Genomic DNA, 144,179 nt, shown 5'->3' on the forward strand with positions numbered 1-144,179 from the left:
AGGTTATCTACAGGGCTGTGGAGTCGAGACAAAGTTAGGACAATGATGGAAGGCCTCAGAGCAGTGCCATAGTTGTTACAGATTTAGAGGAGACAATTAAGGTGATTTTGGTGAAATAATGGTTAACACTGTTCCAGCTATCTATCTGAGATGGAGGGACAATTTGTCCTGGCCTATTCCTAGAGTCATGTATAAGTTTAAACCTTTACCATTAAACATATGACAAAAGGGAAACATCTCTGAAAATCTGCTTAGCTTGGGTTTTCTCTGAAATTAGGCTTCCTGTGACAAATAAAATTTGCAGTCCAGGTGGAAAGAAATAATTGAAAGAGAAAAGAATATATAAGGGTTTTTTTTTTCTGGCAGGTTGGCTTCTATCCTCTTGTATAAGAGGCTTCAGGAAGTGCAGCTTCACCAAGTGAATACTACAGTTGTTCATTTGTAATGCAAAACGCATATCAGAATGTGTGCTGCCTGGAACTTCCCACTTTATTCCTGTCACATTTAGAAATTTACTAAGGATCAATGCAGATTTAGCAGGCTGTAATCCCTTCAGTGTCTAGCACAACATTGCTATCTATTTTGTTTTTCTTAAATCATATATAAAGTGCAAAAAAATTAACTGATATACGATTCCATGTAGGGCTTCCAAAAGTGCATAAATAATTGTATACATGTATAGCATTGATTAACTGTATGCACTGAAAATGCATTTGAAATAAAACTACCAATTTAATTCTAACAGTCTAATTGTGTTTTTTTGCTGAGAAGACATAGCTGTAAATGAACATTAAGGATGTGAGCTGTCCCAGACCGGAGCTGGTATCACAGGCATCACTTTATTTACCTGAAGCAGACGACTAATTTGTTAGACATAAGTAAGAAATGTGACAAAAATCACTGGACTGCTGGGTCTGCATTAGTGACCCAATTCTTTGCTGCACTCCTTACTTGCTGGTGGTGCTAACAGAAAAACTCCAAATATTCAGCACTGCTAAGAAACAGACAGCCACTTCAATGTCTATGGTCTTTCTCAACCATGTTAGCTTTAAATAACCATTAAATCTCAATTAAATAAGTTTGAATGTTATGAATTTCCTAGTTAAACAGATTAAACTTTATTTATTGCAAATGGATGATTTTATAGAGACAAAGAAGCCAGTTACTCAAATACAGGGTCACAAGTGTCCATGGCCAGCAAGAAAGATCGCTGGCTTGATTCAGCTTATGGTGTTTTCAAAGGGAACACAAATGGCGTTACACGAAAAGAGTGGTTTAAAGTGAAAGGCGAGTAGTGCTCGAGGCAGATGAGAGGGTGTGGATCTGCATGGTAGGAGTTGTGGAGCATTATAGAGCAGCTGAGGAAGGAGACCATGGATTCAGTTGCAGAATAATTCTTAGGTACCAATATGTCTTCCTTTCTACCTGTAACAACTTTAAAAATCACAAAAAATAAAACATATTTTAGTGAATTGTGAAGCTGCATGCAAAATGAATTTTAGAGGTAATTTTAAAAATGGTATGTGAAATGAAACTCTGCTGTTTTGCTCATCACTAATGCTGACTGGGGAATTATATGGTTATACAGTAAGAGGGGACTAATTTAACTGAGGTAGGATACTATAACTTTGAGGCAGAAAAGCCATCCTTGTTACTACAAATAATTTTCGCATTGGCTATTTTGTGGCTTGTTTCTATAAACAGTTACAGTTGTGTTATTCTTAAACACAATTTTCTGGACTACCCAGAGATTTTAACATTGGCTGAAATATTAACTCCATTACTCACCCATCACTATTATTCTGTAAAGTTTCAAATTTAGGACAGAAGAAACAATGTCATCAAAACATATATGGCCACTGCAGTCTTGTACTAAATAATCACTCCAGGCTATGGCCCTACAGTAGGTGGGAGAAGCCCCGTTATTCCATTTGGGACCGACTCTGGTACTTCACAAGTGGTGATGGGTTAATTGATTCACGCAAAACTGATTTTGCAAGTGAAACTTTCACCAAATTTTCCAAAGCAAATTGTGCTTTGTCACAAGCAACATTTGCACTAGATGTATTTTATGTATTCTCATCTGCAGCCTTTTTTTCCAAGTATAAAAACGAGGAATAGTTTATTATGATGAGGAGCAAGGAAAGTGGTGTGAAGCAGAAGAACAAATACCCACAAACACTTTGCCGTGACTAAAATCAGCTTAATTACATTGTGGAAACTGAGCATAGATGGTGTTACTCACCCCTAATTGAGTGGTGCTAGGTGTTCATGTTTGTGATTTGGGAGGACACCACGATCTCCAAAGAACACTCACTTGCTCATTCTGTGTAGAACTAAATTGCACACTCAAACCAGGAATTGCATGTCTCTTAACCTGTGCGATAACAGAAATAACCTATTTGCTGCTGCTTTTACACTGTTATACAGTTGTACTGTACATATGCTATACTTTGTATTTGTACTTTTGTGTGAAGTTCAGATTTCTACTGTTAAATCGTCATGGAGATATTTTGCCTTTAGCACATGATGCCTCATATCTCAGTTGACCATAGACAAGCCTGGAGAAAAGTAACTCCATTAAACATTAAAGTAAATTAATGTGTGAATCTTCACACTTGTCATTTGAAATATGCACCAGGAGCTCATCAGATCGTAATGGGAGTTTACATTTAATTTTTCATGTCTTTTTCATTCATTTAAAAATGATTTGGTTATTAATGTTTATGTTGATATTGTTATTTATGTTTATTCTTTATGTAATTATGTATTTTTGTCAGTTTGGTTAATTGATTGGTTTCCATGTGTGGATGATGGTTCTGCTATGTCCTTTCTATTTGGTAGGTGGCGCTACTTGTCAGTCTCCACTGAGGGATGCCTTGCAGCCCTGTAAAGGCTCATGGGAACTGCAGTCCCTCTGTGGCCACTGTGTATGTGCTTGGTGATTGGTGAGTGTTTCTGTTTTGCTATTGCTTTTTCTTTGTTTCTATTGGATTTTTGAACTTCTTGCTCTGTTTTTTGGCTACTCTTTCTTGGTTTGTACATTGTGATTCTGTTTGCCATTGAATTGCTTTTTTATGCACCCTCTTTGGTGCCTTTCTGTATTTGAGCTTTCATTTGTTACAGAGTTTTTCTGAAAAAAATCTTTTATATGTTCTTTGTTTGGCCTTTTCCATTTCCTAGGCAAGAGTTTGCAGTCATTGCTTCTCTAGCGGGGCATTTTTTTGATATATTGGGACTTTTAAAAATATATTTTCAGAACTTTTATTTAGAAAGACATTTCTGCCCTGGTGTAGGCTGATGCCTGCCAGTGTTGGATGATCTCAGGCTGCTTTTGTGTGCTCTTCCTCTGGGAGATCAGTTGAGATTCTGGCCTGTTTTCCTGACCTTTCTGGAAACCTCACACCACTTTTTCACATAGATAGATAGATAGATAGATAGATAGATAGATAGATAGATAGATAGATAGATAGATAGATAGATAGATAGATAGATAGATAGATAGATAGATAGATAGATAGATAGATAGATGCTTGGAGAGTGGCCAGCTGCTTTAATAAGACTGATTATTTCTTACACAAAATAACATAGACCATCACATGTTGACTATTTATGTATATATATATATATATATATATATATATATATATATATATATATATATATGTATACAAAGGTGGGAAAAAGTAGGCTTACATTTGTTCTTGTGGAAAAAGACTATGAAGGTTATGAATATTACTATAGTTTTATTAACTCAGTAACTTTATTATTATTATTATTATTATTATTATTATTAACTCAGTAACTATTACACCAAAAGAATGTCACAATGGCACAGTACACTTAGCTACAATCTTGTAAGTGCGCAAATTGCCAGCCTCATGTACTTACAACGGTAAACCTTCTTTTACCCACCCCTGCTTGTTTTTATATATATATATATATATATATATATATATATATATATATATATATATATATATATATATATATATATATATATCTTATATATAAATGTCTATGCATGGAAAACTGTATATGTCTCTCTGTCTGGCCTGGAAGTGAGAGATGGAGTCGGGCTAAGGTCTCCACCTCCAAGGATACACAAGCGAGGTGAGCACATCGGCAAAACAAAACCTCAGAAGAAAGACAAAGTCGCTTAGCCGCTAATGCATAAGCGATGCATGAGCACATCGGCAAAACAAAACCTCCTAGGAGAGAGACCTGACAACAATTACCTGACATCTGTACATTTCAATTTTTTTTTCTGATGATTTCAATAGTTTCTAGGACCCTGTGCTTTTTACAGTACGGGCTTACACAGCTAGTATATATATATATATATATATATATATATATATATATATATATATATATATATATATAAAGAGATGCAAAAGTGCGTACGCATGATAGGCCTGAATGAGGGCGAAACACGTGTCGTGTACTTATTGTATTATTTGGCAGATAATGTATAACATATCTATGTTCTGCTTCTCGTAACTGAGACGATGTGGTGGACCAGCCACAAATGTGACTTGGTAAGAAACCATCTGAATAATCAGATTGCAATCCAGACATAAGATTTTCTATATATATATATATATATATATATATATATATATATATATTGTCACATAAATGCGCTTGGGAGTCAACCAAAGGGACCAGAAAACATCAATCCCACACCAGGTCGGGGGCCGGCGGGTTGCGCTAAACGTCTCTATTTTCTCTCAGCAGACCAAATACGAGAAATCCTTCCTGTCCTAGCCCCGAGGACGTCACTTCCTGGGAATAGACTATAAAAACCCATCATCCTTCATATCTAATCAGTTCTTCTTTGGACTCGAACCTGTACACATTGTACTCAAGTAAAAGCCTTTTGCAGATAGGGAAACTATACGGGTGGCTGCCCCAAACCTTTGTTGTGTGTCCAGTCGTTTATATATGTACTGTATATACTGTATATACAGTAGTTAAGAACTCATTTTCCAGCACTCCATATAAACAGTGTGGTTCACAGCAAATATGCACAAGATTTTTCTAAAGGGTGAAAGCTATATAGAATAAAATAATCAACTTAACAAAAATATAACACAGCAATAATGACTGAGAAAAATGATTTCAGTGCAACAGTAAGCTATACCTACCTATAATTGACTAGTGAGTTAGATGGAAATAGGTTCAGTTGTTCTTTTAAAGATGAATTAATAAATAATACAATACTGAAACAATATAGTATCTTCACTATAAGTTTGGGCATGAAAAATGGCTAAAGGGCTGACCTTAACGTGTAGACAAAAGAAACAAGTGAATTCTCATTTTATGTCATATGAATGAACAGTTTGCTTCAGCTATTTGGAGCTTAGACCTATACAATGGTATATCCTAGTAATAATCAAGTGATTGACAGTTATTACTTTGCTGTACAATCTTATTAGGAGTAGCTTTAACTCATGATGCTATATACGGTATATCTGGTGAGCAGTGGGCAATAAATCATTTTTTAGAGTTGATTCAATTACAGAGAAGACACACTTTCAGACATATAAGTGTTTACCTAGTGCACAATGTCCTGTAGTATTGAACAAGTGTTGTATCTCACGGTAACAAAACACTTTATGGTTTGTTAATTGCCAATACAAACAGTAAAATACCCGGCTGAGTTTTCTATCTCCAGAACATTCATGGAGTTTGATGGAGTTGATAGAGATGCCTGTGAGTTCTTTTAATTTCCAGGGAGAGACGACTGGAGTCAAACAAGTGAGGAAGTTTATCATGTTTGCTGTGTGCCTTTAAAAGACTCCAATATTGCTCCTTCCAGTTCAAAAACTGGATTTTTCTGAGCATTACTTGACCAACTCTGGACCTGATGTGTGACTGTATACACATATATTTAAGTATATACTGTGTATTATCTAGTCATACGTGTAAGCATGGGGAGTTTCTCGCTGTTTTTGGGGAGCAACAGGGGAAAATGAGAGGGTGAAGCACTAATTTGGTTTCCACTTTCCTTAGAGTGAATGAGAAAGCCCTGAAAGGCAAGTGGCATCACTTCTGGTATTAATGTCGTAAGCCTCACCCCTCTTGGTCACACACCTACCTAGACCACTGCCTACCTGGACGTCTGCCTTCAGTCGGGGACCTGCATTTCAAGAGGACAGAGCTCCACCTTAAAAGTATGCTTTTTGTGCCACCAGTTCAGAGGACTAATGGACTCAAAGACAGATGTGGACTTTTTCACATTTTCTTTATTATTTTAGCAGGACATTAATGGGATATGCAATTGAGCTCTCCTTGTTTTATGTCTCCTTTTATAATATATGTGTATATATGGCAGACTATAGAGCCAAAACTTTGTGCCTATTCCCTTGTTTCCTTTTCAGCTTGGAAATAACCTTAAACTTAAACCCTACACTTACTCCATTATGCACATACAGTATATGTGTATATATGTGTGGAGATATATATATATATGCATACAATGTGTGTGTATAACTTTAGTGTTATACTATAGAAGTGGAAAGGTGCAGCACAAAGTAAACATTGATTATCTGTCTATTAATGCTTTGGCACAAAAATTATTGTTGCAACATTAAAGCTATTATTTGAATTTTGAAAGCATTTTAAAAATCATATTGAAGAAAATCGCAGTGTTCACTGAACTGTTTCTTTGTATTTGGTTATGACAGCCTCACTGGGTGTGGAACCAGAACCAGACTTTTTAGGCACTGTGATAACAACAGCTTAGAAATGATTGTAATGTTTGCATGATCCAACCAGAAGTGAATGATTGTCCATCATTATTTCAGCTACTGCAAAACAATGCAAATCCAAGAGAGTCCAATCCAAATTTTCTGCTAAGTTTTTTCTTTTTCTTTAATGTATATAGTTTCACTTCATATATAATTTGATTATTGCGGGGAGCATGGTGTGATGGTGAGGTGAAGAGGGATATTTCAATGCTACTTATCAAAAAAAGGGAAAAAGGTAATTTAATGAGAACGAAAGTCAGATAAACAAACAAAAAAAACCACCTAATGCTAAATCAATACCCAAACAATCACAACCCCTCAAAGACATTTCAGTCCCTGGGTGTTCCTCTTAAAAATTGTGCAAAGCAAATGACATGATGAGTGTGGCCTTCCTAGTCACGGGGGAGTCTCTGAATGGAGCCTAATCACTTTGTAGGCTGCACAAACATCTGCTCACTGGAATTACATCCTTCAGTTTTGAAACAGTACAATTGTAGGCTTGTCAAGCTTCAGCTTAAGGCCTATCGCATATTTTCTTTAAATTTTCAGAGACACATTTTTAAATATGTTAATCCAATTTTATAACACAGCTCTGAACCATATGTATTATTGTATCAATTTCCATTTACAGTATTTGGTTGAAGGGAATAACCTTGGGATCAGGGACTGAAATATATTTAGAGTTTTACTTGTTTTTCTTCAAGTACAAGGTCATTGTGCAAGTCATGCTATGAAACAGATTTTTTTTTCTTTCTTTTTTTTTTTTTTTACATTCAAACATATACAGTATAAATAAGCCCAGAAAAATATTTATAAAAAAAAAAAACAAAGTCTAAGGTCTAAATGAAGTTAAAACAAAAACATCCTCTTCACAAAATTCACAATGCATGCAATGAAAAGTGAACAAAGGAAGTCGCCTCCCATTGTTTGTTGACAAGAGAGTTTACAAAATAAACAGAAGGAGATGGATCGTGAATTAATAATCTGCAGTGGATTAAGAGAAAACAGCTATTTGGATTCCAAAGAAAGCTAATTTGGTACTAAAAACTGCCAACCATTGATTGGAGACAAAGAATTAAAGAAGTCCTTTGGAAAACTGTTAACGCCGAACTTTACAGTATTTTTTCTTTTCTTTTTTTTTATTAAGTAACTGAACGGCAGCCTTATGTATAGCATCCTGGCAGTTCATCTGGAAGCCAGAAAAGAAACAAAAAGAGAGAGAAAATCTGCCTGTTTTGTAATTTCAAATGCAGTCAAAGCAAGCCACTGTTAAGAGCAGTGAGCAGTTCTACCTGCCTCCCCTTCTCTGTTCCTCTCCCCGTCACCATTGCAGTTAAACACATCACTTCTCCCATTCCGTTAGGTGAAAGTATTGAAAACAAGAAGAAAAATAAAAAACTGCAGCTGTGCAGAAGTCCAGAAGATTTTTTTTTTTTTGTTATCTTGTTTTATTTTTTTTCCATAAGCCAAGATTGTCTGAGAAGATTGTCTGGCATTTTTATAGAACTGCGTAGGATGGTAACTTTAAAAATGCTGACTTTGTTTGAAAAAACATATAATTGGAATAATAGTTGCAGATTTGACAAATATTGTTGTTTGCTCTCAAACCTCAACTCTTGCCTCGAAACAAGTCTGCTTAAATGGAGAGGATTTCTACTTCACCTAATCTCTCTTACTAAGACTTAGTCTTCAATGCGAAATTAACAAATTCACAAGAATTTGATAAATCTGAGTAAACAGTCTTAAGGAAGTTGGATTAATTACAATCGAAAACACCCTGTCCATTTCCAATCCAGATGTACTTGGGGGAAAAAAATCAACATAGGAGTCAATTGTTTTGACAACCTATAAGCGATTGTATTTTTTTAACTCACCAACACAATCTGGAGGCCTATGATATCCTAGGGAGGTTTGGTGCCAGTCATATTTCCGATTCCTTCCTATATGACAATGCATCAAGAGGAATAGCGGCTTGCAGTCGATCAAATTCTAATCGGTTTTCTACCTCCAGCACACGCATGACCTCATCAGGCTCGCGGAATTCCCTGACTTCGCTGGCTACCCGGTTGAGCTCATCTTCATCCTCTTCATCTTCCCTGCAGTGTAGCGCGACTTCATTTTCATAGCAGAATGCACTTGGGGGAAGTGGGACAATAGAAGGAGGTGTGAGGTGAGAAGGTTGATGGGACACTACAGATCCCGTAACCTTATAGGCTGCATCACTTAAATCTTTTGCGCTGCAACGTGGGGTAGATGGCACCTCGTATGTCTTGTGGAACCGAGAATAGTCCACCTGGTAGCGATTCTTCTCTTCAAAAACCACTGGCTCAAAACGGTGTCCCCACAAAATCTCTCGAGCAAGATAGGAACTCCTTGCCTGTGTGGTCATGGCAGTTGCTTCCACCATCCCTTCCAGGATTACAACTATTTCAAAGTCTTCTGCTTCTAAATCTTCCTTGCTTAGACTGTACAGTGGGCTCTGTTCATCAATTTCATGAACGATGACCAAAGGAGAGACTAGAAACAAGCGGTCTAGGCCCACATCATAACCTACATTTAGGTCAGTCTGATCCAAAGGGAGGTATTCACCTTCTGCTGTCATGTATGGCTTTATAAGTTGTGCTCTGACATGGGCTTCCACAATGTGACTCTTCCGGAGGTTTCCAACACGCCACATCAAGCAAAGTTTGCCATCTCTCAAGGCAATCACTGCATGGTGGCTAAACAGTAAAGTCTGTGCCCTCTTCTTTGGACGAGCCATCTTGGCCATGATGGTACCAATCATGAAAGAGTCAATGATGCAGCCTACAATGGACTGGACAACTACAGTTGCGACAGCAATTGGACACTCTTCTGTTACACAGCGGAAGCCATATCCAATTGTTGTTTGAGTTTCAATTGAGAACAGAAAGGCCCCAACAAAACTATGAACATGAAGAATGCATGGCTTCCATTCTTTCCCCAGGCCTCCTACTATGCCATTATGGTCTTGTACTAGGTCAAGATCTCCATGTGCTAGAGCAACTCCCCAAAACACCAGGCCAAAGAGTAACCACGAAATGAGAAAGGCAGCAGAAAAGATGGCCAGCATGTAGCGCCAACGTATGTCAACACAAGTAGTGAAGATGTCAGCTAGGTACCGTCTGGGCTTGTCATGCATATTGGTGAAAACAACATTACACTGGCCATTCTTCTTCACAAATCGACTTCTGAGTCGTCCACGCCCCATTGTTGAAACCTTACTTCCCATTCCATTGTGGCTGCCATACTGGTGTAGAAGGCTACCAGCCTGGACTCCACCACCTCCATTGTGCAATCCAAGGGTTGATACTTTTAGTCCATCCTCATCTGTTGAGACAATGCTGTACCTGCAGGGGGAAATAAAAATAAAATAATCAGAGAATGCATGTGAAAAATTGAATGTGTTTACTTTTTCACTTCTGAAACCTTATTGAAGCAAATACTTAAAGGATGTAAGTTAAGTTTGGCACTTTTGAAGTCAAAGTTATTTCTTCACAAACATGTATTTACCACAAGAAACATTGTTATAAAGGTAAGCGTTTTCTAAAAATTAAAAAAAATATCTTGGCCACACTGCTTCCTTTCAATGGAGGCTATGGGGCACAGGGGAACAGTTTAAAAACTTTCCAAATATGTCCATTTTGTAAACACAGTTGTTGAATATTGATATTACAATTACACACATATTGTAAAATAGTTTATACATATTATTTTTGAACACAAAACACCAATATTATGAGATTCAGCTATTATAGAAGAAGCCAGCTATGCTCGACAGCACTACACTTATTCTTCCTATGCAGCAACCTTTCATCCCCCCAGTGTCCTGAAGCACAAAGCAAAGTCTTTACGATGCCATTTATGGAAGACTAAAACTTGAGCCCTTTCTGGGATTCCTTTTGTGCTTTCCCCAAAACAGCCATTGGTACTCCCTTTCACTCAGTCTTCTTCATCCCATTTTCATTCATTCTTGTCCTGGTTTCATAAAAGCTTTCAAGCCATACATTTTACTAACTAATTTTGTCATTTTAGGGGAACTATTTAAAGCTTCATTGAAGAACTTTAGGACAAAACACTTGTCACACATGTGTGTCTTTGGACCACTCGCCGGGCTCATCTGTGGTATGTATGTGCTGCTGCTCTGGATCGAGAGGAGGCACTGATGCTGACCCTTTACTTTCTGGTTCCCTGTGCACTTGGATACTTTCTTGTCTCCATTCCCGGATGTGTGATTTTCAATCCCTTATCAACATAGTTCCTTGAAGTGTTCTTTTCTGTTCATTGTGTAGTTCAATGTGTAATTTAGGCCACCATAAATTAGACATTCAAGATTGCATTTGTACTAAAATCAGTCAAACTACTGGCAGAAATTTGGTGAATAAAAATATATGCAGTGAAACGCACAATCCAGCCCCTCCTGAAGTTCACACAACAGTCCAGAGTTTGAGTTGTCGTATTTTAATGGGTGGATGAATTTTAAAAAATCAGAATATTTAAATGTAAAATGTTTCCACAGTCAGGACTGTGCCATTATAAAAAAGGACTTTCAACAAGCTCACCCAAGTCTGCAAGTCGTAACTAAATGCAGGATTTCCATCCCTGGACATGAACGCTGACCTTCACCTACTATATCTCGACAGGGTTTTGTTGCTGTAATTCCTTTTACTTGGCCAATACATATGCTGATCCATTTACCTTGTTTGAAAGTCTTTTTCCTCTGTCCTCCTTCTCCTTTAGAAAAACAGCGTGATTTATGCAAATTACTTCTAAAACTGTACGTCCAGCCTTCAGGGGTGGTGTTGTCAATTTCCTGTCTATTCCCAAAACAGCACATATGGGTGCAGAAGCAGACCAGACAGACCAGCAGCAAACATGCAACATTTTCTATATGGCGGTGCTTCACCTTTGTGATAATAAGCTACCTCAATACTGGGCAGAACCCATGCAGATTCAAGAATAATGTCCAGGCACATGATTCAAGCCCAGAGCATTGGATATAAAGAAGCTATAGCTGTTAGGTTTGCTAAGTAACAGGTTGCCATGAGGACAGAGTGTAAATGCAGCGGCATGAGCAGTGCAGATAACTGAGACTGGGCGTCATTGACATCGCCTGAAACATCCAGCCCCGCCCTGTTCTGCAGACTGCAGCGAGGAGTATTCGAAATGACTGCTTAGGTGAGTGGGTGTTAGCACCAGCAGCACACATTCTCCACATTTGACATGTATCCTAAAATAGTTGTTTCTTAGATAGATAGATAGATAGATAGATAGATAGATAGATAGATAGATAGATAGATAGATAGATAGATAGATAGATAGATAGATAGATAGATAGATAGATAGATAGATAGATAGATAGATAGATAGTCTGTTAGGTTTGCTAAGTAATTAGAATTTGGTTCAGGACTAACTTTTAATTATCTGGCAAAATCCTTGAAAGAAGACTCAGTCATCAGTTACTGTTTTTAGAGATGTTATCTTGATTATGCAGGCCCTCCTCATATCCTCTGTTCTTGCTGGTGGATGAATTATAACTTTTATATTGGAAAATAGCCTGGACTGTATTGGCAAGCCTCCTCTCACCTTTTTTCTTATGTTCTTGTATTTTTGGCTTGGCTTCAAAATTATTCCTCCATTCATCTGTTCTCCAACCCACTCATTCTCAGACAGAGTTTATAGAGAATCAATAAATTATTAATATTTTTACTCTTGTCCTCATTCTCATCTAACCTTCTAAATCCACTTTGATATGAAAAAACTGAAGGAAAGGCAGACAGTCCTCATTCATACCCACTACCACACAAGATCAAATGGGGGAATTCACTGTCATAAATTAACTTAAGAAGTACTTTTTTCAGACATGAGAAGAACATCAATGACCATGAGTTCTGCAGCTTTGGATCAGCAGTGTTACCTTGATAAATCATCAGAAGAAATCTGTTAGAAGAAGAAAGATTACAACTTAAAACTTGAAACCATGTAATGTAATACTTAACAGCATCTAGTGATGCCACCGCATTTCGTCGTAAGTTCCTACCTGGGAGAACAGTCTGCTCACCGCTATTCAAAATTTCAACGTGATTAAAAAACATTCGAAGACACTTTTCTTTGGGAAATTTCTGTCTAAGCCATACTATCTCAAGTTTTGTAATGCAGGAATTGTAACTCGCTTGTGTTTTGTTCTAAACTCTTTACTTGAGATGATCAGTTTCTGCACCCTTGTCCTATAGCGCTTGTTCCCAAAGAGTCCTCCAAGATGATGTCTACTTGATTATGTTGACCTCTTTCACATGTTGCTTTGAATTGGTATCCATATTACTAACCGAGAATGGAAAACCGGAAGGCACGGACCCAGGTACACGGCGATGGACGCAGAAGACATACTGCGCAGGCGCCTACAGCGCGCGTCTCATAAACCTTAAGCGAAGTCTGATCCACCGCGAACGAAGGAGTCACGGCTCAAAAACGAAAGAGCTCAACTAACGTAAATATGAAATGAAGCAACAACGCGCCCATAGCTAACAACTAACGACACAGCCACACAAAAAAGAGGATTCTGTGCTTCACCCCAGAGTCAAACGGAAGAGGCTGCGGAGGCCCCAAAAGGTCCACAAAGATAGTACGGAAGGTGCGGGAAAGTATGAAAGGCTCAGGCGCCTACAACGCACTTCTGAACTAAACGTCCACACTACACAGCATGGTCCACTTGCTTCTAACACACCGCAAGCATAAACACGAGATAGTACAGAAACCCCACAGATCCGGACTCCACAACATATGTGAATCACATTACAGTAATACAATATTAAGCACATTACAGTAATACAATATTAACAGTGCAACCACAGAAAACACAGGCTAACCGAGAATGGTAAACCACGAGCCCGCCTGGATAGAATCAATGAACGCAGGCGCCTACAACATGCGTCTGAAATGCCGCAAGCAAAGCAGGCACGGCTCCAGAAAGAAAGAGCTCGACTGACGGAGATACAAACACGAGCCCGCCTGGATGAAAACAATGAACGCAGGCGCCTACAACGCGGTTCTCAAATAACACAGAGTTTACACATGGACAACTGTATGTAGCCCTCTCAAGAGAGTACAGAACTCTACACGTCCACACTACACAGCATAGTCAAACCCGACATAGTACGGAAGGTGCAGGCTCCTACAACGCGCTTCGAAAGCACCGCAAGCAAAAACCCGAGATAGTACAGAAGGCCCAAAGATCCGGACTCCACAGCATATGTGAATCACATTACAGTAATACAATACTATAAGTACTCACAGAAAACACAAATAGAACAGGCTTCGGCATCCCGCCCCACAGTCAAACCAGAGAAAGTACGGAGTCCCCAAACATCCACAAAACACAACATCGTCAAACCCGAGATAGTACGGAGGGTGCATGCGCCTATACACCGCAAGCAAAGGAGCCACGCATCCCGCCCCACAGTCAAACCAGAGAAAGTACAGAGTCCCAAAACGTCCACAAAACACAGCATAGTCGAACACAAGATAGTACAGAAGGCGCATACGCCTATGCACCGCAAGTGAAGGAGCCACGGCTCAGAAACGAAAGAGTTCAACTAACGGAAATAGGTAATTTTAACAGTAAGTGCAATTATCCATATTACTAACAGTAAACAACATAAACCTAATCAACAAATCCCAAGGACAGACCATGGACAGAGTCGGCCTTTACCTCTCTGAGCCTGTATTTAGACATGGACAACTTTATGTGGCCTTCTCAAGAGTTCGGCATGCATGTGACGTTAACGTCAAGATTATAATAACTCCATACCAAGGAAAACTCATTCAAGGACAACACGCCATCTTTACTATAAATGTGCTGTATGAAGATATCCTTTGTACGTCATCTACACCTTTACACTCCAATATATCTCATACATAGATCTGCGCAAACTCAAAGACACTCTATACTTACATAACATAACAATTACACTGCTATTGTCATTTACATATATTACATGGACCTACAGATGTCGTGACGATGAACATGATACATATGTAACAATTACCAAGACAGACAATAATCTCTTTCAAATCTATTTTGGGTTACCCAAGACCATTGGTTGGCGAGCGAAGCAAGCAGGGGGCAGAGCCCCCTAGTTCAACCTAAACTGCATGTCTTTGGGTATGTAGGATGAAAACTGGACTATAACAGGGAGATCCTACACAATCATCAACACAGACCATGTCTGGTGGCAGGCGAAGGATTCAAATCCAGGATTCTGGAGTCATTTGGCAGCACCACTACCCACTATGTCACATCATCATCATCATCATTATTATTATTATTATTATTATTATTATTGCAATCAAATAGAATGACAAGAATGATATTAGCCCCTGAAGCACTGTTTACAATGCAGCAACTATCAATGTTTGTGTCAGGAAAATGTGGAAGTCACTAAGCCTTGTGCTTTGGTAGCCCACAATAACACAAGGGTCACATCAATTGTGCATATCAGAAGCTGACATTTTACCCTCTCGTACACAAGGAACTGAAAAAATATCACAAGATAAGTGCACAAAGATATAAGCTTCTACTGTCCCAACTGCTGAGTGTTGGTGACTGATTCAACGCATGTCACATGAAGGTTGTGTACTAAATCTGCATCAGTACAGCAGTGAACACTAGACATACCTTCCTACAGTATTTACAGTATTTACTGTATGTTGATGTTTTGGTATGTATGTTTCTGCTACACACAGTAACTTTTTTTATTGTTGAGAAAAATTCAATGTTTCTGACTATTTTTTCTACAGGTAAGCATAACAATAAGGAGGTTAAATAATGTTTAATATAGCTCTTTACCTAGACTTTATTCCTTCTAGTTTCACAAAGGAGTGGATTTTTGGCTTTCTTGATCTTTTCTAATTAGTTCATGATCTGTTTTAAAGATGTGATGCCCAGGGTATACAGTAAGAAACACACGTGACAAGGTGAGTGAACCACAGGACATGAACGTACAAGCCCACCTTATCGCAGCCTGCAGATGAAGCTCTGACCAATTCGGCAGGTTGCCATGAGGACAGAGTATAAATGCAGTGGCATGAGCAGTGTAGACAACTGAGACTGGGATTGGGCGTTATTGACATCGCCCTAAACATGCCGCCCCACCCATTTCTGCAGACTGCAGCAAGGAGTATTTGAAATGACTGCTTAGGTGAGTGGGTGTTAGCACCAGCAGCACACGTTTGAAAATCATCCCACATTCTCCACATATGACAATAATCCTAAAAAAATTGTTCCTTAGGCCTTCCTTATAGATAGATAGATAGATAGATAGATAGATAGATAGATAGATAGATAGATAGATAGATAGATAGATAGATAGATACATACATACATACATACATACATACATACATACATACATACATACATAGAACTTTATTGGGAACCAGTTGTTAAGCCTTGTTATTTGTGTAGCCCATTTGTTTTCTGGTTTAATATTGCAGTGTCTAACCAAATGTTTCAGAGTAAAAGTAGCCATTTGTGTTTGAAAATGTAGTGAAGTAAAAGTGAAACATAATTGAAAATGTTAAGCTTAGTGTCAAGCAAGCACAAGTAGGAGTCATCTTCAAGGCTCTGATCAGGTGAGCTATATAACCTTGTAACAAGAAATTTTTTTATCCTGCAGTTCAGAGAGATGACGCCTAGGTTTTGAAGGGCAGCACTTCTGTTTCTTCACTGCATAGTTCTGTCCCATCTGGGAACCAGCAATCAACTTTTGCGGGAATCAGTTTGGATGGCTGTAACACTCAGAAGCACTGTTTTATTTTCATTGTTTTAGCACCCTTGTGTGCTTGTTTATTTACTCAAGTTTCATCCCTGTGACCCCAAGAGGGTGAGACTGAGCCCAAAACCCAAGACACAGTAATACCCAACATGTTACTATGATAAAATAAATTAAATTTATTTAAATCCAAGCACTTTTCTGCAATCACCTTTACAGACATCAGCCACAATTACACAATAAATACACAATTCTTCCTCCTTCCGTCCTCCGTTGAGTGTTGCCCACTGCCTCCCAGCTCCGACTCCTTGATGTAACTCACAATAAGCAGTCAGTGCCGGGAGGCTGAAGGCTCCTTTTAAGTCAGACCCTGGAATGCTTTTGGCGCCACGTCTTCCTGGAAACACTTATGGACCATAAAGAAAGTAGGGAGGTACTTCCCCCCCAAACAGCACCCTCCATTGTTATGTAGGGACCCCAACAGTGCTATACTTCTGGACTTCAATCCCAACTACCCCTGCAGGTGTGCCGACTGGGTTGCCATATGAGGACCACTGCCACTGTGCATATGGGGGATGGAACAGTTCCCGACGGTTGGGTTCTGCTGTTCCATCTATTATATTGTACCGGCCAGGCACAAAGTTATTTCTCTGTCCTGCTGGCCAATTCGTCTCCCGTCCAGTTAATAAATCACACTCCTTCTCAGCCAGGATGCTCATTCTCTTCCTACATCCATCATCATTAAACGGGGGCCTGCTGGCTCTTCAAATCTGTGTCTGGCTCACAGAAGTCTTGATTTAATTTACATCAGGTAAAGTAGAAACATTCTCAAAGCACATTCATGTATAGCACCCTCAGTACTGTACAACGTTGATGATAAAATAATGTTGCAACATTTAAACCTAAAATCGTCTGTGTTTTTCCCTTGGCCATAAATAAAAATATGAATGCAGCCATATCTAAATTGCACTTCAGCTATTTTCATATTCCAACAGAGGTTAAGCCATTTCATGCAAGAATTTCGCATCGGAAAAGACATTTAAAGTGAAACATATACCTTTTAATTTAACAAGAATAACACTCACTTGATTTACATAGAGGCCTTGTCACATTTACTTTTCCAGCAATTATTCTTCTTAGCGAGTCAGGAGCTGTCACTGTGCACTCCCGTGACATTCCTTTGTGTCGTGTGACATACCCAGTGACTCAGTCCAACCAGTCTGCATCTTGTACTGACAAAACAGACAGGTTTGATTTTGCATGAAGTTTGTTAGCGGCCGGCTTGTAAGTATGTGAGAGGAACGTGGGTGTTTTGGACCTTGCAAACATAAGAGAAGCTCATCTCTCTGATGTCTCGTGTTTGGCTTTACTTGACAGAATGGAAAAATAAAACAGCTGAGATAGCAGCTGAACTCACCATACCTGGAAAGCATTTGTAATACTGGCTGTCAGAAAAAGGAGCGAGCTCACAATACTTTGGAAATGTGAAAGTGTGCTGAAAAGTCATCATGGAGTTGTCATCCCTTGAGATTCCTAGCCACATAATCTGACATCCTCAGGCGACGAGATCAGCAATTTTAGTCATCAACTTTGACATCCCCTCCAACTTGAAATCATGTAATGTACCTTGGGCTTCAGGTAAAGTAGCCTGTGCTATCTTTTTTGAAGAGCATTAGCCTTTTTTATTTTTTTACTTTCCTGCTTATTTCAGCCCTGCCTTGATTTTTTTATTCCACACTGCTTGGGAATCTAAGCATTCTCAAAAATTCTGTTTTCTTTTTGTAGGAGTTGGTAAAGAAAAAAATATACTGTAATGTTATTCCAATTCCCTTTTTAAAATAAAAAAGAACCATATGCTATGCACATCAAAGGATCAAACAAGTGACAGATTTATCGAACTGTACAATTCATCCAAAATATATTAACAATAATGGAAAGGAGCTGGGGCATCATTTATAAAGCTTTGCTTGAATTCGAGCGTGATAATGTGCTCACAGCAACAACAAAAAAAAAAAAAAACAGGAAAGGGAGTATGACAGAAACATCAGATGTGTAATACCTGGGGTACGCATATTTCTACTCAATTTACCCTTTTTAGATCACAATTCCCTTGTGAATCTGCCTCAAACACCACCCTGAAACATCCATATAAGGAGCATGCTAATCAACCTCATACATACAGTCATATGAAAAAGTTTGGGAACCCCTCTCAGCCTGCATAATAATTTGCTCTCCTTTCAACAAAAAAGATAGCAGTGGTATGTCTTTCATTTCCTAGGAACATCTCAGTACTGGGGTGTTTTCCGAGCAAAGATTTTTAGCGAAGCAGTATTTAGTTGTATGAAATTAAATCAAATGTGAAAAACTGGCTGTGCAAAAATGTGGGTCCCCTTATAATTATGCTAATTTGAATGCATGTAACTGCTCAATGCTGATTACTTGCAACACCAAATTGGTTGGATTAGCTTGTTAAGCCTTGAACTTCATAGACAGGTGTGTCCAATAATGAGATATAAAGGGATTTAAGGTGGTCAATTGCAAGTTGTGCTTCCCTTTGACTCTCCTCTGAAGAGTGAGAGCGTGGGATCCTCAAAGCAACTCTCAAAAGATCTGAAAATAAAGATTGTTCAGTCTCATCGTTTAGGGGAAGGCTACAAAAAGCTATCTCAGAGGTTTAAACTGTCAGTTTCAACTGTAAGGAATGTAATCAGGAAATGGAAGGCCACAGGCACAGTTGCTGTTAAACCCAGCAGGTCTGGCAGGCCAAGAAAAATACAGGAGCTGCATTTGCACAGGATTGTGAGAATGGTTACAGACAAGCCACAGATCACCTCCAAAGACCTGCAAGAACATCTTGCTGCAGATGGTGCATCTATACATTGTTCTACAATTCAGAGCAATTTGCACAAAGAACATCTGTATGGCAGGGTGATGAGAAAGAAGCCCTTTCTGCACTCACGCCACAAACAGAGTCGCTTGTTGTATGCAAATGCTCATTTAGACAAGCCAGATTCATTTTGGAACAAAGTGCTTTGGACTGATGAGACAAAAATTGAGTTATTTGGTCATAACAAAAAGCGTTTCACATGGTGGAAGAAGAACACCGCATTCCAAGAAAAACTCCTGCTACCTACTGTCAAATTTGGTGGAGGTTCCATCATGCTGTGGGGCTGTGTGGCTAGTTCAGGGACTGGGGCCCTTATTAAAGTCGAGGGTCGAATGAATTCAACCCAATATCAACAAATTGTTCAGGATAATGTTCAAGCACCAGTCACAAAGTTGAAGTTACGCAGGGGTTGGATATTCCAACAAGACAATGACCCAAAACACAGTTCGAAATCCACAAAGGCATTCATGCAGAGGAAGAAGTACAATGTTCTGGAATGGCCGTCACAGTCCCCTGACTTGAATATCATCGAAAATCTATCCATTAAATTGAACTGAACTGGAGAGATTTTGTATTTAAGAATGGTCAAAAATACCTTCATCCAGAATCCAGACACTCGTCAAAGGCTATAGGAAGACATTGTCTAGAGGCTGTTATATTTGCAAAAGGAGGCTCAACTGAGTATTGATGTAATATCTCTGTTGGGGTGCCCAAATTTACACACCTGTCTAATCCTGTTATGATGCATATTGCATATTTTTTGTTAATCAATAAACTTAACGTCACTGCTGAAATACTACTGTTTCCATAAGGCATGTCATATATTAAAAGGAAGTTGCTACTTTGAAAACTCAGCCAATGATAAACAAAAATCCAAAGAATTAAGAGGGGTTCCCAAACTTTTTCATATGACTGTATGGAATCACTATGTTGTAGAACTTCGTTGGGCTGCACTGAACTTGCCTTCAAGAGTATCTGGCTGTGCTCCTCAAATAAAAGTGCAAGATCATTTACAGCATTATAGCACCTCTCCTCTGTGTTCTGGGGGTCCAGGATAAGAGTAAGGCACCAGCGTCTGAGTGGGTAGCTACTATCACCTGGCGCATGTAATGAATAACATGACGGCTGTTAAAATGAATAATACAGGATAGGCCATTTGAAAAGCTGGGTGTTCAGCCAGTTACCTTACCCATGGTCCAGCCACCATGTACAGTGCCTGTCATGGATGGCCGGGGCCCCTGCCGTGGAAGGACCGGGGGAGCAAGTGTGTACAGAGCATCACCTCCCCCGGAACACTAGATGGCAAACCCCCTGGATGGTATCGATACCTCGGATTCCCGCAGGGCTTCATGGGAATTGGAGTTCGTTACAGCCCTGTTGGGATCCGGGGGTTCCACCAGGATGTGCTGCAACTGTCCCTGAGCCTGTGTGGGCGGTTCTTCTGCTGCCAGAAGTGGGTCAACGAGCACCTGGAGCACTTCTGGGTGACCTATATAAGGCGCCAGCAGACACTACTCTGGAAGCCAGAATTGGGAGGAGGACTAAGCTTGCCAGAGAGGGGTGGATGAGATAAAGAAGAGAGAGATTTGATTTGTGTTTATTTGAGATTGTGCTTGTGCTTAGTGTGGGACTGTGTTGTGTCTGTGGGTACGGGGAAGATGTAGCCCACAGACAAAGAAAATGAAAGTTTATTTCTTTTTTAAGTGTGCCTCCCGTGTCTGTCTGTGTTGGGTCGGCGGCCATATAGCGCTTTTTGTTACACGCCATTACATCACACAATGCTTGTCAGCCACATCTTGACATCACAGGTGACTTGTGCATTAATGGAATGTCACAATTAACAAACGCTTCCTTCTCACTAGCTGTCCTGATTGCAATATAAGCACAGTAAACAGCACAGATTACACTAGGAAGCCGGACACTGCTGCAAATTGCCTTTTTATGTTTGCAAAAACATGTTATGTTTTAAGTATGTACACCCACAGCAGACAAAAACTGGATGTAGGGCCTCACTGTTTGCTTAATGGTTTCCAGCACAACAGACATGATGACGTGAAGCACGGCTGAGATATTTCTAACCTGTGGGGAAGATCACTGAGAAGTGGCAACAAGTAGCTGATATTAACTGATAAAAAAAACAGAAAAGTTCTTCAGTGCAAATACACAGCATTAGCTCTCTTAAAATGGCACTAAAATGTGGTCTGTGCCTCATTTCATTCACTTTCAAGGTATAAAATGTTTGTCACCCCAACATACATTGTAGTAATGGGTTATAATACTTGCAAGTCGTCATTTAGCCAGATTGGTTGCATTTATCTTCTTTATCAAGAGTCTCATCGTTTCTCCCAAATGTCATGTATGCATGGGTTAGGGTTGCTGTAAATATACGCATGTTCCCACCGTCAAGTTTTCTTTTATAAAACCCGACGATTGCGTAGGATGTTGCGTATGCACATTTCGAGCCTCCTTTCGTGTGTATGCAAGCTTTCTAAATGAGACCCCTGGTGAATAACAAACTGAGGTTTGGCATGACATTCTTTTTGATAGGGAAAACAGAACCCACACCTGGATCTGCCCATCAGATGGTCATTACAATAATGCTGAATGGGGAGCTGGATAGAATCCCATTATTGTCACTTGATCCGAATCTCTAGCAGTTTTTCCTTGAGAGATAACTTAGGAGACTCACTGTTTCATCTCAGCCAAGGTCACACTCAGGCCATGAATCTATAGCTCCTCTTGCATTTGGCTCAGTTTTTCGTGATGGACAGCTCCAGGTGCTGAAGGTACTATCTTACATATGAAACATTATACCAAAGTCTTGTCTACTTTGTCAGCATTATACAATTACTAAAGATTCCACAGAGTCATAATAAAGCACAGTTTGTATTTTGAGCCCAGTGCCCTGGCTGTTGGCCAAATTAAAGGTCAAACACTGTGGTTTGGCTAAGAAGCCCTGGCTAATATAATTTAGTGAGCACTGCTGCATTATTAAGAGCAAGTTGCAGATGCCTGTTCTCAGTTAGCATTTCCTAACAATAAAAAGGTTTGGATACGCTTACCTGTTTACCCGCACCGCTCCCATTGCTGTTGTAATCATGAGGATGTTGAGCACATAGAAGAGGTGGGTTTGCAGAGGGTCTCTGGCCTGGATTTTATGTGGGCTGTGAGTCAGCCTCTCGAAGAGGCAGAGCTTATTTTAAAAGATTTGGGATTGGCATGGTCGCCGGTGTTGCTCTTCCACCCCTACAGAGAGAAAACATAAATGTAGGAGATAGATAAGGAAAATGGATGTAGTGATCAAACACAAAATACACAGCTAGGTAGTTAGAGATGAGGCCCTCATTTTCTGAATGCAGACCAGAAGGCAGGAACACATTCTGACTGTACGAAGACATGGAAGCAAAACATAATACCTGCAGAAAAACCATCTAAACACCTGGAGAACATTTGGAGTACACACAGAGAGACCCGGAATGGGATTTGAAACCTAGAAGGTGCTAAACCCTGTGCTCTCATGACCTTCTCCACTGGACTGCCAACACATAAACAAGATAGAAATAGTATGGAATAAGAACACTTGATGTTAAAGAATAAGTAAGAAGTGAATAAAGGATCCATGATTGAGCAAGAATTAAAATAATGAAAAAATTAAAACATAAAGGAATTAACATTATATGGGGTCTGCATATGTGTGTGTGTGTGGGTGTGTGTGCGTGCATGCGTGTGCGTGTGTGTGTGTGTGTGAATAGTCACACATGTGCATCCTAGGAACTCCTTGCTAGCTCACTTGAGGTAGGTGGCAACCCACAGGGGTGAGAGGGGGCGCTGTCGCTAACTGTGTCATCTCCTTTTCTCCCCACAGCTCTGAGTAACTGCCCAGTGAGGGAAATTAGCTCCACCACTTCCAGTCCACCCGTTATAAGAAGCCCGACTGAGCTGACTTTACTGAGTTATCTTTTGGGACCTATACCTGACAAGTTCAGAGCTCCACGGTAGACATGTTGTTTGTTGCGAAGGCCAACCAGAGCCCTAAATTGCTTTTGTGTTTTGCCCTACGAGGTTATGACTATTTTTGCCAGAAGGCACAAGTTTAAGTTGAAAGAGGAAGAGCAGAGAATTAAACAGGACGACCCGACTAGTGACCAATAATTCTTCTCTTGTCACGGTTCTGTTTAGACAACCGCTTGGCCATCTCACAATATATATACTCTATGTATATAAAATCCTAAGCCTAAAAGTGCAACGATTTTATGTGATGTTTTTATGTCACATTTTTTGTCACACTTTAAATCGGGCTTATTTTAAAACCTACATATATATGTTTGGCATGCATTCTTTTCGGAATTTATCGAACTTTAATGTGATATTGTTAGATTTTCAGATTCTTATTCCATTTTTACATTATAAACTAAAAAATATCAAGAACTTACATCCCGTGAGACGAGACTTAGCCAAGAGTGCCAAGAGATTTAACCACGCCCGGAGCCGGAAATAAAAGACAAAGAATAGGACAGCTGTTGTACAGGCATTTAAATGTTTGAAGCGCCGATCATGTGGCACAGCAGCAGCAGCAATAATCCAGCAGAGGATCGAGCAAAGACCGTCTTTACAAGATGAGCGACAGACTGGCCGCAAATGGGGGTTGGGCGCCAAAAGCGCCGGGGGGCTTATATATAATGCAAATGCACTATATACTTTCTATTATTGCGTTTTGTTGTAATATTACTACTGTCCTGCACTTTCACAGACATCAATGAACTGCACAATGTAGATTGAAATATAATTGCAAAATGCCTATCAGCTAATTAAAAAGAACCAGGTTAACTTAATTAATCTCTAAATACAGCATTCATAATTCATCATGTGTTGCTTTTTGCAAAAATCCTCTTATTTGAGAATGATTTCCTTGTGTAAACGAGACCGTTTTCTGTGATATTTTTGTTTCCCTGCTGGATTGCACTGTGATGCAGTGTTTAGTATAGCTGACTCCCAAATCAATTGGGGTTTGGGCCTTCTCCTTATGGCTACATGGTATTTTTCTTGGCTTTTAAATCTGAAACATGCATATTGCCGCACATGTGCAGGGTCACCTTCCAGACTCATCTGAGGTAAGTGCTAGTGCTCTGGGACACCAGGGGGCTCTTATCATTGACAGTTCCAAGAAGGCGGCCACTGAAGGTAACTGACCATGCCCCTTTGAGTGTGGATGCTATAAAACGAGGTGCTCCCAAGAAGTGGCACCTCATTCAGGAGTACAGTAAGTGCACTGCCTTACAGAGCTCCAATCTTGTGAAAAGACCGCTCTCCGGAGCATATCACTGTGAAGCCAGCGGCCAAAAGATTTACATTTGTTAACTCTGTGCTACCATGTGCCTATTGTTTTCATTTTTTTTTATTTTATTATTTTATTATTTTACATAAATGAGGTGGCCCCATCCCTGAACTGATGACAGTATTTAAAATTTTGTTAGTGACTATAATTTTTCCCACTACTACTGCTTTTCTTTAGAACCTGAAAACCTGAAAGCAGGCTAAAATGCTGCCAAAAGATTAGGTAAAAAAATAGAAAAATCAAAAAGGGCCAAGTTAGCTTAAATGGCAAAACCAGCTGAGCTCAAATGACTCGCTGTTGTAGGCTGAGTAGTTTCCACTAGTTGGTGGTGGCAAGCATACTGTGGGAGAAATGGCCTCACTAGAAGCAGAATAAAATGAGTCAGTTCAGGAAATGAATAGAAGAGTGTCTCCCTGTTTACAGTACCAATTTCTCATCTTGCCATTAGTATTTAGCTATGACAAGTTAGTCCAGCTACATTTTCCTATTTCTGTTTCTAAACCAGCTAATACAGAGCCTATCAAAAGTATTCACCCCTTAGAAGTTTTATGGTTATATAACACTGAACTGAAGTGCATTTAATTTGGCATCTTATGTTCTGAAACTGCACTAATAAGGAACAATACAAATAAACTGTTGGTCAGGGTGACTGCATTTATTATATGTATGATATAAAGAGTGCTATAAACAAAATTACCGTATATACTCATGGATAAGTTCTCCCGCGGATAAGTCAGGACTTGTTAAATGCGGAAAACTCACGCTATTGGTCCAAGAGATTATGATATGTTAACGCCCACCTGAGAGAATAACCACGGAGCACACAGCCTTTTTTTTCAATGTGGGTGCGGCAATACCCTGTACCAGCGTGTCCTCCTAACCCCTCTCTCTCTCTCGTGCCTACGTGACCACACGGTAATACCTGAACTATTCCAAAGCAACATTTGCACTGATTTGTGTTTTTTGTATCTCACACTCTCATACACCTTTATCGTAAGAGCATCCCTTATCTACGATGGAGCGTTCGACCAGAAGAAAATATGAAGCTGGTTTTGAAATTAAATGTCGTTGAAGTAGTGAAAAAAATCGGTAACTGTGCTGCTCCAACAAAATTCGATGCGTCTGATAAACTGATGCGAGATTGGAGGAAGCAGGAAGATGTAAAGAAAAAAAAATTAAATGTCGCATTTTTGAACAGGCGTATTAGTTGAGGTTCGATTTTATGATTGATTTTTCGGGTTTCAAGACCCAACTTATACGTGAGTATATACGGTAAACCTATTCTATTCTATTCTATTCTATTCTATTCTATTCACATCTTTCAAAATGTACTTCATTAGTGAGATTAGTACACTAATTAGTTTTCACCCCCTTGGAAGTTTTCATATAAAACATTGAAATATAAAAAGATTTCATGTCAAAGGGAAAACAGTTCAGTGCAAAGTGGTCTAAATTAATTACAGATATAAAACACAAAATAAGCAATATGCATCAGTAGTCACTCCTTAATCTTTTTTGATAAAGCTAATTGGCTTCATCGGTCCCAGAATTAGTTCAATGGAGATCACCTGTCTGGGGTTTCCAGTGATTGTAGTCTAAATGCACTTTAAAAGGAAGAGCTGTTACTGAGTCAGTATGGTAGCCTAAGCTACATGATGAAGGCAAAAGAATACTTCACGCAACTCCATGAAAAGCACAAGTCAAGAAAGGAGGGAAGAAAATAATGAAAGTCAGTGAATATCTGCTGGAGTTAAGTTAAATCAGTCATTAAGAAATGGAAAGAGTATATGGCACAACTGTAAGAGTGATTGTGCAAACGGAAGACTAGTGATGGATGCCTTCTGTGATTATTCAGAGGGAGTTATAAGCTACAATAACTGAGACTGGAAAGATTGAGAACGCAACAACTGTTGTGCTGTTGATTCAGCACTTGCAGCTTTATGAGAGAGGGGCAAAAAGGAAGCCACTATTCAAAAAAACTCTCTAGAGTTTGCTGAATAACACACGGAAGAGTCTGAATTCAGCTGGAGGACGTTTCTATGGTCAAATGAGACCAAAATTCAGCTTTTTGGCCTTTACGCTAAGCATCATGTTACACTGCACATCATCGAAAGCACACCATGCCCACTGTGAAGCATCATGCTTTGGGGATTCTCCTCTGAAGCAGACACTGTAAGGCTTCTAAGGGTACAATGTATGCAGCCAAATACAGGGAAAACCTGACGGAGTCTGCAAGAATCCTATGCTTTGAGAGATTTGTTATACAGCAAAACACCAACTCCAAATATAAAGTTGGAGTGGCACTCGTAATTTTCTTGTAATTATTTTAAGCCATTGCTACAAAGAAATGTGTTCAAAACATTGCTAAAATCCTGAAGGGTCCAAGCCAGGGTCCAGATCTCAATCCAGTTTGTGGTTGGACTTGAAAAAGTCTGTTCAATGATAATCTCCATGCACCCTGACAGAACCTGAGCAGTTTTGTGAATAAGAATGGGAAAAAGTGCTGTGTCCAGATGTGCAAATCTGATAGAGACCTGTGCACGCAATCTCAAGGCTGTCATGGCTGACAAAGGTATACCTGCAAAATCCTGATTGAAAGAGGTGAATGCTTATGTGGTCAGTTATTTGGTGTTTTATATTTGTAATTAATTTGGACCACTTTGCCAAAATTTGCTTTCACTTCAACATTTAATTGTTTTATTATTGATTAATGTCAAAGAAGTCAAATTCAATGCATTGTTCTTCAACTCCGTGTATGTGAAGAATCACTGCTCCACATGAAGAGAGAGGTCATCCTCAGGGGTATGTCCTTGCACCATTACTTTTTCTGATTTCTATAAATGAAACTGATTTTGGTATAGCTTGTAAACTTGTGAAATTCTCATATGACACTAAAATTGGGAGATGGATGCACTTGCAGGCCTCCTCAATTCAGTAGCTTTGCTAGACAGCCAATTGGATTGTATGTTTTTGTCACTTGAGTCAGATGATTCTCCCCCAAACCTAATCTTAACCATAGTGTAACCAGATGTTATCACTGGCATCTTTATATATATAAAATCCAACATCTCTCCGTCTGTCTGTATGTCTGTTCGCTTTTCACGAGAGAACTACTTATCGAATTTATATTAAGTTTTTTTTTTCTATAATTTGCTTGAACATTCCGGTTGATGTTATGACTTCTCACATCATGCTAAGAATCATAGTTTGCTTGCAGAAGCAATATATTAACGCTAATCCGAGACAGAGGCTGTGGGCCGATTTGAGGGGAAAGCGTAACATCAGGAGTAGGGCCCTCTTCACTGTCCTGTTTCACTACAACGCTGGCGGACAGGAGCAGACTGGGTCTCAAAACCGGCCTGAGCATCCTTCAACGAGTGAGGTGATGAGGTCGACCCACTCGGACCATTATTCATTGTCATTTTCTTAAAATTTGTGATGAGTGTACAGTTTGCTACTTCCTATGAGCCTATGATATGAACTCTATCTAAACTGTTGCCAAACTTAATCTGTATACAGTTGTTAAGACACAACTTAAAATTTGACGAAATGCTTAGAAATCAAATTTAATGAAAAGCAAAAAATTTAGTAACACGGCTTACACATTATTAGAGTACATGGCACATGTCAATGTCATGTCCAAGTGCCAGTACTCTAGTAGGCTGTTAGTTGCTCATTTACAATGGAATAAATTATAACCGAGGTTATAATGAAAACGTCACATGATTGAAATGTTCCTTTAACTTAGCGATAAACTATAGATGTTCTGTTGTAATATGAAAAATTCCTATCCTGTGCTTTATAACTTTTTTTCATGATACTAATAAATGCAGCTGAAAACCACTAATTATTGCTCACGCCAATGACCAGACAACAATAAAATGCATAATACATAATCTAAACTAATTATTAGTACCGAAGAATTTAAATACTAGATATGAGATAAAATAAATTGTAATAATGTATATGCTAACCGAAATGTAGCGGTATCTAAACAGAAATCGGCAAAAGGCAGTTTTAACCAAATTTTTCACTGCAACGTTGTGTACTGACAACTAAAACAACTGGATGACGTAATACAGTATATTATATAGGACTATATAAATCACAGTACCGGACAAACAATGTTTAGTGGTTTAATAGTTTATAAAATTAATTTTAATGTCAAACAGTAACAAGTACATAAAATTTATTTAAAAAATGGCCGGCCCATTACCAAACCAGAGTCTGTGGCCCACCGGGCATTGCCCAAATGCCCTAATGGCCAGTCCGCCCTTGCTGGTGGAGCCATGGGGGATGGCTGGTATAATATAAAGCGACAATCTCCTCAGTGGAGTGCAGTTCTAGAGGTCCACAGCTCGAGTCTATTGATAATTAGAGGGATAGCAGACACTGACGAGGCAGCATAAAGAATTCAAAGCAACAACAACATTTATTTATATAGCACATCATCATACAAATAATGTAACTCAAAGTGCTTTACATGATGAAGAAAGAGAAAAAAGACAAAATAAATAATTAAAGTAAGGGAACACTAATTAACAAAGAGTAAAAGTAAGGTCTGATGGCCAGGGAAGATTGGAAAAAACAATAAAACTCCAGATGGCTGGAGAAAAAAAAAAAAAATCTGCAGGGGTTCCAGGCCATGAGACCACCCAGCCCCCTCTAGGCATTCTACCTAACATAAATGACCTCGATCAGTCTTCATGGTATTCAGGGTTCTCATGGAAGAATATGATGATGATGGTCAAAATAACCTGGACAATGTTCAGAACTGGGCGAACACTGAAAAAACACAAAAAAAAGTGCAAAGTGCTACATGTGGGCAAAGGGAACATCAATTACAGATACAATGAAAGAGACACTGTCCTACATGAAGTAAAAGGATTAAGGGTTTATGTTGGTGCAGCATTTTTATTGACTAAGCAAAGAACAAAAGCAAAAAAAAGGAAAATAAAGTGTTAGGCTATATCATAATCACTGTTAAATATAAGCCAAGGGATGTTATACTCAAACTATATAATGCACTAGGAAGATCCACTCTGGAGTACTGTGTGCAGTTCTGGTCACCACAGTACAAGAAAGACATAGCAGCACTTGAAGCTGTGCAGAGGAGAGCAACCAAGTGCATCTCAGGACTTAACGACATGTCCTACTGTGACAGACTCCAAGAATTAAAATTGTTTAATCTCTAGCAGAGAAGACAGCATGGGGACCTAATCCAAAATCCTCTGAGGAACTGATAAAGTAGATCCAGCAATATTCTTTCAGCTTAAGGATAATCATGTAGTTGAGGACATCACTAAAAATCCAGGGGAAGTACATTTAAAACTGAAGCCAGGAAGCACTTCTTTACACAGAGAGTTGTGGGACTCAAGATCAATCAACAGAGACACGGAGTTGAACCAGAAACTTTGACAACCTTTAAGAGGAATCAGGAAGACATATTGGGACCACTTAGCAGTCGGCTAAACAAACAGAATTAATGGGCTGAATGGTATCCCCTTGCAGTGTTGTGCAAGTTCACACCTCACAAGAACTCACTCAAAGTTCAGTTCACACAGATGAAAATGAATAAATTCAAGTTCATAGTTCAATATTTCGATTTTGAACTAGTTCATGTTCAGTTCATTTTGTATTTTTTAAGGAGTGAGAATAAATAACCCATGAGTTTACAACTTTGCATGCCTTAGATTAGGCTATTACAGTGTTCTTGAATAAAATACAATAATTATGAAAACTTTTTTTTATTTAAATACACTTTATTGAGTTATACCCAGCAACAAACATGTATAACCATATATGCTAATATCTTCCTGGTCAAAAAAAAAATTGAATAGATGGAAGTATACATATAAATGACTGCTCTGTTTCCAACCATGTGACACAAATGGTGACTGTAGAACCAGCGTGTAGGTGAACTAACCTATTACGCTGCCGGTCAAAAGTCGTGTCACATATTGCATGTCCGATGGGGAAAAATATAACGTGGCCTTGCGAAGTACAACCTTTTCTGAAAAGCAAAAGTGGAGCTTCACCACGTGTAGCATAAGCACAAGCAGGCAGACACACAGACAAGGTGTATTTGATTTTACATTATTTTTTCCAAATATAAATAAATGGCAAAAAAATATTTGTAAAAATCCACTATTTGTGCTTATCCAAATACCGTATTCGGATTCGGCTCCACTCAAAACCTAAACCAGATCCAAAATGTCACATAAAACTGAACTAGCTCACGTTCAAGTTCTTCACTTGCAAATATGTTACATTAAGTTCACCGTTCTTAGAAAAATGAGCTTGTTCAATGAACATGCGCTTTTGAACTAGCTCATGCACAACACTGTCCCCTTGTTTGTCATAATTTCTTATATGAAAGCTTCCTGAGTGGGTGAATACTTATTGAAGACACTGTACCAGCCTTCATGGTTACTCTGTCTTTCTAAAATAAATGTATGCAGCATAATGCAGGGAAAATCTGATGCCGTCTGCAAGAAACCTGCACCTTGGGAGAAGATCTGTTGTTCAACAAGACACCAACTCCAAGCGTAAAGCCAAGCAGCATTAAGAATGTGAGCTTTTATAAAGTTCATCAAGAAGTCACAGCTGATGAGTGGCTTTACAGAAGGTCAAAGAGACTTGTGGAGCAGCTGCTCATTTAAAGTGTGGCATGAGAATGCTGTTTGAGAAGCTTGAGGTTTAGCTTTGACTCACGTCAATAGGCAGGTCTTTATTTTGATTTGTTCAGTTCATTCTCAAAAACCACCTTTTGCCCTTTCTATCCTAACAATATTGCAGAACCTACCGAGATGTTTTGTCCGCCCTAAAACAAACCAGAGGCACATGTGCTTTTCCTTTTTATCAGTACATGCTGTAAGCATTTACAGGGTGATGATGGCTTTCCTGACTTATAATTCAATAAAACTGCTCTGAGAACACTGGCTGATGAGTGTTGACTACTGTAGTCCTGTCAGAGCACTTTATTGAGCGGCCCATTGTGGCAGTCTGATAAGCACAGCTCAGGGGCAGTATTACGTGTGAGTGAAAAGTGAAGTGGGGTCCATCCATGTGAGCTTAGAAACGCAGAGAGTGATTTGCTAATGGAAACTGGATGCCAGAGGATGATGGGCAGGACATTGATTTTAAAAATGCTCTCTGGGTAAACAAAAGAATTCCCTGGAGCTGCCTGACGTACTTGTTCACTGATCTGCTCAACCCGGCCTCTTATTGCATAAGGTTGTTGTCCTTTGCACTAATGTAAGTTAATCTGTTCAATTGACCCCTTTTGTCTCTGCTTTATGTAATGTTGTTGCCATCTCGACGATATTAGTCAATCCATCTAGGAGCTGCCCATCATGCACAAATGCCTCTCATTGTATTTTTATGCGTTTGTTATGCTCTGCCTTTATTTATTACTCACGAGAGGGAAGTGGATTGTCAGCCACCAACACATGCATGGCATTTTGGCCTCAAATGAATGTCCTTCATTTGACAATGACTACAATGTTTTGCACATCAAGAGGTGTCACACACGCACAGTCCTCCATGTTTTGATTGCCTACAAAACTTTGGCTTCCTCTGATAACTACTGTACACTGACACATTCATTGCCATCTTCTGCCAGACAATGGGAGAGCTAGCAAACTGCTAAGCTCAACATTAATTTACTTTTAATATGTTAGCAGTCTAAAAAAAAGAAACTGAGGAAATGAATGTGTCAACAGAAAAACGTACACAACATTGGCAAAAAGTGGACTGAACAGTCACCTTCCACATTCACTTGCTTGCTGGCTTGTCACTAAGCCATTCTAGCACAGGGGTACTCAATTCTGATCCTGCCAGCGTTTGCTTTAACCAAATTTTTAATGAAAATCAATTTATTTACTAAGAAAGTACAGTAATACGTTTTTAAACTTAGTTCTACTTAACTCATTTGTTACCCTTAGTTGCCTACTTTAGTTTTAAACTGCTGCATTAAGGTTTAGCTGTGGCCTGTTTTCTTAACCAGCTATCAGTTAATAATGAGGTTCAAATTATAGTTACAATTTACAACTTATGTTTTGTGTAGCACCGAGTGCAGATGCTATGAATGATTCTCGGTTAAAATACAAGTACAGATTATAATAATCACTAAATAAAGAAGTGGACAAAGGCAGCAGCAGCTCTCCAGATAAACCTGTGTACATGCATCAGGAAGTAGCTGTGTTAATGCAATGTTTTGAAATAAACGCGAGAGAAGGGAAGTACCAAGCAATACAAATCTGTTTTGGACTGCAAAGCATTCAGATAATGTCCAAAATCTACAATATGTCTTGGAAGAATTACAGCACAAACAAGCCATATAATTAAACACAAAGTTTCATCATCTGCCTGCCCGGGCTTCTAATTACAAAACTAGCTAGAATGAAGACCTGCAGCCACTGCGGACCTCCAGGACTGGAGTTGAGTACCCCGGTCTAGGAGGAAAAACTGATTTTTGACCTATCTGGCTAAGAGATCTATCATGTGGATACATGCAAGGTGTAATACTTTTCTCTTTTCTTCTTTACACTAAAAAAGGAAGAAACCTTTAGTTTACATATCAGAATTATCACACTACACATTATAATATTATTAATAATAATAAATGGGCGGTACAGTGGCGCAGTGGGTAGCACTGCTGCCTCGCAGTTGAGAGACCTGGGGACCTGGGTTCACTGCGTGGGTTTCCTCCGGGCGCTCCGGTTTCCTCCCACAGTCCAAAGACATGCAGGTTAGGTGGATTGGCGATTCTAAATTGGCCCTAATGTGTGCTTGGTGTGTGGGTGTGTTTGTGTGTGTCCTGCGGTGGGTTGGCACCCTGCCCAGGATTGGTTCCCTGCCTTGTGCCCTGTGTTGGCTGGGATTGGCTCCAGCAGACCCCTGTGACCCTGTGTTCGGATTCAGCGGGTTGGAAAATGGATGGATGGATAATAATAATAATAGTAATCTCTCTATTATATGAAAAAATTTTGGGATATGAGATGTGACTTTCAGAGAGACTTTTTGGAATGAAGTCCCGTGAGACAGAGATTTCTAACATGAGATTCTTTCAAGTCACGCCCTACTTACAACTATTTTCAAACAAGACCACGGGCATCTAACCTCTCAGTCGTGAGAATGCTTTTGGCAGACACACTTCCTGCATTCTCAGTTCTTATAAATTTTATCAGGACAATAATTTTATACATTCTAGATGACACGTCAACAACTAAGCGAAGAAGAAAGAGCAAGTAAAACATTCGAAAAAGTCATTTTATTTATTAGAGAGGAAGGCAGTTATACGTTGCGTTTTCACGATGTAAGTCCAAACACGGAATCAAAATTTATGCGATCTTGAAGAAAAGTTAATTCCAAATATTGTTTTTACTGAAGTTTTAAAGTAAAAGTGAAAATAATACATATGTAACAATTCCCATGAAAATAACAATCTCTTTAAATTGCATATCCGGTTAACCAAACTCAGGGTTGGGCGAGCGAAGAGAGCAGGGGGCAGAGCCCCCTAGTAATAATAACAATAATAATAATACAGTAATCCCTCGCTACTTCGCGGTTCACTTTTCGCGGATTCACGACTTTGCGGGTTTTTAAATACAAGTGATTGCCCGCCTATCGCGGAAGTTATGTTCCAGACCCATCAGCAACAGGAGAAAATCCGCGATATAGAAAGACCATATAAATAAACATTTTTATAGTTTAAGCCTTAAAATACCCATCCCATATGCTTTAAACACATGTAAACTTATAAAACACACTTTGTTAACATATATGATATGTGGATGTCGGGCTAAGGATATGAGTAACATCTCACTATTATAAAACATTTTAACTTCACGCAAGACAAGACAGTGAGACAGGAAAATAGGTGATGTACACCTAAAAGCCTGATTGTACAGGCTTTTAAATTATTGACACGCAGAGCGACAAGCAGCACAAAGCCAGCACAAAGTCCACTTCTCCTTAGCGTTCATTCAGCTCCCCACCCCCTTGACAATGCGAACTGCGCCTCCGGGGAGGGGGGTTTGAGCGAACGTGCGTTCAGCCCCCCCCCCACCCCACACACACTCCTCCTTCTTCCGAACGCGCAGAGCGACAAGCAGGCATTTTGGCAGAAGCAGCACAAAGTCCATTTCTGCTCAGCGTGAGTTCAGCTGCCCCCCTTCACAAAGTGAGTGCAGACACATTGACGTCTGATCGCTGCGTGCAGTGTGCAGTGTTGGTCTGCGGTGTTTAAGAATGTAGAAAGTGTTTAAGAGCATAGGAAGTGTTTATAAGAGTGTGGGAAAGGTTAACAAGAGAGTGAGAAAGGTTTATAAGAGTGTGGGAAGGGTTTATAAAGCCTTAAAATATGTATAAATAATAAAATAAATATAGGTCGCTACTTCGCGGATTTTCACCTATCGCGGTGGGCTCTGGAACGTAACCCCCGCGATAGGTGAGGGATTACTGTAATCCATTACATTTATGTAGCACATTTATCACTACTCAAAGTGCTTTACATAGAGACAGGGGAACCACCAATGTACAACACCCACCTGCATGATGCAGCCATTATTGCACCACTACGCTCACCACACATTAGCTATTAGGTGATGAACGGGTGAGAGAGATAGCCAGTTGGGGACATGTGATCATTAGGGGGCCAGAATGACTAGGCCATGGTGGGCAAGTAAGACTGAACAGCTTATTGTTTGGATGAGTGACTAGAAGAAGAGTTAAAGAGTCTGATGGCTGAGGGTAGGAAGGATTTCCCGTGACGTTCAGTGGAGCGCTTTATGCTAGTCAGTTCACTACTGAAAACGCTCCTCTGACCAACCACAACACTACGAAGTGAGTGATTAGCATTTTCAATAATAATAATAATAAGTCTAGAGGAAAGGAAGTTTCAGTTTGGAAGGTAATGATTTGTTGAATTTGGGATTTGTTTAGTTAATGAAATTGTGAATTTGTTGTTTTCTTTATGGCACTATGGTACAGCTGCAAATGCTGTTGCTTCACACATCAAGGGATCCCGATTTAATACTTACATGCATCATGTCTGAAAGAGTTTCTAATTACATTTGCATTGCCTTTCTCCACGTGCTACCTAAGTGTCTGACTCTACCTGTGGGCTGGTGTCCCAATCAGTTTGGAACTAAGGCCACATGGAAAAATCTCTGGCCTCCTGCCACCATATAATGAAAATCCACAGTTCGGAAAATGGTTGGGTGAATTGATTTTACTAGTGGCAGATTTAGTTTGTACCAAGCTATCACCTAAATGAGAGAGCATGGAGAAATAGCTGATCACATTTGCTACAGTAGACAGCCAAGCGATGTCTCCCACAATCCCATGTGCCTTCTTTAGTGGCCATCTGCATGAATTTTTGCCATTTAACTGTGGGTAGACAGCTCACTTTGTGGCTTCTACAGAGGCAAAAGGTTAGCCTATAATCATGTCCAGTCACTTAGGATATGGTGATGTTTCATGGTCATTTCTCATTATTATTTTGTTTTTACTTGTATTATTTTTATTGAATTATTGGCTCACGTTTCACGATCGAGTGGTGTGCACTAATGATATCATCAAGACTACTCAGCACATTTCAATCTTTGCTTAAGCTGATGTCACATTTCATGACATCTAGTCGAGTCTGGGGGTGTCAGACTTGATCTTGGTGTTTGAGTACGTCAGATTACATGACTAGTAGTCCCTGGTGATGTCAAATAAGGTGACTGCATAATGTCTTTCTGGCACAGTTTCACATTTCCAAAGTATCCTGAGCTTGTCATTTTTATCTGACGGCCAGTAAAGTGCTATCTGATGGAGCCGGTGCCTGTGCCAAACGATTACAGCTATGGCGAGTTCAGCTGCAATCTCTGACCCTTTTTTCAATTCTTCATTGTATTGTAGAATTAAAAACATGAGACATAAGACAGATGAACCTCTCTGCTGTTTGCCAGGTCCAAAACACCCAAGTTCCTCTGTTCTCGACACTAAATTACAGTACATGCATTGTACCTGTCATTGGTGGTCAGCTCTCATGTACACAGAGCTCCCCACTGTGAGTGACAGACTGGTCAGACTGAAACACTGGGCATGTCGGACTACATGACTGGCGGTCACAGAAGTCTGACTTTGACTCGATAAGATTATGTAAATGAAGTCTGCAACTGACAATCGCTGGAAAAGTCGTGTAATGTGACAGGGCCTTGAGACACCAACATCTTTGAGGTGTAAATTCGTGCACATGTTTGTGTGTGTCATCACAGTAGACGTCTCATTTAACCAAGATCTTCACATATTTATAATAATTTAAAAATTACTGCAAATAAAATGCTAAACCACTCTAAATAAACAAAAGTAAAAATAAATGAGCGGATCAGCGTTTGTAAGCACTGTATATGCTGTAAGGCTGGGCTCTCCCAAGACTTTTAAGAAAACAGGTGGATGGGGACTGGACTTTAAAGCACAGGGTTGCCATATAAATGCATGTGAAAAGGTAAGAACACCCCATCGGATGTTTTTTTTTTTTATTATTTAATATATTTAGACATATCAAGATTTGATCTTTATTTAAACAGTATCTTTAAATATGCAGGTCTTGAATACAATACAACACAATACAATTTATTTTTGTATAGCCCAAAATCATACGAGTGCTGCAATTGGCTTTAACAGGCCCTGTCTTTTGACAGCCCCCTAAGCCTTGACTCTCTAAGAAGACAAGAGAAAAACTCCTAAAAAATCCCATGTAGGGAAAAGAAAGAAATCACGGGAAAGGCAATTCGAAGAGAGATCCCTTTCCAGGTAGGCTGGGCATGCAGTGGGTGTCAAAAAAGAGGGGCAAATACAATAAATAAATACAATACACAGAACACAAGTAATCCTCAATACAATATGATAGTACGATAATAATATTACAAGTACAGAGCAAAATAGAAGAGTAGATGACATTACATAATAGGATTCTGATTTGTTCAGAGTCCTGGAGACCTCTGCCATCAAGCCGCCTCCCCCTTACTGGCCATTCCACAGCTAAGTTCGTGGTGGGCCGGCCAATATCATGAAAGGACCCTTCTACTCCTCAATCCCCTTATAGGGTGGCTTACCTACTTTCTCACTACAAGGACTCCATTCACCTCTTGGCATAGCTTCACTCTCGTTCACTCTTCAGACTCTGGCCTGTTTTCCTCCCACCAGTTGAATGTTTGCCTACTCTTCTCCCAACTCAGCACCCCATTGCTACTATCTCTGGGTTCACATCAGGCTAAGCCTCAAAATGTCTTCTGGGGTTAGTGATTGCCTTATTTTGCTCCCTGTACTTACCCCTGCTGGCCCTGTTCCCCTAAAACTAATAGTTTCTTTAAAATTCTTAGGCTGCCTAAACACACCTTGTGTTTCTTCTAGTGGTTAGCAGGTGCTGCCAGCTCCACCATTCCCTGCTTGGCATCTTTCTCATTTTAGCTAGAGGGGCACTGCTCGATTGTTTGTTCCTTAACATCCTCAAAAAGTGTTGCATTCTTCCACCAATGCCATTTTGCTCCTATACTCATGCTTGTGCTCTTGCCTTATGCCTTCTGCACATTCTTATGCAGTCCTGGGTATGACATTAATCTGCATCCAGCCCTGCATGTAGGCACTCCAACCTGCAGGGAAAAACCTGGGGATTGGTGGCAGAATTGTCACTCCAGCCACCATTTAAAAAACTTCACATTAGTTCCATTCTATCTGAACTAGTGTGGTGCTGAGGTGTCACCAATTTCATGGCTGAATTCAGGTATCCTATGTGGGATCCTGAGTTGATTTGTTATGTGGTGGGTGCAGCAATGCACTGTATCAGCGTGTGCTCCTAACTTCTCTTATGACTATCTTGGATGCACTACACATACAGGCCATTACCGCCCTAGTGGTCCCTGCAATCCCAGGACCTTTTCTTCTTCTGCTGCTCTTTCTCCTGTGCCGCTCTCCTGTAGTACACTGTACCATTCAGGTGATATCCTTCCCCTGGCAACCCATTACCCACTGGAGACATCTGCTGAAATTGTTGTTTCTGCAGATTCCATAAAGTTATAACAATATTTTTAATTTCTTTTTCACTTTTGGGCTGCTTTTCATGTATGTAAGGCACTGTACGGTATGTGCAGTAACAAGCAAAACCGTAACAATTATATGAGAAGCAGTGAAACATAATTAGATACAATGATTTGAAGTTGTGGAATTGCTGCCGCTGCACCAAGGAAAGAAATTGCAAAGTGTGTCTTATTTTTGTAAATATGTCACATTGTTAATTGCCTTTACATATCTTGCTTGATAGAACTCTCCCTACCCACTACCCTATGCAGCTTTATTCAAGACATCACATCTCCATCTACAGATGGCAAGAATGTGCAAATGTCACAGAGACGGAGGTCAAGCTGGGAGCTGAACCAAAAATCTTGAATCTGTGAAGCAGTACTACCAGTTTATAACAACACTACATACATTTAAATATAATATGTGCCCCCCTGGAGTTGGGCACTTCACAAAAAAATGCAGAATTATTAAGAACTAGTCATTTAGCCCGTTACAATAACGAGCGCTAGAACAGTAGTGCATAAACATTAGTAGGAACAGTCTATATTAAATGGCAAGGGACTTTGACCTCATTCTTTTTGTTGGTCGTATTTTTCTTTCTTTCAGCCTTTCTTTTGTTGATGTTTACTTGCTGAGCTGACCGTTCTTCTTGGGCTGCCACCATGTATTGTGTGTCTTTAATTTTCTGTGACAGTAATACTGTCTTGTACGGCTCTATTCAATAAGGGCGCGCACAAAAAGGCGAGCTCCAAAAGGGCGACCTCAATTGACCACGTCGAATAAAGGCGTTCGTAGATAATTTAGTTCAAATGGCTCTGGAATATGTGAAGAGCAACAATGGTGCAGATCTTTATTTACGCGCGCCTTTATTCGCTGCGCCCAATTGAGGTCGCCCTTTTGAGGCTCGCCTTTTTGTGTGCGCCTTTATTGAAGGATACCGTCTTGTACGTCTGCTGGCTTGTACGTCCGTAATATACCTTTAATTTTCTCTGGCGGTAATACAGGCGTGCGCGTCGGTAATATGCCTTTAATCTCCTCTGACAGTAATACTGGCTTGTATGTGGCTGTAATATGCGTCACTGTATTGTGTACCTTTAATTTCTTCTCGCAGTAATACTGGGTTGTATTTCCATAAAACGCCTCTAACTTTTTCTGACAGTAATATCGCGCATCGCACCGTGCCCCGCGCATGCGCACTTCACCAGAAGACACCCACACACGGACACCTGGATGCACATAGGGATTTTATATATAGAGATGGGGCAAATGAGGAACATTTTACATGAAGAACAAAAGGTAACACAGAAACAACAACAGAAAGAAAGCCTTGACTCCCCACTAGGCCTGTCTCCACAGGTCTTTGACTGTGGGTTTTCTTTGGGGTGTTTTTCCCCGCTTTGTCATTCCCCCAAAATCTCATAATCACACTACCTTCATTTTTTCTCTCGGCCTGGACTTCCTTCTTCTTCTTCTCTGCCAGTAAGTCTTTGCCCAGTTTACCAATGAGAAGGGGCAGCCCTGAAAGTCCATCTCAGGCTTATTTTTATTTTAATAAGATAGGAGTGGGAGTTCGTGCTTGTAGTTATAGGGCCCCAAAAGTGTGGAACAATCTGCCTGCTAATATAAGAGATGCCCATTCAGTCTAAACTTTTAAATCCAGGCTGAAGACTTACCACTTTAGGCTGTACTAGACTTGCATGGTATACCATGTGACAGACTGTTGGGCTCCTTACCCGGCTAGTACACTCGTGTACTGGAAGGATCGGGGAGAGAGAGCATGCACAGGGAACTATCTCCCCCGGATCGGTAGGTGGCAGCCTCCCTAGGTTGCTTTGTAGGAGATGGAGTCCTGCTAGTCTGCCCAGTTGGGTTCCGTGGGTGCCTCCAGGGGATGCTGCAGGGACTACGAAGCCCTACATTGTTGGGCTTCCGCCTCACTCAAAAGTGCTTCCAGACCTCACTAAGAGGTCATTGGAAGTACTCCCACATGCAACATAAAAGAAGCCAGCTGATACTGCTCCAAAAGCCAGAGCTGAGAGCATGGGAGAATGAAGCTTGCTGGGAAGAGTGGAGGCCAAGGCAAAGAGAGAAAGAAGAAAAGGGGCATTGCTGTGTGCTGCTTTGTTTGTACTGGGCTGTGTGCAGGTGGGAAACACTTAGAGAAGAGTTTCCCACAGCTAAATAAAAAGCCTTTGTGTGCAGAGATTTGTGGCTCTGTCCGTCTGTGCCAGGATTGGGGAGCTGGGGTGCCCACTGCAGTCCACAGCCAGTACTAAACAAACTACCAGATTTTTAACTATACCAGTATTATGCAAATACTGTAATCTTACTGTATTGAAACTGAAATTAATTAATATTGCCTTAATTGAAAAGTAATCTCTGTGTCTTTTAAAAAAAAGGCATGGAGAGCCCAAACAGGGCAGAGGCAGGTGCTGGTGGTTGTGAATCAGGCAAATGCCGAGCAGGAATAATGCCATCTGTACAACAAATTGTTGTAACCACAAGGGAGACATCACTGAGCCACAAACCACAGACACAGCAATACACAACACAATTCCAGGTTCAAATAAGTGATTTTTATTTGACAAAATGCCTTCCACATACAAACCACTAGCAAAATAAACCATTCACAATCCTCCTTCCTCCTCCAAAAAAGCATCTCAACTTTGACTTGATTTAAATGATGGAGTGGGCCCTCTTTTTAAATAGACCCAGGAACTGCTTCTGGTTTCCTGTTCAGGTCATCTGAAGCATTTCCATGTCATCTGGACACCAGGACAGTCCTCCCCCAGCAGCGCCCACTTGACAGTGCTGCATTTCCAGACTCCACCACCTATGCCACCCTGTGGGTGTCTTAATCTGGTTCACCCTTGAGAAATACTGCCACCTGTCATGTGGGGTAATGAATTGCTCCCGGTAGGCCATAATGGAAGGAACTGGTGAATGGGCTCACCGGGTACGAGTCCATCCTTTATCCCTACCAGGATGTTCCCCTTGCTGTTATAGTGTCTACCTGTGAACTTCTCATAGTGCTATGCGCCTGTACTCAATGAAGAGCGCTATACAAAAACAACCTGAATTAAATCGAAAAAAACAAAATTTTAGAAGACCTACACAACTCCTGGGCTGCTAGCTCACGGTTATGTTTAGCTGCCTCTAAAGTTATATAGCCATGAGTATCAAACAGCCTTCAGCAAGAATTCAAGGCAATCCAGGCTTCTTTTTATGTAGCCACCCGCGTCCCTCAAGCAGTTGCACTTTCCTCCAACCTGTTGTTCATGATGTCTCCATTTTAGGTTTTCTCCACTTTTCGATGGCTGCCATGTTGCACCTTAGGAATATCATGACACACTCAAGCAAGTGGGATGTTGTTGTCAAGCAAACCTTGAAACCGCAAAGACACTGCATTTGTTGTGATTGCACCTCCACGCAATGCAGAAAGCAGTGAGAAAGTAAAATCACTCACAATGAATGACTGTCCTAAAGTCTACTGGTGGGCCATAATGCTGTAGAGGGAAGTCTGGGAAAAACACAGATTGTGGAAACGTTCCAAAAGAAAAGCACCTTGCACCTTTAAAAAGTATGGATGAGAGCTTTGACAGAATAAGGTACTTACAGTGAAGCGCTCTAAGGTAGGGAAAGGAAATATTGCTGAATGCAGAAGGCTGTCATGAGAAGTTATTTTTTGGTACTCATAAATCAGGAGGCAGTCAGAACAACAGAGAGCGTGCGCTTTTATATGTCCAATAGAGAGACGTTTCTTTTACCAAATGCATTGTGTATTAAAAAAAAACTGAACACATATTAGGACAGGAGCATTTAAAGAATTGCATTGTAACTTTTATAATTATTTTGATGGCTGACTGTTTAAGGGGAAGAAAGGAAAGATTATCCTTCTTATAAATGTAAAATTGTAAGTAGGAACAATGTAATACAGAACACACTGCAGAAAATAAAGTCTGTGAAGATAAAGAAAAATCTCAAAAAAACATCACAATTTGCTTAGAAATGCATGGAAAATCTCGACTTTCATATACACCACTTGTAGTTCATCAAGGAATGCCATCATTCTAAGGGAGATTAGAGGAAAGTAGATCAATGACATGAGCTATGAATGTTTTGTACGTTTGTTATTTTATTTTCAAGTTATATTTGGTATAGTGTGACATCAAACTTCATGTGTGCAACTTTAAGCTCATCCAGGGTCCAAGGCACAATCTGTGTTAAAAAATAATAAGTGTTTGCATTACATTCATCTTAACTAATGCACCAGTAAGAACACATCTGGAGTACTCTGTGCAGTCCTGGTCACCACAGTACATGAAAGACATAGCAGCACTTGAAGCTGTGCAGAAAAGGGCAACCAAGTGCATCTCAGGACTTAGTCCAACTGTGACAGACTCTGAGAATTAAAACTGTTTAGTCTCGAGCAGACAGTGTGGGGACCTAATCCGGGTATTTACAGTTCTCAAAGACATTGATAAGGTAAACCCAGCAACATTCTTTCAGCTTAAGGGTGAATCACGTAGTCAAGGACATCAGCAGAAATTCAGGGAAGTGCATTTAACACTGAAGCCAGGAAGCACTTCTTAACGCAAAGAATTGTGGGAGTCTGGAACAAACTCCTGAGCCATGAACAACCTTGACAACCTTTAAGAAGAATCTGGATGAGGTAACAAGACAGCATAGTTGTTAGCTAAACAAACAGTCTCGAAGGACTGATGGGTCTCCTCTCATTTTGTCAAATGTGTTTTATTCTTAATTTTTAAAAATATCCCTTATATCCTTAGCAAAGAATATATTGTGGTACATTTATTTGCATTATGCCTGTCATGAACATTTTTTTCTCTGGAATCAATCCTGCAAACCTTTTGCATGTCACTCACTCCCACAGTGCTGAAGCAACATGCCTGCTGAGCTAAAAGAGTATTGTAGTAGGCAGGAGAGGCTTTCATTACTCTTCACTGTGGGGCTGTCGATGCGGCTGCACCATTTTATAACAGACTTCCACTTTGACTCTGAATCTATCTGCACTGTATTTGGTATTGTTTTAATAAATTAACTAAACGTACATTAAACTGATTGTCTTTTTTTTAAAGTCAGTGAAACATATTTACATTCTACATGTTAAGTGTCTAGCAGATTGCCTTTCCTGATCCCTGTTTTTCTTTTTCTATATCTCTTTTGTCTACTTTAAAGTATTTTTATATGTTTATTATAATTATTTGCTTTAGGTTTATTGTGTCCTATTTATGTATTATGTCCCTTTTTCCTTAGAAGACCCTTGCTTTCCTTTAATGTGGTATGTGACATCTTTCACATCTTCTATAACTCTGTGACAACCAGTGCAATTTTCTACACTGTGGTGTGCTGAGCTGGTAACATCACTTCAAGAGAGGACCACCGAATGAACAAGGTAACAAAAATGACATGCTCAGTTATGGGGCACACTCTGGATCCCCTGGAGGTAGTAGAAAAAGAGATAATGAAAACAAACCTGAGTGACATTATGAACAATGCTGCACATCCTCTCTCTGACACACCAACACTGAGGACTTTCAGCCAATGAATTACTCAGCAGACGTGTGTCAAGAAACGCAACTGGGGGTCCTTTATACCAACAGCAGTACACCTGTATAATGCCTCACTGGGATTGGGACTGCCAAGTCAGACGTTTTCTTTCTTTTAAACTTTCTTGGTTCTGGTGTGTATTCATATCAAAGTATGTGTATGTATTTATTTACTTATTATTTATTTATTTAAAGAGTAACCTAACGCAATACTTATTTTACTGTGTTTTTATTATCGCAGCACCACTGGATGTAAGATATGAAGCATGTGAACCGGTATACTGCATCTTTGCAGGGTTCAATCACACAGCCAAGCAGAAAAGAGCGTACCCCATGCAATCCACTAAGAGAAAGTTTAGTTTTAATCCAGCTATTTGCTGTATACACTCACTGGCCTCTTTATTAGGTACACCTTACTAGTACCTGGTTGAACCCACTTTTGCTTTCAGAACAGCCGTAATTCTTCACAGGAGAAGATTCAACAAGGCACTAGATGCATTCCTCAGGGATTTTGGTCCATTTTGACATGATAGAATCACGCAGTTGCAGCAGATTTGTCAGCTGCACATCCATGATGTGAATCTCCCGTTCCACTACGCCAAATGTGCTCTATTGGATTGAGATCTGGTTACTGTGGAGCCCACCTGAGTACAATGAACACATTGTCATGTTCAAGAAATCAGTCTGAGATGATTTGAGCTTTGCAACATGACACGTTGTCCTGCTGGAAGTAGCCATCAGAAGATGAATACACTGTGGTCATAAAGGAATGGACATGGCCAGCAACAATACTCAGGTAGGCTGTGGCATTTAAACGCTGCTCAGTTGGTACTAAGGGGCCCAAAGTGTGCCAAGAAAATATCCCCCACACCATTACACTACCACCAGCCTGAACCACTGATACAAGGCAGGATGGTTCTATGCCTTTATGCTGATGGCACCAAATCCTGACCCTACCATCCAAATGTCACAGCAGAAATGGAGACTCATCAGACCAGGCAATGTTTTTCTAATCTTTTGCTCTCAAATTTTGGTAAGCCTGTATGAATTGTAGCCTCAGTTGCCTGCGCTTCACTGACAGGAGTGATACCCGGTGTGGTCTCCTGCAGCCTGTTTGCTTCAAGGTTAAATGTTTTGTGTGTTCAGAGATGCTCTTCTGCACACCTCAGTTGTAACAACTGCTTATTTGAGTTACCATTGCCTTTCTATCAGCTCAAACCACTCTGGCCATTCTCCTCTGACCTCTGGCATCAACAAGACAAATTTGACCCACAGAACTGCTGCTCACTGGATATTTTTTGGACCATTCTCTGTAAATCCTACAGATGGTTGTGTGTGAAAATCCCAGTGGATCACCAGTTTCTGAAATACTCAGACCAGCCTCTGTGGCACCAACAACCACGCCATGTTCAGAGTCACTTCAATCTCCTTTGTTCTCCATTCTGATGCTCAGTTTGAACTTCAGCAGGTCACCTTGACAATGTCTAAAGGCTGAAATGCATCGAGTTGCTGCCATATGATTGGATGATTAGACATTTGCGTTAACAATCAGTTGAATACCTAATAAAGTGGCCGGTGAGTGTATATGTTGAAAGTGTGATCGGGTGACTTTGCAACTGTCCATGCGTCAGTTCTTTGGGGACTCAGGTTGGAGATGTAAAAAGGTGATGGATGTTATTTACTTCACAGCACGTGAAGGACTAAACGTATTTATTAAGCAGAAGGAAATTATCATCGGCTCCATGCTTGTTTTCAGATTCATAATAGCCAATAACGGCGTTTAGCTCTTTTTTGGTTCAGTTTAATAACATCAGAGCAATTTGCCAAAGGAAAACTCCATAAGTAGATTTGTGCATGTAAATGGAGGTTTTTAAGGTACCAGGTTTTTGCCTTAATTGGGTTACTCCTAATATTCAAGAAAAAAAAAACAAACGAATACTGTGCAGTACAACAATTATATTCACTATTAAATAGAGCAACAATTAAACAAGCAGTTTTATAGTTCAATGTGCTTATTTTACAAACAGTTTCATGTTGTTTATAATAATTTTCAGGAAAAAATGTAAGTGAATAGGAGAAGTCGATCTCATATAGTGAATAACCAAAGGTGGTTGAACTTGGCTTCTTCACAAGCAGAGGCGTAGCTAGGGTTTTCAGTGCCCGGGGAAAACTGAAGATTTCGCGCCCCCTCCTGTTTGCCAAAATGCAATGGGGAACATCAATTCGGCGCCCCCTGGATGCTGCACCCAGGGACAGATGTCCCCCCTTGCACCCCCCTAGCTGCACCACTGTTCACAACTTCCAAAAAGTTTGAAATCCTTGAGGCACCGCTTGGTCATCTGAATGGTTGTCTCCTCCTTGCTCAAGTTTGATACAGCTCTATATTATTGTGAATACAATTGTTGCACTGCTCAGTATTTTTTTGTGTTTTGATTTAACCTTTGTATTAAGCTCATCTCCTCTCTTTCTTATCTTTATAGTATTTGGAAGTAGATTTTTGTGAAGTGACAAGTATTTTGGTTAACCGGGATACTCACCTTATCACAGTTTTGTGTGTACATGGAAACGCATTCAATAAGGGGTACAACAAAAGTGAGAGAGACATCAACGAAAGTACAGGAAAGTAGATAAAGTGGTATGGACATGTGATGAGAAGAGACAATACATATGTCTGCAAAAGAGTGATGGGAATGGAAGTATAGGGGAGAGAAAGTAAGAGAGGTCAAAGTGGAGGTTGATGGATAACATAAAAGAAGAACTGAAGGGTAAAGGGTTTGACTGGAAAGAAAGTGCAGGACCGAGCTGTATGCAGATGGTACAGAAGATACAGAAGGTTCATAAAGTTGGGAAAAGAAGATTTTTCAGTGTGTAAATCTATGTTCTCCTATGTCCCTTGTGTTTTGTGGGTAGTATCCTAATAGGTTGGTCCACTGTGTCGTCACCAGACTCGTGCCCTCATTCTGGTTATTTAGGCAGAAGAAGAGCCCAGGCATGATGCTGAGTCTGTAAAGTTTGTTGGAGTCGTTTTTCAATTTGCTGCTTTTAAAAAATATTTTACTGCTTTGTCTTTGATTTATGATATATGAATCACGTATTGGGACTTGTTAAATGAGGATTGTTCTTTAGGCAATTCTTCTTTTGCTCCTTTTATGAGCATTTTTAATTTTTCTACTTTGGCTAAATAAACACTTTCATTTTTTTGTAAAGATCATTTATGTAGACTGCCTCTCCAGGCCAAGGTTTTACAGTTTCTCCTTCTCTTGGAAGGTATTGGATACTTTAAAGCTTTTTCCCCTTTAGTTCTTTGTAGGCCGAAACAGGGCTATGAGGTTAGGAGTCAAGCCCACTGAGGTGAGGCCTAATCCAGGAAGACAAAGTAGGCTTGGCTTGTGAAGGCTTTCGGGCATCTTACACCTTTATTGCTATAGATTTAACTCCAACTCATGACACAAAACAATTAAATTTGCATGTGAGAAGGAGTTTTAAACATAGCAAAAGGGTGTGACATCACCAAAAAGAACCCCAAAAGTGCTTGCCAGCCAAAAGGAGGCTCACCTCAAATGAGCCAGTCCCCAACTGCTACTGGTAGGCTTTGACATAGACAGAACTATAAATGAAGCACATGTTTTAATAGTTATATAATGCAATAAAGACACCAATTTCACAAAAGTGCCTTACAAGGGAGAGAAATTGTAAAAAACTCTTCTTCTAATCAAAAGGGGAATGAGAATTTTGAGGAAAGAAGATATTTATTGAAGAAAAAGGGGGAAAAAGCTTGCCTGTAACACAACTTAAATGAGTTTGTTGATTCAGGCAGCCATCATTGTTAACAATCAGACACAAGGGATTTGTAACATAATGTAAAACAATATAACATAACTTTCTCAAATCCAGCTCGTTCAGTTTATGGTAGAAGGGATAGCAGGATAGCAGAAGCCGACTCTGGTCAGTGTACAGGCCTAACTTAGAGAACATTCACTCTGACAATAAGCAGGAAAATGTAGAACTCCAAGTTAACCTGAGCTGCACTTCTTTGAAAGAATTTCTTGGGCTCTGCCAGGCAAAAGACCAAGAAAGTTGTTTGCTTTGCAGAGACATCTAGAAAGAAGGTGGAAAAGCTCCTAGTTAGACACTGATTGGTTTATTGTACCTAAACAATAGTTTCCTAATATTATAAAAAGTGTTAGCACACCCTGACATTCTGAGACCCCAACACCAGTGAACCCCGGACATGCTGCAGCAACAAAGCTGCTGATCCGATTAAAGGATATGTTCAGTATTTTTCAAGTTGAAGTTATTTCTTCACAATCAAAGTATACATTAGATACCTGAAATTGTGCTCCAAAGTGAAGCATATTTAATAAAGTTTAAAAAATAACTGGCCCTGTCTTGCCTTTTAAATTAAAGGTGATCGGTACTGGAGTTCCATTATTAAGAAAAGCATTAAAACTTAATAAATACATCCATCTTTCAAGCCAAAAATGTGTTCGAGGATTGATCCACGTCTTGAGATTATTCATATTGTTTTAAGAAGGAGAAAAAATGCAAAACATTGTTGTGATATTCAGCCATTTCAAAATGCTGTGCATTTTATTGCCACTTTAGTCCTCCTCCTTGGCACCTTTGGATTCCCCTAGAAAATTATGTTGAAGCTGATGGCCAGAACCTTATTTCATTATTTCCAAAAGATATTCCCTGCTGCCGCTCCATTGATATTGCATACATGTCCTCCACTGAAAGAGGATATTCTAACTCTTTTTGTGCTCTTTTCACTAATCTGCCTCTGTGTGTGTGTAGGCTATGTAATATAACAACACCAAATATAACAGGGAAAAAGACGGTGCTGCTTAGAAAAAAATAATCATGCGATGTGAGCGTGCATCTGTCTGTTACGAGCCATGGCAGAACATAACCTTAGAAGAAAGAGAATTGCAGAAGCACAAACAGAATCATAAATGGAATGAAGCTTGGTACTTGGGGCTTTTTAGCCTTGCTGAAGCCAAACATATCTTAAATATAAACGTCTACGTGTTAAAGTGTGTGTGTCTATCTGTCCGGCCCGAAAGTGAGAAGTGGAGTTGGGGTAAGGGCTCCACAACCGAGGAAACAGAAAACTCGCTTAGCCGCTAATAACACAAGCGAGGCCAGCACATCAGCAAAACGAAACCTCAGAAGAAAGACAAAGTCGCTTAGCCGCTAACATCGGCAAAACGATATCCCTTTTATTTCTCCTCCTGCCGCTAATACACAAGCAAGGTGAGCATGTCTGCAAAACGAAACCTCCGAAGACAGACAAAGTCGCTTAGCCACTAAAATCGGTAAAACGGTATCACTTTTACTTTTCCTCCCGACCTTTAATGCACAAGTGATGCAAGCGCGTCAGCAAAACGAATCCTCCTAGGAGAGAGATGCCCAGAGTAGATCCTTTTAATTACCTGACATCTCTACATTTCAATTTTTTTTCTGACGATTTCAATAGTTTCTACGACCCCGGGCTTTTTACAGCACGGACTTACACCGCTAGTAGTATATACATCTGGAGACAACCATGAGTGAATTGTGCATAAAACCGGGTGGGAACAACTAGATGTCTCACTGAGTGTCACATTTCTAAACCATTTCAACACCTTACTAAGGTGGCACTAAAAGCAGGGGTGCTGATTTTGAACTTCAAAGATCAGAGGTGTTCTCGTTAACCTGGTCCAACAGGGAGCAAGCATCTGTTTTACGAGGAACCGCCTACAGCTGAAAAGTCTCCTAAAAAGAAAAATGAAACCTACTTAACAAATGTGTGTTGCGTGTGCGGAGAAAAAAAACCATAAAATGTTGTGAGGGAAAAAACTTAGAATCGGATTATAAATTGGTGTTCAATGTTATCGATGGACAAATAGTGAGAGCAAATGATATGTTGTCACTCTCTGTGTGCGCTCTGTTGTTCAGCGTTATGACGATAGTGTAGGAGTCGATGTAAGCTTGAGTAAAATGGCACCTATAGAAAATATAAACTGAAAAATATGAATTTGAAGTAAACGGTATGTGTCACACTCCGTCAAAAGGACTGCCATTAAGAGAACTGAGAATGAACAGCCACAGGAAATGCAGATTTCAGTTCTCAAAACAACCGAATCAACAAGTCTGCCTAACAACACCCATAGATGCTGTCACACACGTATGAACAGGAGAGAGTTTATGGGCTCGAACATAAGTGCTTCTCAGCTGAGCTAGGGCTTGGCACTGTCCTCTGATGCCGTCTCCCTTTTCCCTCTGCAGACCATAAGAAGACCCCGCCTCCCAGTAACATCATTTTTGCCCCTCAAGACAGTGCACCCTGATGATGTCCCACAAGACATCTCCTCTTCCTGTTTCTGACTTATAAATTCACCATCTTAAATCTCTTATTCAATTCCATTTTCAAGGCCAAACACTACACATGATCAAAAACACATGAGCCCTGTCTGCTTGGCTGGTGCAGAGGTAAGAACTGCTGCCCCCAAGTCGAGAGGTTGTGGGTACGATCCTGGGTCTTTCATGCATGTGTGGTGGCTCTGATGCTAAGGATCTGCGCTGGTATCCCGAAGGTTGCTGGTTCAAATCCCCATCACTGCCAAAAGAGACCCTACTCTGCTGGGCCCTTGAGCAAGACCCTTAACCTGCAATTGTTCCAGGGGTGCTGTACAATGGATGACCCCGTGCCCTGACCCCTGGGGGAATGCAAAAACTAACAAATTCCTAATACAAGAAATTGTATAAAGAACAAAAAAAATGAAGCATGATGGTGGTAGACTCATGCTGTGGGGATGCTTGTCTGCAGCAGGCTCTGGAAGACTTTTGAGGAACAGAAATACCCAGGGAAATCCCAGAGGAAAACCCAATGCAGTCCGCAAGAAACCTGTGCCTTGCAAGAAGATTTGTGTTCCAGCAAGACAACGACCCCAAACATAAAATCAAAGCTACACAAGAATGGCTTAGAAAACAACAATGTGAATGCCCTGAAGTGACCAAGTCAGAGTTCAGATCTCAATCCAACTGAGAATTTGTGTCTGGACTTGAAAAAGGCTGCTCACTCATGATCACTATGCAACCTCACAGAGCTTCAGCAGTTTTGCAAACTTGAATGGGGAGAAACTGCAGTTTTCAGATGTGCAAAAACGAAAGAGAGAGACCTGTGCACATGTTCTCAAGGTGCCTTCAAGAGGGTGAATTCTTTCAATCTGTAATTAACTTTGATCATTTTGTCGAGATCTGTTTTCACTTTGACATTAAGTGGTGTTTTTCTGTTAATCGGTTTCAAAAATGCCAAAGGAAATCCACTGCAATTCACTTCTGCATAATAAAAAAATGGGAAAACGTCCAGCTGGTGGGGGTTCAGATACTTTTTATAGTCCCTATATAGGCAACAAGGTCTATTTAGCATTTTGACACACAATTGCTTAAGTAAAAACACCAAAGTGCCAGCTTTGTGTCATTCAGATTTCCTTCTGTTGTCGGTTACAAGCTTTCCGTTAGAATGTTTGTGAAAGGTCACCAAACGATTAATAAAGTTTCATTTATTCTACAAATCTGTGTTTCTTTTACAGGAAGAAAATGCAAAATGACTTTTTACCTAAAGTATCCTATCACTTCAAAACAAAATAAACTCAGACAGCCTTGAAATCCATCCAACTTCAAAGTGCACACAGGTAGACCTTCAGCTCTGAGTGATCAGATACATGACATCCTTTTATGTCAACATTGGCAGTCAGTCATTTTATGGAAGGAAACCGATTTTTTTTTTCAGTCAGAAAATTATTATAAATAAATATTCGGTGAAGACTGCTATAAGTTTCCAAATATGTCTCCTTCATTTATGATTCTGTAAGCATTTTTCTGTTCTGCTTTCAGAATAAGCAAGACTGTGAGGAAATAAAAAAAAATGTATTTTGGCTAGATGTGTATAATTCTTCATTTTTGACAGTCTGGGAACAATTGCCTATCTGTAGGATTAAAGCTGGACTTACACCAATTTTCACTCATAAAAATGAGAACTAATGTTTGACTTGTTCTTACATTTTTTAATCAATTACTTTCTTGTAGTAAGTAGATAGGAAATCCATTACCTTTTAGCCCAAGAGAATTTCCTGCCAAGCTCATCACATTTATAAAAGCCAAGGTCTGTCTCTCTTTCTCTCTCTGTCAGTAATGCTGCATATTCCCACAGGACTATGGAGCTGATCAGTGGTTTCAGTGTGACACTTCAAAGTTTTATTGTCCGTTTTCTCCACAAATTTACCCTGACTTTACTTTATTCAGATCCGTGGCCTTATGCTCCATGGGACATTTCTGAAACGATGTAATCCCCCTCTGATTGCTCCCTCCACATACAAATTTTTAAGAAAACCAATTCATCAGTTGTGCTGAACAAATTCACCTTACATTCATGAAAGTGGAGGACACAAAACATGCATGACGATCCACTAATTTGGCCTGCAGTTCCCAGGGAGCACTATGTTTTCTGGGATACCTTTGTTAGAATGCAAACTCTGAGTTCTTCATTATCTGGTATTGCAAGTCCAAGGCTCATCATTTGAGATTTATTAGTGTGGCTAAGCACTGCCATTGGAATCCTAAAACTTTAAAGAGAGAAAGAGAGACAACACAAGATACGTTCAGGACGCCTTTTATTCAGTTTTCACCTTCACCAGCAGTAATGAGAAGCATGAAACAAGATGGCGCATTTCAGCAGGTTGCACTAACATTTCCTTACCCGGTGGTGACAGAATAGCAGTCGTGACTATTTGACACTCACATGCTGCATAATATAGCAGGGTATTGTTAGACCTTGGCTACCACTCCTGCCCTAGCCCCTTCTTTCTTCTGCCATTTGCCCTTGGCCTCTCTTATTAGTGTCTTTTGCTGTACAACATTAATCGGGTGGCAATTCCTTGATGAGAGGAGCAAGACGAAAATAAAAGAGAAGTTTCCCTGGAGCTCTTTACTCATTATTGTGTATCCTGCCATAGATTTGTCTCTTCTCAATCTCCGTTCATGTATTTTGTGATTTTTGGGATTAAGGTGATAACTTCACCTTTTCCGATTTTCTCCTTCCTTATTTGTCTATGACACTCTTTCTGCCTTCTTTTGACAAGCCACACAGACCCAAATGCATGATGCACACGTCTGGAGACAATCAAGAGTTCATTGAGGTTAAAAGTGGGTGGGAACAATTAGACAGTTCACTCTTCTAAACCAATCCAGCACCTCGTGGAGGCGGAGCTCAGAGTAGGGGGCGGTGATTTAATTAGCAAAATGTTATAGCAAGCCTGTGATCAAGTGGATAGATCTTTGGCTGAAAAGTCTCCTAGAAAGACCTCTGTAAAATGTATAAATATGTATTGTGTGTGCAAACTACACTTCACGTATGCTAAAATTGAGCATAACACATTGTAAAGCAAACACCTTCCTGTAAAACCACATAATACTTTGATATTCAAAGACATCACTGGTCTAGGGGTAAAAACTTGCTGCACATGGTGTCTGTTGCTCTCAGTTATGATGGTACTGTGGCAGTCAATGTGACGTTTTCAAGAAATGGCAGGTACATCCTTGAAAAGATGAACTATAACATGTGTATTTAAACTAAACAGTGTTGCTTCTGCCTTGCATCCAATAATTGCTAAGATGGGCTCCAGCTGCCCCACGGCCCTGCCCTGGATCATTGGGTTAAGATGGTGGATGGATAGATGAACTAAATGGTGCCATCACACTGAGTTAAAAGAACTGCAATTAAGTGAGTTGTTAATGAACAGCCGCAGAAAACGTAATTTTCAGTCCTTTACGCCCAAAAAGTAAATATGCCTAAAGATACTCACACGACTCCTGCAGTGCCATATACGAGACTGGACAGCACTCAATATCCCACTGCATGTTTAAACAAATAACTAAAATAAGTTAACATTACTATTTTAATGGAAATGCCAAACATGTCATACCTGAATATGGTTGCAGTGTTTTTACATGTATACATACAGTATACTGTATATATACACTAGCTATACTACCAGACTGCGACAGATTGAAATTTAAGTAATCAACTTAGACCTTAGCATTAATGTTTGCAGTGCACAATCTATTGGAATGTATTTTACAATTACATTTACATTTATTTGCTTATGAGATGCCTTTATCCAAAGCGACTTACGAAATTCATGTGGTAATAAAATGCATCACATTTATCATTCCAACAGTTGGTGCATCACACATATTTTTGATGATAAAATGCATCTCATTTATCATTCCAACAGATGGTGCATCACACATGTGTGTAGAAATAAAATGCATTCCAGTAGATGCTGCATCACACTCATCTGTAGTAATAAAATGGACTGGATTTTTCTTTCCAAGCGATGGTGCATCACACATATTTGTAGTGCTAAAATGCATAGCATTTGTCATTCTAACAGATGGCATACTAGAAATATTTGTAGTAATAAAACGAATTGCGTGTTTCATTCCAATAAATGACGCAGTACAAACATTAACACTGCTTTTACAAATCCCATACCAAATGACATATAATAGTGCAGTGCATCCATCTGGTTGGTATGTCACTGTTACATGCTGCATGGTACAGAATTCATACAATGGGTGCTATTGTTTGTGATGCACCACATATTAGATACCACAAACTTAGCAACTGGACAGACACACAGACACACAAACCTTTTATTAAGGTTTATATACAGCACACAATTCTACTCTAAAATGTATTAATATATCATTAAACTACAGGCACTGAGCTCTTGCATTGATAATAGCAATTTTAGCTTTCTATTTCCTCTTACTGTCAAGTCCTTTGTTTAGTTGTTTTGTTTCTCTGTCCCTGGCTTTGTAGTTATTTTACACATTTGTTCAAAATGTTTAAAGTGCACAGATTGGAGGAAACTGAGGAAGAGTTTTAGCAGGAAACCCTGTGGGTAGAACCTTTGGAGTGGCACATTTTGCCGATTTTTCACATAAATGATTCAGTGAGTGGTCCATGGATGTGTGTTTTTGTACAAGAACCACGTCTAGCCCAGCAAGACTAACACTTGACTAAGCTGTTGGGTCATGACTTACTAACAAACACCACTGCTTTTGTTTTATCACTTCATGCTACTATCTAAACACCATCCAAAGTGCACGGGACCAGCTTCACTTTCACAGATGTCGCCCTGCAGCTCATTTTTACCTTCAGCTTGAAGAGGCTGCACTGCACGTGAGTGAGACACGATAACCTGCTTCTGATGGATATTATTTACCAAATTTTAAAATTAAACAAATAAAATCTTGTTATTGGCTCAGAAGAGGTATCATTTAATTATAAAGCAATCTTTCATGAATTCTGTGATGTATTTGTTTTTAAAAAATGTAAACGTACATTTTATTCAGTTATATGAAACATATGGGAAAATTTTAAATGAATAAAGTGTGTTTTTCTCTCACAACACCATATAAGTATAAATGGGCGTGAAATGAATAAAGAACAGCTTTTGTTTAATTGGAATGGTTAATACCAGTAGTACAGACTTTCTAAGTTAGCAGCTGGGAAATGGAACAGAAGGTTGTGGCCTACTGGTTCTTTCAGTTTGCACTACGGTTATTCATCCTTTGGTCTTACTTCTGCTATTGTACTGCATGTAGTGCCCTTCTCTCGGTCTCACGCCATTCTAAAAATCCCCTGCTGCAGGCTGAAGCAAATGTTCCAGCACATACAATACGCCTCTCATTTATTATTTGGTCGTGGGCAATATCACTGCAGCCTCATACTAAGACGAAATCACAGATGGTTTGAATCTCAGACTCAGGTCATCTAATTAGTGTTAGATTTGTTCTTTTTTGTTGTTTTTTTATAATTAATTATGTTTGATCTGAAAATTTTAACTGGGTTTCAATTGCAAGCCTCCTTCACATTCTACTTAGTTTTATAGAATAGAACTTTAAAGGTGAATTCATGCTTTACTTTGTGGGAAAAAGATTTATTAGAAACACTTTAGACTGCACAATTTGTGCCTCAACGCAAAGATCGTATTTAGTTTGTCAAGTAAAGTCCCAGAAAACCCTTTGCAGAGGGGCCGGATACAGTGCAATTAAGAGGAATTGGCTGACATATACTGTATGTTGTTGAGCTCTGAGAGAGCAAGGCTAACCAAAAAACAGTAAACTAAGAATGTCTTTATTAAACATTTATTAAACATTATGTGCTTATTTTGTATGTGTTCTTGGCAATTGTTGATGAGCATAGAGTGGCATTTGTCATCATTTTTGCCTTGCATTTACTTATTTGCTTTCATTTTGTTGTGAGTGTTTTTTGCGTGAATTTCCTGTTTCAGCATCTATCTATCTATCTATCTATCTATCTATCTATCTATCTATCTATCTATCTATCTATCTATCTATCTATCTATCTATCTATCTATCTATCTATCTATCTATCTATCTATCTATCTATCTATCTATCCATCCTGTGGTCTTCCTTGTGGTGTGAACTCCAGAACACATTATTGGGACAGTTTATGAATGAGTGTGAAGTAGCAGGGATGAGAATCAGCACCTCCAAATCTGAGGCCATGGTCCTTAGTACGAAAAAGGTGACTGTCCGCTTTGAGTGGGATGTGAGTTACTGGCTCAAGTGGAAGAATTTAAGTTCTTGAGGTCTTGTTCATTACTGAGGGAAAAGAAATGGTGAGAACAATAGGCAGATAGTTTGACCAGCTGACACGGAGGACAGGAAAACAAAAAACTCCTACAAAATCATCAAATATCAGAAATAATCTCTCCATAATGGCAACGTTCTTTCTTTAAATGATTTTATTGAAAGGGCAGTATGTTGGAACTTATACTCTCTTTGCTGGCCTTGTGAGTAGTAATAAAGAAAACAGGTGCCATATATCATAAAGCCTTCCTTTACTAATTTATCTACCAGCGTATTTTCACCACCACAGCCAACTATTTTTGCTATTTCTGGTATACCAAGTACTACTGAAGTTATAGGACCAATGGCCAGTTTTATTCCATTTCTTCTTGTTATTTAACTCTAAATTAAATGGTATCAACCAATGTTGTATATTTTTGTACTCCTATAACCCCAAGTAATACTGTAAAAATCATGAAAAAAGAAAAAAAAGAAGAGGACAAACAATTCTTATATGAGAACAAAAAACAGTGACATGCCTATGAGAGGTCAGGGCAATTGACACATAATGGGGAAAGGAAAACAGAAAGGATAGATAGATAGATAGATAGATAGATAGATAGATAGATAGATAGATAGATAGATAGATAGATAGATAGATAGATAGATAGATAGATAGATAGATAGATAGATAGATAGATAGATAGATAGATAGATAGATAGATAGATAGATATTTTAAATGTGCCACTGACATTTGATGACCTTGCTTCTGCCTTTCAAAGTCTCAAGATTGGAAGGACCTCATTTATTGAAGGACTCCCTTTTGAATTGTATAAAATTGTTTGGAATAACCTAGATGTGGACTTCATGGGAGTTTTACTGGAGTGTGTAAAATATCCTGAACTTCCTTTAAGTTGTCACCATGCTGTGTAGAAATTGTTGCCAAAAGAAAGAATTTTTTTGCTGTGACTTGTCACCTTACGTTGCTCCGATTATAAAATCTTTTCCAAGGCTTTATCTAATCAATTAAGAACTGTCTTGCAATGTCTTGTATCTTTTGAACAAACCTGTTTTGTTCTAGACATGATAACACTTTTCTTGTTTGCGATTTAATTATCACGTTTAAGAGATTTGAGTTCAGTGCTGGTGTTATTTCACCAGGATCAGGACAAAGCCTTTGACAGGGTCCATCATCAATAAGTTTACATTTTTAGGGTTTGGACCTTCTTTTATGGGTTTGATGAAACTTCTATACTCACAGTATTTGGCATTCTTAAAATTAAATGGTGAATTACACTCTCACTTCCCATTGCCATAGGATATTTGACAAGTCATAACCTTGCCTGGCATGCTGTTCTCCTTATCCATGGAGACACTTCTTCACCAGCTTAGGGCCTGACTATTCCCAGCCACCCTAGAGAGTCTTTTAAGGCGGTCACTTATGATGATGATATTTCTGTGATGTCAGTATTATACATTGTTGTTTTTCTGTGTTTGAAGATGCGTCCTTCACTCATTGGACCAAAAGTAGCACCTTCTTTATAGTCTCCTCCAGGACTTCTATGGGGTTTGTGCTGGAGCAGATCATTTTAAAATTATGGGCCGATCAGATGCAGTCAATTAAAGAATGTTAGATCAAGTTCATGGGACAAATGGAGATGATTACTCTCTAATCTCTCCTTTCGTGGAAGGCTGCTTGTCATTAATAATCTGGTTTCTTCAATTCTATGGCACAAATTCTGGAGAGCTGATCCACCGATTTTCCTATTGAAACAAACACAGATGGTTTTATTGGGATGGAATGCATTGGGTGAGGAGAAGGAATTGGTGAGGGTGATCAAGGTTTGATGGCCGTTGTTTGCAGAGTGGAGGCCTTTAGAGTCCTCACACTATAGAGTCACTACCTTGAAGATCTCTGGATTTTGCTTTATTCGATTTGGTGGGCAGTATGAATATTGATCGACTCCTGTTTCTGATTGACACAAGCAAGGATGTTTTATCAGCACTTCCTCTCCATTTTTCCAAAACACGCTTTTAATTTGGCAGTCAAAGATAAGGAGGATTGGCATAAATGTAGACTCTTAAATATTTGTGTTAGAAGAACCTCTAATTTGGAGTACAGCCCTAAATTGCCCACTGTTGAAATCAGCTAGTTATATTGCAGCATTGGTTAAAAAAGGAATTTAAAAAGTCAGGTTCTTAATGACAAAACAAAAATGGAAAAGTGAGCATGACACTTCCTCAGTGTTGTGATGTGAAATTGTGCATACAACTTGATAAATATTTTGTATGTCTTCATTTATAACTTAGACAAAGCAATGTAATATTAGTGTTACATTAAAGATAATAACAGCAATGGTTTGATGGTTTAAAAACCTCTTCCCCCATTTAGGATGGAGTCTCTTTGAATTTTACGACAGAGTTAGGGGGAAGTGCCTCAGACAAGTTTGGCTAATGTTTCTCTGAAGTCTCTCAACCCCCACAGGAAAGTCAGGCTGCCTAACTGGTAAACTTTAGTTCAACAAATGGTTTTAGGGGGTGGCGGGTGTGAAGATGTTTTCTGTTCCCTCATTGGTCTGAAGTATGGCTGTTTGGAACTGGCTTGTGTCATAAGCCTTTAAGTACCATGACACCCCATTGGCACTAGGGGTTGGACAGAAAACCTATAAATTTGCTTAATTTACCCAGCACTCTCTCTCTCTCTTACCAAACTGATGCATCAACTGTAAAGGACAACACAATGAAGAGCACAGCTTGGCAGCCATATTGAGACAGGCATGCGGCCTGTTCTAAAGAAAGCTGACCACCAATGATGCCTTAACTGGAGACATTTTAAGTAACTGCGACTCTGTGTGCTGCCTGAAACTACACGTCAGCATTTATCAGGTTGTATGGTTGCCAATATTCAAATGTACTTTGCATATTGTTATTATTTATGAATATTATCAATAATACATTGTTTAAATTGTAATTTAACTCCTGCTTGTCTTTTACTACACCTAATTGCCTGAGGTTATAGATGTAGAAGGGAAGGTGGGGAGATGTTATGTGGTACAATACCTTATAAACAGTAGTAAGTCTGAGAGATTTGAGGCGTTCTGACAAAGGCTACATATTAATAATACAAAAGGGCAAAGTAGAGTAAAATATTGCTCTACCAAGACAAAGCACTCAGAGATGGGGGTCTACTCAGAATGCCTTATAAGTTCTCCAGATACAAAAGGCCTTAACACAGTGATGGCCATCTACAAGCTGGGAGAATTGTCTGTGTCATGTGCCAACCACGAGTTAACTCAAAGTTTAGAGAAAATAGATTTTATTGTGAATCTCGCTCAATAAGAAAATGCATTTAAATAGTGTGCTAAAATAGCACTCTGATGTTTCAATGGCATCAGAAACAAATTTACCTTTTGTCACTGAGGCACTGTTGGTTTGACTTTGTGTCATATAAGTGGCTGCTCACAGAGTTCCAAATGAGGCACGTTATCCGCATTGTGAGGAAATGTCAGTTACGGCACTACGGCCACGTGGCGCTATTCTCTGAGGGTGATAACAGGATCTGAATGGCTGGACCCGGCCAAGTGGACACCCACTTCCGGAGAATGGGACTAGACAATGTGTGTCTGCCTGGGGGGTTGCCAACCAGGATTCCAAACATTTTTGTCGTGTGGTGATTATGGCAACACGCTGTAGCAGTGCACGCTGCCCAACCTGACCTAACGGTGGCAGTCAACATGTTAAAGAATATGGGTGATGAGCTTTTTGTGTGCAGCTTATATGTCAGGAAAGATCTGTGCACAAAAAGACAGTTCTGATTATGAAGAGTTTGTAAAACCAAACATTGATAATTAGGTGGGTTCTTCTGGGAAAGTGTTAAGAATTCCCAATGCTGAAGGGACACAGATGTTTGGGGGAAAAAAGCTTTAAACGACTTGTGTGTAAAGGTGTCACAATTTCATGTATTGAATTGTCTTTCATTTTTTAATTTTTTGTCACAGATTAGTTCCTTTAAGATTCTTAGGAAACTTGAATTTGAATTTACAACAAATACTTGTATTTTTGGTTTAATGATTTCTAAGGCAATTAAAAATAATCACTTACTTGGAAATTAATTGTTAGGACAGGCAAAACTAGCAATTTTAGAAAACGCATTAACAACTGATGTTTTACTAATATTGAAAGCGCTGGTTAAAAGCCGACTGAAAGTGGAGTTTTCATATTACAAACTCATTAATGCTATCTGCACTTTCAGTAGTGGCAGGGGTGTGGGGGGAGTGTTGTGTTCTGTTGATGGAGGAAAACTGCACATGAACTGGTAATTAGGAATGAATGTGGCAGCTGAAATTGCTTTTAAAATGTGTTTTAACATGTCATCAACAGTTTTGTTTGATGTTATGCTTTCATAATTTGATTTGTTTCTTTTAATGTATATTGAATATCTGTTTAAACTGATTATTTTAGGAAAACATTGATGTGTTTCAACCCATACATTGTTTAGTTCTGAATTTTTCAATTAGTTGCTATAAATAGAAACAGCATACTGGGGAGTAGTGACGATAAACTAATTTAATATATCAGATAATTATTGTGCGGAGTAGCAGGAGTGTACTGGGGGAGCAGTGGTGGTAACGTATTAAACTTTGAATTTAAAAATATATGTGTTAGAGGTAAGAGGTGTGGAAATTCATTTGAAGAAAATGTATAATTATATGTATTATTTTAATTGCTTTTCCCCTTACAAAATATTATTATTATTAATACTATCTATATAGTTTATCCTGCCTACCATGCTATCCTGCCAACTACTATCTATCTATCTATCTATCTATCTATCTATCTATCTATCTATCTATCTATCTATCTATCTATCTATCTATCATGCCTATAAAAGCTATCTATCTGACTAAACTATTTTCATGACTATTGAAAAATCATACTATCTAACTGGAAAGAAAACAAAAACCTCGTCGAGTCATTATTACAAAAGAGAATTAGAAAAAAAAACTCAATGTTAAAAATGAAACTTTCATGTACGGTAAGCAAATTTATCTGTTGCCCACACAATTTCTATGTACAGTATGTCTTTTTAGAGATGATTGTGTATTTCATGACTTAAGAGAAAATTGTTCATTTCCTCCACTCCACACATTTAACTCAAAAAAGCAAAAGAATGAAGTTGTATAATTTAGTTAAAGTACACGAGCTGAACATTCAATGAACTCATTGAGCTGCAATATGAAATTTCATAAATGAAAATACATTATATTGTATTACACATTACTTATGTCATTCTAAAACTTATGCAAAAAATAAAAAGCCATAAAACTCATTTAGACAAACACACTGAATGTATCATTTCCTTTATTTAAATGGCACAGAGCAGGCACTTTGTGGTTTACGTCCCAATTTTGTATCAAAAGGCTAAATAGGCCTTGCTGCCTGAGTAGTGCCTATGAAAATAATTTTCCCCCTTTGGAAGTGTTCACATATTTTTGTTAAACAACATTATGTCACATTAGTTTTAATTTGGCTTTTTTGACATTGATCAACTGAAAAAGACATTAATATCAAAGTGAAAACAGATCTTAACAAAGTGTTCTAAATTAATTGCTAATATAAAACACAAGATAACTGATCAAATAAGCATTCGCCTACATGAATATGACACACCCAAATCATCACACCTAAATCAACTGGTATAGAACTCCCAGAATTAGTTCAATATGGATTACCTATTTGAGGTCTTCATTGATTTTAGTATTAAACACATCTTATCTTGAAGGTCTAAGTTGTTGTGAGTCAGTAGACAAAAAGAAGGCAAAAAAAACACACTTCAAACAAATCCATGAAGAGGATGGAGACAAGAAAATATCCAAATCACCGAATACCCCCAAGAGTCCAGTTAAATGAATCATTGAGAAATGGTTAGAGTATAACACAGCTGTAAATCTGCCAAGAGCAGGCAATCCAAAAAAACTGAGTGCAAGAAGATGACTAGCGAGAGAGGCCACCAAGAGACCTAGGAGAACTCTGAAGGAGCGACAAACTACAGTGACTTAGACTGGAGAGACTGGGCAGTTTACAACTGCCTCCCAGGTGCTTCAACAGTCACAACATTATGGAAGAGTAGCAAAGGGAATATCTCAATTCTAGTTTGCCAGAAGGCACATGGAAGATTGAAGTCAGCTAGAAAAAGGTGCTGTGGTCTGATGAGAGCAAAACTGAGCTTCTTCGGACTAAATGCCATGTCTGAGCACTACACATTAGCAGAAAATTGCTATCCCCACTGTGAAGCATGATGGTGGCAGCATCATGCTATGGAGATGCTTCTCTGCAGCAGGTCTTGGAAGATTTCTGAGGGTTGGAAGGGGAAAATAAAGGTAGAAGAACACTAGGAAATCCTGATAGGAAATCTGATGCAGTCTGCAAGAAACCAGCATCTTGGGAGAGGATTTGTTTTCCAGCAAGACAACAACCCCAAGCATAAAGCCAAAGCTACACATAAATGGATCAAAAACAACAATGTTAATGTTCCAGAGTGGACAAGTCAGAGTCCAGATTTCAATCTATGAATCTAAGGCTGTTGACTCACAATCTCCATTTGCTCTGGCAGAGCCTGGGCAGTTTGGGAAAGAGAATCGTGGAAAGGTGGTGCTGAGTCCCAATGTACAAAGCTGATAGAGACCAGAGAACACAAATTCAAGGCTGCCATGTCTGCTTAAAGTGCATCGGCTAAGTACTGACTTGACGGTGGTAAATACTTATGAGAACAATTATTTTGAGTTCTATATTTACAACTAAGTTAGACAGTTTTTCAGAGATCTGTTTTCACTTTGACATTAAAGAATCTTTTCGAGTTGATCAATGAGCCAAAACTTCCATGAAATCACTGGACTGTAATATGAAATTTCAGATATGAAAATATAATGCCATACAATATGTTAATGTCATTGTAAAACTTGTGTAAAAATGCATATAGGAATATTTAATTGGTTAAACAGGAGGAAGAATGGGTGTACTGTTTGAATTACTGAATGTAACAAATTGTTTCTAAATTTTTTTATTATGGAATTCTTCTTTTTCACGATGAACAAAAATGCTGGTTTTTGGTGGATTATAGGCAAATCAAAATGCTGTGAAGAAGAATCATTAAAGTATGTACTTTCTATTTAGCTTAAAATTATATTTTAAATGAGACTTATGATCTTGGTATTCTCAGGCAAAAATGTCCATCTGTTAATATGAGCAAAAGCATAGTGGATGGAAAAGTTAATGGTCTGAGGCTCACACAGTAACCGTAACAAGTGTTCACTTGGTTATAGCTCAGTTTTATTTTCTAATTTACTCGTTCCCATTTTTCATGAATTTCTTCTTTGGACCTGTGATGTTGCTCTCAAGCTTTAATAGTATCTGTTGACAGTATTCTCCTAAGTAACAGAAAATGTGCTTATTTAATCTCCCGCTTGATTCAGCTGCTGTCTTTTTTTTAACAGTCTGTTCCAACAGCTCTATTGTTTGCTGTACAGTGTATCTCTCAGCATTAATAGGCCTCTCTGGGGAGTTTCTGTTCAACACCGGTCTTTACAATAGGCAGCCTTCCGATTGTTTTCTCCTTAGTCATTACTCAACAAGCTTTGCTAAATGTCTCAAAATATAAAATCTTCAAATCTTTTGGACTTCAAGCAGCACAAGTATTGCTTAATGGACAGCCGAGTCCTAATTCCCAAAATGCCCGCAGGGTAGGATACTATTTAAGGCTTATGTGACATTGTCATTGCAGTCATCCCAAGCCACTCCAATAAGTCTATCTGTGCTTGTTTGGCTAGGAGATGTTTTGAAAGCGGTAAAATATCATAGACATCAATACCTTTTAATGGCACCATGGAAGGTTTTATTGGTGGTCATCTCAATTATATATGAACTTCAGAAAGACTGAAAATTTCATGAAAACTTGAAGGTGATTGCATGAGACTGGGAATAACTGTTCAAAGCATAAAATGTAAAAATAAGAACATCACTGTTCTGGAAAAGGAGGGCTACAGTAATCAACGTGGTATGAAGATGAAGGTCACAACACAGATGCTGGGCAAAATATTGAAGGTTGTCATTTATATTTTTTGTAATGTCACCTCTACTTTGCGTTATTCATATTGGCAAAGTCTCATACTGCATATTTCTGATGAAGGTTCTTTTTGTGCCTGTATGGGTTCATTGTAGTGTTAGATGTCATCGCCCCTGTGACAGGAGACCTATCTAGGTCTGGATTGAAAACACAATTAAAGTCCCCAGCCATTATTATTTTATGAGTGTTCACATTGGGAATGGATGCAAATATATTTTGCATGAATTCCCTGTCATCGACATTGGGTGCATAAATATTTATCAAAATCACTTTACAGTTAAATAAATTACCCATGACGATCACATATCTCCCTTCAGGATCAGATACTACATCTGATACCATAAATGAGACTGTTCTATGTATAAGAATTCCCACACCTCTAGTTTTCTTTGTAAAGGTGGAATGGAACATTTGGCCAGTCCAGTCTCTGTGAGGTCGAAACTGATCCTTGCTTAATAAGTGGGTCTCCTGTAAAAATACTATTTTAGTGTTTAGACCAGTTAGGTGAGAGAATACTTCCTTTCTCTTTAATTCGTGATTCAGGCCTTTAACATTCCAGCTCACTATGCTAACTGTCCGGTCTCGGAGACATTATTTCTGAATTGTTGATGTAATTTTGTTGTCTTAACTGAAAATATGACAGCTTTGACCATAATTTCCAATTTTCCCAGGAGTTATTGCCATGAAGCCTATACGTTGGCACTTATAATTATAAGGATTAAATGGATAGATTAGAGATAGCTTGCTCTCTTTCTCTCCCCCCAAGTCCCCCCACCCTCCCATTTTGCCACTCCATGTATGGGTTCTATCTAGCTTCTGCACTCAATGTTGTCCATGGTCGGTTAATTGATGACTTCTAAATCAGCTCTTTGTACCTGAGTATTTGTGTCTGTGTCATTGCGTCCTTCTACCTGAGGTTGCTTCTTCTCTTGAGTTCAGCATAGCAGTGACAGGCGCTATCTCTGCACAACTCGAATCTGGATTAGGTGGGTTCAGTAATGAACAGATGGACATTTCACATTAATCCAGCGTCCATCTAGTGACAGATAAAATACCTACATCAAAACACTGCCATTTCAGATGACGAGACAACAGGAGATGAGATGGATATCATATTTGCAACATTTGTACACAATACTAAAATAAGACACTGAATATCCAGATTTTTAAATTAGAATTTTTAATTCTGTTATGCTAAAAGAATTGACTCTGCACTTAAATTTGGTTTCTCCTTTGTCCTTAATACTGCCGAGATAGATAGTAGCACGTCGCTGCTCTGAGCAGGTGGATGAATGAGGGGACATTATAATGAACTAGTTGTGTAAGCCTGTACTGTAAAAAGCCCAGGCTCCTAGAAACTATTGAAATCGACAGGAAAAAAAATTGAAATTCCAAGTCGCCGGTTTTGTTTTGCAGACATGCTTGCTCCCCTTGTCTATCAGTGGCTAAGTGAGTTTCTTTTTTCCTCTGAGGTTTTGATTTGCTGATGTGCTCACCTCGCTTGTGTATTAGCGGCTAAGCGAGTTTCTTTCCTCGCCAGTTTTACTTTTGGCGATGGAGTCGCTTTCTTTCAGCGTCATGCTGTAGCCTCTTCCTTCTTTCTTCTTCTGACTCTTTAACTTGGGACCACCTTGCAGGCTCCTTGAGCTTCATGCTTTAGCTTCACACTTCTGGGTCAGACAGACACACTCACACACATCCACGTGTATACGTTTATATATGATAAAATACAGGGTGATTCAAAAACATTCATCTGATTTCAAAATGATTTATTTCACTTGCAAATCATTACAGAACAATGCAGTAAATTGTAAATGGTTTAGGTGAACATAAAGTTTATTATGTAATTTTACAAGTGCTCGATATGACCTCAATCAATGCAATAGTCAAATTCATCCCATACTTGATTGAGCGTGTCGGATGTCACTGTACTCACAGCTCTTTCAATGCGATTTCAGAGATCATCCAGTGTTATTGGGAGTGATGGCACATAAACAGAATCCTTAACGTACTTTCAGAAAAAAGATCACACGGCGTGATATCTGGTGATCTTGAGGATCAGCTGAGGAGTGCCAAATTGTGGTCTCCTTTACGGCTAATCCAGCGATGATGGAGTTCATTGTTGAGAAATGTGCAGACTGAAGGGAGCCATCTTTCATTGACAGTCAGAAACTCTATGACCCCCTCTTTCAATTGGTATGTGATTGGTTCCTAGGCACCTCACGGTTGTAAACCTATGGCACTTTGAAATCAAAAGAATCTTTTTGAATCACCCTGTAAAGTTAAAGAAATTAATATTCTTGAGGTGTCAGGCAGTTTTTCTTTTTTGTTTGTAATTATGAATTTGTGTTATTAAATTGGCATAAAAAATATGAAAATTAAAAACTTAATATTAAACAGACCTAACTACTTGCTGTCGATGTGCATAAGTTTGAGCCTATAGTCACACATGTACACATAGGAGACAGTTTATGGGCTCAAATATCAGTGTTTCTCAGCCAAGCCACGGGTTGGCACTGTCCTCTGATTCATTTTTCTTTTGTCCCTCTGCAGACGATCAGAAGAGCCCACCTCCTAATGACATAAGTTCCATCTACCAAGACATAGCAGTCTGATGACATAATTTCTGGTTCTGGTCCCCCTCAAGATCCCTCCTCTTCTTGTCTTTTTACCATAAATCTGCCATCTTAAACCATCATGTCAGTACCGTATTGAACTCAAGTCTGTGAAGACCTTTGTTATTTCAAGCCTATTTTTAAGTATACTGGGTAAAAATTCCCCCAAACCTTTATGCTTGCCTTCAAGTATTTTTGTTATATATATACTACTAGCCATACCCCGCGGCTCTGCACGTGTAATAGTGAAACAGGACAGTGAGGATGGCACTTCCTGGCTCCTAACGTCCTCCTAACTCTCCTCGGCCTGCAGCCTCTGTCTCGGATTCATGCGAATACATCGCTCCTACCAGCAAACTATAATTCATGGCGCGATGAAAGGAGTCACAAAATCAACTGGAATGTTCAAGCAAATTATAGAAAAAAATTCAATCTAATTCCATTATGCAGTTCTCTCATTCACTAGCTAAGTGAAGGTAAGGAATGCCCTGAGGCTGGTGTGTGAGTGAGGAGGGTCCCTCCCCCTTCCCCTCGGCCCCCTGCATGTCTCTCGGATTCGCGCAAATAAATTGGTGCTGCAAGTGAACTATGATACATAGTGCAATGACAGAAGTCACAAAATCAACTGAAATGTTCAAGCAAATTATAGAAAAAAACCCGATCTAAATCTATTAAGTAGTTCTCTCATGAAAAGCGGACAGACAGACAGACATTGGATTTTATATAGAGAGATATATATTTTGATGGACAGCGTGCAGTGACTGGGATCCAGGCCAGGACCAAACACAGATCTTTATTTTGCCGGGAGACCATTATACTGGAAGGAGAAGGAAACACAATTTATTCGGGCTGGTTTCTTACCCAAAACACTGGGTGGCAGTCTACCCAGGCTAGGATTCCCACACGAACACCCACGAGGCATTCTGAGCACTCTAGTCCCATGGGGCAGCCCTGTTGAGTGCCATGGGGTCCGCCAGGGGGAGCTGCAGGGATCTGAAATTTGTGGGGCTTCAGCCTTACCCAGAAGTGCTTGCAAATGACACTTTCATGACACTTTAAGTACTTCCAGCTTCAGTATAAAAGAGGCAACTCCACCCCAGTCCACTGAGCCAGACTCAGGAGGAAAGACATGAAGCTTGTCTGGCAGAGTGGAGGAGAGGAAAAAAGAGTTTGAAGAGTGTTTTGTGCTTACTTGTGCCATTTTGGAAAATGTGTACAAGGTATTCACAAGAATATTTGTTTCCACTGAGATTTCTGTCTTTGTAATTGTGTTGGGAGTTGGGAGTGCTACAGCACCTGCTGGTGGTCACAATATACTGTGTATACAGTAATCCCTCCTCCATCGCGGGGGTTGCGTTCCAGAGCCACCCGCGAAATAAGAAAATCCGCGAAGTAGAAACCATATGTTTATATGGTTATTTTTATATTGTCATGCTTGGGTCACAGATTTGCGCAGAAACACAGGAGGTTGTAGAGAGACAGGAACGTTATTCAAACACTGCAAACAAACATTTGTCTCTTTTTCAAAAGTTTAAACTGTGCTCCATGACAAGACAGAGATGACAGTTCTGTCTCACAATTAAAAGAATGCAAACATATCTTCCTCTTCAAAGGAGTGCGCCTCAGGAGCACAGACTGTCAGAAAGAAAGAGGAAAGCAAACAAATCAATAGGGCTGTTTGGCTTTTAAGTATGCGAAGCACCGCGGTACAAAGCTGTTGAAGGCCGCAGCTCACACCCCCTCCGTCAGGAGCAGGGAGAGAGAGAGAGAGAGAGAGAGAGACAGAGAAAAACAAACAATCGAAAATCAATACGTGCCCTTCGTGCTTTTAAGTATGTGAAGCACCGTGCAGCATGTCGCTTCACGAAGCAGCTGCACAGAAGGTAGCAACGTGAAGATAATCTTTCAGCATTTTTAGACGAGCGTCCGTATCGTCTAGGTGTGCGAACAGCCCCCCTGCTCACACCCCCTACATCAGGATCAGAGAAAGTCAGCGCAAGAGAGAGAGAGAGAAAAGTAAGCTGGGTAGCTTCTCAGCCATCTGCCAATAGCATCCCTTGTATGAAATCAACTGGGCAAACCAACTGAGGAAGCATGTACCAGAAATTAAAAGACCCATTGTCCGCAGAAATCCGCGAACCAGCAAAAAATCCGTGATATATATTTAAATATGCTTACATATAAAATCCACGATAGAGTGAAGCCGCGAAAGGCGAAGCGCGATATAGCAAGGGATCACTGTATATTTATGTATGTATACATATATATATATATATATATAAATAGAGAGAGAGAGACAGAGATTTAAAGTGCCTTTTAAAAGCAGAAACCTTCACTTTGCAGCCTTCTAAAATATTTTTCCCTCATCGAGCAAACACAATACCACAAAATGACAACGTGAAAACAAGAGTTTAGGATTTTTTTAATTAATTAAAAATAAACAAACCGGATTATCCAAACAACACAAATATTAAGACTCTTTGCTATGACACCAGACATTTAGCTCAGGTGCATCCCATTCTATTGTTCATGGTTGAGATGTTTCCTCTCTTTGTTTGGAGTCTGCCTATGGTCAATTCAATTGATTGTACATGATCATGAAAAGCAAATGCCTCTCAGTAGAGCTTTCCATAGCTGACAATGCACATCAGAGCAAAAACCAAAACATGAGGTTGAATGAATTGCCAGCAGAACCTAGAGAATGGATTGTGTTAAGGCAAGGACTTGAACCCAATCGAAGATCTCAGGTGAGACTTGACAACAGCTGTCCACTGGTTGTAAAGCTTGAGAGGATCTGCAAAGAAGAATATCCTCAAGTCTAGGTGTGTGAAGCTTGTCATGTCATACCCAAATGATTCCAGGCTAGAAACACTGCCAAAGGAGCTTTAACGAACTGCTGAGTAAAGAGACTGAATAATTGTATCAATGTGATTGTTCAGCTTTTCATTTTTAAAGAAATTGCAAAAATATCTAAAATCCTGTTTTTGCTTTATAATTCTCGGATATTAGTTGTTGATTAAGGTGGGAAAAAGTAAATGTAAATGATTTTAGCAAAAGTCTGGAACAGAGCAAAATACAAAAGAAGTGAAGGGGTTTGAATGCTTTCTGAAGGCACTATGTATATGAATAGGGAGGGGGTGGGGGGTTTGTTTTGGTCTGGACTTCCTGTTCCGTCCCCTTTGATGACATCACTTCCTATACAGGACTTTAAAGCCGCCATCTTTGTCACATGTAATCAGTTCTGTTTTGAACATCAGTCTGGTGAACATCTCTGTTACTAAAAAGCCTTTTGGAGCCATGGATATTATACGAGTGGCTGCCCCAATATTGTCACGCACGCTCGCATAGGGAGCTGCATAAAGACCCGTCGAGCAGCGTAAAATATCGTGCCGGGGGACAAAGGCAGGGTACTAACCTTTCTTTCTTTTATCTCCACAGAAACACAGCTTCCGTAACTTTACCCAGATTCCCTAACCATGCGCTACCACTTCCGCATTCCATCCCTTCCTCTGGTCCACTCCTGATGAAGTCATGGCTCCCATACAGCACCTCGGTTCTTTCCCAGCATTCCATCCACAAGTTTCCAGTTCCACCCCATAAATGGTCCCGTCATCATATGCATCTTGTTTGTTGTAATGCTGGAAAGCCATATCACTGACCATGTTTGTTTTTTTGCAAAACTGTACAGTATATGGGGCCAGAAAACCCCAAACCTTTATGCTATCTTGTCTCTCTTTATTACAATAGATATATATGCATACATTTTATATATATATATATATATATATATATATATATATATATATATATATATATATATATATATATATATATATATATATATATATATATATATATATACTGTATTATCACATTATGATATTATATTATTTTGTATTATATTATAGTAATTCACTTTTCTTGAACATATTATCCCTCTCATACATGTTTACCTATCCTTGCTTCCAGAAGTCAAGCACCTTACATGAAAAGATTTTGAAGCTCCTCAGGTTGGAGGTTGGGAGACAAAGTCAGAGAGGCGAGATTGCGTTGGTTTGGACATGTGCAGAGGAGAGATGCTGAGTATTTTGGGAAAAGGATGCTAAGGGTAGAGCTGCCAGGAAAGAGGAAAAGAAGAAGGCCTAAGAGAAGGTTTATGGATGTGGTGAGAGAGGACATGCAGGTGATGGGTGTAACAAAACAGGATGCAGAGGACAGAAAGATATGGAAGAAGATGTGGCAACCCCTAACAGGAGCAGCTGAAAGAAGAAGAAGAGGATGCACACACTGAGAGCAGGGCAGTTTACAGATACTAATCACGCTAACTTTGTGATTTTAGAACGTGGGAGCAAAATTAAGTGCCTGAAGAAAAACCACATAAACATGACAAACTTCACACAAACACCACACAGAAGGCATTACTAACAGGGTGGAAGTATGCCAGCATGCCACATATACAGTAATTTATATTTTGCTGTATTACTAAAGCACGATAGCCTCACTTTCTATGCCAGATGATAAAAATCATTCTTCAAAATTACACATACTGCACACATATGTTATTTTTATTATTACAGTTTTTCTTTCTCTCTTTTAGCTGGTGAACAGCAGCCAGAGCTTAAAACAACACCAAGAGAACGAGCCAGGAAAGCTCATTAAATACGTACATTGTATAGCAAGCACAAGTACTTGCATGGAGGCTTGGTAGATAGTGAGGACGCCTTACAGCTTCCACCTCCAGCCTAGTCACTGTCTTTGTGGAGTCTGGACTTCCTCCTCATCTTTGAATGGATTGTACCCCAGTTGACCCCTGAGCATTTTTACTGTATGTTGAAAAGGTGACTATAATCTCACTTGATATAACTGCGTGTTAATCTGAGCTCTATGATGGATTAGCATTTCATCAAGAGATGGGTGCTGCTTTGCAGAATTTCCTGTCAGTAAAGGCCCTGACTACTAGTGGACAGTATTAAAAGGAATGGGTCCTGAAAAAATATAATCAAGGCTATTTAAAAGATAAAAATGTCATTTAGACTCTTCCCAATTTGGCTTCACAGGAGAGGACAACCTTGACTGAGAGCCTTAAGCAATACTTCGTCAGTATAATCAATTTACTGCAACTAACATAAATAAACTTTAAAAATCTACCCTCAGTCTCTCCATTATATTAATTTCCTGGATCACTGCAGTGCTGTGAAGAAGCAAAATTTATCCCAGCAACAAAAAATGCAAGCACTGAATGAACCCTAGACATTGTGCTAGTCCACTGCAGATCACACAGAAATATACCAAATCAGTTTATAATTATCAAATCTACAGTTTTTAGAATGAGGAAGGTGACTAAAACACCTGAAGAAAACCCACAGAAACACTAGGCGAACATGTACAGTAAACCACACACTAACAATGACCAGGAAATGACTTTACCCAAGGACTTCACAGCTGTGAGGCAGCAATGCTAACTACAGTGCTACCATGACCCATCATATTATATTAGTAGCTGTGTAAGCCCATGCTGTAAAAAGCCCTGGTCCTAGAAACTATTGAAATCGTCACAAAAAAAATAAAATGTAGAGATGTCAGGTAATTGAAAGGAATTACCCTGGACATCTCTCTCCTAGGAGGTTTCATTTTGCCAACATGCTCGCATCACAGGCTAAGCGACTTTGTCTTTCTTCTGAGGTTTCATTTTGATGATGTGCTGGCCTCCCTTGTGTTATTATCAGCTAAGCGAGTTTGCTTTTTCCTCGGAGGTGGAGCCCTTACCCCGACTCCACCTCTCACTTCCAGGCCTGACAGACAAACACACTTCTACGCATAGACGTTTATATATAAGATAACAAACCTGCTTCAGGGACCCAGTGGCCATAGATGTTACTTATCCCAGCAGAACTGACCGCAAGGGAGGAAAATCCCTGAAGAAGGTCTTCGTCTATTGCAGGGTCCATTCACACTCAAAGAAGATCCAAACTACAACGGTTAATCAACCAAATTAAACTATATTTGAACAGTGACCCAGCACATGATTTTCATTCCAGAACGCTGGATCCATTAGGCAGAAATCAATTCAATTCAGTTTACTTTTGTGTAGTGCTTTTCACTACACGCAGCCACAGATTTGCTTAAACAGGCAGGAAAACAAAGTAGATTGAACCTGATTAAGAAAAATGGGATCTAGCAATAGTCTGTTAATGAAGTTGTTGAGCTATGGCCAGCTGACAACAGAGGAGAGGAATACAAAAACTCCAGTCAATAGCATGCCTGGAGAAAATAAACCTCTGGGGGGCCCATGATCAGTTTTAACAGACAAAGCCAAAGACAAAGTCAGACACAGAAACACAAACCACTTCATCTCTGCCCATCCTCTTTATATTATATTATATTATATTATATTATATTATATTATATTATATTATATTATATTATATTATCCATCCATTTTCCAACCCACTGAATCCAAACAGGGTCACGGGGGTCTGCTGGAGCCAATCCCAGCCAACACAGGGCACAAGGCAGGGAACCAATCCCAGGCAGGGTGCCAACCCACCGCAGGACACACACAAACACACCCACACACCAACCACACACTAGGGCCAATTTAGAATCGCCAATCCACCTAACCTGCATGTCTTTGGAATGTGGGAGGAAACCGGAGCGCCCGGAGGAAACCCACGCAGACACAGGGAGAACATGCAAACTCCACGCAGGGAGGACCCGGGAATTGAACCCAGGTCCCCAGGTCTCCCAACTGCAAGGCAGCAGCGCTACCCACTGCGCCACCGTGCCGCCCTATATTATATTATATTATATTTTATTATATTACAGTGATCCCTCCTCGATTGTGGGGGTTGCGTTCCAGGACACCCCGCGAAAGGTGAAAATCCGCGAATTAGAAACCATATGTTTATATGGTTATTTTTATATTGTCATGCTTGGGTCACAGATTTGCACAAAAACACAGGAGGTTGTAGAGAGACAGGAACTTTATTCAAACACTGCAAACAAACATTTGTCTTTTTTCAAAAGTTTAAACTGTGCTCCATGACAAGACAGAGATGACAGTTCCGTCTCACAATTAAAAGAATGCAAACATATCTTCCTCTTCAAAGTAGTGCGTGTCAGGAGCAGAGAATGTCAGAGAGAGAGAGAGAGAGAGAGAGAAAAGCAAACAATCAAAAACCGATAGGTGCTGATCAAGCTTTTACGTATGAGAAGCACCGTGCGGGAAGCATGTCGCTTGACAAAGCAGCTGCAAAGAAGCCCAGCAAGGAAGGGAGCAATGTGAAGGTAGTCTTTCAACGTTTTTTGAGGAGCGGCCGTATCCTCTAGGGGTGTGAACAGCCCCCATGCTCACAATATATTTGAGGAGTTTTATTTAATATGTAATACATGCTCTGATTGGGTAGCTTCACAGCCATCTGCCAATAGCGTCCCTTGTATGAAATCAACTGAGCAAACCAACTGAGGAAGCATGTACCAGAAATTAAAAGACCCATTGTCCACTGAAACCCACGAACCAGCGAAAAATCCGCGATATATATTTAAAAATGCTTACATATAAAATCCGTGATAGAGTGAAGCCACAAAAGTCGAAGCGCGATATAGCGAGGGATTACTGTATATTATATTATATTGTACCATTTAATCGAGACCAAGTTGTGAGGGCAACAGTCTTATCGGTAAAGCCTATACATCCCCAGCCACACTTGCCCACTCATACTGTGAGATGCTAAAGCATTCCCAGGTCATCTGGGAGACATAATTCACACAGTGTTCAATAGGTCATTCCTGGCGTCTCCTCCCAGCTGGTCATGCCTGTAAAAACTCCACAGGTCTTCTTGGAGGCAGCAGTAACAGGTGCTTGAAATTCCATAATTGGCAACTCTCAATATGAAGGGTCAGTGTCTCTACTCCCAGCTGCTCACTAATGTCTGTGCTTTTCCCCCTTTCTCTAAGGCAGATTCCAGAAATTCTGCAAAGAAATCTCATTTATGTTGCTTGTATCTGCAATCCCATCCGTTCGGTCATTACCAAAGCTCATGACCATAGGCAGGGGTAGAGATGTAGATCTACTGGTAAATCGAGAGCTTTGCTTTCTGCCTCACTCCTTTTTCATCTCTACAGACTGGTAGAGTGACTGCATAACTGTGCTCGCCGCCCCAATCTGCCTATCGTTCTCACCATTTCTTTTCCCTCAGTAGTGAACAAGACCTAAAGAACTTAAACTCTTCCACGTGAGCCAGTAACTCACCTCCCACTCAGAGCGGACAGTCACCTTTTTCCTACTAAGGACCATTGCCTCAGATTTGGAGGTGCTGATTCTCATCCCTGCTACTTCACACTCATTCATAAACTGTCCCAATAATGTGTTCTGGAGTTCACACCACAAGGAAGACCACAGGATGGATGGATAGATAGATAGATAGATAGATAGATAGATAGATAGATAGATAGATAGATAGATAGATAGATAGATAGATAGATAGATAGATAGATAGATAGATAGATAGATAGATAGATAGATAGATAGATAGATAGATAGATAGATAGATAGATAGATAGATAGATAATTTGTCCCTGGTGGACCCACTGAACTGGATACCCTGCCCTCCCTGATTGCACCTTGATTCCCTATCCATGAAATTCCCAAACAAAAGGCCACATTCACTAAGAATGGTCCTGAACTTTTTCTGAGTATGCGGACACAGCTCCTGCTGTAATTATCTAATTATCCCAGAATCCTGTACTCTTTGAACAGTGCCCCCAAAATTCCTCATGGAGCACAGTCATGTGCCTTCTCTAACTCCACAAAACACATGTTCTCCAAGCCCCCCAGGATCTTCCAGTTGGTTAGCTATTCTAAGGCCTAGACAGAATCCACATTGCTCCTGTGGCATCTGTGGTTTCACAACTGGGCAGTGTCTCCTTTCCAGTAACCTGGAAGCTTTTCTAGGGAGGCTTAGAATTGTTGTCCTCTCTAATTCTCCTTTTTAAAAAGGGAGACCACTAAGCTGGTTTGATATTTCAGGGGCACTTCCCCCAATGGCCATGCAACATTGAAAAGGCATTTCAACATTTCTGGGCAGATCTCATCTACCCCCCAGAGCCTTGCCACTGCAGAATTGCCCAACTAAATCTAACTGGTAGTACTCAACCTCACCCACCCATTCCAGCTCCTTTCCCCCATGAGAGGTGATATTCCATTCTGAGAGTCAGTTTATATGTCTGTATTTCAGTCTACTAAGACCAAATGCCTTCCAGCACCACCGAGGAAGAAGCCCTAGTAATCACAGTGGATGGGGAAAATCGTTTAAAATTTGCAGATCTGCCTCATTAGGGTCTGTGAATTGCTCTTTTTCTGACACCTAACCTGGGACCAGTTTGCCTAGGGAGGCCCTACTAGGAACTTCTGCTCCAGACAACAAAGCTCCCAGTGTCACAAGGCACACAAACCTCTCCACCACAATAAGACAGTGACTCCCAGAGAGGATATTATATTATATTATATTATATTATATTATATTATATTATATTATATTATATTATATTATATAAACACAATAGCGTCTAAAGTGTACTAAGAAGTGTAGGTTCTAATGTAAAGTTTTTACATCCTGTTTAAAGTCTGAAACAAATGATAAGCTAATAGAGCAAGGCTATGGCTACACTACTGTATATGGTTGATGTTCTATAATTTCCAAGCAAACCAGATAGAATGCCCCGAGATGATGTGCAATCTTTTTAAAAAATACATGTCTTCCAAAAATACTTAAAATTAAGAATCAGTCTTTGCTAATCATAGAAAACTGTTAGAGTATTTTCTTCTTTGATGAATGTGACAAACAGAAGTCTATGACCCTGCAACAAATTTGATTCCAAACATGTTACTGCAGTGTAGAATAGTGTTCACAGTTGTGTGTAAGGTGACTAAAATATTCTTCTATCTATTTTTTGATCTATCTTTAACTATTTTGTTTTCTATTAAAGGGTAATAATATAGCGATGTACAAGAGCCTAACTTTGTGAATCCAAAATGCATGATGGGAGCTAACCCATTAAAATGACATCCCTCTTTTGATGAGTACTCATATTCACATAAACATCAAATTTGAGAAGAGGACAGATGTGCAACTAAGACTAAAAAGAGTAGCAGGAAATACATACCGTTACTGCTGTGGGGAGTTAAACTTGGACAAACTGCCTAATGTTCTTCAAAGCAGTAAATGAGAAAATTGGATTATCAAAGCTAACCTAACAAGCAAGATGTGCCAATCTTCTTTCACCATGCAAACTATTTCTGTGACATGTGTAATGACAGTGAGAAGAAACCTGAAAACTCAGAAAGAAACAGGGTTCTGTAAAGTTGGATCTGGAGGGCTAAAATGGCTACACATTTTTGTCCCAACACAATTTCTTTTTTTTTTTAAGATAATTACAAGTCATATTTATTTGCCAAATACATTACACCATTGCTTTTAGTTAGAAACTAATCCTTGTCAATAACACATCTGTGGTGGAGTGATATTTTGTATATATGCTGATAAATATTATGTATGTCTTTATTTGTAAGCTAGACATACCAATTGTAATTTTAGTGTGTTCATTAGGCCTGGTCTACTTTCATGTCTAACTAACCAATCCCCAAGTCTTTAGGATGTGAATTTTACTGCAGGGTGCCTCAAACTGGTTACTCAAGGGTGATTCAGTACAGGAAATTCTTAAGTGCCAACCTGCAGAAAGGCCATAAAACTACTTAGCTGACAAGCTTCAGGAAACAAAATGGTATCCACTACTTGAGGGCAGGTGTCAAAGGGCAGCGTGTGCACCCATTGATCTGAAGTGTTGCTGTTTGGGATTGGTTTTCAATCAGAGGCCATTCTGTACAATGATGCCCTATTGGCCTAAGAATTTGGACAGGAATGTATAGAGTTTGTCGTTTTACCCCCATCTCTCTCTCTCACACACACACACACCATGGCCATGAAGAGAACACAATCAGGAGCACAACTGGGCAGCCATACCTGTCCTGAAGAAAGCTGACTAGAAATGATGACTTGACTGGAAACATTTGAATAACTACAAGTCTGTGTGTTGCCTGAAACTACATATCTAGCATTTATTAGGTTGTACGGTCACCAATATTCACATGTACTTTGCTTAATTATTATTATTTTATGAATATTATCAATAATACATTATTAGATTGTGTAACTTAACTCCTGCTTGCTTTTCACTCTGTCTAATTGTCTGGGGTTATAGATATAGAAGATAAGGTGGGGAGAAGTGCTGAAGTACAATACCTTATAAACAGTAGTAAGTCTATGGAATATGAGGCATTGTGACATGGTCAACACAATAAAGAGTACAATAGAGGAGAGTAGCGACACAGGGGACGCTACCAAGACAAAACAAAATCTTATATAATTCATGGCTTCTTAGTGTTTTCATTCTGCCATGTTAGATTATTCATATATTGTAGATTGTTCCTTGCCAAACATATCATCCAAATGATTTGTAGCCTGAAGCAGATCTGTAATTCTCAATCCTTCATTTTTGCCTCTTCAGTTTCCTTCCAAATATTTTATTAAACTGGATAGTTCATCTTGCGGTGGGCTGGCGGCCTGCCCGGGGGTTTGTTTCCTACCTTGTGCCCTATGTTGGCTGGGATTGGCTCCAGCAGACCCCTGTGACCCTGTGTTAGGATATTGCGGGTTGGATAATGGATGGATGGATGGATAGTTAATGCTGAATACACACAGGTGTAAATGGAAACAATTTAATTGGAGAACTGCTTTTCACTTTCTCATTTGCAATAAGGAACAATTATAAATAAGTAATACAGATACAAATACAGTAATACAGATATAGATACAAATATGAATACAGATGTTAAGACTAAATTAAGCAGTTAAGGTGGGGGGAATCTTAACAAATGAGACAAATGAAATGAAGTGTAAAAATGTTGATTGAGCGAATAGTACTTCACACTGAAGAAACTAGGTTGGAACAAAAAGCTGTAGCCACTACAGCCCTCTAGGACTGACTTTACAAACCCCTGCTTTAGAACGTGGATCTCTTATTAATGCCAACTACCATACCACTGTGTCTTTTTAAATTGAATTGTTAGATTTTATCTGTGCCTTCTTCTGCCCCATTACAAGCTCATAAGGCTTAACTTCCCCCGTAAACGAGATACCAATCTTCCATAGGATTTGCAAATATTACATTATCTTTCTAGTTAAATATAAAAATATGATGCAGTGCTAAACTGAATAAATATACTTGTCATCAGTCACAAAAATAGTCATTTTCCATTATTATTTCAAATAAAGGAGCTTGAGTGGTAATGTAACAACAAAGACCTCCCCTGACAATGAGATAAAGAAAGGAGAAAACTCTGACTGATGTTAAATAGCTATGACCCATATTTTTTTCTTACAAAACTTCATAAAGTGTTCTTTTAAAATGGATCAAGTCATTGTGTGAATCGCTGAATTGTCTCCTTTTTTTCTATTCTGGCCCCTGTATTGTTAGGGGGTGGATTCTCATTGATGTATTAGTCAAACCACACTGTCTTACATGCGCTAGAACACAGAAATCTGACTGGGCTGTAATTCAGGTGAAGCTTCATCTTGTTAGAACAGATGTGTAGCACACCAGAAGAAATGTCAGTTTTACAGCTCCTGAGCACTGGGTTCAAAGCTGTTACTTCATGCACTTTTCTGGTAGGCAGAGCAGCCAAGTGGCGAAGGCATACAGTAGATCAATAAATCCTACCAATGCATTACAGTGGGATGCTGAATAAGTGACTTTATTTACTGTACTCTAAAAGCAGGAATATAGAAACAGTGGTCCTGTGAACAAACAATGGCTCCAGAATCCCCCTGAACAGGATAAACCACTTAGAAGACAGACTGATGGATATATTGTACTATACACTCATTGGGCAAATTATTAGGATCACCTGTACACCTGCTTATCCATGTAATTATCTAATCAGCCAATCACGTGGCAGCAGGGCAGTGCAATAAATCTGCAGATATAGGTCAGGAGCTTCAGCTAATGCACATGAAACACCAGCATGTGGAAGTAAATGCGATCTCACTGCAACTCCTGATCTTCTGGGATTTTGATGAACAACAGCCTGTAGAGTTTACACAGAATGATGTGAACATGATGATGATGATGTGTCTGTGGAAACAAACACCTTGCTGATGAAAGAGGTCAGTGGAGAATTGCAAGACCGGTTCAAGCTGACAAAAAGGCTACAGCAAGTGAAATAGCCACTGTGTCCAACAGGAAAACATTTCAAAATGCACAACACGTTGAACCTTAAGGTGGACGGGCCACAACAGCAGAAGACCTTGTAGTGTTCTGCTCCTTTCAGTCGAGAAAAGAAAGCTGAGGCTGTACTGGGAACAGGCTCACCAGCACTGAATGGTTCAAGACTGGAAAAATGCCTGGTCTGATGAATTTCGATTTCTGCTGAGGCTCACAGATGACAGGGAAAGAATTTGACACCACAGTCCAGGCTGGGAGAGGTGGTGTAATATCAGTCATTTTCTAAACGGTTCTGTCCTAAATAGGGTCACGGGGAAGGTACTGGAGCCTATCCCAGCTAACCACAGGGTGCAAGGTAGGAACAAACCCTGGACAGTATGGCAGTACATCACAAGGTGAACACACACATACACCAACCACACATGACAGCCAATTCAGTATCGCCAATCCACCCAGTTCTCATATCTTTGGACAGTGGGAAGAAACCAGAGCACCTGGAGGAAACCCATGCAGGCATAGCGATAACATAAAAACTCAACGGAGGGAAGACCCAGGATGTGAACCCTCATCTCCTCAGTGTGTGACATAATGTGGAGAATTCTTTTGACACACTTTGGACCTGTCAATACCAAGCAATCATTGCTTGAATGACTTGATGTACTTGAACATTATTGCTGACCATGTATAAGCCTTCATGGCCACAATTTACCCATTCCCTAATGGCTGCTCCCAGCATGATAATGCCCCATGTCACATATAAAATGTCACTTCAGATTGGTTTCTAAACATGACAATGATTTCAATGTTCTTCAGTGGTCTTCCAAGTCACCAGGGGCATCATGTATAACACCGTGCGTAGAATTCACAATAAAACGTGGCATACAGACAAAACTGGAAGTGTGTGTACGCACAAGTTCCACGCACTGCCCCTTTATAAACCCCAATGAACATGAAATTTAATGCACATGCATGCATGCACCTACCTGACTCCTCTGAGAATTTTGCAAATTTGAATATGTAAATAAATATAAATAGTCCCTTCCATTCAGTGATTTGTTAAAAGACAATGGCAAAAGCATGAGAAAAAAAGGAAGAATTTCAGCGAATGTGAATTGGAGGCAAGGAAAAAAATACTATTTGTTGGCTTAAGCAGTGGAAAAGCAATAAAAGGAAGTTGATAGAGTGAAAAATTAGGAAAACGTACTAAGTAATTGCAACACAAACACTGAATTTTATCAGTTTTAATGCGAAAAGATGCCGACGGAAGAAGCGCGCCGCTAGGGTGGAGAAAAGAAGGGCTGCTCAGGAAGCAGCAAGCGCATCGACCTCTGAGCAAACAAATGCTAAACGTACAGAGAAAGAGTCTGAAAACTACAAATGCTCAAGTCAAGTGTATTCATGCAATGCGCCGTTACTGGTACAGTATAAGAGCTTAAACATTCTCTCAATGTCTATGTATTTTTTCTCCAAGTACTCTGATGTCCTATAACATTCCAAAAACAGGCAAATTATCTCTAAAATAACTTTGAAATGGACTGAAGTCCTGTCTTGGGTTGGCTCCTGCTTTGCATTCAGTGCTTCTAGGAAAAGCTCAACTCTTAAATAAATATGAGTCAATGGATTAATGGGAGGATGTCACAGTGGCATCATCTGCAGTATGAAGTAATGGTGCAAGATGTTGAATAAAAATTCTAAATAGACAGTAAGCAAATTTGCACTAAAATAGATCCCAATGAAGCTTACCATAAAAACAAAGATAAGGAGATAGAACACAATGTATGGCACCAGTAAGTATGTTTGTACTTCAAAGGTGTAACTACATTTAAATATAATCTACTGCTAGTCTGGGATGGAGAGATCCTTCGTCAGGCTTTTATAGGCTGTCATTTTTCCAGAGAACTGAGTGCCAAACTAAGACTGACAGACTCTTATACTGAACCACACATTGAGAATCCAAGCTGGGGCTTATCAGATAAACAGAGGAATGTATTGGCCTATACATTTAGAGAAAATATACTTCCCACAAGTGTGAATGTATAAAGTATTTTATAATTAAAGCTTAATTAGAGTTAAAAGATTTATATAAGGTATGACAAATATGTTTAATCTTAAATTTGGACACCAATTTGACTGATTATTTAAAATGATATATTTGTGAAACCTATAATCCATAACAACAACAATAGTAATAATAATACTTTAGCTATGATTATAACACCTTTTGACTATGGCATTAGTATGTAAGATATATGAGAATGAAAATAATAATGGTTATTGTGACGTTCCAGCAGGGACAAGTAGGGTAAATGAGGACCCACACAGCCAGCAAGAGGTTGTTGCAAAGTGCTTTTATTAAAGCCAAACAGACAAACACACAGTGTTTCCAAAAGTGCTTCAAAATAGTCCGGCAATAAATAAATCATCCATTAAAATGAAAGTGTCATGTGGAGGTTAAAATCCAAATAAATAATTCCCATAAAATGAGGTTAAAATCCCTGCGAAGTTCTTCTTAAAAACAGACATGAGACCTAGTGTCTCTTCCAAATATTTGGAGTCCTCCATCAGGACCTTGTAGAATGAGAAGACGCCTCCTGACAGATGCAGTCTTCCATTATTCCTGGGTTCGGGTTCCCATTGCTATCCCATCGGCATCCATAGCAAAACCTCACTCACACCTCCCTCTGCTAGTCTGTCGGTGTTCATAAGGGAGATGCTGCACAACGGGGCCAATCTTATTCCCCTCTAAGGAGCACCCTTTCTCCAGCTCAGCACTCAAGCATATCTCTGCAGCTCAGTTCCTCAGGGCATACTCCCCACCACCTGCCTCCACTCTTTACAACATGGGAACAATTCTGCCTCTTTCTCCTTCCTTAACTTCCATTCGCTCATTTCTTTCTTCCTCTCTCTTTTCTTTCATCTCCCCCACACCAGGAAGTGTCGTTGGACAGAGCACCTGGAGCCCTTCCGGGTAATTATAAAAGGGGTTGCCTCCCTCCAGTAGACAAGCCGGAGTTGGGATGAAGGAGACGGAGCTTGTGAGGAGGGGAGTAGAGGCGACAGAGAAAGAGAGAGGAAGAAAGAAAAGGGACAGTTGGTGGAGAAGGCATTGTGGTGCTGTATAAAAATAAACATGTGTGTTTTGGACATTCTGGTGTCTGTCTGTCTGTGTCCCTAACATTTTGTAAGAGCAACAGGTGTTCATTCCACCTGCCCACAGCACCCATTCACTCATTTGTGAAAGGCTTTTCACATGGAGTAACTGTTTCCTTGACAGACTGTGACTCGCTGTAATTGGCTGATCAGAATAAACATGTCAGGTATACAGAACCAGATATAATACTATAAATAAAAGCTTGGCTTTGCCTTTCTATCAACAGTACTGTAGATTCAGTAGCGGCCAAGACAGAACATGTGAGAAAAGATGAATTGAATTCCATTTATCCATTCAATTTATCAGGTGTCATATTGCTATAGAGGGCGGCACGGTGGCGCAGTGGGTAGCACTGCTGCCTCGCAGTTGGGAGACCTGGGGACCTGGGTTCGCTTCCCGGGTCCTCCCTGTGTGGAGTCTGCATGTTCTCCCCGTGTCTGCGTGGGTTTCCTCCGGGCGCTCCGGTTTCCTCCCATAGTCCAAAGACATTCAGGTTAGGTGGATTGGTGATTCTAAATTGGCCCTAGTGTGTGCTTGGTGTGTGGGTGTGTTTGTGTGTGTCCTGCGGTGGGTTGGCACCCTGCCCGGGATTGATTCCTGCCTTGTGCCCTGTGTTGGCTGGGATTGGCTCCAGCAGACCCCCGTGACCCTGTGTTTGGATTCAGCAGGTTGGAAAATGGATGGATGGATGGATTATCCATTCAATTATCAGGTGTCATATTGCTATAGAGGGCGGCGCGGTGGCACAGTGGGTAGTGCTGCTGCCTCGCAGTTGGGAGACCTGGGGACCTGGGTTCGCTTCCCGGGTCCTCCCTGCGTGGAGTTTGCATGTTCTCCCCGTGTCTGCGTGGGTTTCCTCCCACAGTCCAAAGGCATTCAGGTTAGGTGGATTGGCGATTCTAAATTGGCCCTAGTGTGTGCTTGGTGTGTGTGTCCTGCGGTGGGTTGGCACCCTGCCCAGGATTGTTTCCTGCCTTGTGCCCTGTGTTGGCTGGGATTGGCTCCAGCAGACCCCCGTGACCCTGTGTTCGGATTCAGCGGGTTGGAAATTGGATGGATGGATATTGCTATAGAAGATCTTCTGAGATGCTACAGTGTCCAATCAGAGTGGTTTTCAATGGTGATGCCAGTTGTCAGTTATTATCTACTAAAGGGTTGTGACTAGGTAGCCACCAGCTTTTCTGGAACCAAAACTACAACCTAGATGACTTCACCCATCCTCATCATTCTTGCATTGTTTTTTTTAGAATTGCATAGTTTTTCTTTCTGTAACAGCAACTCCAATTACAACACGGGAAGACCGACATCGCGGCAGGCGGCGGATTTACAGCCACGAAAATTCAAAGAGAAAGGCGACTTCAACCGAAATCCAACCCCAACATCGCAGGAGGCGGCGGATTTACGGCCGCAAAAATTCAAAGAGAAAAGCGACTTCGATTAAAGCTCTAGAGGCCTGAAAGGCGATTTTGACTACAGCTCAAGGCCTAATTACGCATTCATTCAATACACCTATATCAGGTTTGTGGTGCTTATACTTATTATATATTATACTATTCCACTCGTGCCCGTTTCATCTTACATTGTCGAAACGGGCTCTTTGTCTAGTATAATATAATATAATATCCATCCATCCATCCATTTTCCAGCCCGCTGAATCCAAACACAGGGTCACGGGGGTCTGCCGGAGTCAATCCCAGCCAACACAGGGCACAAGGCATGAACCAATCCTGGGCAGGGTGCCAACCCACCACAATAATATAATATAATATAATATAATATAATATAATATAATATAATATAATATAATATAATATAATATAATATAATATAATATAAACATCTACACGCAGAAGTGTGTTTGTCTGTCTGTCCCGGAAATGAGAGGTGGAGTCAGGGTAAGGCCTCCACCTCCGAGGATACACAAGCGAGGCTGGCATGCCGGCAACTTGCAGCGGCTAATATAGAAGCGAGCATGTTGGCATATCAAAACCTCAGAAGAAAGACAGTCGCTTAGCTGCTAATACACAAACGATGCAAGCACGTCGACAACACAAAACCTCCTAGGAGAGAGAGATGCCCAGAGTAGTTCATTTTAACTACCTGACATCTCTACATTACAATTTTTTTTCTGACAATTTCAGTAGTTCCTAGGACCCCGTGCTTTTTACAACATGGGCTTACACAGCTAGTAATATATAAACGTCTACACATGGAAGTGTGTGTGTCTACCTGTCCGGCCCTGAAGGCTACAGCATGAAGCTCAAAGAGCCGGCAAGGTGGCCCCAAGTTAATGAGTTGGAAGAAGAAATAAGTACGAGGTTACAGCATGAAGCTGAAAGAAAGCAACTCCGTCGACAAAGTGAAACTGCCAAGGAAAAGACAAACGAGAGAGAAACTCACTTAGCCGCTGATAGACAAGGGTCGGCGAGCACATCCACAAAATGAAACTCTTGCATTTCATTTTTTTTTTCTGACAATTTCAATTGTTTCTAGGAGCCTGGGCGTTTTACAGCACAGGCTTACAGAGCTAATATAATATAATATAATATAATATAATATAATATAATATAATATAATATAATATAATATAATATAATATAATATAATATAATATAATATAATATAATATAATATAATCACAACCCTGGCAGAGTCCCACACCCACTGAGAATGGAGCTGATGTTTTTCCGAGTTCGCAGACACAGCTGTCACTGTGATTATAAATGAACTGAACAGTCCTTATTAAGGGCCCCAGAACCCTGCACTTTCCCAGCACCCTCCACAGAATCCCTTGAGGAGCAATGTCATATGCCTTCTTTAAGTCTGCAAAAAAAAGTAGACCAGTTGGGCATACTCCCATGTCCCCTCCAGGATCCTCAGTAGAATAATGAGTTCCATCACTTGGACAGAATCCATAATCCATAATCCATATTGTTCCTCCTGGATCTGAAGTTCTGCAACTCTCTTTTCCAGTAACCCGGACATTAGCTTTCTCAAGGAGTCCGAGAAGTGTGATCCATGTCCAAAGACTGCTGCGTCTCGTACTTGCACTTCCTCGTTTGTCACATCACCAATGCCAAACTGATCAATGAAACCAAAGTCAAACTGACCAATCGGCTTGCTCTGAGGGACTGGAAACACAGGCCTTAGTGTTTTATTATATAGTAGATGGATTGTTTTATATTGTACTTTACAAAATACACTCTGGGGCTGTGGAACCTTGTAATACAAAATAATATTAATATAACATACAAGCCAAAGGAGCTGGGCTTGCCTGGGTATACTTGTGTAATGGGTTAAATGTTTTATTAAATATTGACCCTTTTGTCATTGCTGGTTGAAATACAAGTGTAACCATCCATCAAATACATCAACTGTCTGTCAATTTCTTTGCTCTCATGAGTTGAGAATTTGTTCTTCTTTATGTCTGATAGGTTTAATAATAATAATAATTCATTACATTTATATAGCGCTTCCATAATTGCTGTATCTCTTTGCTGGACTGGAGCCATAAACACTACTTATTTCTATGTCCTGGTTTACTGTGGTTTCACAAATGGATGTTTAATCACAAATTAATAAACGTGTTGAATATTTGAGTCTATGGACCTCAGGAAGCTCCTGCAGCAGAGATGGCTGGGGAAACTGGGGTTCACAGACTTTGCTGCAGGGTTTCCATATTATTAAACTAGAGATCACCAGTGGTGGCTTTTGATAACGTTATAAAGTTGATTCAAAAGTTGAATTATTCAATGTTGAATTAAAATTGTTTCAAATTATGATGGCATATTGGCAGCTGTCAGGAAAAAGGAAAAGAGGAAGGCCTAAGAAAAGGTTTATGGAGGTGGTGAGAGGGGACATTTAGGTGGTGGGTGTGACAGAGCAAGATGAAGAGGACAAGAAGATATGGAAAAAGATGATCCACTGTGGCAACCCCTAATGGGAGCAGCCGAAAGAAGAAGAAGAAGAAGATCGGCATCAAAACACAAACTTATAAAATGAATGTGAACAAAGAATTAAGAAACAGTAAAAGTTACTAATGACCACCCATAGTCATTCTCTTTCAACCCTATATTGAACAGCAACTTAGAATACACTAAAAAATCTCATTTCGCTCTGTTTCATCCTGGCTTATCTCCATCACACTTGGTAACAAAATCCCAGTGTACCACAGCAAAATATAAGGTTTTGCTTTGAGTGTCATCAGTTCATTTCTGAGTTATTGTCATCTGTACGCAATACTCTGAAATTGTTATTGGCGTGTTGGACTAACACAGAGCAGGCCACCCCTGTCCTCATCTGGCAGCCCAAACCTCACTCCATTGGTTATGTTTGATGTAAAATCACTAAATAATAAATAGTGGTGTTAAAAACAGGCAAGTTCATTTTGCATAGTTTCACAGAATTGACGCTAAACTTCTTTACACATGCACTCATACATTTGAAAATTACTAAAAAGGGTGTTATGAAGTTTAAAAAGAAACTTGTGATGGGGGGCGGTTGAAAGAAAGGAACATTACTCTTTAAGGTTAAAGCAACACTGTACGCTCCTTTTAAATGTTAATGTAATTTTTTAGTTATAGCTATGATTATTATCATAGTTATACATTTTTATTACTATTTGTATGGGCACCTCTTTGTTGTTAATAATAACAACACATGTTGCCAACCAGAAGAACCGAAAATGAAGTAAAGCGTGAAGTCAGCACACCACCTCCATCTAACAAACACAATGGACTTCCAAACATTGGGTCTACAAAGAAATAATCTACAACAGCTTAGTACTCGAGCAACTCAACAAGAACAAACAAAAGAATCAGATTTTCTTGGTTACAACTATGCTCTGAATTTTGACAAACAATTCTAAATTAACACATTGGTTTCGGCGGAGGCCTTTATTTTTTCAAAACACGTACGAGAACTAAGCTTGTGTGCAATCCTTTCTGCTAGCCCCCAAAACAAAGACAGTATCTTTCTACGGCTCAAAGAACTACAAAGTCTGTCTAAAAAAAGTAACGTAACAAAGTATACTTGTGAGATTTAGAGATTAAATGAAAATATGGCAGGGAGGAGGATGTTAGCAAATACCAAGAAGGTGGGAAAATCACATCTGGGAGACTTGGGCAGACACTCTAACATAGGGAAAGACAAAATGACACAAAAATGGAGCATTGAGTTTAATCAAAAGATTATCTTGAAAATAATTTTTAAAAACTGATATTTAAAAAACTGATTTGATATACTTTGTTAATCCCAAGAAGAAATTGTCTTTTTGCATGACCTTTGTACAGCACCCCTGGATCCCTTCTGGCACTAACAGAATTTGAACCAGCAACCTTCCAGAAACCAGCTCAGATCCTTAGCCTCAGCTAACCATCCGCCTATTTAAGGGTTCTATTGAAAAAAACGTTTAATATAGGGACATTTTGCTCAAGCTTTGCAATGTGTTTGCCTGCTGCCATGACCACAGTTCTACTAGTTAGGTATAGAACTTCTAACTGTTGACCAGAGAAAAGTATCCAAGTGTGTCATTGGACTATAGGACCTACCGTACTGACAGTTGACCACTTTAGTCCTGAACAGAGGCAGCCCAGTGGGGCCAGACCAGTCTTCAAAATTTGCAAAAAGGCATACAGACAAATTAATTCAGTTAGATTTGGAGTCATGCACTTGTAGACACTAAAGAAAATTAAGGGGGAGGAATGGAAGTGCATTGAACAATGAAATCCAGAAAGCAATTCCGAAATCTGGAAAAGACTATCAAGTCATTACTATAGTTGATATGGAGACTCTAAATGTTTGTTAAAACCCTCTGGATGATACTTTTACCAACTGAAGCTGATGTCACATTACCTGACTTCTAGTCAGAGATGATGTCCAACTCGATGAGTGACATTGGTGATCTGCGTATGTCAATTTACATGACTAGATATCACGGAAGATGTCAATTTATGCAACTGCCTGATGACTTTCCAGGACAGTATCACAAAGTGTCATGAGCTCACCTCTTTTCCTGATGGACAACACTGTGCTTCCTTAAAGAGTTTACAGGTATGGCAAGTTCAGCCACCATCTTGGTGTTGTTTTTTCCTTTGTTCCATTCAATCATGGTACATAAAACATTAAACATCACACAGACAAACCACTGCAATGCTTGCAAGGTCCGAAATGCTCGCGTTCCTTATTCTTCATCCCTACATTATATGGAATGTACTTCTGGATGAGCGGTCATTGGTTTTCATCTCTCACACATACAAGGCTGCCGCTACAACTTAACTTTTTCGAGGTGGGTTTCAAATTATAACAACATATAGTAGTGTCTTCATGCAGCTGCCAGCCACTACACAAACGCATTCAGCACTACGATCAGCTGAGGGCCGACCATGTGATGGTGGAACATCACTTTTGTTTTTGATCTCCAGATTACTTGCATCAAAATCAGAGGTCGATAAGTCAAAATCTGATTCAGCAATAATACACAAAATGTTGTCTACTGAGTATTTTGCTTTCCGCATTTGCTTCTCTCTCTCGTCAAATCCGCTTTTTGCTCCAGCAGCGGGCAGCCCCTCTGCTGCACATTTCTGCCAGCCTGAAAAAATATTCAGCCCACAAAGAGTTAAAATAAAATCAAACTTGTTTGATTGTGATGTTCATTAGGTATGTCACATTACACGACTAAACCAAATCACTAAGATTATGTAAATGAAGTATGAGACTGAAAATCACTGGAGAAGTTGTGTAACGTGACATGGTCTTAAGTAGGCTAGATAGGGTGAATCATCTCCACCTCCTTGTGAAATATTCAGTCTTGCAGAAAATAATTAAAGTATAATGGTTTATGAGACAAGTGTAAGTACAAATTAACTGAAACAGAATCAAGCTTCATTTTGTATCATCACACTAAGCACTATGTGTTTAGCCTGCAGTTCATGTGGATGCCATAAGCCAGCTTGCATGATCTTTTAGGACCTGAGCATATGGGTTCTCAATCACAGCAGGTACAAATTCAATATGTTTCTCTGGTGTTTACAACAATCAAAGAGTGATAACTGCGCTCACCAAGGTATAGCAAGAACACTAGAAAAGAAATCGAAAATTCCACACAAGCTTGCTTTCATTTCCTGCTAACCTGTTGATGCGAAGTTTGGACAGATCACACACATAATGAAGAAGTCAGAGCTACACCTTTTATATACAGTTCAGAACTGTTGATTGCATAAGACTAAAACATTCATCAGGCCATTATCAAACAAACATAAATTCATGGTTGCAGGGGCTAGAGAGTGTCCCGCCAGCACTGGATGCAAGACCAAGGAAAGACCAAGTCCAAACAAGGAACCTTTGCATAGACAGGCATAGTACATCATGCAGGTCCAATTAACATTACAAGCATGATTTAGAGATACAGTAGACCAATGTGACAACCTTGAGAAAAAGCTACACAATGACAGGGAAAATGGACAAACTCAACTGAATCTGGTTGGACCACTGCTTTCATGGGCATCCCACCACCCCATTACTCAGAAGAAGACACATTTGTTTAAAATTTAAGTTTAGTCAGATGTTTTCATGATACACAATGCAGTTTCTTACCTAGAATAATATTTCTTTTTGCAGTACATGCAATTTTCTATGTGCCTGGTTAGCCTGTTTCTGGGTTGCTTTGGCAGGCCCTTGGATCCTCCTATGTTCTTGGCAGATTTTCTTCTTGTGTGCTCATGTAGTCTGAACTTTTCAGTTACACCTCAGGTCTTGAAGCCTAGAACTCTGTCACGTCACCCATTGGTTGATTTTTTGTGAGACAATTTAAACGATGTGTGAACTCGTAGGTCTATATGATTTACACAGTAGGGTTACTATTTCCATGTGAACAGAGTACAGTGAAATTCTTCCTTGTGTGCTAGTTAGCACTCAATATGTCTCCACTCTGCCAAAGTTTCTTATAACTTAAAATCCTGGAATGCAACTACTTTATTAACTGAGGTTTTACTGTGTTTGGTCAATTAATATTGGAGACCAATTGAAAGAAATAATTGGTTGGGATGAAAACCTGCAGCCACAGTGAGCCCACAGGACTGAACCAGAGACTCACTAAACTGTATCTGACTGTGTTTGGCCTGTCTGACTTCTTTTCTACATTTAGTTGATGGACAAATAGTGTTGTGTTTTATTTATGTTAATTTGTTTCTACTTGATTTTTGATGTATTAGAACAAACCTGTATCTTCATATGTGATAATTCTGTATTTAGTGAAAGGTGTAATCTGTTCTTGTATTTTGCCTTGAGTCCTGTCACTGCGCTTTGTGAGGAGTGCTGTGCAAGAACAAAGTAGTTTGTGTTGTTGTATTTCTTTTCTGAGGTAGCAATGATCGATTGGCCATCTAGCTCTGTGAGGATTTCTAATATTCTGCTTTGTGTATTGTATTTACTCCATTTTAAACACCCATTGCATGCCTAACCTACCTGGAAGGAGGTCTCTCTTTGAATTGCCTTTCCGAAGATTTCTTCCATTTTTTTCCCTACATTCTTTGAGAATTTTTTTCTTGTCTTCTTAAGGAGTTAATGCTGGTGGGCTGTCAAAAAACAGGGCCTGTTAACGCCCATGGAGGCATTCATTATGTGATTTTGGAATATACTAGAAATAATGTTTTGTTGTTGTTGTTTTTAGTTAATTTCCAATATCAGCATCTTGTGTGGTCTAAGACTTTTAGTTATGTTCTCAGATTTTTTCAAGTAAGACAAATATTTAGAGGTAAGTACATCTCACTATTTCTGAGTAGTTATTATCATTATCATGAATCATTTCAGTTATTTATGTACTATATGATTAAGCACTTTGCCCATTGAAAAGCAATTGGTAATTTATGAGTGTTTGTGTTTTTGTTTTGGTGTTGAGTATTTCATGTTAATGTTGATTTATCTTTTAATACTGTCCTTCAGTGGTTGTACTATATGAAAATATGATAGTCTTTTTGTGTATTTTTTATGGAATTATTTGGCTGACATTTTATCATGGTGCATGAAGCTGAATATATTTTGAAATGCATGGTGCTCTACTCACGTAAGGTTTACTAGTGGCCGTCTTCTTCCTCTGCTGACATCCATCATCGCTGTCACTAATCTAGTCTTCCACACCTCCTTCCATGTGGTTCCAATGAGCATTTTTTATATGCCACTTGCACTGCCTGCATATTCACATCACCAGCTCCACCTCACACTGCTTACTTCAAGTCAGACGCAACATGATTTGCATTCCTTTTTCCCAACTCAGTGAGATGATCAAAGCCAAGATCTTTCCCAAGGCTTCCACAGACATGTACCCATGCAAATATGTTTTCATCAGAATTCCAGATTTTATAAGATTTGCTCGCTCACTCACACACATGCAGACTCTGTATGGCTTTTCTGGATAGCTCCATCCCATCTACAGCATCGCTTTCTCTTCCAGGTACCCACCTCAATATTATGCCCAAAAAAAAAACACTGATTGAAACCAACAAACTTTATTTTATGTAACATCTGTCTGTAGTGAACACCAGCCCAAGATTGAGGATCACATAGTCGGCGGGAGATAGGAACTCAACCAGAAACCATCTGCTTCAGAGTCCATTTACTTACCCATGACCTCCACTGCACTAGAGAAATCTAGATCATGTAATTTATGTCAAAAAAATAAGCTGCTCTGTCCAGCCCATCCACTTTAACCTTTACATAATCTTTATGAAGTATATTTCTGATATTTTGATCACTACCATTATTCAGACTAGAAAGCATACTTTTGCACTTCTTTGGCCCCTTTGACCATTTCCTCTTTAAGCAAAGTAACTTATGGTAGACATACATAGCTATAAATAATAATTTGACAAAAAAAATTGCATTAAAGAACTCCACAGAGTGATCTCTCGCCGTTTCTAGCATTCCATCTTCAAATGTAGATTAATGTGCCTTTGCCAGTAAGTAGCGGATTAGTGATGAGAACCGCTTCCCCATTAAAACTTCCACCTTGACTGCCGGCAGCGATGAGACCTCCACCCTCATAAGGGCAAGCACTACTGTTTCATTGAAGACATTATGCAATGTGTTCATGCAAAACGCTGTTTCAGTGAAGACATCATAAAACAAATAAATTACCCAACATCTGATCACAATGATGTTAAAAACTTAGACGAGAAATGCTAACCTGTTTCTCACTAATTAACATGCAAAAGTGAGCTTCAGGTTTTCACACTCGAACTGGCAATAGAACAAACCATCGGAGGCTCAACAGCCTACGGTTTTCTAATTTGTATTATTCATTTTCTTTCTAACCTTATTTGTCTGACACTAACTACATTGTCTTAGACTCATTTAGCTATGTAATGTTATCTTAAGGATTCTAAGAGTTTTTCATCACACTTTCATTGAGAAAGCTGTTATATTAGAAATATTTTAATGACATGCAGTGCCTTCAGAAAGTATTCAGACCCTTTCACTTTTTACAAATCTTGTTATATTACAACCTTATGCTAAAATCATTACTTTATCAAACATAAATATCCTAAAATGACAAAGCAAAAATAGGACATTAGGAATTTTTGCAAATCTCTCTATTATAATAAAAAAATCCTGGGACGAGACGAGACGTGACTTTTTCAGAGAGATACTTTCACTTCCCGCGAGACGAGACTTTGTGCCAAGAGATTTAACCACACCCGGGGCCGGAAATAACAGACAAAGAGTAGATGGCAAAGTAGAACGCTGTAAAGTATTCAAAAATGTTGGTGCGATACACATGTAGAGCAGGTTATAAATAATGAAAGTACTAAAATTCGAAAGTCTCAAAAAAAATGATAGTAAAGATCACATTAGCACAAACAAACAGAAATTATTACTTGGTGAAATAACGGAACAGTGAAAAGAGATCGAATATATCATTTAGATTTAAACTTTAAGTCAGAGACTTGTAGATCATCTAATTCGTGTTGCCAACAGAGAAAAGTACTGTTTCTTCCCAATGAAGAGGCGCATCTGCAAGAATTAAAAGATTTGTTTTATGGTTGAAGAGATGCGAAGTGGTTGGTGCATAGTGTAGGCTTAGGGGGCTGGCGAGCGAAGCGAGCAGGGGGTGAAGCCCCCTAGGTTAACAAAAGTAAAAAACAGATATATATTGACACAAGTATTCAGAGCCTTTGCTATGACACTTGAAATCTGGGTGAGGTGCATCCCATTCTATTGAACATTGTTGAGATGTTTCTACACCTTGTTGGAATCCACCTGTGGTCAATTCAATTGATTGAAAATGATTTGGAATGGTACACACCTGTGTGTGGAAGGTCTCACGGCTAACAAAGTGTATCAGAGAAAAAAAAAACAAGCCATGAGGTGGAAAGAATTGCCTGAAAGCTTAGAAATAGGATTGGGTTAAGGCACAGATTGGGAGAAGGCTACAGAAAATGTCTGCAGCATTGAATCTTCCCAAGAGCACAGTGGCCTCCGTAATTCATGAATGGAATACATTTAGAACAACTGTGGTTATTGCTAGAGCTATCTGCCTGATCAAAATAAGCTATCAGGAGAGAAGATTCTTGGTAAGAGAGGTGACCAAGAACCCAGTGGTCAATCTGGCTGAGCTCCAGAGAAACTGTGTGGAAATGGGAGAAACTTCTAGAAGGACAACCACCACTGCAGCACTCCACTAACCTTGGTCTTTATGGCATAGTGGCCAGGCAACATATGAAAGTCCTCTTGGAGTTTACAAAATGGCAGATAAAGGTCTCTCACACTATGAGGAACAAGATTCTCTGGTTTTATGAAACAAAGATTGAATTGTTAGGCCTCAATTCTAAGGGTTATGTCTACAGGTAACGGGTACTGTTTATCATATAGGAAATACCATTCCAACAGTGAAGCATGGTGGTGGCAACATCATGCTGTGGGGTTGTTTTTCAGCCACTGGGACTGAGAGACTAGTCAGGGTTGAGGGAAAGCTGAACAGAGCAAACTACAGAGATATCTTTAATCAAAACCCAGAGCGCTGTGGACACCAAAGTGGGTTGACAATGACATTAAGCACAAAGCAAAGTCAACACCAGAGTGGCTTTGGGACAATTCTAGGAATGTCCCTGAATGTCCCAGCCAAAGCCAACAGTTGAACATCATTGAACATCTCTAGAGCAGGTTTTCCCCACCTGGGTTGCCCGCACCACCAGAGGGTGCAAGATGGCATTTCAAGGGGTGCAACTAAGAGGAAGATTGTGTTGAGATGTGCTGAAATTGAGTGAGGTGCATTGTCTAACTTTATCATGGTGCAATCGGTGTCTTGTTGTGTGCCATCATTGTAGGTCATTTATAAGTTAGTGCTCCTGTTCTATGATATGAAAAGAATTGAACGTTGCACATGTAATTGTCACCTGTGAATGAGCCACAGACATCCGTTTTCTAGAAGGTTCCTTGCGACGGGAAAGCGTTTGTAAAAATGAATACATTTTTTTAATAGAATACAATTTGGACCTTGCAATGATCTGTAGAGAAGGGTGAGGTCTAGTATTGATTTCTGTACAAGTCCTGATCATGAAACATCACTAACAAGGGGGACTAATTTGGATGTAACACTTGCTGCTTGCTGCTTACACTAAGCCCATCTCTCCTGCTAACGGACCAAGCAGCAGCGCAACAATTTTAACTGTGCGGTGAATCTGTTTTTGAACTGCAGTGAAGGTGTTATTGGAGGACATAGCTCATCAACTGTGTTTGACTGTTTGTGACGCATCAGCACCCATTGCATAATGGGGGTCTCTAATCCCCCAAACCCCTCGATCATTGATCGTATGTCATTTCCTCATGTCACTTGATACCCCGACCTCTGCATTGTTAATCAAGCATCTAAGCTTGAAAGAGGACACTTTTACGTGATTATTGAGATTTATAAAGGTAAATTGCCCAATTTCTATTTAAATCGTATGCACTAAGTTAAAACCTTATTTTTTGTGTTCAGTTTGCTCACCTGCTGTACTATAAGTGGCTCAATTTCTGGTTCAAAAATTAGAAATTTGACTTCTTCATCTTCAAATGAGATAATTACTTTTGTAGGGGGTGCAACCTTAATCAAACATTTTTTAGGGGTGCGGGACATAGTATACATTGGGAAGCACTGGTCTACTGATACCTGAAAGCAGCTGTCCACCAAAGGTGTCCATCCAACACGACAGAGCTTGAGAGGATCGACAGAGAAGAATGGCAGAAATCCCAAAATTCAGGTGTGTAAAGCTTGACACGTCAAACCCCAGAACTGACGCTGCCAAAGGGACTTCAGCTAAGTACTAGGTAAAGAAAGGGTCTGAATACTTACTTATTGTTAATAAATTTGAAATCCCATTTTTGCTTTGTTATTGAGTGTTCATTGATGTGGGAAAAAATTAATTTAAATGATTTTAGCACAACATAACAAAATGTGAAGAACGTGATAGGGGTCTGAATACTTTCTGAATCCCCTGTAAGTTAAAAGGGCTGAGAATGGGAATATGCAGTATTAATAAATGAATTGAAGTGGCTAAAAGCAGACCTTAAGTAAAAGCCTACCTAATCTATAACACTAATCAGTTGCCCTGGATGTAGACATCTGCTGAATTAGCACTAACAATGATAATAGGGACCATCTTGTCACTTTTTCATAGTTCAGCTACTGTGTTCAACAAACTACAAGCTGATGTCCATTTCATTTAGTGATTTAGTGTCAGAAAACTAGCCAGTTGCATCAAAACATTCAAATCAGAAATCTGCACTGTAAAAAGTTTCGACTTTTCAGAAATTGGTTTAAGCCGATTTAGAAAAAAGATGGATGAATGAATTTGATATATGGAGTCTGATGCCTATTAAACTCACTCTCATCTGTGGTGCTCACTTATTTCTGGGGAGCTGAACCTTAATTTTGTTTATTGTGGCACCCGTGACACCAGCCTGAGTAGTACACATGACAGTGACCAGAATGAGAATGTTGAATCTGCCACTGCCCAGCTAACAACATGATGAAAGTAAAGCGCTTTATCCTACCATTTTAAATGTATTCATATATATGACGTAGACTCCACAATAAATTCCAAGACATCATTCTAAATCACCCTAAAATAAATTAAAAGTTAACTCTTGAACGCACCCACTAGCTCACCATTTGGTGAATTAAATTAATAATTATTTGTTACCTATATATTTGTTGCAAAGGTATTTGTTATTATATTTATACTATTATTTGAAGAATAGTAATTATCCTGCTTACATTAATATTTAACACTTTCAATATACTGTATTTAGCATTACTGATACTCTATTTTTTTAACTAAACTACCTCATGATCCTTAGCTGGAATTAGTGATTTCGAAAAATAGATAACTGGAAAAGAGAAATTATAAGAATTTCATCTTTATTTTAGCTTTAAAACAAGCAACACTCCGGTCTCGAGGGGAGAAGTCATTAAAGTGACCAAATTAAATCCGCCCAAGGTAAATGGAGAACGTCAAATCGGCCATCTTCTTCAGCTTCTCAAAGATACTGACAGAAAGTAGGAAGAGCTATAATATAATATAATATAATATAATATAATATAATATAATATAATATAATATAATATAATATAATATAATATAATATGGGCGGCATGGTGGTGCAGTGGTAGCGCTGCTGCCTCGCAGTTAGGAGACCCGGGTTCACTTTCTGGGTCCACCCTGCGTGGAGTTTGCATGTTCTCCCCGTGTCTGCGTGGGTTTCCTCCGGGCGCTCCAGTTTCCTCCCACAGTCCAAAGACATGCAGGTTAGGTGGATTGGCGATTCTAAATTGGCCCTAGTGTGTGCTTGGTGTGTGGGTGTGTTTGTGTGTGTCCTGCGGTGGGTTGGCACCCTGCCTGGGATTGGTTCCTGCCTTGTGCCCTGTGTTGGCTGGGATTGGCTCCAGCAGACCCCCGTGACCCTGTGTTCGGATTCAGCGGGTTGGAAAATGGATGGATGGATAATATAATATACACCAAAGGCAAAGAGGTGAAGAGCGCACCATCTACCTCAGAGCTTGGCCTCTTGCTGCTGTTGTGTTTGGCATTTTCAGTTGGGGTCAATTCCCTAATTAGTTGTCCCCATTACTTATTTCATCTTTTATTAAAAGAATTTCAGCATCTGTGTGTTTTCCCTTTTCTTAGTTACAACAGAGCAATTTAAATCCAAGGAGCTCATCCAGACTCTTCAGCTTGAACCTCATCACTTACTTCTGTTGAAAAATGGATCGTTTCTAATTCTGGGAATTCACAGCTGCAAATTGTCATCTGCCCTCCTTAGAAGCAGCAGACACAACCGCCAGTATCACCCTTAGTTTGTCACTGAAAAGTGACCTACTCCTGGTGAAAATCATACAAACAGATCATTAATCTTAACCCACAGGAATGAGAAATCAAAAAAGAGATCTCCTTAATGTCTTTTTGCTTTCTCCTAGATAACAATGAGATCAAAACAAAATAAAATGGAGACATGTTCTTTTGTCCCATGCTTCTCAGATTTTTCTCCTGAGAAAAAAAAATACCCCAGTGTTCTCACAAATGTCTCCTTATAAGTTTGAGCTGAGATCTCAGTAAAGTCGCACAGTGGGCTCAGATTTTCCAAGTAGTGCCTTGACATTTTTTTTTTTGCAGTTTGAAAGTATTTGCATCGTGTGCTCAGTAATATGTGGTGAAACGAAAAGATAGTTGTTCGTGGTAATAAAACACTTCACTGTGATTACAAAACTGTAGTCGTCGCTTCTAAAGAATACGATTAGTTGCTCTCATTTATATTTCTGTGCTCCAAATAGCTCATAGCCACTCAGGATGAAAAGAATGGCATAGTGGTTAAGACATAGTGGTTGTGGGTTCGAATCGTGCTATTGATACTGTGTGACCACAAACAAGTCACTTCACCTCTCTGTGCTCCGATTGGAAAAACAAAAGAAATGTAACGGATTGCATTGTAAGTCACCTTAAATAAAGGTGTCAGTAAAACAATATGAAGTCTTGAGCGAGATTAATACAGCAACTAGAAGGCGATCTCACGATAAACCCTGGAGACTCAGCCTGTTGTCATCTGAGAGTTGGAGATATTTTGTTCTAACCAATTTCTTACGTTGCTCTTAGTATAACAGGTACTCTGTAGTTTTAGAAATGACCAATCATGAAGTGTCAAGCAAAATGACACCTATTATTGGCTAATAAATGTTATTGGCTAATGTTAATTAGTGTTCCCTTATTTTAATTATTTTGACTTTTTTCTCTTTCTTTATCATGTAAAGAATTTGAGCTACATTGTTTGTATGAAAATGTGCTATAGAAATAAATGTTGTTGTTGTTGTAAAAAAAAGGGGGATATATTTATCTTACTGTTGATTAATATGTATTCAAAATGAATCATGAGCACATAAAAGAAATAAGTATTATATTTTAATTAAGCACGAGCACTGTAAGAATTAAACTGGAAAGGCTTAGGCCTGTTATTTTTTATGTATCTGAATAAACTCGAAACCACCAATATATTATAGACTGAAGATCAAGTGTGAATTCCACTACTCCAGATAATAGATATGAACTTCAGGTTGTAAATATTGCTGGTAACAATTGGACCAGTACTAGGCGAGTTTAGGCCCTGTCAAGCATATGTTGATGTATGGGAAAGAAGCTATGCCTGGTGAACTGGGAAATATTGGTGGAACCAGTTGGAGGCAGGATAGCAGGAAATAGAATGATAAGGAGTCAGATGACAGAGACAAATGTGATGGAAGATAAGAATTGTAATAAAAGCATGGTTTGACCATCCATGGCCGCTCATTTCACGTGATTTGAGTCCGCCTATTTCTGCTGCCTTCCTGAGACTCCGTGTGCCTTATTGAGAAAAGTCACACTGCCGTGACCTCTGCCACGACACTAACTGAACCGATCACAATATGCAGCCTTTCAAGGCACCTTCTTCAGGCAGGCTTCAAGCCAATTTCTCAATTTTAACTCCCTTCCCCTCAGTTGTCTCCTTTTCATCTAAAGATAGTTTCCATAAGGATTTTCAGGAGAAACATCTGTAACAAAGTTGATTTTTAAATAAAACATAAATGAGAAACTCTGTTAAGTCTTGTTAAAGATCAACCTTTGAGCTGTATGAAGCAGTTTGCTATGGGAAAATGATATGATCTAACACATCCTTATTATATAAATAGTCGAATAATGATTTAAAACTGTGCAAATTTTGTTATTTAAGCTTGTCAAGCAAAGTCTAATATAGACAATCAATAAATCTAAAAAACCAACTGACTGTTCCTTTACTGGCAAAATATAAACCCTGATTAAATGATTAGCCGTAATCAAAATGTACGGCGCTGAAGACCACCAGGACTGAAGGTCTGCATACCAGTGTAATTATATAAGGCCGTATGTCAAGAACAATCTGGATTGGACATTTGGATGATTTGAGATGAGAACATCGAACACTCAGCTGTACTTTGCACACTCTCTTACATGTGGACATGTCCTAACCGAAGAAGTCTATCTGTTAGGTTGCCCCCTGCTAAAAACTGGGTTTTTGATTTGGAGACGTAAGCACTTTGGAATTAGAAACCTTTTAAACTGTAGGTAATCTCCTTCCATCAGCACTAAACGGGTACTTAGGAAGGTTTAAGTCATTTAGAAGCAGTCTGCTGAAACTGGAACAGGTAATGGCAGATAATGTGCAACTCGAAGGTAAAAATTAGATTCAATTTGCAATAGGAAGCAAATTGAACAAAATATTTTAAAGGAGTGTGTGATTTCAAAGTGCTTTACAATTAGGGGTAGTCGGTGTTTGTCCTTTAGTGGATTTCCAACAAAACACACCTGAATGATACTCACTCGTGAGAAAAATAAAAAGGTTCATAAATTCTCTTTAGTTTTTATAAATCCACTAACAGCACAATGAACACAAGGACAAAAACTCCTAAAGGTAGCTGCGTCGCTGAACTGTTGTAGCTCTTCAAAGACATGTAATGGTATCTAAAAGGCTGTGACGGCATTTGAAAGATTTCAGAAACAATCGATACTTACTCTTACGGTCTGAAAATACCAATATTGAAAAATGTGCAGGAATGATTATTTGACTGTGTTTTTATGTAAATAGTGAAATTTATAAAAATGTGAAAATGAAAGGTTGGGGCAGCAGTTTGCAAGATCCCTGATTTTTAGTGAGTTTCATGTTCTCCAGCTGATATTTTCCCAGATGCTCAGGCATTCATCTTGGCTACCAAACGTGTTCAGGTTACGCCAACTGGAAGCTCTAAACTGGCACGTGATGAGGGCATGTATAGTGTGAGTCTGTCTTGTGATGGACTGGCATTGTGTCCGGGGTAGGTTCCTGTAAAATTGCTGTGTTAAATTAACACTTTTTAATAGGTTTATATACTCCCACAATAAGGGTCATGCAATTTCACAAACCCTGATATAAACTCGCTCTCCTCTAAAATTTATAATGGAAAAGCCAGTTTTGGAGATAATTGAATCTGTAATTATATAATAAAAAATAATTTAAAAAATCAAGAAAATTTTTAATTAAATCTCAGTAACATTTAAAATTGTAATAACCAGCTCTCATACCAAAAAAAAATTGAGGAGGATCTCTCTACCTCACATTTTGACATTTGTGTCTTATTGAAATTGGGGCAGGGAGAAATAAACTTCAGGCTCCGCAGATGTCACAGATTTAGAAATATAGAATTTCATGTTATCATCAGTCAATGTCTGTGTGTAGTTCGCCTGTTCTCCTTCTCCCCATGTGCGCTCCATGTGAGCTCCTTTCACATCCCAAAGAGATGTCTGTTCCATTAAACGAATAATCTGAAACGGCCTGGTGATAAGTGAATAGAAATCTGTGCCTGACTGTACCTTTTAAAGGATTAGCTTAACGTCCACTTCATTACTACCCTGTGCCCACTTGAATTCTTGAATTCTGAATTATTGTTGTGTACTGTAAAAGGTAATTATTCATCTTTGTATAACTCTTGAATATGTATATATGATAACACTGGTCGTTATTTTTCTGTCTTGTGTTTTGTAATTTCCCTACTGCTCCCTATATTTCTCTCTGGGATAATAAAGCCTACCCTATCCTATCCTATCTGTCAGGATAAGGGTGGATGCAGAAAATGGATGGATAGATAAAACAAAAAATGAAACAGAGAAAAGTGTTTCACTCTTGACAATAAAAAAAAACGCATATAGATGTAAATACATTTATATTATTTCTTCTCAGCCTGTAAATGTGGTGGAATATCTACCAGTAGTGAGAGTTCTTTAGTTCCAGGTTAAGGCACAACAAATGGCTTTTAAAATTCTGCATTTATTTAAAAGGAAAGGAAACTGCAATAGCATCTTTAATATATATATCCGTTATAATAATATATACAAATATACAAAAATATATTAAAAATATATATAAAATCTGCTATATACACAGACAAACACTTGCATATATATATATATATATATATATATATATATATATATATATATATATATATATATATATAAATGTGTGTGTATGTGCGTGTGAGAGTGTGTATGTGTATAACAGATTTTATATATATAAGAGATATTACTCAGTTGCTAAAGGTTTCAGGATCCAGCGCAATACACATACAGTAGCTCCACTGAGCATGAGGTAAGGTCATTCCTGCAGTGAAGTGCAATTTCAGCTGAAAATCTTCCCAGCAGGTGGCACTGCATGCAATAGGAGATTTGCATTTGACATTAATCTAAATTATGTTCAAAGTGGTAGAAATAGGACATAACAAGCTGAAGTGCACATGTCAAGCTGACCAGGATTCGTTGCAGTGGTACGAGAAAAATGAAGAGGTACTGCATTCAGTTAAGTGTTGTATTTGGATGAAAATAGCCTTGTCACCATGGGAACACAGTGGAGCTTTCAGACAGCTCATTAAATATGTCAAGTTCAGGCTAGTCTCTATATAAAAGAAAAATAAATAAATACAATTATACCCCACCCAATATAAGTTTATTACAAGAAAGGATTAAAGAATAACTGACATTAGAAACACAAGGCGAAATCTGTCATGCTTGAGTGGGCTACATGTTATATGCTGCCTTTCACCTAGTGCGCCTGGGAATAACCTGCAGCCCTCAAAGTCCACCGTGAAATGTTATATTAAACTAAAAAAAAAGAGTCAAAGAGCCCCTAAATAAGTATCCTCAAAACTGTTTGCTGGAAATATGGGACGTGTGAAGCGCTTCAGGTCATCTACTCTCTTTCCATACAACTTTTGTTCAAAGCTTTTCCTCAGTTCCACTTCCACTCAAGTTAGGCAACAAAATGCGTTAGGAAATTTTGCCCAACTTTCCTAAGTGAGCTGTTAAGCTGCGGGGGCTCCTTTGTGTCAAGAAAATGATTGTTCTCGATTCGTTATAAAGTGATGCAGAATTGATAACCCCCGTTATTTCGGCTTTCATTCACGGGAATTTGTACTTAAAAGAAACAAAATTGCCTTTGCATTTCAGCTCTTACATTAGAAACGCGGATGCAGGTTACAGCATGCGGTCCGATTGCGTGGATGGCATGAGTTCATTGCTTATTCTTTTAAAGCGGCCGTACCTTGGGGTCACTTTTTAACTGTGTGTGGCAGAGAGGACCTCGGTTTCTGTGGGTTTTGACAAAAGCCCCCATAACTACGGCCCTTCTTAAAAAACACCCCTATTCGTCATTTATTAAATATTATGTAAATAGTATGTAGGCTACTTGGAATTCACTTACCTTGCTTACTTCACAGTCTGCGAAGTCAATCCTTATTCCGATTTCAGGGAAAGGCGCTGCAGGTTCGCTAGCGACACGAGGCAGAAAGTGAAAACCTCCAGCAAACATAAAGAGCCAGAACCCTTTCCAAATCCAGACCTAGTTTAGAACTTATTCTGCGCGTTAGGTTTCCTTGTTCGATGTACGCTCAGCTTGTCCCCACTTGGCTTAAGCATAAGCAGAAGTAGGTTTAGGGTTCTTTACTCCCCTTTGAATATTTGATGAATTTGCTTTTTCTGTCTTCTGTTTTGACAGTTTTCCGTTCTTAATTTCCAATCTAGTCTTCATTGTGCGACAATCCTTTCTTAAAACGTTTGTCTTATTTTAAATTTATTTGCACAGTTAACTGTCTCTCAATGACAAATGCTTGCTTTAGCCAGCGCTTGTGGTTGAGTGAGTGAGGGAGCGAGCGTGAGACTTTCAGCCGTGCGAGACAAACTGCGTGCTTCTGTGTGTGCGCGCGGGCGCGCGTGTGCATGCGTGTGCGTGCATCCCGTAGCCTGCCTAGTTGTGTGTACGCGCATCCTCGTGCAAGCCTCTGTGTGTCTCTGTATGTGTAACCGTCACATTGCTTCGGTGTGTGTGCTCCTGAGTGTATCTAGGACTCTGTGTGTGTGTTTCAAAAAATCTCTTTAGTAAGCTAAAATCTACCCACTGCATTGTTTTCCTGTACTAACAGTTTCTAAATTGAAAAGCAAAGTGTGACATATCTTGTAACGGCAAGGATTTAATTAGCGAGGCAGATGACCAACGTGGCAACTGCTTTAGTCAAATGTTTTTATATAACTCTGCTAATCATGACTAAGCACCTATTTTTCAGGTAGGGACAGAGAAGAGCTGTAAAACCCTCTTTGGAATTCATATGAAATGCTCTCTGGAACACAGTGAGAGCTGTAAACACTGGCAGATCAAATGCTTAAGCCAGTGAGAGATTCATTTCCTGTCATTGTATTGTTTTTGGCAAAGCTATTATCTATCTATCTATCTATCTATCTATCTATCTATCTATCTATCTATCTATCTATCTATCTATCAGAAGTTTGTGAGAGAGATAGCAAGGAAACAAAAATAAATTTAAAGTGCATAATGTTCTAATCTGTTTTCTGTTGTCTTCCACCAATATATTTGTTTCAAAAGTTCACTGCTTAAGGCCTATAAATACAAATGCATTGCATTGTTGTAGAAATAAGATAATTGAAACAACCATTAACCAAATATGCACTTAGAACCCCAAAAGAAAAAAAAATGCAAGTCAAACACATGGAACTGAACCCATGTCCCTGCATTTGTGAGGAATCAGGATTAACCATTGCATGCACTGCCACTGTCTGGCCTTTAATTAGTGTTTGTCAAATTTATTTTTTCTACTCATTCTTGTCATTTCCTTTGAATCTGTGTTGGAGTCATGCAGTGAAACTGCAGGAGACAGTAAATGAATGAAAGCCCTTTTGATTGCTTCATACAAATGATCCGATTTGCACAGAGGCCAATATTATTAATATCATCATGCACTTTTTAGTTTTCTGTATTATTTGTTGAGGTGGCATGCTCCCTCAGAGCTCCAGGAGACCAGTGTCCATATTTATCAAGCACTAGCAGTCCCCGCGGCTCTGCACATGTATTAGTAAAATAGGACAGTGAGGAGGGCCCTGCCCGACTCCGCACTCCTGACGTTACAATTCCCCCTCCCCTTGGCCCGCAGCCTCTGTCTCGGATTAGCGCGAATATATCTTTCCTGCAAGCGAACTATGATTCTTAATGCGATGAGAGAAGTTGTAAAATCAACCGGAATGTTCAAGCAAATTATTGAAATAAAACCTGATCTAAATCCATTAAGTAGTTCTCTTGTGAAAAGTGGACAGACAGACATTGGATTTTATATATATAGAGATATAGATTGTGATGGACAGCATGAAGGGACTGGCACCCAGGCCAGGACCAAACATAGATCTTTATCAGCCAGGAGACCATTAAACTGGATCTAATTCCATTAAGTAGTTCTCTCGTTCACTAGCTAAGTGGATGTAAGATACACCCTGAGGCTGGCTTGTGAGTGAGGAGGCCCCCCTCCCCTCAGCCCGCTGTGTCTCTCTCTATGATACACAGCGCAATGAGAGAAGTCGCAAAATCAACCGGAATGTTCAAGCACATTATAGAAAAAAACCCAATCTAAATCCGTTAAGTAGTTCTCTCATGAAAAGCAGACAGACAGACATTGGATTTTACATATATAGAGATGTCTGAATTATCCCTAGGAATGTCAATAAAAGTCTTATTAGGATAACAATTTGTCCTACCCAAGAGCAGGACAGGAGACACAGTTATGAAGTGTCATACATGCACTCTCAGCAGTTATGTTTAAAAATGAATGATATTGTGATTATTCAGCACCCTGAGACACAAAATGGCACTTATGATGATGTTTTGCAGTTTCTGATACTAACACTTCAGCGTGGTTAATTCTTGATTTGTCTTTGCTGGTCCTGTGGATCAAATGACCAAAACGATCTTAGACATGGAGACATGCTCCCACGCATGGAATTTTTTCTATCTATGCAGTGATGTGGACATGGCACCATGTATCCGAAAGTGGTCAGTCTCAAGGAGTGGTTGTTTATGTGGGTGCCAGAATGATGAATGAAGGGCTGAATATGACTCAACAGGTTATCAAAGTACAAGGAAGACATGCAAAAATAGTTGTAGAGTCATCTGTTCATCATGTAGGTCACTCACTCATGAGTGTGTTATACTGCCCTCCCTTCGCTATTTTTGGGTTAATGGGTCTGACACTTTACCTTCTCCTTTTTCTCTTATTGTAAGTCATTAATATCAGACAATACTCTTCTTCCATCAGCAGCTTTTCTCTTCCTCTTCTGTGACATTTTTAGGTATGCGACACTGACCAAACACTTTCACCTACTGACTACAAGACTATCAACCTGCCGATCAGATAGGCAGCAATAAGTATAAATGCATTTTGGTAGCCGATCATGCAAGTGGACTTTGAATTGTGGTCTGTGTGAAGGGATCATGTGGAAAGTATAAACAAGTCTGTGGCTTCACCACAAAGATGCTAATAATAATAATAATAATAATAATAATAATAATAATGTTTAAAGTAGAAGGAGAAAAAGAAGAAGGAAAACACTAATCTAGTAAGGTATTGCACTAAACTGCATGTAACTGTTGCCACTTCGCAGCATCATCAAGAATAATGCAGTTTGCATCCATGACCACCTCTATATTGATACTGTGATATCACTTGTGGTTCACATCTGTCCACTCACAAACACTTTGGGGCAAATATCTTTATTTGCACACTGCCAATCACACTAACAACTCCAGGAAAACCAGTGATTGCCTGAATGCAACTTGCTTTAATATTACTTCACATGGAGTGCTGGAAATGTATAAACCTGCATATCATCTCAATTTCAATTCAAGAAATGGTTGGTTATGACATGCCTAAATCGTTGCATCTGCAAAGCTACATTTTTCCTGTGGCCAGAAAGTGCAATATTATGAACACTTTCATTTTGGCTGACAGTGCATGGCTGTTCCGTGTGATCGTATGGCATATAATATTTGTTATGAATATTATCCCATCTCTGTCAAGTCATTATTTTTTTATGAGTTCAGCATTGTCAAGTGTTTGCACAACATTCAGCCTTTCCTGGGATATGCTTGTCAATCTCTGTCTGAACATCATCTTCTGATAGCTCCTAGTGAGTTAGGACAGCTCACGAGTTCTCCTAAATAATGGTAAAATTAAAAATTGTCCTTCTCTTACCTAACAATTATAAATGCCAAGATTGTATTTTTACAGGAGACTCACTTAATCAACAAGGATCAGTATCAGTTGCAAAGAGACTGGACTGGCCAAATATTCCACTCCAGCTATACAAAGAAAACTAGAGATGTGGGAATCTTAATTCACAGAACAATTTTATTTGTAGTATCTGATGTAGTATCAGATCCCGAAGGGAGATATTTGATGGTTATGGCTAATTTATTTAATTGTAAAGTGATTTTAATAAATATCCACACACCCAATGTGGATGATAGAGACTTCATCTAAAACATTTTTATCCAATCCTAACTTAAACACTCACAAAATTATAATGGTCAGAGATTTTAATTGTGTTTTAAATCCAGACCTGGATAGGTCTTCAGCTACAGGGATGACAACATCTAACACTGCAAAAATAATCACACAGTTTTAACTGATCATAACTTATCAGACCCATTGAGATTACTAAATCCATTCTTAAGAGCATACTCCTTCTTCTCACCAGTACATTATTGTTACTCAAGAATTGATTATTTCTTTATAGATAACAAGTTTTTGCCCATGATCAAATCTAGCAAAGACGACGCTATTGTTATCTCCGACCATGCCCCTCTAATCATGGTACTCATCACTATGCCCCACATACTCATCGCACAGCTGGTGTCTTAACCCCCTGTCATTAGGTGATGAGAACTGTACAGAATTTAAAACCAAGCAAATTATTGTTTTTTAGATCCAAATGCATCCTCTGAAGTTTCTGCAGGAATACTCTGGGAAAATCTGGTAGCATTTTTAAAAGGATAGATTATCTCATATCTTTCCCACAAAAATAAATCAGAAATCAAGAAGACCTCAGAGTTAATTAGTGAAATTGCCAGAATAGATCAAGAACACTCCAGGTCTCCAAATGAGGCACTTTTTAGGAAAAGACAGGCTTTGCAATCAGAACTCAACCTCTTGACAACAAAAGAAACAGAACAACTCATTTTTAAACGGCAACATCATTACTATGAACACAGCTGACAAGATCTTAGTGCAACAAATCCATAGACAGTTAGTTTGGCAATGCAGTATCAGTAATCACCAACACAGAATTATTGGCCATGAAAATAAAATTAACACATTTAGAGACTACTATAAGTCCTTATATTCTACTCAGTTTAAAAAACACAAGACACCATCTAATGCATTTTTTGATACATTACAGATACCACAGCTAGATACTCTAAGTGCAGAGGAGTTGGATAAACCTCTGACCATTATCAGAATTACTAGACACTATAAACTCACTTCAGAGTGGGAAAGCACCAGGCCCTGATGGCTACCCTGATGAATTTAATAAAAAAAAAAATTCCGTTAAGTTAGCTCATCTCTTATTAGCAATATTTATAAAAGTCAGAGACAAAAAAATTCTACCTCAAACTTTTCACCAAGTATTGATTACAATTTTTACTAAGAAAAATAAGGACTTTTTACAATGTGTATCATACAGACCAATCTCACTTCTGATTAATGATGTTAAGATACTTTCTAAAGCCCTAGCTAGAAGAACTGAGAAAGAGCTCCCTTCAGTAATATCACAAGACCAAACTGGATTTATTAAAGGTAGACATTTGGCTTCCAATGTTCAATGCCTATTTAATATAATATATTCACCCATAAAGTCTAACACTCCGGATATCATATTATCTTTGGATGCAGAAAAAGCATTTGAAATGGTTGAATGGGATTACCTGTTCACCACTTTGCATAAATTTGGGTTTGGCTCGAACACATGTGCCTGGATCAAACTAGTATTCATGTTAGAGAATATTTTATCTGTGGCAACTCTACATGATAACCATCTTTTTCCACCCTCTCAAACTTGCACAGTTTTTAATGTTTGGAAAACGAATGTGATTAAATCATTTAGAGATTTGTATATAAATAAAATCTTTGCATCATATGAACAATTACACTCCATTTTTAGTCTCCCATCAACACAATTTTTCCACTATCTCCAAATTAGAAACTATGCTAAATGAAATCAGCCCAATTTTCCTCACCTCCCACCTATTTCTATTCCAGAAGAGATATTGATCAGTCTTGGGGACTCAGACACCATTTCTATCTATATATATAAAATTCTTATCGAGTTTGAAATCGATATGGAAATTACGTATGGCCACAGAACATATAATCCATCCATCCATCCATTTTCCAACCCGCTGAATCCAAACAGGGTCACGGGGGGTCTGCTGAAGCCAATCCCAGCCAACAAGGCAGGGAACCAATCCCAGGCAGGGTGCCACCCCACCGCAGGACACACACAAACACACCCACACACCAAGCACACACTAGGGCCAATTTAGAATCGCCAATCCACCTAACCTGCATGTCTTTGGATTGTGGGAGGAAACCGGAGCGCCCGGAGGAAACCCACGCAGACACTGGGAGAACATGCAAACTCCACGCAGGGAGGACCCGGGAATCGAACCCAGGTCCCCAGGTCTCCCAACTGCGAGGCAGCAGCGCTACCCACTGCGCCACCGTGCTTTGCGTCTTACTACTTTTTAACTGTGCCGAGCTATAAACAATGTGAAGATGAGACTGCTTTCAGCGGCGAGGGGTCGTGAGAACAAAGTGGACGATGGGAGGCGCGGAATGTCGGGCTGCTCCACCGGGTCGAGAGCTTCACAGTTTCAGGCAGCGTCCTCTCTTCTCGCACTGTTTGTGACACTTCAAATGCCCCGTCGGCTCTCGGGAGAGTGGAAATCTTTGCAAATGAGTGTAATTGGCGCCATCGAAGCAGGACTCTGTTTGTAAATTGCCCTGCACGACTACTTACTGTCCCTTAAGGTGAGTTCGGGTCACTAAAACCCTGCAACATTCAAGGTTGCTTTTGTTATCAATTATTTTAAGAAGATGGTGAGTTTACATCTAAGAAGATGTACAGACCTCTTCATGTAAACTGTTGGACTTGGGAATTGTTTGGACCTTCTGCCCGTTAAGCACGGAAGGGCAGCGTCCACATTTATCAGAATTATTTTTCTCTTAAATCAGAGGCACATAGTGCTAGGTTGTCAGGCAGAAATTTGGACCATCACATAGAAAATGTAATTTCTATACTACAGCGGTCATGTAGCGCCTTTCACAAGGGATCTGCTACCGATGGATGATCCAAATACATTTTAGCTGCTGTTAGTACTACTTACCTGTTGTGTTATACCGCCTTTAAAATATAGTTTACCCAAAACCACTTCAGTAGTGCTCAATGTATCTTTACTTCTTAAATGTTAATGTTTTACTGTTTAATAACTTATAGACTACATTTTATTTTTTGCCCTTGCACTCAGTGAGCGAAGCCACTGGGTAATCAGCTAGTAATATATAAAAATATTTTAAAGTTCCTTCCTTTTAAAGATCTCAGAGTACAGTGGGAAAAGGATCTCTTACTCAACTTTTCATAAACAGACTAGAAGGTAGCCACGCACAGAATTCCCTCTGGCTACATATGTGCAAAGCATTCAATTATTCAACTTAAAATCTTATATCAAACACATTTGTCTTGCTTAAAATTGTCCAAAAAGTTTCCAGGGCAAGTTCCAGCCTGCAAATGTTTCAGTCGAGCTCCAGCCTTACTAGGCCACATGTTTTGTGTGTGTACCAAATTAGCATCATTCTGGACAAAAATTTAACAGCTGTGTTTCATGTACTTCCAGATGGGCTTAAGGTGGAGAAGGACAAACAAACTGTAATTGCCTTTACTTCACTACTAGCACATCAACTTGTCTTGCTCAACTAGAATAATCCTAGCCCACCTCTTTTAAGTCAGTTGGTAACTGATGTTATATACTATTTGAAATTGGAAAAAATCTAATTACAATTCCTCTGCACTGAGAGTATCTAGTTGTGGTATCTGTAATGCTTCCAAAATGCATTAAGTTGTGTTTTTTCTTCTTTAAACTGAGTAGAATATAAGGACTTATAGTAGTCTCTAAATATGTGCATTATATTTTTATGGTCAATGATTTTGTCTCCATTTTTGTTGTTAATTACTAGTATTGCATTACAAACTTCCTGCTTGTGGATTTGTTGAGCTGAGATCTTATTAGCTTTCTCTCCATGTTCATAGTAATAACGTCTTGATTTAAAAATGAGTTGTTCTGTTTTCTTTTGTTGTCAAGAGGTTGAGTTCTGATTCCAAAGCCTGTCTTTTCCTATGAAGTGCCTCATTTGGAGACCTGGCATGTTCTTGATCTATTCTGGTAATTTCACTGATTAGCTTTGATACCTTCTTACTTTCTGGTTTACTTTTGTGGGAAAGATATGAAATAATCTGTCCTCTCAAGAAAGTCTTCATAGTTTCCCAGAGTATTCCTGAAGAGACATCTGAGGATGTATTTGTCTCTAAAAAAAATCAGTTTGCTTGAATATAAATTCTTTACAGTTCTCGTCTGCTAATAAAAGTGGGTTAAGACGCCAGCTGCAAGATAAGAATGTGGGGCATAGTGATTTGAGCTCCATGATCAAAGGGGCATGGTCAGTGATAACAATATATAATCATACTTACAAGATTTAATCATAGGCAAGAAATTGTTATCTATAAAGAAATAATCAATTCTTGAGTAACAGTGATGCACTAGTGAGTAGAAGGAATATGGCAGGCGACCTATCTAGGTATGGATTTAAAACACAATTAAAGTAACCAGCCTTCATAATTTTATGAGTGTTCACATTGATAATGGATGCAAATCTGTTTTGGATGAAGTCCTTATTATCCACATTTGGTGCATAGGTATTTATCAAAATCACTTTACAGTTAAATTCCCACACCTCTAGTTTTCTTTGTAAAGCTGGAATGGAATATTTGTCCTGTCCAGTCTCTGTACAGCTGAAACTGATCCTTGCTTAATAAGTGGGTCTCCTGTAAAAATACTATTTTAGAGTTTAGACCTGTTAGATGAGAGAATACTTTCTTTCCCTTAAATTCATGATTGAGACCTTTAACATTCCAGCTCACAAAATTAACTGTTTGCTCAAGGAGACATATAACAAACAGTTTTAAGAGTGCAGGTACTTTTTTTGCAAAACATTCACCCTTTTCTGGGATGTGCTTGCTGATCTCTACCTGAATATCATCTTCTGATAGTTCCTAGTGAGTTAGGACATCACCCAAGCTCTCCTAAACCCTAGTGAAGTTAGAAGTTGTGTCTTAAACTTGGAAACTTCATAAAATGCTTTTACCCTTATTGTTAAGATTAACCGAATTTGCATCACTCTGATATTTTTGAGCCAGTTCGGACTGATTTTCCTACTTTGTAACACTTCATAATTACAGGCACAGGTTTAGACTGCAGCCTAGTCATTGCACGTTCTTCCTGTCTGACTGAATTTTTACCTGGATACTCCAATCTTCCTTCTTCATCCTAATTACTCAAAATTGATACAGAATGAGCGAGTGTGCCCAGTGACAGCCCGGACCTGCATTAACAGTTGAGCCTAACTGGAGCCTGATCCTGCTGAAATAAATGCTGTTCCCCCATGACCCTGAATTGGATTGAGCAAGTTAATATTATTTATACTTCCTAATTTTAAATAATAAAGCAATCACTGAATGTGTTATTTTGCTCTAAAATGATTTTTAACTGTGACAGTGCACCCCAAAAATATTATTTTAAACAAATCTCATTAAAACTGTTGATGATGTTTTCATAATTATCAGTTATAGGTGCAGTCTCAGATCATTCTAATCCATCCATCCATGTCATTTTAACCATATTATCCAGTCTAGAGTCACAAGGGTAGAGAGTATATGAGAAGTGGAATAATAATACGAAGAAGAAGGAGGAGGAGGAGAAGAAAAATTTGAGGATGGTGGCACTTGCAGACTCCCATCTTGAATAATTTTGCTTTGTCCCACTTCATTTCCCTCATGAGTCTCCATAGTCATTTCAACTGTCGGTGACATTTTTAACAATACTGGGCTGTAGAGATTGCAGTCCTTGAAGTCTATTTTTGGAATTCCTCTTTTTTCTTTTACTAATAAACTAAACCCTGTTCTCAAAACATGCAGTGTGTCCCTATCTTCACCCCTTTGCCCCTATCCACTTTATAATTTCTGCAACTCTCTATCCTCTACCATGAGACCTGTGGCATCTCCAAATTCTCTTCTGTTTAAAGCTTCAAATTTACCTTTACCAATTATCTCTGCTTGGGACTTTCCCTCAAAACTCTACTTTCTTGGAAATCTATTATAAGTAATATATTATTTTTGTCTAAAAATATCAGTCTTCAGAACACTCGATTTATTTATTTATTGTTCTTTATTTCACCTAATACAATTTCTTGTATTAGGAATTTGTTAGTTTTCGCATACCCCTTGGGATCAGAGCGCAGGGTCAGCCATTGTACAGCACCCCTGGAGCAATTACAGGTTAAGGGTCTTGCTCAAGGGCCCAGCAGAGTAGGATCTATTTTGGCAGTGATGGGGATTCGAACCGGCAACCTTCTGGATACCAGCACAAATCCTTAGTCTCAGAGCCACCACTCCACCCTAAATTAATGATTTAGGATTGATCATCGCTTATTTTGCTTACTGAAAGCATTTTGCCAGGGGTCTCTCCACTGATTTGTGTTGTTCGTTCTGCCAGGCAAGCATCCCACACTCTTAAAAGTAAAGGTTCCAGAGTGGGTCTGCAGAGAAATGCCAAGGATGAACCCTTTTTGGTTCCCACGAAGCCCATCCTCATGATGGTTCCAGAAAGAACCTTAATTTATTTTTTTCTTGCTGCATACAGTTACACAATTCAGGTTTCCTTAATCAGATGGTAGCCTACCATGCAAGAAAGATTTTAGTTTTTTTTTTTTTTATTAAGAAGTTTTTCAACGCACATTGAACCAAATTCATATACAGAGAACCTTTCCCAGAATGTAATTGTGCTTTGTCAAGCAATGACTCTACCAGGAACCACACTGCCCAGTAAAGAAACATAAAATGCTATTAACTCTTTCAGGGCTAATTCTTTTTGTTCATTTTCTCCCAAGTCTGAATATTTTTCCCAAAAACTCAGTTTCTAAAAAGCAAACACTATATGCATGTAACATTAAACATTAGGTTTCTAAGATCAGCTGTAACACTTCTTACATACTTACTACATACCTGTTTGTCTAACCATTTATATTCTGAAAGGCACTTTCTGGAAAAGAAACAGCTACCTGCCTTTCATTTTTGATTTCCAGATCACTTGCATCAAAATCGGAGTCTGATAAGTCAGAGTCTGATTCAGCAATAATATGCAAAAAACAAAAAAAAAATGAATAATGCCCACAGAGTATTTTGCTTTGTACATTCGCTTTGCTCTTTTGTCCTACATCAATGCCATTCTAGACGTTGTTTACTCTATGCTCCTCACACATACACAGGGATTCGATGTCTAACAGTCCTCCTAGCAAAGAGGGTCTACCCGTAACGTGATGGTGAATTTTGTCGATGCCTACAGCTGATTATTACCTCCTGCCCCGGGACGTCAGCTAAAGTCAACATCCAGCTTCAACCCCTGCTGTTGACATCAGCCCTAAAAGAGTTAAATAAACAGCATTTTTAAGAGTACAGGAACTTTATTGCATATTTTGGGAGTTTTTGGGAATGCCGCTGAGTCTCAACTTTGTGGTTGTCAATCACTTCATTTCTCTCAACTGTCTTTTAGATTAACATCCTTTTCCTTCCTCCAATTTTCTCTTCTGGAACATTTTAACTCTCCTTCACACTTCTATCCAGCAGAGGCTATTTTGTCAAGGCACAATGGCTGTAAAGACATCCTTAGGTTCTTGCTGGAAATCTGATGTTTCTATCTCCTTTGATTTCTCCAGGGCAAGCTTCACTTTTCAGTCTTACTCCCCTAGAACTCTTAGCGACTCAAACCAGCAGCCAACAGTTGTCCAAAATATTGTATATTTCATAATCAAAAATACAAAGGCTCTGTTTATTCACATTCTACGTGTGCTATGTTGAACTCTCAGAGAGTATGTAGTTTAATTAAAGGGGATTTCTTGGCTCCTGCTATATTGTTCATGTTAGAATATAACGTTAAATTGGCCCAAAGCCCTTGCTTATGCCTACATGGTTGAATTGATGCTCCCTGCTGCTGGGACAACTATGGTGACATAGCTGACCTAATGGAAGACATGGTGCTTCTTGGATAAATTTGCTTATAACATTTTGTTGGTAACAAAGGAAACCTGTCTATATGTGTGTCTGTCTGTTGTGATTCCATTAGCCCCAGCACCTAAAGATTCGTCATTCTCTCTGATACACTGCAGCCCGACTCTGGGCTCTTTATCAAATCATTCCTGGATGGATGCCACCACCATTAGACGAATAATAAATGTGTCAGTTAAGAGTCCCTCCTAATGTGAAAGAGTGTTAGCTTCCAGCAACATGAACAACAGTGTACTGTATATGTATGAAAAAATGCCCAGAGTTTATTTTTCAGCGAGTTTCAGTGAGCTGCATTGATTTTCTAAATAGAATTCTAAGAAAAGACAGATTTAGATGATTATTAAGTAAGGTAGTTAAAATAGTTCTGCTCTAGAATTTTAGCCATAACATAGAAAATGCTATCAATTTTAAAGGGAAATTACCAGGAGAAGTAATGTAACCAAGCAGAACGTAAAAACCAAAGATCATTTCTATTGCATGTCAATACTCACATTAATGGCAGGTTGAACTGATCTCAGAACACAGAGGAATTATATAAGAAAGGGCAGAGCAGGTTCTTTTCTATTCTCGGCACTCTTGCTGAATCCAGGTTTTCCCAAGGCGCACACCCAAGACCCCGTCAAATTGCTAATTTGCAAAATAGCCAGTAATTTTTTTTAATTAAATGGATAAGTAAAAATAAATAAAACACGATTTAAAATCACAAAAAAATGTAATTGAACGCAATTGAGACACTGCACCCACGGAGCCATATAATAATGGGCCAGCACAGAAGAAGAGGGAGAAAAAAAGAGACGGAAAGGAAAAGAAAAAGGCTTGGAGAGCAAGAGCGTGGCATTGAGGCGAAAGAAAGAGGATGAGCCAGCCAGCCAGTATGAATGAGAGAAGTCAGCGCGATTCTATATGCCACCTTGTAAGATGCTAGCAATGCATTGCTTGGTATTGATGCCTGCTTATAAAAACTACCTTTTTGTTAATTTAACTCTTTTAACTTTCTGGTAAAGTAGTCACAAGATTTACTAACCATGCTGGGATGATTGGTTTCTAAAATTGCGTTTCATCTTACTTGGTAGAATGCACTCTGGTGCCAAAACTTTCATACACAGTACACACTGCGGCCTCTCTTCACTATTGACTTCAGTCAATGTAAAACCAAAATCCAAATAACTGTCATCGTATTTTCAATATTTGCGCTTCTTTGCACTATGGTTGACGGTGTGCCCTCTTTATTTTCACTCTCACATATTACTGTTTAGTAAAAACCGATCCATTTTTAAAAATACATATGAGAAGAAATACTTCAAAGACTTCACTTGATTTAATCTCAACAATATACAGTTGATACAATCTCCGAAAACTAATTCACCACTAAGACTGGGCGAAAGTTCGACAAACTAATAAAACAATCGAGAAACTTAATTATTGTATCGCGCCATCTAGTAACCATTTGCAGAGGCTTTTGCAGACAGTCATTACTAAGTGAGTTATTGGTTTGCATCAGGTCCGCCAGATGTCACGTCCTATCTCATTGAATTGAAAATGGAAATAAAATTATGAAAATTTTGTAAAATTTTGCGGCGCCTCTTTGAGGAAGCAATGGCGCACACTTTGGGAACCACTGCTTTAGGAGTTTGCATTCCTTTAATGTGGTAAATGACCTCCTTCACATCTTCTGTAACTCTCTGATGGCCAGTGTGATTTTCAACAGGGTGTCGTGTTGTGCTGGTAACACCAATTTAAGAGCAGCCCACCGAATCAGCAAACTAATTAAAAGGACAGGCTCAATTATGGGATGCACACTGGATCCCCTGGTGGTTGTAGTGAAGGAGACAATTAAAACAAAACCGATTGCCATTATGAACAATTCTGCACATCCTCTCTCAGACACACCAACACTGAGGACTTTAAGTAAACAAATCATCAGCAGAAGTGTGTTAGGAAACACTACTGAGGGCTCCTTTATGCCAACAGCAATATGCCAGTATAATGCCTCACTGTGACTGAGACTGTCAGAGCAGAAGTTTTCTTTCTTTTTAATTTTCTTGCTTTATAATCATTGTGGTTTGTGTTCAAACAAAAATGTGTGTATATTTATTTACTTATGCACTTATCTACCGATTTATGTGTTTATTTATTCAAAGAGTTTCTGCAAGAGGTCAAAATTTTCCCCTGGGGACAAATAAAGTTCTATCGATTGTGACCACCAGGGGGCGTTGCAGCACCCCAGACAACCTTACTAACACAAGTCCCAATATGAATAAAAGTTTTATTTTTATAAATATCTTCTGCAAAGGTTTAAACAAGGCATAAACAAACCATAATGCACTTATTTTCTTCTCTCTCTTTCTCCACAACTCCCAGGTGAGCTTTGTCCTTCGTCCTCCCTGGATGAGCTTGAATGGTCTCTTTTATCTTGGACCCAGGAGTACTTCCTGTGCTCAGTACTTCTGGGCCACTTGGAAGTCCTACAACTTAGAGATTGTTACTCCATTTACCCCACCACCCCCAGTTTCACCTGGCAGCTTCCAAAGAACCCCACAGGACTGTACCATGGGACAACAGGTTCCAGCATGTCCTGCTATCCATGTGGGAATACTAAACTGGGGTGGGGAGGCTGCTACCTAGTGTTTTGGGAGAAAATGTCCTGAATAAATTGTCTTCCCTGGTCCTTCTGTTACACTGCCCTCCCGACCGGGTAAGGATCCCTGGTCAGTCCCAGCCGGGATGCCAGTCTCTGAATTTCATCCATTACACTATCTATTTACCTATCTAAGAATTGTAGTATGAGAAATAAAAGGAAAAAGTCAGGAACTGGTAAATCTTAATAACACAGCTAACACACAGACAAATCCCCAAACTCAGACAGTGACAATTAAGCGCACCAATTCTTGTGAAGGCTCACTCACTTACGACATCAAACAGGACAACATACCACAGCAACCATCATCACATCATTCTACAAAATGAAGAGGGAAAAAAGAATGTCAATAAAAGCTAACACAAAATATTTTATGACAAATTGAAACACTTTATGTAATAAAAATAAAGACAAAAATCAGATTCAGCACCTAAGACACCCATAATGGGAATCCATTATTGATGAAAAAGGCTGAAACGAGCACACAAATTTGCCAGTATACAGAATCATAAGAGAGAAAAGAGGGCATGACCATGCATACAGCCCATCAGGGTGTGCACATCCATATTACTAACCGAGAATGGTAAACCGGATATGGACGCAGGGACCTGCCCGTGGATGCAGGAGACATAGTGCGCAGGTGCCACACAAAGCCCCCCGCCCCAGAGTGAAACGGGAGAGACTACGAACCGTCTGACATGCCACAAACCAGGCAGGCACGGCTCCAAAAAGAAACCGCTCGACTGACTGAGCTACAAAGTGAAACGGGAAATACCACGGAGTCCGCAGTGGTCCACAATGCACCGCATGATAGTACGGAAGAACCTCCGTATTAACAATGGGGGGCCCCAGAGTGACACGGGCGGACGCTCCGTATTAAACGTACGTCATCCTCACACGTCCAAACTATACAGCATAGGTGGATCACATTACAGTGATGCATTATTGACAGTACAGTAAAGATCACAGTATCGCAAACAAATGGAAATTAGTACTCAAAAAAGGGAGAATATAATCACCACGGACCAGGTGTCATTGAAACAAAAGCAGGATAAAGCGAGGTCAGAAATAAAAGACAGAGTAGAAAACAAAGTAAAACGTCATAAAGAGGTTAAAGAACGGGGACGAACACATGGAGTGCAGGTTACAGGTGATGAAAACTGGAACGCAACAGCTTCAAAAAAACCTAGGCACGAAACACATGCACAGCGAGATACAGAATATAAAAGCAGAAAACACGACAGTTAAATGTCCACACCACACAGCGGAGGCAGACCCGGAAGGTGCACGCACCTACATCGCGCGTCGGAAGGCGCGGGACAGTACGAAAGGCAAAGGCGCCTACACAGCATGGTAAAGCCCGACATAATACGGAAGCCGCAGGCGTCGCCGCCATATTGTGAGTGGCACTACTGCGTAGTGAAGGCACAGGCATCACCGCCATATTGTGCGTGGCACTACTGCAGAGTGAAGTTAGGAATAATGTGCTGCTTGGGATCGTACAAAACGCCGAACGCGACCCACCGTCTGAAACTGCGGAGGCAAAGCAGGCATGGGTTCAAACCAAACGAGCTCAACTGACGGATATTCGCCTACAACGCGCGTCTCAAATGCAGAAGCAGGGCAAGCATGGGTTCAAAACAACGCAAGCTCCTACAACGCGCGTCTGAAACTACGGCTGCCCAGGGGCACGGGTTCAAAACGCCAGGGGTAGGCGAGCGAAACGAGCAGGGGACGGAGCCCCCTTGTAGTCAATAGGAAACACAGATAGACTTCAAAATGTGAATTCAATATTAGAGTAATTAGTAAGAATTTACAGAGTTATGAATAATTCACATAGAGGTTATGACTTAAATGTTAGGGTGGGATCCTCGGCTGAAGTATGTTTTTCTTCTTTTTGTTCATTTCTGTTGTTTTTGAATTATTATTTTATTATCATTTTTGTCATTTTGTAATTTTTATTTTGAATTTTGTTTGGTTTAAATATTTGTGTTAGTATTTAGGTATTGTAGAAATATGCTTCCTGTTTGTATCCCTTGAATTCTGTGAGTGAACACCAAGCGGAGGGTATGCTATGATGTCATTGATAATAAATAGGCTGAAGGTGGTCTTTCAGAGAGTCACTGTCTGTTGTGGTTTAGAATCAAGGACCTGTTAAGTATTGTCTGGATTTATGGTTATTGTTTCTGGATTTTGCACTGGGACAACAGACTAAAATTATTTGTTTCAGGTTGTTCTTTCTTGATTATTTTTCTTTCTCCTTTTACCCTACCTTGCCTGTTTGTTCTTCCTTTTCTATATTTAATAAATTATTGAAATATTACACAACATTGTTTCATTTTTTTTTTGTTTCTGTCTTTTTGAGTTTAGGGTAATCTTTTTCTATAAAGGAGATTAGTGGGTATTTTGAAATTACTGAACTTTAAAAGCAGTATCCTTATATGATTGGAGTCAAATCTACAGCAGAAAAGGGTGTGAGAGTTCCAAAAGCTTTCACAAACCTGAATTAGGCCTCACCCAATGGGCTTGACTCCTAACCCCACATGCCTGCTGTGGCCTACACAAAAGGGGTAGAAGCTTCAAAAATAAAATGAAATGTCCCAAGTATCAAAAGTGCCTCTCAAAGAAGGGAAACCATAACACACATTTTGATGAAAAGACAAACTAGCAAGAAATCTTTAGAAATAAAGAAATGTTTATTAGAAAAGTAAAAAATGCCACAACGGCTCAAAAAAAAAAAAAAAAAAAGCAAAGAGTTGCCAAAACAGTCATTCTGCCACAAACAAATAAAAGAGAAATAAATAATCAGAAATCCAGAAAATCCAACAAGAAATCACAATATTTAGAATAATTCCAGACTTCAAGGCACCATGTCTGAGGGCTCCTTCGACTTTGCCTTAAATAGCCAGAGGAAGGTGACGTCAGGGTGGCCCTGCTTCTTGGGGCTCCACCCAAAAATATTTTAAAAAATTAAAGTGACAGAATGCAATAATAAGTGTGACGGATGCATTCAAGGTGGAGGTGGATTACATCAGGGATCAGCTCTGAGCCCTTTCTTATTTGCAGTGGTGATGGACAGGTTGACAGATGAGATTAGACAGGAGTCCCTTTGGACTATGATGTTTACTGATGACATTGTGATCTGCAGGGATAGTAGGGAGCAGGTTGAGGAGACCCTGGAGAGGTGGAGATATGCTCTAGAGAGGAGATGAATGAAGGTCAGTAGGAACAAGACAGAATACATGTGTGTGAATGAGAGGGAGGTCAGAGGAATGGTGAGGATGCAAGGAGTAGAGTTGGCGAAGGTGGATGAGTTTAATTACTTGGGATCAACAGTACAGAGTAATGGGGATTGTGGAAGAGAGGTGAAAAAGAGAGTGCAGGCAGGGTGGAATGGGTGGAGAAGAGTGACAGGAATGATTTGTGATAGATGGATATAAGCAAGAGTGAAAGGGAAGGTCTACAGGACGGTAGTGTGACCAACTATGTTATATGGGCTGGAGATGGTGGCACTGACCAGAAAACAGGAGACAGAGCTGGAGATGACAGAGTTAAAAATGTTAAGATTTGCATTGGGTGTGACGAGCATGGATAGGATTAGAAACAAGTACATTAGAGGGTCAGCTCAAGTTGGACGATTGGAAGACAAAGTCAGAGAGACGGGATTGCTTTGGTTTGGACATGTGCAGAGGAGAGATGCTGGGTATATTGGGAGAAGGATGCTAAGGATAGAGCTGCCAGACAAGAGGAAAATAGGAAGGCCTAAGAGAAGGTTTATGGATGTGGTGAGAGAGGACATGCAGGTGATGGGTGTAACAGAACAAGATGCAGAGGACAGAAAGATATGAAAGAAGATGATCCGCTGTGGCAACCCCTAATGAGAGCAGCTGGAAGAAGAAGAAGAATATGCAATACTGTAACAGTTTTAGGCCGATGCTTGCTGTTTAATTTTGGGGGTAGGCTGCTGGGAAAAAATGTACTTCTGAAGCACAGACGTAGTGGAACCTCATCTGGCTTTTCTTACGTGTGTGGCCTTAACCCCATTTTACCATTATTGTGCTGCAGAAACACAATACTACCAGACATAATGAAGTAACTAGATGAAGGCTTGACATGTGGACCGTGTAGCCCCTACTACAATGATAACTCATATTCCCAAATGCATTCAAGTAGAAGTTCTTATTTTCAGTGCTACCCCTGCTGTTGACATTGAGTCTCATTTTCAAATATTAAAGGTTCTAGTGAAGTGGAGTTCAGTGTTGCCCTCAGACAGCTGATTTCATTGGAAAATGTTAATATTCAGCATTGTATTTTTTCATCACTGCTACTCATTCTGTGTTAGCAAGGCCATGAATCATATTTTACTTTGTTGTTTGACTCATTTTTAAATTTTTCACTGCATTGGAGAGGCTTTCAACCAAATGAACTCTCAAAGATCATATCAGAGGTGTTTTCAATAAGGAGGTACTGCTACTGTTTATCACAGTGGTATTATTTATTTATTTGTTTATTTTAAAGTCACTTTCTGACTAATCCCTTTAGATTTAGTGTCTCTTCTTCTACTTCTTCAGAGATTTCTTTATCTGAAAAATATTTAGAAAGAATTAAATATGCATATGCATACAGAGTAAATTTAAGGTGATGCTCGTGAGCACATTCTGGGACCCAAACGAAGGAAAGTAGGCCAAATTACAAGTTTTTTTTTCTGTAACAGAAAATGATAAATTATAAGAAAATTGCAGAAATTTTGAGACAGAAGTATGGCAAAAGTAGAAAAATAACAAACCTACAATCCTCTGGGTCCTCCTAAGCAGTTTTTACCTGCATTTCCCTATTAGGATGACTGGTCTGGTTTTCTACTTTCTAATTATTATGAACAACAGCAAAACAATGAGTGTTAAACTTTCCAAATAGTTTTTATCTTCAGTACCAGAGAAAAAACAGGAGAATGAAGTGAAGAGCAAACTTTTCCTAAAAAGGACAGGATGGGCATGAAGATTAAAAAAATGGAAAGCTGAATGAAAACCAAAACTCCACAACAGCAGTGAAAACCACAAACAAGTCTTTTAAAAATGGGAGTACCTGAAGCTATCTTGGGATTGTTCTCTCAAGTAGTACTACAACAAAGTATTTGTTTTGATTCATTTTGATCCAAAGCTTTGATTTTAATTGATGAGTGCCACCATCTTATATAGGTGAAGAGTGATTATGTCACATGTCATGTGACTTCCTGGTCACATTGGCTTGACTGCAAATTACATGGATATAAGGAAGCATCAGACTAATACTAAGGTTCCCAGCGGGGCGGTACAACCCACTGGTGGGCGCTGAAGAAATCTAAGGGTGCATTTCAAGTCCAAGACATATTAAGGGGGCGTTGAGGACCAGCCACTGCCTCCTTATGCAATACTCGCAAGAACATGCTGAAAAGTTTGAGTAATACTAAAAATCATCGAACGCATGTTTCAACCAATTATTCTAAACATCCATTTAAAAAGACCTGTCTGTATTAAATAGTAGGTATTGGTACATTATATTTACAAGTTTGCACAAGTTATTCATTCTCAAATCATTCAAGTCCTTACAAGATTAAAACACGTGCAGAGGACCAAATCTATGCCTGTTTTGACAGGTTCATTGAACATTACTATAAATACGTGAGAAGATTTTTTATTAATACCATATTTTTTCAGAATTCCTTCAGAGCAAGTATAAAACTAAAATTATAGTGAGGTACATGTGAGATCCCATTCAAAGGAAAACGTATGTGGACCAACTTATTAAAAACTAGGGGGCTTCACCCCATGCTCGCTTCGTTCAGCCAACCCCACAGCCTACGCTATGCACCAGCCACTGCACCTCTCTCGTATGTGGATTTCACTTTCACTAAACAACAAATCTCGCGGATACACCTCTCCATTGGGAAGAAACACTACTTTTCCCTGATGGCAACATGAATTAGACCAGTGTTTCCCAAACTCGGTCCTGGGAGCACACTGTGGCTGCAGATTTTTGTTCCAACCAGATTCCTAATCAGCGACAACACCCGATAACACTAATCCCATTTAATTAGCTGGTATTATTTATCTTTTATTCTACATTCAGAAAAGCACAGCAGCATGATTTTTACATTTATAAGACATTTTTACATTTATAAGACATTTGGAAATATTTCTGCTTTTGCTATAGATTAAATGCTTAACTCTCTTTTGTTGATTTCATTATATTTTGCCCTTTCTCTGTGCAGTTTTCCCCCTTCGTGGTATCTTATTATTGACAATTAAAAAATGAGCAGAGCAGACACGCTGGCAAACAACACTGAATAATCAAAGGCTGCAACTACTTTAGCGTCAGGCCCACTAATTAGTAAATAATGGATTAATTAAACAATTAGAACACCTAGAAAAGTAGAATGAAAATTAAGATGAAAATATTGCTAAAAAGAAAAAAAATACATTATTCCCATATAACTGCTTGGTACATTTTAATATATAAATACTAGACAAACAGCCTGTTTCGATTACGTAAGATGAAACGGGCACGAGTGCAATAGTAGTAAGTATAAGCACCACAAACCTGATATAAGTGTATTGAATGAATGCGTAATTAGGCCTGGAGCTGTAGTCGAAATCGCCTTTCAGGCCTCTAGAGCTTTAATCAAAGTCACCTTTCTCTTTTAATTTTTGCGGCTGTAAATTCACCGCCTGCCGCGATGTTGGTCAAAGTCGCCTTTCTCTTTGAATTTTCGCGGCCGTAAATCCGCCGCCTGCCTCAATGTCTGTCTCGTAAGGTTTTTCGGGCAGCTGCGCAGAAGGTGACTGCGCATTCGGCTTCGGACAGACGTGAGTGAGTGAGTGAGTGAGTGAGTGAGTGAGTGAGTGAGTGAGTAGACTGGCGAATTATATATAAGATATATATTTTTTACCAAGTTTAGTTTTCTAATTTCTATATTGTTCCCAAAACACAGAACCTGGGAAATAACACATCACTTAATTAGCCCAGGAGTCCAATTAAAAACAGAAGCTGGTTGGAACAAAAACCTGCAGCCACAGTGTGCCCCCAGGACTGAGGTTGGGAAACACTGAATCAGATGATCTCCAAGTCTCCCATCATCATATTTAGCCAAAAGAGGATTTAGCATGGTGAACAATCTATTAACAAAGAAAACAAAGAAAACAAACAGATTGTCAATAGTGGAATGTGGCAATTTAAGATTGCTGATGACAAAAATGGCACCATACATCAAAAAATTAGCGTCATCACACCAAGTTCAGCCCTCTCACTAATAATATTATATTCATTTTTTTAATAATATATATATATATTTTAATTATATATTGAGAAATTATAGGGCGGAGTGGTGGCTCTGAGGCTAAGGATCTGCGCTGGTATCCTGAAGGTTGCCGGTTCGAATCCCCATCACTGCCAAAAGAGATCCTACTCTGCTGGGCCCTTGAGCAAGACCCTTAACCTGTAATTGCTCCAGGGGTGCTGTACAATGGCTGACCCTGCGCTCTAACCCCAAGGGGTATGCAAAAACTAACAAATTTCTAATACAAGAAATCGTATAAGACGAAATAAAGAACAAAAAAAAAAAATACACCAATATTGTCAATATCTTCTAATAAAATAATTTTTAAAGTCTGTCCCTGTTTTTCAATATATAGTATGGTATAGTTCACCCAAAGGGGGCACTATCGAATCAGTCTTTGAAAAAGTGGGCTCTGACCCAAAAATGGTTGGGAACCTATGGTCTAATGTGTCTACCAGCATTTATTCCCTGGCTTATATGCTCTACGTTTTGTCAGTTGTGTTTTTCATGTTTTTTGGTTATTATGTTAATTATGTCAATATTATTTTATTTAAATATTTTTAGTTTTTACTTAGATGGTGCTTTTATTAAAAGCAACTTGCAACATTTTAGATACTCTTGTCCAGGTGAAGTGACTTGCTCATGGGCAAACTGAAATGACTATGCCACACTGCCTTCCATAGTAGTCATACATTGTTTATGTTTGTCTTTAAGCTACATTATTTGTTTTTAAAGAGTGTAACCGCAAGAGGCTAACATAACATCACTACTGGGGGGACCCCACTCAGCCTTGGGTTGAAGGAATTTTCCCAGCAGTGGTTAATTGGCTGTGGTGAAGAACATTTCTTTAATAAGAATTGTTCTCAATTCTCATGAAGTTTGGATTTTTGCCTCGCATTCTTGGATTCTGATTGCTGGATTCCTAATTTGATCTTGTTTTGCCCTTTTCTCTGTTATGTTGTCTTTTTGTTCATATAAATAAGCTTCATTTATAAAGGTTCTTGGTTCATCTTTGTCTTTTCAAGCCGGACGTTTACAGCCAGCCTCTCCCTTGAAGGGCATTTTTGTGTATTTTTGAATATGTAGACTGTTTTTGGACTCTTTTTGCACAATATGGTTTACTGACTCAGAGAGTGATATAGTATATGTTTTATGTAAAGGTGCAGGAGACAAATGTAAAGTTAAAATACAGCCAAGGTTAAAACCTAGAGTCAATCCGACCTATCAATAAAGCCAAAACGAGATAAAAATCAAATGTCGAGGACAAGAGCAAAGATTCAAGAACTGGGAAATCAAAAATAAAAGTCTTGAATGTCACAAAGAAAAGGTTTGTTATTAGAAAATCTGCATGTAAATGAAGGTTGAGATACCTTTTAACTTCTCACAAATTGACCCCTTGATGATGCAACCCCAGAAACCACTCCTACTGCAACTAGGACGTACATCATAAACTTGCAAGATCCACAAAATTGAAAAATTAAATGCCTTGCAGAAAAACACTAATAAATTATAAATTCCTCAGAATGCATTAAACCTTAAATCTGACTTCAGAAATAGAATCCCCGTGTTCTAAAACCTCAGAAGAGACATATGACTAGGCAGAATTCATTAAGGAAAAGGAAGTAAAGAATTTTTGAAAAAATAATAATTATAACGTATTGGAATATTAAAAGACTGTCTCTTCAGTTTTTGGGCATGGCTGCCTGGAGTGAGGCCTGTTTTAGAGTCAGACTCGGTGAAGTCCTGGTCTGGTTGGTGGTATTAGTAGGACTTCTCATCCTTTTCACTGTTATTCACAATAGATTGCACTACGGTGATGTCACTGTCATACAATAAAAATGCAACAGTGCAAAAAAAATAACATGAACAAATTCCCAATAAATCTTTTTATAGGAAACTTCAGTTTCTGTATTACATCTTGCCTGAAGAAGGGGCCTGAGTTGCCTCGAAAGCTTGCATATTGTAATCTTTCTAGTTAGCCAATAAAAGGTGTCATTTTGCTTGGCTTTTCCCTACATTCATAATGGCTAACACGGTACAACACCCTAGTACTACAATAAATCTTTACAAAGAACTATTGTACCAGTATTCCTTTGACTTGTTTCTGCTGACTAAAACATATTCCTCTAGTATTGGGCACAATTCCAGAACCGACTATGGATGGGCTGCCAATTAATTGAGCACACTTTGACACTGATTCACTGTACTCTGAATGTCACTACTAATACTAGTACTAGGTATCATATCCAAACAGGACATTGGTGACAATGGCCATCTTCAAACTGGCCATTCTCGCCCAGTCTGAAAGAGTTCTCAAAACTGAGTCTCTTGCAATTGCAAAGAACATTCCTCAGCTTAATGAATTAGCCACACTGACCCTCATTTTGATTTCATTATCACACATCCCATCAGATGTTATCACGCTTAGAACTATTTACCTGTCTGACCTTCTTACCAGTAACTTTTATTTTGCATATAGGAGCTTCTTTCTTCTTGGGCACAGCCATACATTCCCGGATTCTTACAATTTGTCCTCAGGCCTGTTTTCTTATTTTCACTAGCTGTTTTGTCAACAAAATAGGAACATTTTTGGTAGTCACTTAATATAACATTACATAAAAATGAAAATTGGATGATTAACAATGTTTTCTTAACAATTAAACAAAAAATGAATTTGTTTTGAACATGATCCCTCATCAATGTGAAAGTAGTTGGCCAAATAAATATGGATGTGCTCAGAGCTGGCAACTACTTTGCAAAGATGCATTTGGGCACAGAAGAATACTATTGTTTATTAAAATAATTGAGTTTCTAATGGAAAATTACATTTAATTCAGCACCTTGATGAACTCGGGTCATGACTGGTTTCTTTCTTTCTTTCTTTCTTTCTTTCTTTCTTTCTTTCTTTCTTTCTTTCTTTCTTTCTTTCTGTGTAAAGTTAACTCTGCCCTACAGTTTGTTCATGTATAATGCTAATTAGTATAATGCACAGATGAATAACCATCAAGATGTTGGTATTGTGTGCATTTCTGTTTGAGGAACTGAGTTACTTTTTCTCCTTGTTTAACTTCTGTCACTCTCTCTGCTTTGCCTTGGAAAGCACTGCCCTGGGAGCACTTTTGTTTGATAAATAAGTCCCAGAGTCTCCCTGGTGCTGTATATTTCTCTCTAGTTTTGGATGATGTGCTTGTAAGTTTGGTACAAAGCTAGAATGGAATACAAAGTCAATGTCTCCATGGGATTCGGTGCCAGCATAATAAAATTATGAATGAAGATTAAAAAAAATGAAAGGAGTTCACTTCACTGAGGCTGGCCAGACCCCGTCATGCTGTGCTTATGGGAGATCTTCCTACATTAACTGACCATTTTTTTTTCCACATTTGGTCATGACTTTGCCTTTTGCCACTGAAGTCTAATGAAGTCTTGGATAAACAAAAGGTTCAAGGTTGGTCGCCATAGCAGGATTTGATAACAGACAGCTTAATTATTACATTGGCTTTATCTCAGGTCTCCTTGTTACAGTATGAGGTGCTCACTTAAAAACAGCCCAGGCCTCCTGAAGTTTATACTCAAGAGGATGATGTGCACACAGCTTCTGTCAGATAAATTATTGACTTCCTAAACTTTTTCTGGCAGTGCAAGCATTCCTGGAGAAAAGTACAACTCAGTGGTGAACTATCGTAAATCAAGACACCAGTAGTCTTAAAATATTTTAGACTATCAGTCTTGAGTAAGCTACTAAAATGGACTTTTGGCTGTCATGTAGAACTCACATTCAGGCGCTTGAGATGTGAAATTTTCTCCTGATCTAATAATCACCTAGAGTGAGGGTGTGGGTCAAACATATCAAATTTATAATAATTACTTTTAATCAGAATTCACTTGAAGAGACCATACTAATGGCCCTTCACATTCAAATATTTGATCCACAACTCAACTTAGAACCCGTGGGTGTTGTTAAATCAGGCATTCCAGCCAATATTTAAATTCAGTTTATTCTTATTAAGCACATTTCCAATTACAAGCCCAGCACTGATTGAGTTGAGGTGGTCCTGGTCTGGTCTGGTTGGTGGTATTAGTAGGACTACTCACCCTTTTCATCTGTATAAGGCTCAGCCCACTGGGAGATATCCAAGGGACAGACCTAGAAAACGCTGGTTTGGAAGGATCTGTTCAGCTGGGTACTCCTTAGGATGGGGCAGGGAAAGGAATGGAGGTCTGATCAGTCCAGTCTTGCATTTTTAATTCCCAACCATCAACAGAATGGTTGGTAAGAAATGTTGACATGATAAACATAACATATTATGGCAGATATGGCTAAAAACACAGAGCAGAAATACAAAACAATTAAAATTTAACAATAATAATGAAGCAATATAAAAATACAAGCCAGGGGAAAAACTCTGGCTGTAACACAACATAGCCCCTTCTCCGAAGGGGTGGCTTTTAGACACCCCTGGAAACATAAAATATAAAAAACAAAAACCTAACAATACCCATTAAAAGTCCATAACAATTAAGAAAGCCTGTCCCATAGTGGGACAACCCAAGACAAAGTCCATTGCCTAGCATGGAGGATGAGAAGAGAACAGCACCTCCTGGAGGAGACAAATAGACAGAAGGCAGACCACCTCCCAGCAGGTGGTGTGTAAAATAAAGGATACTAAATAAAATAAAGGATAAGAAGTGACTTTAAAAGATTAATTCTCTCCCCTTGTTTGATAGATTCCAAAAATGACAATTCCGGCAGTAGAGGGTAGAAGCAACCTCTTTGCAACCATCTGGCAGCAAGCCCTCCATGGGATGCAGCAGACTCAGGTAAGGCAATGAGGGCAGGAACTGTGGACCCTGTCTAACAAAACAGAGACAAAAACTGATTAGGAAGCCTCAGAGATGCCTTCCTAGGGAGGTGTTTCGGGCATCTCCAACCAGTAGGAGACAAACGCAGACCCCTGGATTGATTATAACTCAGGCTAGCCTGGGAATGCCTCGGTATCACCCTAGGAGAGTTGAAAGAGGTGTCAGGGATAAAGGATATCTGGCACCTTTGCTTAGACTGCTATCCCCACAGCATAGACCCGGAAAAGTGGAAGAAAATGAACAGACAGATGGAAATTTAACAATAATAACAAAATAGAAAATAATACAAGCCAGAGAAAACAAAACCCTGGCTGTAACACACCACCAGTCACATAGCTACAACTCAATATACATGGTATATAGACATGATGAAGAGGTTTAGTTGGTTTTTGACCAAACATTAGAGTGAACAAGAGGTGTGATCAAAGTGATATGATTGCTGATATTAGATGTGGTGATTACAGAACCTCAGAAATAGCTGCCCTCCTGGGATTCTAGGGATTAAAATGAGTGGCATGAAAAAACAAAGTCAAGCAGTAAGCAGTGGTTGTAATGAGCAAAAAAAAATTTGTTAATGAAAGAAGTCCATGGAGAATGGCCAGACATGTTCAAACTAACAGAAAGGTCACAAAGTGTAAGATAAATTTCCCCTTTGGGACAAATAAAGTGCTATCTATCTATCTATCTATCTATCTATCTATCTATCTATCTATCTATCTATCTATCTATCTATCTATCTATCTAATCAGATTGCAGCTGTTTAAACCAAAATGCATTGCCCCACTACTACGTTTTTATTTAAAAATGGCATTTTTGAATGGAAATGATCTTTGTCCAGACTAGTGTTTTCATATCATTTACAATAGTAATCTCTGCCCACACTAAAACAACCAAAAATGCATATGACATAACTGTTCGCCTACATTGGACATGAGCACATCAGCTAAAATGGGAAGAGGAAATATCCTCCATGAAGGGATGGTTACGTGGCCAACCATGGATTTATCACAAAATTGTAGCGACCAGTAATTATTTTGCCTTTTGTGCATGTATACAGAACTCAAACTGTAGAAAGCAGAATTTAGATGCATACAGGTAACCAACACAACAACCATCATGAAAATCAACTCTTCTGTGTCTGCTATGTTGGAACAGGGTTTTCTTTTATGAAGGGTGACCAATCAAAGAAAGATACATTATAATGAACAAGATCCAATCAGAGAAAATCCATATAATAAGCACAGACAAATCAGAGAGCTATTAGAGTATGCATTTTCAAAACTTTGTGTTTTCACTCATCCGTATTGTAATGCATTGTCAGAAATGTAAAGGTATGGAGAACGTTTTCAAAAATCTTCATTTTCAGAGGTTAAAAACACCAGGTTAGTATAGATAAAAGGTACAAATGTGTCTGTGGACCACTCTCCGGGCTCATCAGAGGTATGTAATACCATTCTGGGTTGAGAGGAGGCACTGATGCTAACATTCTCCACTTTTGTTCCCTCCATAGCACAGAGAAGACACCCGGTGAGGTCAGCTGACTCTCCCCCTTCCGGTCCCCAGGATATAAATCCAGCTGCTGCCAGGAGAAGGTGTTCAGTTTTGCATCAAACCCAACACAGGATGGAGTTCATTCCTAACTATCTTTCCATTACCAAGCCTGATGTCAATCTTATTTTGAAAGCTTTTTCTGTTGGCACACATAGCAGCCCAAAATTTCGTTGAAGTCTTTCGAAAAAAGTCGTTGAAGTTAAATGAAGTCTTTGTTTCAAATTAAATGGCGACAATCTGTTTGGCACCCCAACATTTTCCTGTGACTACTTGCAGTTCCTTTACTTGACCACACAGGTTAACACACTTAAATTCCTCTGTGTGTAACCCGGATATAACCATGGAAATCTTTAACCAGGTAGCATTTAAAGATTTGTAGTCTGCACATGTCTATTCATTGTCTATAATTTTTTCAAAACAACTCTGCTCCTTTCCATCACACATGTTTCAGCAACCACAGGTAGAAAATGGCGGAAGCATCAAAAAAGGAAAATTTCCTGCAGGAAAATGTTTAATATGTCACTTTATTAATTCTCCTGGGGCCTCATGTATAAACGGTGCGTACGCACAGAGATGTTGCGTACGAACGTTTCCACGCTCAAATCACGATGTATAAAACCTAAACTTGGCGTAAAGCCACGCACTTTTCCACGGTACCTCATGCCCTGGCGTACGCAATTTCTCCACTCGATTTTGCAGACTGGCGACACCCAGTGACAAAGCAGTGCTACTGTTCCTGTGTGGTTACCCTTTCTTTCTTAGCTCCACATTCCTGATGCGGCTTTATAAATACACTGAAACTAACTGCATATTGTTTATTAGTGTAATACATCTGATTGTAATTAACCTGCAGCAATATAATGGTCCAGGGAATAGCCATAGCATTCCAAATACCATAACTGCTTTAGCATTGTTACTCTCAATGCATCTTCTTCTTCTTTCAGCAGCTCCCGTTAAGGGTTGCCACAGCATATCATCTTTTTTCATATTACTCTCACTGCACCACTCGGAGTATTTATATCACTGTATCTGAGTGGGGAATCACAGCAGCAGCTGATCGGAAACAGAATTATCGGTATACAGCATGAAGCAGATGCTGCCTGAGCCACGGCAAAACATTTCAGAGACTTTCCTGTACGAACTTCGCGGTTTAGAAAAAGTTTCATCCCAAGAACTATAAATGCACTCAATCAGTCCATCAAGTGCTCCTTCTAGAACTGTTTGGACTTATAAGTACAATCACCTCACTGTAAACTTGGGATACAGTTATAACAGTGCACAACCTGCGCCACTTTAAAAAGCGTGTATTTATATATGATGCCAATATCATTTTTAAGATGAAATTCAGCAAAATATGTTGATTATATTATACAGATAAAACTTTAACTTTATTTAAATAATCTGTATTGTTAATAATTAAACATGTGAGGACATGGTGCCGCAGCGCTAGCTAGTTCAGGCATTGTTCCTGCATTGCGTTGTATTCTTGCTTGTGCTGACGCGACACGGGAAGGATAGACGGATTGAATAATTAAACATGTACTATGAAGATATTTCAATGTTCCATAAAAGTTTTGAAGAATCAGAGTTCTAAGCTTACAGATGGCTTCACGTCTATTACAGAGCTGATTGTGTGGCGATTGAGTATTTGGAGAAAGAAAAGTAAGGACAGGAATTGGAGGTTAGTACGTTTGAAAGAGACAGAACTGCTGCAATAAATAATTTCATCGAAGGTCGTGCATGGCACAGCAAGCCTCTTGCGTGAGACATGAACAAGCACTGCGCCAACGTGTTCCCATGTTTAATAACATGCTTTAACTCCTATCATCATGAAAATGATATCACGTATACATCTCAGTATTTTAATTATTCAGAGAGCTGTAATATCATGAATGTAATGGATTCTGTATCCTGTCGGAGAAAAAGAAAGCCCGTTTAAGAATCACATAGAAGATCAAATACAGAACAAAGCATTTAATGTGCTACTTTAGTTACAATGGGATTTGAGAAACTAGTAAATTAAACGATTTTAAGATGAAGTTTATGATGTTCTACTTTAATGGCAAAATAAACTACGTGATTAAAGTGGAAATTTCGAGATTAAAGTTGACATTTCGTGCTTTTTTCCAACTGTGTGCCTATTTTTTTTGTCTGTACCCTAATAAGCTTTCATATGACACTCAGATGGTGGGCTACAACTTGCCTTTTCACGGCGACTTTGATATGTGATTTCTTTTTTATTATGGGCACTGTGCGACTTTGTGAACTTGTAGCTTTCGAGTTTCTCCAACACTCTGTCACTCGATCAACTTCATTTTGTTGATTATATTACTGTTTAAACCAACAAATAGTATGGTTTTCCTTTGCCTCCATTTGGTATTCGCTGAAATTCTTATATTTTCCCCCGTGCTTTTCCCATTGTCTTTTCACAGAAGGCTGAGCTTCAGGGCTATTTATATTGATTTGCATATTCAAAGAGGCATAATTATGGGAGGAGTTGGGACGGGACAGAAGGCGCGCACGTGCGTTACTTTTCACGCTTATCGGGATTTATGTAGCGGAAGAACGTGGAAGTTTGCGTACGTATAGATTCCTGCATCTGGATGTTTCTGTGCGTACGCACATTCCTGCTTTTGTGCTTACGCCATGTTATAGTGTGAGTTCTACGCACGGCATTATGCATGAGGCCCCTGGTTGAAATAATCTGTCCCAACATTTCAGAAATAACTTTATGCTGACCTGAAGGTACAGTGCTAAGCTCAGTAGTGCAATCTCAGGAGACTCAGGCTCCATGTTTGTTTTCGGATTCCTGGATGATGACATTTATCTCTTTATTTATGCAGATTAATGGCATCGGAGTGTTTTGCCTGGTGAACTTTCACGTGTAATCAGGGTTTTTAAGAAATGAGGTTTCTGCCTTTACCACGTTACTCACCTTATTCTATTTCTATGTGTGCATGTGAACGCACGAGGTGTCATCTGGAGGGCGAAGTCTCAGTTTGGTGTAAACAGCATGAACTTAGTCTGGCCTTCAATATCTCAGATGGTGGAGAGAGAACTAGAAAGGTGGATCTAATAAAGTGGCCACTGGGTATACATAACACATACAGTTTGTGCGTGTGTACATAGACGGGCTCCAAGTGGCCTGGAACAGTGAAAATTTAAAATGGTTAGGGGTAGGGTTAGGGTGCAATGGTGAAAATAAATGTTACAAGACAGTTCCACAATCTGTTACAGGTCCTTCATTTCAAGGCAAATGTTGGAAGAAATTAGTAATGGCCAATTAAATAAATTTTTAATATAATTATCAGTAAATAAACTCTTCAAATATTTGGTGTTTACTATTCATTTTTTGATCATTAGTTGAAAAATTGGATTGTTTGTTTAATTTATATCTTCATTGTAATCGGTAAAAGTTATTATTTTTACCATGTGACCACCTGGGGGCACCACAAAGCCCCAAACCCCAGACACTATAATACTCCAAGCAGCCAGAGGTTCAAATAAAATATTTTATTATAAATAAGTCACCAAGTGTGCAGAACACTTGACCAAACACCATTATAATCAAATCAAGTTTCGCTCCTTCCTCTCCTTCTGCTCCTTTTTTTGAGAGTGGCTCTCCGCCACCACATTCTGATTCTTTCAATGAGATCAGATTTTATGTTGACTTGGGAGTAATTCCAGTGTCACGACATAGCATGACGGAAGCACTTCCGGATCATACAGAAGCTCCCCAAAGTAGGGCAATCTTCTCCCAGCAGTGCCCTCTGGTGGCACCCAGGGATCCTGGCAGGGTTTCCCTTCTGATTTAAAGTTCCCATGAAACCCTGCAGGAGTCCAAACTGGGGCGTAACATTGCCAACTTTCTCTCTGACTCTGATAGCCAGTCTCCCCCAATCCAACCATTATATGATTGTCCCACCTAGGATAGGAACCTAGAGTTATCCCGGTTGGGTTGCACCTCCACTTATGTACTCTGTCCACTATGGCCTCCAGGCCGCGTAAGATTTCACACTCCATCCCAGTTAGGATTCCAATCCATCCGTTCAAGCATTTACAACCAATAAAGTGCAAAGTTAATATTTACAAAATCCTGGGAAGAGTTTCATTCAGAAGCATGTTTGTTTTCTTTTTGCTTTCTTCCTTTGTTTTGTTTTTTTTTTTTGGTTTCTATATAGAGACTTCAGCTGCCACATGGGTACCCATAGGCTACACTCTTCAGTGCTGCAGGTCTTAGAACTTTAAAATAAATCCTCTTAGATGTATATGAGGCATACTGAGTTTGTGTTTCTATGGAAACTTGTCTTTCCTCACTGGTGTGTCAATTGCAGCTGGTGTAATTTATTTTTAAACATTGGCGGAAATCAGGTGGGAGTTTTTGTGTCCAGAGCCGAAGGAAAGTAGAAAAGAGAGTGTGAGTGAAACGCGAGGGAGCAATACTGAAAGAGAAGGAACGAGGAAGGAAGGAGACAGAAAGAGAGCAGGAGAGTGAGAGCTGAGTGAGAGAGAGGAGGGAGGAATGGGGATTGAAAGCAGAGGATAAATATGAAAGGAGACCTCTAGAGAGAGTGGAGGGGGGTCCGGAGGAGCGGAAAGGGAGAGGGGAAAGAAAAGTTGAGGCAAGAAGACAGAGTTGAGGAGGAAGGAGGGAACAACACCATAGGCTGGACAGTGATTGAGGAATTGTAAAATGATGGGCAAGAAAGGGAATGAAATGTAGAAAAGTAGAATACAAAGAAGAGGAATGTTAAACAGAGCTGGAGGTGCAGAGGCAAAGAGGGAGAGCGAGAGGGAGCGACTCTCTATAGTTCTAGATGAACAACTTGAGCGCTATTTATAGGAAATAATCTCTGTTATTATCAGCTGAGCTGCGATGACCTTTTGATCAACACCATGCTGTAAAGGTCACACACTGTTTCGCTTTAAGTCGCACACACACACTTTCAGCAACATCGTAGTTCACCCACATGGCAACATGTGCACATCTGGTTAGAAATATGAAGTCTTCAGTCCTGCACACTTAACTAACTTTATCGACTGTGCAATGACTTTACTCACTTGATTTGACTTCATCCCAGTCAGTGTCTCTCAAGGGTTGCAATACCAGTTAATGAGCTGATTAGTTTCACTTGGAGTGACAGCCTATATGAAGATTCGATGTGACCAAGGCTGACCGATCCTAAGTATCAATGAAAATGCTGTCTGAAGGAAGGTTCTTTGTATTGTTTGGAGTGCCAACCAGGCTTCCCAAAAAATGAGCACAACAGAAATAAGTCATGACAGAAGCTTTTTCAGCCTGTAAGGCGTCTCAGTATGATCAGCTCTGGGAGCACTGAAATATACAGGGTCTGTTTTCCCAAAGTGGGACACCATCTTCCGGGAGCTCGCAGCTTTATATGCTCCTGACTAGGGGAGGCGGGGCCTTTAGAGGAAGTGGGCGGGTTTAGTTGCCCTCAGTGGGTGTCTTCTCAGCACTACAGGGAAGAAAAAAGCTGACGCAGATAGCGATCGCGCCTCTTTGCGGTATGACAATATATTGAACATTTGGTTTGACCCTAGAAGGTGACCCTCAGACGCCTATGTGTGACGTGTGCACTTACTAAATGTGTACCACAAAACTAATAAACTAGTGTTCATACAGAGAAATGTGGCACAGTTTTAGACACAGATTTGAGATCTTACAACTCATGGTTCAATGGTGCCAAGTTGTATTACAATGCAACACTGCCAACAGTGAACAGAAGGCAGTGGGTCGCAGGCAGACGACAGCATTGTGCCAAAGCTATGTTGAAAATAATGATGGCTAAGAAGCTGAAGCAGTCCTCTATATACGTACAGGTTACAGGCTTTCTCTCTGCCTTTATGTGACTTGGAGGTTCTCTTGGGAAATCCTGCTTGGTGTTCACTTGGCCTCAAGACATAAACATAAACCCTGGGTGTTAGCCATAGTGAAGAAAACCCAAAAAACTACCACAGGAATAGCAATTATTTTTAAATGCAGCTAATTAATCTAAGGACTCTGGGGAAAAAAATTATTTATATGCCATTAAAAACTTCATATTTATTATGACGAAAGCCAGCAATCATTTTTATTTTCCAAACCTACTTATTTCAGTATGGGGTCAAGGAAAGCCAGAGTCTGACATACCAGTAGTAGTGGAGGTCACTGTGGTCTCGTAGGGCCAGACGTGATTCTTAGGGTGAGAATACACATCTGGGGACAATGTGTTTAAAGTTTCTCATAAACAGACCACTTTTCTCCAGTCCGTGCACTTCAAACATTTATGGTTGCAGTGTTCCATTTCTCCTCATGTATTAGAATAATATGCAAAATAACTGTAGAAGGACAAGGAGAGCACTACAGAAACTGAACAAAAGACCTGATGCAGAGAGAAAATAAAAAGCTAAAATTGCTGTTATCCATTCAAGAACTCAGTACTACGTGATAACTGCAGTTTAATCATTAATTCATATATCTTGCTGTCATTTTGAATATTGCATCACTACATTGCATAACAATCACAAATAGTGTTTAGAGAATATTGTGATCTTTAGAATAGATTCAGAAAGTATTCCAACCCCTTCTCTTTTATCACATTTGCCATTGTCACACAAGTGCGAGTAGGAGGCAGCTAAAGGGTCTGAGTATTAGTAATAAAACATCCGACCAGGGGGCGGCGGAGTACGCTGACTGTCTTTCTCAGTTCCCTAAAAACCTTTCCCGGGAAATCCTGCAAGATTCTGGCGCCTCAGAAGACATCACTTCTGGAGCAGGCCCCTTTGCTGACGTCACTCCAGAAGCCGGCCCCTTTGCTGACATCACTTCCAGTCCAGACGACATCACTTCTGGTTCCAGCCCTTTTAATGACGTCAGTTCCTCTACAGGCCTTTAAAAGCCTCCATCTTTGTCTTTTGTAATCAGTTCTGTTTTGGACTCTGTTCTATGCACATCATGCTACTTATTTCAACCTTTTGCAACCGGGAAAAACATTATACGGGTGGCTGCCCCAAACCTTTATGATGTCTTGGACTCTTACTTGTTACACCATGTTGCAGCATTATGCTAAAATCATTTACATTAATTTTTCCCCCACATCAATCAACACTCAATACCCGAGAATGACAAAGCAAAAACAGGATTTTAGACTGTGACCACCAGGTGCTCTCTGGCTCCCCAACAGCCTACACAGCAGACACAGGCATAAGCGCGGCACATAACAAGGCTTTTATTTCTTCCCTTGGAAAACACTTCCTAATTGTTTCCCACCTCCAAGCACAGTATAAAGCATTAAACACAAGTACTACTGCACAAGCCAGTTCCAACAAAGTACATAACTCAAGTCTTCTATCCCAGAAGTCACAGCCTCACTCTCCACTCTTGTGTAAAACACTGTGAAAATTTGTAAATAAAAATCAAATGCAATATATTGCAAATCTCATATGCTCATATCTTATTCACAATAGAACATCAAAAACATATCACATATTTAAAACGAGAAAATGTACCATTTTCAGAAAAGAATCAGGTCATTTTGAATTTGATGGCAGCAACACATTTCAAAAAAGCTGGGACAGGGCTATGTTTAATACTGTGTAGCATCCCCTCTTCTTTTAACAACAGTCCATAAACATCTGGGAACTGAGGAGACCAGTTGCTGGACTTTTGGAAGAGGAATGTTGTCCCATTTTTGTCTGCTACATTCCTGCGTCTTCTTTGTCGTATTTTTTGTTTCATGATGTACCAGATGTTTTCAATTGGTGAAAGGCCTGGACTGCAGAGAGGCCTGTTCAGCACCCGGACTCTTCTACCACGAAGCCAAGCTGCTGTAATAGATGCAGTATACAGTTTAGCATTGTCTTTCTGAAATATGCAAGGCTTTCACTGAAAAAGACGTTGTCTGAAAGGCAACATGCGTTGTTCTAAAACCTGTGTATACCTTTCAGCATTGATGGTGCCTTTCTAGATGTGCAAGCTGCTTCAATAGTCACTAATGCACCTCCATACCATTAGAGATGCAGGCTTTTGAACTGAGCACTGATAACAAGGTCCTTCTCCTCTTTAGTCCGGATGATGTAGCATCCATGTTTTCCAAAAAGAATTTCAAATTTTGAGTTGTCTGACCACAGAACAGTTTTCCACTTTGCCTGAATCCAGTCTGAGCTTTGGTCCAAGGAAGATGGACATTTGAAACAATAAATGAATGAATAACTGAGGTCAAACAGTATGTTTTTCTGTTTTAAGATGGATCTTGAAACTTTCTTGACAGGTTTTATTCAAGGAACGTTTTCCACTGACAGCCAATTTGCTTCATGAAGACTGACAGATTGACATGTGTGAGAGTTACTTTTTCTGATAAATATTATTTTCATTAATTGATTATATATTGACTGCAGTGGGCTGGCACCCTGCCCAGGGTTTGTTTCCTGCCTTGCGCCCTGTGTTGGCTGGGATTGGCTGCAGCAGACCCCCGTGACCCTGTTGTTAGGATATAGCGGGTTGGATAATGGATGGATGGATGGATTATATGTTGATTATATTAAATGGGTTCTGTCCATGTTAATTGTTAGCTTTTGCCTTTAACATTTTAATTAAAGGCTGTTGATCTGTGCTACTTGCCTGCAAGGACATGCATTGATAAGAAAACCAGTATAATTCAGAGTAGCAGAATCCCGACTCCTAGGGTCTTGTTCATCAGTAACTAGCAAGGACATGAGATGTGAAACTAATGTGGAATTCCTGGATCATGTTCACAGATGGTTTCTTCTTTGCATAGTAGAGCTTTAACCTTGCATTTGTGGATGGTATGGCGAACTGTCTTCACAGACAATGATTTCTGGAAGTATTCCTGAGCCCATGCAGTGATTTCCATGACAGAATCAGGCCTGTTTTTAATGCAGTGCCGACCGAGGGCCTGAAGATCACAGGCATCCAATATCGATTTTCGGCCTTGTCCCTCACAGGAGATATCCAGATTCTTGGAATCTTTTGATGATATTATATATTGTAGACTCAGAGGATGAGATATTCAAAGTCTTTGCAATTTTACATTCAGGAACATAATTCTGAAATTGTTCCACAATTTGTAGATGCAGTTGTTTGTAGATTGGTGAACCTCTGCCCATCTTACTTCTGAAGGACTCTGCTTCTCTAAGATGCTTTTTATACCCAATCATGTTACTGACCTGTTGCCAATTAACCTAATTAGTTTGAAAATGTTCCTCCAGCTGTTTCTTTTTAGTACCACTTACTTTCCCAACTTTTTTGAGAAGTGCTGCTGCTATCAAGTTCAAAATAAGCTAATAGTTTCATGAAATAGCAAAATGTCTCACTTTCCACATTTGATATGTTTTCTATGTTCTGTTGTGAATAAAATATGGGTTTAGGAGATTTGCTGATCATTGCATTATGTTTTTATTTACTTTTTGCACAGCCTCCAAACTTTTTTTGGAATTGGAGTTGTAAAGTAAAAAGAGTGTGGCTCAGGCCAGTGGAAGACATGCGGCCGGGTAGTATCAATAGGGAGGCAAGCTGACTTCTTATTAATATGCAGTTTTGATCATCTCATCTGTTCTCCATTGATGCTCCAAGGGTCATTAAGGCAAAGCACCCACACCCACAAGAATATAAAAGGAGTAGGAGAAGGATAGTAGGTGTAGGGGTTCAAAAAGGAAGAAAATGAGAATTTGTCAAGAAAAGAAAGAATAATATTGGGTGAGTAAGCCGGTGGACAGGAGGCTTGGCAGTCAGGAGTTGTCCCAACAGGGAATAAGTAGGATGGCACTCATGGGTAGGGTCACTTCGTCTGAACATCCAGGGAGTAGGAGACACTGAAGGTCCTCGAGGGATCATCATGAAAGAGATGGTTCTGGGGCAATGGAGCTGAGCTTGGGAACCCCTGGTGAATGGCTGAGGTGGCTGGGACTTAAGCTGCTTTAAATAGTTGACTGTGGTAACTAAGGTAGCAAAGCAGAGAATTCACTTGAGCTCCATATGCGCAAAGCATAGAATTATCCAACTAAAAATTATATATCGAGCTCATCTGTCTCGCTTAAAACTGTCCAAAATGTTTCCAGGGCAAGATCCAACCTGCGAACGCTGCAATCAAGCTCCTGCCTCACTGGGTCACATGTTCTGAGCCTGCACCAAACTAACATAATTTTGGACCAAAATTTTTAAGTGTCTTTCAGACAGCCTTGGGGTCACAATCCCTCCTAACCCATTAACAGCTGTGTTCGGTGTTCTTCCAGACGGACTTGAAGTGGAGAAGGACAAGCAAACGGTGATTGCATTCACTACACTTTTGGCACGCAGACTTATTTTGTTAAAGTGGAAGAATCCTAACTTTCCTCTGATAAGTCAGTGGGAAACCGATGTTTTATATTATGTGAAATTGGAAAAAATCAAATTCTCAATTAGAGGATCTGTACAGAACTTTTTCAAAACCTGGCAGGATCTAATCAATATTATTTTAGAATAAGAGAAATAACTATTACCACATTTATTTTCCTTCTCCATTTTTTATATACCTATACATATTTCTACCTTTCTTTTGTTTATTGTTGCCTTATTAAAAAGCCCTAAGCAATTCTCCTTTGGCTATGCTCTCCTTCTCAGGGGTGGGGTTTGATTTGTTTTCAATTTTTCTTTTGTTATAAATTGATCTATTTGTATGGAATAATTACAATAAAATTAATAAATAAAATTAAAAAATAATAATAATAAATAAATAGTTGACTGTGCAGGCCGCTGGGTGAGCGAGATGAAGACAATCAAGAAAAGGCACTGAGGTACA

At 39.4% G+C, this 144,179-nt stretch overlaps 1 protein-coding gene across 1 annotated transcript; it reads right to left on the reverse strand.

Moving 5' to 3' along the window:
• Positions 1–6,897: 6,897 nt before the first annotated feature.
• LOC114662001 (ATP-sensitive inward rectifier potassium channel 12-like) lies at positions 6,898–105,795 on the reverse strand. The gene is made up of 3 exons (XM_028815284.2): positions 104,994–105,795; positions 22,493–22,676; positions 6,898–10,123 (listed from the first exon to the last, which is right to left on the reverse strand). The coding sequence occupies exons 2-3, from the start codon at positions 22,528–22,530 to the stop codon at positions 8,677–8,679; spliced, it is 1,485 nt and encodes a 494-aa protein (XP_028671117.1). The 5' UTR covers positions 22,531–22,676; positions 104,994–105,795; the 3' UTR covers positions 6,898–8,676.
• Positions 105,796–144,179: the final 38,384 nt, after the last annotated feature.

This window comes from Erpetoichthys calabaricus, chromosome 12 (genome assembly GCF_900747795.2).
Source record: "Erpetoichthys calabaricus chromosome 12, fErpCal1.3, whole genome shotgun sequence".
Classification (NCBI taxonomy): Eukaryota; Metazoa; Chordata; class Cladistia; order Polypteriformes; family Polypteridae; genus Erpetoichthys; species Erpetoichthys calabaricus.

Coding starts and splice junctions, on each gene's coding strand:
- LOC114662001 (XM_028815284.2), bottom strand. CDS start 22,530: ATGATTACAACAGCAATGGGAGCGGTGCGGGTAAACAG. Junction 10,124..22,492: donor GGAGCGGTGCGGGTAAACAG/GTAAGCGTATCC, acceptor TTCCCCCTGCAG/GTACAGCATTGTCTCAACAG.